The 144,179-nt window shown below is 33.4% G+C and overlaps 4 protein-coding genes across 4 annotated transcripts in view; 3 read left to right on the top strand and 1 right to left on the bottom strand.

Annotated features, from left to right (window-relative positions):
• LOC145256122 (uncharacterized) overlaps positions 1-1,131 on the top strand; it is a 25,731-nt gene extending 24,600 nt beyond the window's left edge. The window contains exon 5 of the mRNA XM_080114708.1: positions 784-1,131. Coding sequence (XP_079970834.1) covers positions 784-933 — 150 coding nt within the window. The 3' untranslated portion in view covers positions 934-1,131. The remainder of the gene's footprint in view (positions 1-783) is intronic.
• Positions 1,132-47,476: 46,345 nt separating this feature from the next.
• LOC145256461 (coiled-coil domain-containing protein 134-like) lies at positions 47,477-67,360 on the bottom strand. The gene is made up of 6 exons (XM_080115392.1): positions 66,694-67,360; positions 61,584-61,702; positions 59,421-59,505; positions 57,748-57,926; positions 52,939-53,007; positions 47,477-47,606 (listed from the first exon to the last, which is right to left on the bottom strand). The coding sequence occupies exons 1-6, from the start codon at positions 66,878-66,880 to the stop codon at positions 47,535-47,537; spliced, it is 711 nt and encodes a 236-aa protein (XP_079971518.1). The 5' UTR covers positions 66,881-67,360; the 3' UTR covers positions 47,477-47,534.
• A 6,719-nt stretch (positions 67,361-74,079) lies between these two features.
• LOC145256462 (uncharacterized) lies at positions 74,080-92,309 on the top strand. Its single transcript, XM_080115393.1, has 2 exons — positions 74,080-74,514; positions 90,543-92,309. The coding sequence occupies exons 1-2, from the start codon at positions 74,305-74,307 to the stop codon at positions 91,485-91,487; spliced, it is 1,155 nt and encodes a 384-aa protein (XP_079971519.1). The 5' UTR covers positions 74,080-74,304; the 3' UTR covers positions 91,488-92,309.
• Positions 92,310-132,429: 40,120 nt separating this feature from the next.
• LOC145256463 (uncharacterized) overlaps positions 132,430-144,179 on the top strand; it is a 167,544-nt gene continuing 155,794 nt past the window's right edge. The window contains exon 1 of the mRNA XM_080115394.1: positions 132,430-132,829. Within this exon, the coding sequence (XP_079971520.1) occupies positions 132,749-132,829 (81 nt within the window). The 5' untranslated portion in view covers positions 132,430-132,748. The remainder of the gene's footprint in view (positions 132,830-144,179) is intronic.

Consider the following 144,179-nt stretch of genomic DNA (forward strand, 5'->3'; position numbering starts at 1 on the left):
TGAGTTTATTTTACTTGTAAATATTAACTCTTTAATATTTATAATATATTTTAAGTTTACCATTTTGATTACCTTAGTAAACTTATTGTAACTTTTATTTTATATATATATATATATATATATATATATATATATATATATATATATATATATATATATATATATATATATATATATATATATATATATATATATATATATATATATATATATATATATATATATATATATATATATATATATATATATATATATATATATATATATATATATATATATATATATATATATATATATATATATATATATATATATATATATATATATATATATATATATATATATATATATATATATATATATATATATATATATATATATATATATATATATATATATATATATATATATATATATATATATATATATATATATATATATATATATATATATATATATATATATATATATATATATATATATATATATATATATATATATATATATATATATATATATATATATATATATATATATATATATATATATATATATATATATATATATATATATATATATATATATATATATATATATATATATATATATATATATATATATATATATATATATATATATATATATATATATATATATATATATATATATATATATATATATATATATATATATATATATATATATATATATATATATATATATATATATATATATAATGTGAGTGTAATTTTCTGTTTTAATTTTTTTTTTTTTCTTCTGAAGGAGGAAATCGGTACATTTTTGCCAAACAGGACATGCTTGTGGAAAACATCTTATATGAAATGGAAAGGCGGGAAATGCGTTTGGGTTGTAACGAATCCTTTGCTAAATTGTCGAAACGTCTATTCAGATCTCATAGACGATTATTCATAAAAGCATGTATTATTATCGTTAAAACGCACAACCGCAAAACGAGAAGTTTCTTGATCCACGTAATAAATTTAGGAAAAACACACACTTGGAAAACTTTAACTCTTCTCAAATGAATGCGAATAAAAAGGAGAAAAAAAGACAGGAGCAGTGCCTTTCGCAATGAATAAAAGACCTGCTTTCATCAAATTTTTTTATCATTATTTTGTCCAAATAAGTCTACAGTAATTTTCGGCTGATCAGCACAAAAACTAAAGACAACTTCTATGAAATAGTTCTTTTGAACCTGTTGTGTTGTGTAAAAAAAAAGTTAGATTAAAAATTGTTCAGCCTTTTATGTTTTCTGCAGCGTTTTTTCTTTTTTTTTAATTTTAATTTTTTTTTTTTAATTTTTTTTTTTTTTTTTCAAAGGAGTCATCACTTATCAAGGCTTTGTTTTTATTTTTAATGTTAACCGATTTAACTAGAATTTTGGTGTTTATGTATTTTTGGTATTGCGCTATTTAAAAAAAAAAATTTTTTTTTTTTCAGATTCAATTTAAGTTTCACAATATCTTTATTTTTATTAAATTGTTTGGTGGAAGCAGAGAATACTTACAAACCACTCCCTGTGTAAAGAATGGATTTCGAAACAACGTCATTTCAGCACGATACATAAAATACATAACTACTACATAATCAGCACGGTACATAAAATACATAACTACTACATAATTAGCACGGTACATAAAATACATAACTACTACATAATCAGCACGGTACATAAAATACATAACTACTACATAATCAGCACGGTACATAAAATACATAACTACTACATAATCAGCGCGGTACATAAAATACATAACTACTACATAATCAGCACGGTACATAAAATACATAACTACTACATAATCAGCACGGTACATAAAATACATAACTACTACATAATCAGCGCGGTACATAAAATACATAACTACTACATAATCAGCACGGTACATAAAATACATAACTACTACATAATCAGCACGGTACATAAAATACATAACTACTACATAATCAGCACGATACATAAAATACATAACTACTACATAATCAGCACGGTACATAAAATACATAACTACTACATAATCAGCACGGTACATAAAATACATAACTACTACATAATCAGCACGGTACATAAAATACATAACTACTACATAATCAGCACGGTACATAAAATACATAACTACTACATAATCAGCACGGTACATAAAATACATAACTACTACATAATCAGCACGGTACATAAAATACATAACTACTACATAATCAGCACGGTACATAAAATACATAACTACTACATAATCAGCACGGTACATAAAATACATAACTACTACATAATCAGCACGGTACATAAAATACATAACTACTACATAATTTTTAAGGGTAAATTTTTTACTTGGTGTCCACCTTAACATTTTCCTTTAAAATGACTTTTACTCGTTTTCTGGTATGCTGAAAACGAATATCGCATTTTAATTTCCGCAAATAAATAGTTTTTCGATTATTAAACAGAATAGTTTTATGTGAAAAGTGGTGGCCATAGTTGTTAAAGAGAATACACGTGAAAATTAATGAATTTCAAAATAATTGAAAAAGAATACACGTTAAAATTATTAAAAGTCGCAATAGAATACGCATGCTTAATATTAATTTATATCGTTTATAACTACTCACGTGATTTAATAATAATAACGCGATTCAATTTTGAATTGAAAATAAAGCTTTTTACATTGTGTAAAATTATAAAAAGTTCTATTTATATCGCTTAAAAATTAAACTTAAAGGTTTTCATAGTTTCAACTTATAAAAAGTGCTATTTTTATATTGCTTTAAAAAAAAGTTTCCATAGTTTCATAATTTTCATAATTATGAAAAATTCTATTTATATTGTTTAAAATTTTTAATATATTCTGATAATTTAATATTTCTATTTATATTAAAATTGTTTATCATTAAAAAAAAAAAGTATTCATTGTTTAAAATTATTTTTTAAAAATGTTTACATTGTTTTCGTGGTATCATAACTGATCAATTATAATCTTTTGCAATAGTTGCCTGGTTTAGAGCATTCTTATCAATACTTTGATTGTGTTATTGATGAGGATTAGACAGTAGAGTTTCCTGTAGAATTTCTAAATTCTCACATTCAATGCTGCCAAGACTAAACTAGTTTCCTTCAATAATTACAAGAAACCTTCTCTGCCACCAATAGCAATGGGCAGTGACTCTTTATCTGAGAGTAAATCTTTCAAACTGCTTGGCCTAACGTTCACAGGAAACATGAGTTCGAACAATTACATTGAGAGCATTGCAAGAGACGCTGCTAAGAAGGTAGGCTCTCTCTACCGTGCTAGAAAACTACTAACACCCGAAAGCATCCTGTACCTCTATAAGGCCACCATTCGCCCATGTATGGAGTATTGTTGTCATATTTGGGCTGGTGCATCTGCTACTAGTCTCTCGCTCCTACACAAAGTTCAAAAGAGAGTCGCCAATCTGATAGGCCCTGAACTGGCATCTAAGCTTCAGCCTCTGTCCCATCGACGAAATGTTGCATCCCTCTGCCTGTTCTATAAGTATTTTAATGATGAATGCTCTGGCAAACTGTAGACACTTGTGCCCCCACGACGTAGCTACCCTCGACAAACCTGACAGGCAGCAAAATCCCACCCCCACACAGTAGAGATCCATAGATGTAAAAGATCTTTCTACTCCAGTAGTTTCTTCCCCAGAACCGCTAGAATTTGGAACTCCATTCCAGTCCCTGCTTCCCTAACTGTACTGACATGCAGAAGTTCAAGTGTAGCATAAACCGATATCTTGCTGCCCAAATCCCAACATAGTGCCCCAGTAGTTGTTGCCCCTGATAGTAGCCCCCTACACCAAAGTGGCAATGTGCCTTGTTTGGGGGTGAAAATGTAATAAAAAAAATTCACTACAACTGCCTGGAATGCCACATCATAACTTGATGTTGACGGAAGGAGTCCCAATTATATTATTAAGAAATATTGATCCACCTAAATTGAGCAATGGCACACGGTTAGCAATAAAATCTTTGAAAACTAATATTCTGGAAGCCATTATAATAACTGGACATTTTAAAGATGAAACTGTTAATTTCTCGGATTCCTCTGATACTTTTGACATATATATATAGTGGAAATGGTAATTAATGAAAACTGAAGAGAGTGCTCAATACTGTTGTAGAGCAAATATGCGTTTTATTTTTATTACCGTATCTTTCTGTTAAGTTACATTATTGTTTCAGCTACCCGGCCGTTTTTGGGGCCGTCTGTAGCTTCCCCAGACATTTTCTGTAAAAGTCTGAGGAAACTACAGACGGCCAAAAAAACGACCGGGTATCTAAAACAATAATGTAACTTAACAGAAAGATACGGTAATAAAAAATAAAACGTATATATATATATATATATATATATATATATATATATATATGTGTGTGTGTGTGTGTGTGTGTGTGTATATATATATGTATATACATATATATATATATATTGTTTAAATTGCGCATATATATGAATTGCTTAAATGTATAAATTGCTTAAATGTATAAATAAAATACGTATAAATTGCTAAAATTATCTGAACCTAAATAAAATAATTAATAAAATACAAAGAAAAATCTATTAATGCAAATTAATAAACAAAAATAAAAATAAGTCAAAAATTGAATGAGTAAAAAGTTATTTTTTTATAAATCTAAAGAAAAATAAACTTGCAAGTTTAATACGAAATATGCATAAATGAAAATATCGTATTGAAGTTTATTTTACAAGCGAACATGACGGACGACATGCTAGTATATATATATATATATATATATATATATATATATATATATATATATATATATATATATATATATATATATATATTAGCAAGACCCGCTAATTGACGTTGCGCGGTGGAAGTATGCCCCCCCTCGTAAAAAAATAACCGCCCAACCTCCTCATGTTAAGAACGGCTTTTGGAATTTGGAATAAAGACCCCATACCTTGCCATGTTAGGAAAGGCTTTCGGAATAGACACTCTATTTTTGAGTGGGTTGTCAAAATTTTTGCCCCAAATTTTATCTTGATATTTGTTGTCAGCATACTCACCCGCAAAAACTATAAACAAAAAAAAAATTGTCAGTCGGAGAGAAGTAGATTTGTTTATCACGCGTACGTACAAATCATGCGTACCAGTGAATTACAGTGCATAATACAAGAGTTTATATCTCGAAAACTACTTTCCTCTGCCAAATTTAAATGAGATTGTCTTATTCAGCATAGTCGAAAAATCATAAAAGTCATCAATTAAAGAAAATTATGAAGGTGGAGCTATGGTACTAATTTACCTAATAAAAAAACAAAAACAAAATTAATATCTCTGCAACGTCGATAATGTGTCCGGAAAAGGAAATTAAACAAAATACTCCACAGAAAGAATAATTGGTAAGAAAAAAACTTATAACAAATAAGTATTTCCGTAGGCAATGTATTGGAGTGTTAAATTATTTGTAAGCGCTTGACACGATAAGTAACATTATTGAAGCCTAGATACACGTTGGAAAAGATATAAGTAGTTAAAATCGTCCTCAGTAATAGTAAATGTAAACAAAAATAGAAACTAAAGAAAAAACGCTGCAAAAGAAAAAACAAAGAAAACAAAACAAAAAATACCATCGTGTAAGGATAGAAAAGCCGTTCTGAAATCGAAAAATAAATAATGGCACCCGTAATTGTTTTTCAGGTTTATTTTTTTGGTGGGGATAATGTCGAGTAGGTAGTTTATACATAGATGAATGTTACCAGTATATAATTTCTGTTTATGGGCGGTTATTATGTTTGTATTTGTTTTGTTTTTTTAGAATGATTGCATTATGTAAAGAGCGACGCCATATTAGAAAATTTCTAGAGTATTCGTTTATGTTAGAAGAATTAGAATCTGAAATAATATAATTGTCAGATCTCAGTCAACTAGAATGGTCGAATTTTGAAAAAGAAGTTATTTCTTTTAATTGGGAAATGGAAAGATTATGTTATGTGTATGTAGCTAATAACCAGTTACGATGGGTGCAGTGAACGTTATGTAGGAAAATGTAGAATTAGCCTCAGTGTCAACTGGTAGCAGTGGAAGCACTAATATTTATATAGAGAAAAATAGGGACTCCTTCCTCCATACATGGTGCGATATATATATATATATATATATATATATATATATATATATATATATATATATATATATATATATACGGTCATGCTAGATTGTTTATGTATAAGTTTTACTTTAGCTTTCGATTCTAGCTGGTGGCACCCATATACTGTTTTTTACTTTTGAAATCACACATGAACTAAAAAACCAATATTTTATCAAACGTGCTCAATACGTCTATAGACAACATAAACAAATGAAATTATATAAACATGGCAAGAAGTATACGCAGATCGATGGACTTTTTAACATTTCCATGTTTTTTCAGGATTTCAAATCTGCATTGCTATATATTTATTTATTCATAAGCTTTTTACATCCGTACTGATCACTTTGGAAAAAATATTTTGTTTTTACTTTATGCTAACAATATACTTCTTAAACTTAATCAATTTACACACGCACACACTATATATATATATATATATATATATATATATATATATATATATATATATATATATATATATATACATATATTTGCTCTACAACAGTATTGAGCACTTTCTTCAGTTTTTATTAATTACCATTTCTACTAAACTCGTTCGACTGGTAGTAATTGTGACACCCTGCACTGAAGAATCCCGAAAGGATGAAACACTAGTGTCTGTAGGTATTTAATTATTATAGTAAATAAATAATTATGACAGCCCCTTTAAGAAATACGTTTCTTATAGTTGAGCACTTTCTGTTGAATAAAAGTCGGTCAATTTAGCTCTTATGCGTAGATCGTCGTATAACGACTTGATCACTGTCTGTCTGACGTAATGAACATTTAAATTAAAATGTTTATAATTCAACGCTATTTCACACGATTAATGGTAGCCGAATGGATACGGTCTCCGCTAATCGAGCCAGAGATGTCTCGTGTCGCGGGGTTCGAATCGTTCGACTGGTAGTAATTGTGACACCCTGCACTGAAGAATCCCGAAAGGATGAAACACTAGTGTCTGTAGGTATTTAATTATTATAGTAAATATATATATATATATATATATATATATATATATATATATATATATATATATATATATATATATATATATATATACTTTGTGTATAGTTAAACAAACAACATAATAGGACCATGATGAATTTGATTTTTATCTGTGTTTAAATGATATAATGACAGGGAAGCAACTCTCGAGAAAAACTGCTTAGAAGTTATCTCCCTTTAGATAAAACGTAAATTTATCATAACATTGTGCTTATTTATTTATTTATTTATTTTCTCGTTCTGACATTAACATTATAAGCCTATTTTTTTCTATTTAAAATTATTCAAACAAACACACACACACACACACACATACATACATACATACATATATATATATATATATATATATATATATATATATATATATATATAGTTACATTTTTGGAAAAAGCATTCTAGCAGAATGTTCTTTTAATAAGGAAAAATCTCAAAATAAGAGTGTATTATTTATATTTTGTTTACAGAAAGTTTAGATGAGATAAGTCATCGGTACCGTCGGTTTCAAACCTGATGATTTGGGACCGTTTTAGATACTCGTATCTAGCTCTCTTCATCTCTTTTATAACCGGAAGTGGAAACATATATATGTACATTACGAGTTTACGTTTAATTCTTGTTTTGTGAAATAACCCCCGTCATTTACCGGCTGGGGTGATTTTATTAAGTTTAAAGTCTAATTTCAATTTTTTTAAAACACCTTTAATATTAACTTCAAAATTAATTTTAAAATTAATTTTAAAATTAACATATTCTAAATTTAAAATTTTAAATTTATCTTAGTATCAAATTTCCGTTTAATTATATAGAAATGCGTTTAAAAATTTCAAATATTTCAAGGTTTGGGGGGATACTAATCTAGCCTAAGGGATGTTTCTACTATATTAACCTCGATGCTATTGTATTCCTTTTTTCCTAATAGTTTTAAATTGAAATAAATTTTAAAATAGTATGATTTTTAAAAATATAAATTGTAAAATACATTTTATAAAGTATAATTTTTTAAAAAGTATGACATTTTAAAAATATAATTTATGATTAGTTTTTAGGGTTTGTAATGCTTTTAGGGCACAACCTAATAAAATAAATAATTCGATACAAGCTTCTGAAATGACAAACGCAACAACTTCATAAAAGGTAACACAGAAAAGGTTTATTGAGGAGAATGTGGTATTTTCCTTGTAGAAAGCTGGACTCCGGCACCTGGTATTATTGCGGTAGTTATTCCAGTGGAATCGTCGGTACCGTAGAGATAACACCGAGATGGAGAGAGAGAGAGAGAGAGAGAGAGAGAGGGAGAGAGAGAGAGAGAGAGAGAGAGAGAGAGAGAGAGAGAGAGAGAGAGAGAGAGAGAGAGGAAAAGGAGGTCCGTTCCGTTTGGTGTCTCTCTGCGTAAGAATGAGTTGTTCTTCTTCAAACCGGATGCTGGCCGATTTCCTTTGGGGATAGGAAGTATCAATGCGCTGTACCCCTGACTGGTCAAGATGTGGCCGAATAGCACAGGGGAGAGGCATTGATTCGAGGAAGAAAAAAGTGCCATTTGTTTCTGCTACAAGTTAAAAAAAAAAGACTTTTTAAAGATATAATTTTTTAAAAAGTACGACTTTAAAAATGTATAATTTTTTAAAAAGTATGACTTTTTAAAAATGTATAATTTTTTAAAAAGTATGACTTTTTAAAGATGTATAATTTTTTTATAAAGTATGACTTTTTAAAAATGTATAATTTTTTAAAAAGTATTATTTGTTTTAAAAAAAGTATGATTTTTTTTTAAAGAATAAAAATACGATTTAAATCCCAAATTTACAAAATTAAAGAATCAAAAGTAGAATTATAAATTTAAATAAAAATGTAAACTTTTTTTTGTATTTAGGTGTGGTCTATTTTACTGTTCCAGTTTATAAGGAGTGCTTTCCTTCTGTGTATACGTTTTTTCAGAGATTCACTCCTCACATTTAAACATCTTATTTCTGGATGACCATAGGATATGGTATTTCTCCGCATTTGAACATTGATTTAATTCTAGGGCGTATGCTGGCTTATGTTCAATTTTTCTCCATTCGATGGTAAAAGCTGTACACTTTTCTTTAAGTTGCTACACGCGGGATTCTAAGGCTGTTTTAACCTGATATATATATATATATATATATATATATATATATATATATATATATATATATATATATATATATATATATATATATATATATATATATATATATATATATAGTAATTTATAATATATATGGCGATTAAGCTACACTGAATATTCTGTGTTTCATCCACTCTAGGACTCTTCAGGTTTAGGCGCATAAGCCTGAAGAGTCCTAGAGTGGATGAAACGCAGAATATTCAGTGTAGCTTAATCGCTATATATATTTTATAAATTGCTAACTAGCTCTACCTACGTATTGAGCACTTTTGATGTAAATACTTAAAGTTATATATATATATATATATATATATAACTACTTTATTTACTCACATAAAATTAATATACGAAAGTATAGACTTATGCGTAAACTTTAAGTATTTACTTCAAAAGTGCTCAATGCGTAGGTAGAGCTAGTTAGTAAGTTATAAAATGTATATGGCGATTAAGTTACACTGACTATCCCGCGTTTCATCCACTCTAGGATTCTTCAGGCTTATGCGCATATATATATATATATATATATATATATATATATATATATATATATATATATATATATATATATATAAGTTACCTCTCTGAATATTTGATCTATAGAGTTGAAATTAGATATATAGGGCATTTGGACTGTTCAAATTGTTTTTGTTTGTTTGTTTGTTTGTTTGTTTGTTTGTTTGTTTGTTTGTTTGTTTTGGGTCTGTTTTTTTTGTTTTTTGTTTTTTTGGTAAAATATATACTAAGGGGTCAGAATTAAAAAAAAAAAAAAAGAAGCAGTTGACGTTATTTCCGTTTTTGTGTGCTAATTATAATTTATAGTTTAAACAATGTTATATTTGCGGCTTTCGTATACATACGGATTTAGGGCATTCGCTAACGGATAAAGATGGAGAGCTATATGTTTCGATTGAAGCTGATGGCAGACAAGTCATTTTTTAAACTTTGGAAATCACTACAATAAAGTAAGTACAATACTATTGAGAATTGGCTCTATACGATGAATACGAAATCGTCTTTAATTAAAATATCTAATATTTAAGCATTTTTACGACCGGGCAACGCGGGGCGGCCTGCTAGGCCGAAGTTAGACACAACGTCGGTTTGTAATAAGGAGAATTATCCAGCCCCTCCTCTAATAAAGGCACTATGGATTAGGACAAAAATAAGTCTGTTATTGTAGATTAATTCTTTCAGCTTAAAAAAAAGAAATGAGCTTCTACAGTTTCAGTCTAATACCTTTGAAAAATCATACATTTTAGAATTTACAGTTGGGGATCACTCTCGGATATAAATTTATTGTAAACTAATTTCCGGGCCATCTTAGGACATTACGCGCTACTGTTGCGGACCAGGATATAAAATATCCTAACTCGCTACAAGAAAAAATAATGAAACGAATTGAATGAAGGAAATAAAGAACTCAAATGCTGGAATAAAATAAACATGTCGTTTATTTTCTGTTGAGAAACGAAAGTCTTTGGTGTACACGTGTTCATTCAGCCATTGACGACTACGCGCGTGGAAGGAAAGGGGAATGCAATAGAGAAACGCGAAGTGGCAAGCCGTCTGTAGAAAGAAAGTGTTAAGCTCAGTAGAATGTCGCGCACATGTCTGTGTCGATGGGTTAAAGCGAAGGGGAGATAGAGTGAGAAAAGTCAATCCAGTTCATGGAGAGAGAAAGCGTATAAAGTGTGCTTGCGCTTGCCACAGATTACAGTAGCAGGGAAAGTGACGTTAGAACATGCGGTCGGTTCGTCGACTAAGCCGCTCGAACGCTGGTCCAGCCGAAAAAGGGAAGTTAACACTACGCACGGCATTTTAACACATTGTTGCTTTTCTCGAATGCAATATTATAAATAATATTGCGCATAATGGACGAACTTTGCCAACAGTGCTCACGAATTTGCTGATTTTAATTTTTAATTTTTAATTTTTAATCGACCTATTTTTTTATTCGACATCTCATCGACTTAATATATTTTTACTTAGCAACATCGGTTTAACGTATATTTTAGTTTTTAGTTTTTAATTTCCATTTTCGCTCCGTTACATTTTTACTTCTTCAACACGCGAAGATGATTCGTGGATAAATCGAAAGCGCTCGTAACAATAACAATTATGGAACCTTCATTAATATTTTCGATTAAAGATTATACGGAAAATCGAAAAAAATAAGATAGAATCATAAAGCAAAGTATCTCCGTTGCGTTTAATAGTGTGTGTGTGTGTATGTGTGTGTGTGTGTGTGTGTGTGCGTGTGTGTGTGTGTGCGTGTGTGTGTGTGTGTGTGTGTGTGTGTGTGTGTGTGTGTGTGTGTGTGTGTGTGTGCGTGTGTACATACACACACACACACACACACTATTAAACGGCGACTAAACTGGTTCCCCCACCAGACTTGTTTGGTGAGGACGGCGGCTAGTCTCACTGAAGGATTAAAAACAAGATCTTCCAAAGGGCGAATGAACCCTTTTTCTGGGTCAATGGCCAACTAGCACCGTGTATATTTGTGTGTGTGTGTGTGTGTGTGTGTGTGTGTGTGTGTGTGTGTGTGTGTGTTGGGGTGGAGAGAGCTCCCGTAAGCCGTGGTGAAGGCAACCTTTCTAGGAGAAGCAAATCTCTGATTTAAAAAAAAACATAAAGCGGAAGAGCAGTACCCGCATTAAGCTGGTCTGCAGTTTAACTTGTTGCTGGCTATCTTGCTATTGCTTGTTGCTGGATCTCAACATTTTGAACCGAGAGAGAGACTTAACTGTCGTACAAAGCTAAGGCTCTGTAACATCATCTTTGTATAGATACTCCCTCAGGCATTTGTCTATTAAAACAAATTTATCCACGCAATTCCGAACACAACCGCCGAATTGTCACGCCACATCACAAGCAAATACCGCTGAATCGACACAAACGTCCCTAAGCAGCACCGAACAATCTCGTTGAATCGACATGCCACGATACGAAATGCAATAACTCGAGACACGTTATCAAATTAGCGTATTTGACAACCCCGAATCACTTGTCGGCTTATCTTTTATAGCCGTTGGGCGAAACTAAATCGTCACTTTGGGATTAGATGGGTGTAGTTCATTAGTAGACTTGATTTGTAATCGAAAGGTCCCGAGTCCGCTTTTCACCGCAGGTAGGCTCGACTCATACGCTTGTGCGCTTCTGCGCATGCTCGGCACAGCATCTTGCATGTAATTCGATAGAAAAAAAGAACGATGTGTGTTTCGGTTAATAAGCTGTCTCGTTAGGAGTAGAACAACCAAATTTACTTGTCATTACTTTAAGTTACGAGATATGTATGTGTTGCCATCTTTTATGCTTTTGTATAGGAAAAGAGTGATGTGTGTTCCGGTTGACAAGCGGTCTCCTCATTACATCTTTGATTGCATGATCTTCTAGTATATATATAAACGAAGATGTTGGTTTTCAAACTCTGAATATTACATCCATGATTGGTTCTTAACGGGCAATACCTGATGTGGTATTAGCCCTGAAAATGTTAATCCGGGATGTTAAATTCACAAACTGTCGCAGCCACATGAATATCCCAATCATGGTAAGAAGACATACTGACTCTAAGAATTCCAAGAGGTCATCTATCTGGTACAGACCGGGCCCTAACAAGAACCGGTAGCTCTACACGATTATGATGTACACATTTCCTAACTGAAGTAATATAAATTTCATAATTGACTTTTTAATTGGTATCATTCGCATAAACTTTTTGTATTCCATATTAAACTATTACATTTTATGTCAACGTCTTAGCACATTGCAATTGTTTTATTAAAAGAACGTTGTTTTCTTTTCCCAAACTCGAACATCGTTCATTTTTTTAAAATAATTTGAATTTAGATTGTTTCAGTAATCTTTTCCATTTCCCCGCTATTGATCGTTTTCGTTATTACCCATTTTTGTGCCTATTTTTTACTGTTGTTATTAATAAATTATATGTTTTATGTACTCTTCTGTGTCACTATTGTTTCTTTTTTTGTTTTATTTTACTTCAGTCGAAGTTCTCAGAAATCAAGGGGCCCACTACCTGGGGCTGACATTTGAACTCTGTATGAGATACACAGATATTCGAATGTTCCATTAAAGTTCTTTATCTCTCAAGCACTGAGTTAGTAAAGAAATTGAGAACATAATTTTCCTCTCCCCAATAAACCATTTTTATACGTTGCAGTATATCTTTTGTTTTGGTCTCTTGGTCTTACTGGATTCCAGGACAAGAATTTATTTAGTCTGGTGGAGTATCCAGCTTCGTGCTATTACTTGAGGTAACATCACTTGGAGAATGTGCACCATTCCTCGTAAAAGCTAATGTGGGTTAGCCATAGCGAATACTATGTGATTTTGAATATTTGGTCAGGGTTTACTTCAATGGAAAATGTACCCTCAAGCCAGGTTTTTCTGACAAACCCCTGTAGACCTTAGATACCCGAGGACAGTGTCTAGACCAATTGTAAAGGTCGGTACGGAAAACCGAATTATTGTCTTATTTTTATAATTTCTATTGGAATTCTTAAAATGGGCTTTTACGCCTAGTGATAACGAGTTCCTTGTGTGTAGGGAAGGACACACAGAATGAATTTTTCGAAAATAAAATGAATCAAAGTTACATAAGTAAGCAAAAGACAAAACGGGTATATATTTTTTATTGTGACTTTATTGTATCTGTAACTGGCTGCAATATTCGTCCCATGGCAAGTGCATAGTAAATGTTTCTGATGTTCATTGTCGGATAAGAAGTCATCACTTTACATGTGGGTTGTACAAGTGAAGGTTGTCGGGAAAGGGTTCAGATAAAACAGTATATAACACCATGAAAACGGAATCGTACTGAGAAATAGAGGAAGATATTGGTTTAAAAATTGACTCTGGTTGAAGCCGATCATTCACACGGGCTTGGAAAGAATTTTAATTGTCCAACTACAGAATTTCATCTTTTTCATTTGGAAATAGAAAGTAGGCTTTGAAATGTAAACTGTTTTTGATCACATCGATTAAAAATCAGTTTACATTTCAGAGTCTGCTTTCTATTGAACAGTTGAACAGAAAAAAAATTGGTATTATTTTTAAAATATTTTTGAGGGGGTTTCGTTTTTAACTGGGTTTTGCTTTTTGCTTTTGTCTTCTTTTAATATCTCGATGAAGTTTCCTTAAGCATCTTTGTCTTTTTTTTTTTTTTTTTTTGCTATACGTCGTTTTATGGCATTTTCACGCCGCTTAATGTCGCGTTTGGTAAAGAGCTGATTATTCACGTTATCCGTTATCTGTCGGCAATCATACATCTCTCGATATCCTCACCAGTTGCATTTCTTGCCACGCCACTCGTAGGTAGCATGAAAAAAACAAGCACAAATCCGCTTTGGATTTATATTTGGGGATTTTTGTCGGAAAATAATTTTTAAAAACACATTAAAAAATAGGCAACATTTGTTTTGTTTAAACTAGCATTAAACATACACACACACACACACACACACACACACACACACATATATATATATATATATATATATATATATATATATATATATATATATATATATATATATGTATGTATGTATAATAAAATAGGCATCAAGTACGCTTGAAAGCCAAATACAACGTAATATTAGGAAAATATACAAATATTTTACTTGTTTGAAATTTATTGCCAATATATTTCAGAAGTATCATCCATCTTCGGTGTGTTGTTTCTATTTTTTCTTCTTTTCTTCTCCCTTGCCATGTTGTAAATTTGGAGAAAGAAGTCTGTTTGTAAAGAGCCGCGCGTTGTTTCTAGCGGTTGTATTTTGAAATGTTTGAAATGTGCGTAGGCAACGCGAGAATAACGTCAAAGAATGAGAGTTCATATAGAAACGTTGTTTTAATTTGAATATATATATATATATATATATATATATATATATATATACTTGCAAAAATCAAAACAACAAGGAAAAAGATTACATCATATTTGCATTTTTTTTAGTGTTACAATTGTTTCGACATAAACTAGGCAATTTCAAACTTCATATTGTTCAAATATTTCCGAAGTTTACATCTCATCAGACTTACTGAAAGAAATACAAAGTTGATATGTATCTGAACATGTTTTACTCCTGTTATTAACGGTACCAAGCAGTGTGACCCGTCTCATCGTGTGTTGATAAATCTTCTTCCGGTATTTTGAAATTTTTTTGGCCCTAAAGGGAATCTAAAGTGCATTGTATATTTTTATGTTTGTATTTTTTATTCAAAGCTCCTCTAAGATATATATATATATATATGTGTGTGTGTGTGTGTGTGTGTGTGTGTGTGTGTGTGTGTGTGTGTGTGTGTGTGTGTGTGTGTGTGTTTTGAAGCTCGACCCTTTATGCGACAAATATTGAAAAGTTGGCTAAAAACATTAATTCCTTAACTCTAGGCTAGTTTATTATAAACAGAAATACCGTAGGTATTAAACGTAACGTTACATTTTAAAAAAAAAATGAAGTAAAGAAAATGGAAAGAAACAGACATGTGAGTATTGCTTATTCACGAACAATTCACTATTAATCTCAAAACCAAAATTATATATATATATATATATATATATGTATATATATATATATATATACATATATATATATATATATATAATCGCGCTAGACTTTTTAGCCTTGTGGGGGGTGCTCTTTTTTCTTCCTTGCAACCTCTTTCTCACAGAAGAAACGCCGAATCCTAGAAATTTCTAGGTTGGTATTTGAGGGCACGTTTAATTGACTGGAGGTGATGTATGGCCGAATGAACTCGCCTGGTTGGTTAATGATAAGGCAGTACTCCACGTAATAGTGTACCGGAATGTTTACTACAGCAATGGTGACATATGAAGTGTGTGCAATACGAACTTGCGCCTCGTGGATCACCTAAAACACTTTGTAGCTTGGGCTGGCTCAATCCTAATGAGCAAAATGTATACTCGTATCCGAGTTCTGTCAACGACGACGACGGAATATATAATAAATAAATAATCTTATAGGGTATGATGCTTCTGCAGAGTTCAAGAATCAAAGGAGTTCGTTATTTTTTCTTTTATCTATTGGTCGTTACAAACGAGTCGCCACTTATCAAGGCCCGGAGGCCACTTGAGGATGAGGGTTAAAATCGTTAGTAGTGGAATCGTTAGTAGTGGAAATTTGGTAAATTGGATTACTTAAGGGGAACATCTCATCAAGAACTTGTTCACGTTGGATGAAGACAACCATATTGTAGTCAGCTGGAAAGCAGGTAAACGGGAGAGAGTTCCACAAGCGTACAGTTCTAAGAAAGAAACTTTGTTCATGGAATCTATGTTTAGGTTTAGGTACAGATAAAGAGTGGGGGAAATTATTGATACTGTTTTCAGCTAGACGAGTGTTTCTTGTGAAGGTTTTGCGAGGGGGGCATAGATTGGAGCTCAGCCGAGCACTTGCCATTAAAATAACGATAAAGCAGAGACAGACTCGTAACATTTCTTCTGTGAGAAAGAGGTTGCAGGGAAGAAAAAAGAACATTCCCTACTAGGCTACGAAGTCTATTTTGAACTCTATCAAGGCAGGATAAGTTCTTTCTGGCAGCTCCTATCCAGATGTGGTAACAGTACTCCATCTTTGGACGTACCCGGCTCCTATATAGGTAGAGAACTGCATCAGCAGTGAGATATATACTGGATCGATAGAAGAATCCCACCATTTTTCCAGCGACATTGGCAACGGATTTGATGTATGTTTTAGGTTTATATAGATAAAGTTTAGCTTGAAGATTACTTTTGACAATATGTCCCATGATTTAGCGAATTGAATTGTCATTGAAGAGCTATTCAAATCCGGAAAGTATGCAGGAGAAATTGCGGTGACCTTAAATGTGAAGCGAATGTTTATGTGGATAGCACTAAAACTTTTCAAATCAACTGATGTGATACAGATATTTTGTCTATCTTTGAGAGTAAAGTCTAAACTTCCCATCAACCAATTAGAAGCTCTGAAGCAGAAATTAAGTGAGGGGTGGATGGAAATACCACAATAAATTATTCTTGACTCGTGTAGAGCATTCACCAAGTGTTAGCAGTAGTTTATTAATGCAGACGGTGGTTACATTGAATAAGGTTTAGATCTGAAATGGAACACGTACATCAAGTCTGTTGCCAATGTCGCTGGAAAGATGGTGGGATCCTTCTACCGCTCCAGAAGATATCTTACTACTGATGCAATTCTCTATCTGTATAAAAGCCAAGTACGTCCAAGGATGGAATACTGCTGCCATATCTGGGCAGGAGCTGCTAAAAACAGTCTATCCTGCCTTGACAGAGTACAAAATAGACTTCGTGGCTTAGTGGGGGATGCCCTTTTCTCTACCCTGCAACCTCTCTCCCACAGAAGAAGAGACGTTGCGAGCCTATCCTTGTTTTATCGTTATTTCCATGGCGAGTGCTCGTCTGAACACCAATCTCTGGTTCCCCCTCGCCAATCTTTCACGAAAAACACCCGTCTAGCTGAATCCATTGTGAGAAATTTTCCCACACTCTTTATCTGTGCCTAAATCAAAACGTGGATTCCATGAACAAAGCTTCTTTCTTAGAACTGCACGCCTGTAGAACTCTGTTCCGTTTGCCTGCTTCCCACCTGACTACAACTTGGATGTCTTCAAGTCCAACGTTAACAAATTCCTAATGAACCGCCCCCTTAAGTAAACACTTCATCAAATCTCCACACTAACGTAATGTACTTGCAATAACCCTTATCCCTGAGTGGCTTCCGGGCCTTGATAAGTGGTGATCATCGTGTAAAATAAAAGAAGATATTTTAAATCTAATAATACTATTGTATATATTTACGTGTGGCTGATCTCTATTGTTTAATTTATTTAATAATGGTGGGCAATCAACTTCATAACGTTAATTGATGAACATCCTGTATAAGGTTAAATAACTGGAAAACAAACCTTATACTATGGATTGTAAAATTCGAAGACGAAATGCAAAAAGTGTTTCCCTTTAGAGGTTGCCGTTGGTTTTGTAGATATACATGAGCACAGATGAGAGGAACATAAACAAAACACAAAGCAAATATTCAGATTTAGTGTAACATTATTTTATATTAAAATAGCTGCAATATCCATCCCCAGACTACCTATTTTTATTGTGAATATTTTCTTATTATTTCTTTTTTATAAATTATATATTTTATACATTTAATTTTAATTTAGATTGTTTATAAATTATATATTTTATACATTGAATTTGAATTTAGATTGTTTATAAATTATATATTTTATACATTTAATTTGAATTTAGATTGTTTATAAATTATATATTTTATACATTTAATTTTAATTTAGATTGTTTATAAATCATATATTTTATACATTTAATTTGAATTTAGATTGTTTATAAATTATATATTTTATACATTTAATTTGAATTTAGATTGTTTATAAATTATATATTTTATACATTTAATTTTAATTTAGATTGTTTATAAATCATATATTTTATACATTTAATTTGAATTTAGATTGTTTATAAATTATATATTTTATACATTTAATTTGAATTTAGATTGTTTATAAATTATATATTTTATACATTTAATTTTAATTTAGATTGTTTATAAATTATATATTTTATACATTTAATTTGAATTTAGATTGTTTATAAATAATCAATTTTATACATTTAATTTTAATTTAGATTGTTTATAAATTATATATTTTATACGTTTAATTTTAATTTAGATTGTTTATAAATTATCAATTTTATACATTTAATTTTAAATCAGATTGTTTATAAATTGTATATTGTATACATTTAATTAGAATTTAGATTGTTTATAAATTATATACTTTATACATTTAATTTTAATTTAGATTGTTTATAAATTATATATTGTATACATTTAATTTGAATTTAGATTGTTTATAAATTATATATTTTATACATTTAATTTGAATTTAGACTGTTTATAAATTATATATTTTATACATTTAATTTTAATTTAGATTGTTTATAAATTATATATTTTATATATTTAATTTGAATTTATATTGTTTATAAATTATATATTTTATACATTTAATTTGAATTTAGATTGTTTATAAATTATATATTTTATACATTGAATTTGAATTTAGATTGTTTATAAATTATATATTTTATACATTTAATTTGAATTTAGATTGTTTATAAATTATATATTTTATACATTTAATTTGAATTTAGATTGTTTATAAATTATATATTGTATACATTTAATTTGAATTTAGATTGTTTATAAATAATATATTTTATATATTTAATTTGAATTTATATTGTTTATAAATTATATATTTTATACATTTAATTTGAATTTAGATTGTTTATAAATTATATATTTTATACATTGAATTTGAATTTAGATTGTTTATAAATTATATATTTTATACATTTAATTTGAATTTAGATTGTTTATAAATTATATATTTTATACATTTAATTTGAATTTATATTGTTTATAAATTATATATTTTATACATTTAATTTGAATTTAGATTGTTTATAAATTATATATTTTATACATTTAATTTGAATTTAGATTGTTTATAAATCATATATTTTATACATTTAATTTTAATTTAGATTGTTTATAAATTATATATTTTATACATTTAATTTGAGTTTAGAATGTTTATCAATTATATATTTTATACACTTAATTTGAATTTAGATTGTTTATAAATTATCAATTTTATACATTTAATTTTAAATCAGATTGTTTATAAATTATATATTGTATACATTTAATTAGAATTTAGATTGTTTATAAATTATATATTCTATACATTTAATTTGAATTTATATTGTTTATAAATTATATATTTCATACATTTAATTTTAATTTAGATTGTTTATAAATTATACACTTTATACATTAAATTTGAATTTAGACTGTTCCCTTTCCCTGTTTTATTATTTATCATTTTTTACTGTTCTTATTAATAACTTATATATTTTATGCACTCTTCTGTGCCACTGTTGTTTCTTCAGCGTGTTATATTTATTTATGTTTTCTCTGAAACCAATTACGAGGTTTAGTTCGAATAACCCAATTATTCTCATTTTTATAATTTTTATTGGAGTTCGGAAAATTAGTTTTCACGTCTGTACGGAATTTCGAACGGAACCCTTTATTTACTTCATAGGGTAGCGTGCTCTTGTTTCGTCAGCCATGTCTAAATTCCCGAGATCGACAGAAACATTCCCGAATGGGACAGAAATATTCCCAAGTTCGACAAGGGGGGTCGACCGAAACGTTGTGAAAATGACACTCAAGATGAAAACAGTAGTCCGATGAATCCAAATAATACGAATAACCAATCCTCATCTAAAAAAATCAGAAAGGAAGATGGTTGTTTAAGAATTGACTCTGGTTGAAGCCGACCATTCGTATAGGCTTTGTTATCAATTGAACAGAAAATCAGTATTTTGTCGACAGCCTTTTGATTACATTAATTTTTATCATTAATTTTATTTATTTGTTTATTTTTTATTTATTTATTTATTTATTTATTTATTTATTGCTGTTTTTTTTTTTTTTCGGTTTTCGTTGGCGTTTTCGATCGCGTCTGAGTTGCTCTTCGAATTTTCGTTGGAGTTTCCGTTCGCGTCCCATTTTGCGTAGATGAAGCGCGAGTCGGCGTTCGTGTTCGAGTTCAGGTGTGGGTTCGGTGACGGTTTTATGTCTGCCCTGGCGTTGACGTAATCGTTGATTTAGGCGTTGGCTTTTGGCACTTGACGTTCAGTTGGTGAGTAAGGCCTTTTCGTTGATCTCTGCAAATACACTCATAGTTTCCCACCCGGCGACGTTTTCTACTAACCTTCTCAAAGGTGGAATGAAGCCACTTGCAACGATGATGGATGCTAAAATTAGTGAGTTTTGACTGCAAAAAAAAAAAAAAAATGAACAATACATTATAAAAAATAGCTTAGAATTGCTTAGTTTAATATATTATTAAAGGTTTATTGTAAAGATGAAAGCGAGAGAGGGGAATGACTCGGTATACAGTGTTCGAGTCGTGAGAATTCTATCGTATCTATTTCATTAAGGATATTGGTGCATTACTATCGCTTGCTGGGGAGAGTTTTTTCTGCACGGTAGAGACGTCTCTTGTAAAGTTGTTACATTCTGAGTACGGAAACCAGTTCATCGGGCGTTAGATACGATAGAAACATTAACGCATGGTCAAGGCGTTGATATGATGTCGCCTAATCGTGTGTTTTCTCTTCGGGTCGTCTGTGAAGTTCTTGGCGTCATAAGGGGTCATTAGTGACAAGGTCCATCCGCTGAAAATTATACGCCGTATAAAATGAGCAAGACACGGTTTCTTGTAAAAATAGAAATGTGGTATTGAAAGATTTAAGAAAGGGCAATAGGGGAACCTGGGGCAAAATGAGATAGCGGGGTAAAACGAGACACCACAGATAATTGAAACAGAGAGAGAGAGAGAGAGAGAGAGAGAGAGAGAAGGAGAGAAAGAGAGAGAGAGAGAGAGAGAGCTCTTTCTTGAGGAGTTTGATCAAGAGATCACGTGGTAACGCCTTGCCGCCAACGTCTACCATTGTTTTATTCAGCCCCGTACATCAAAAAGGGGTAAGTATTCAAAATTTATCCATTTTGATCTGTGACGAGCTGTAGTCTGAGAGTGCAGAAAGCTGGATAGCCTGTCAAGGGGACTGTAGGAAATGGGCACACTACGGCTGTGCAGGTCTAGACGAACGCAACAAGACCCTAATCTTCATTTGTGAGCTCTGTGAAGACTGACTTATTCAGACCAAGATCCGTCCCGTTTTGTCCCAAGCATGGGGCAAAATGGGACAATACAGTTAGCTGAATAAATCATCTGTATTTCTTTTGAAAATAATTTCTCATTTTTTTGTTGTTGTTGTTGTTGTTGTTGTTGTTGTTGTTGTTGTTGCATTGTTTTCTAATACTTTGAATGTTCAGTACACCGAATATGGTTTATATGTCAATGCTACCTTTGACTCGACAGTTCTTTTCCCCTTAAGTATCTCGTTTTGCCCCAGGTTACCCTACGTCTTTTCAAGAGAATTCCAATAGTTGATCATTTGTTTAAAAAATCCGCCATTTTTACCCGCTTAAGAGAATAATGAACGAGAACGACCCAGAAAAATATGGCAAAAATAATGGTAAACAATAAAAAAAAAGAGTCAGTTTATACAGTGGAACGATAAAATTGTCGCCCTAGTAAAGACGATATGATTCCATTTCCGGTTGATGATAACCGATTTATTTTTTGTTGCAGATTAGTTGGCTAGTTGTGTACAAATCCCAAGAGCGATAGGAGCCTCTTCTGTTTATTCGAGTGTGAGGGTGATAGGTAGAGGGGTAACTTCCGGTGATGACGTCATTCCTATTCAAATTATGGTGTTAACTGAGGGACGACTTGAGATTACCATCACATGGTTGGCGACTGTTTTAATTAGACAATTTTTCCAGACATTATCCCCTCTGTTTACTCGAGTAGGGGATGGTATGTGAGATTGTAACTTCCGGTGATGACGTAATTCCTCTTAAAATTATGGTGGTAAGTTGGGGACAACTTGAGATTATAATCACATGGATTGGAAACTGTTTAATGAGACGATCCTTCCAGGCATTATCTCCTCCTGTTTATTCGAGTATGGAGGGAAGATGGGCAAGGGGCGGTAACTTCCGCTGATGACATCATTCCTCTTATAATTATTGTGGTAAGTAGATTTTCTCACATGGTTTGGCGAGAGTTTAAATGAGACAATCCTGTTTATTCGAGTAAGTGGGTGATAGGTAGGTGGTAACTTCTGTTGATGATGTCATTCCTCTTCAAATTATAGTGGTAAGTAGGGGACAACTTGAGATTATTATCACATGTATTGGCGAGTATTTAAATGAGACAATCCTCCCAGACATTATATCCTCCTATTTATTCGAGTAAGGGGTGAAAGGTAGATGGTAACTTCCGGTAATGATGTCATTCCTCTACAAACTATAGTGATAAGTGGGGGACAATTTAGAATTATCAGCACATGGATTGGCGAGTGTTTAATGAGACAACTGTCTCAGACATTTCTCTTCCCTTTTTTTTGAGTAGCGGGTGATAGGTTACTCCCGGTGATGACGTCATTCTTTTTCAAATTATAGTGTTAAGGTGGGGACGACTTGAGATTATCATGACATGGATTGGCGACTGTAGTAGACAATCATCCCAGACTTCATCTCCTCCTTTTTATTTCATCTCCTCCTTTATTTATTTCGGTTATGACGTCATTCTTCGTCAAATTATTAAAAGAAGTGGGGGATGACTTGAGATTATCAAAGTGCTCAATATCCTAGATAGAGCAGATGTGTTTAAGCGCAGCATGTCCAAGAAAAAATAATTGCTTTGTCGTTTCTTATTGTGTTGTGGTATATATTGCTCAATAAAAAATGCCCAATTTCCGGGCAACGCCGGGTAGCCCTGCTAGTAATCTTATAATTTAATATTTTTAATCAATTAAATGAGTATTTAAATTAATATTTAACGATTTAATTCTTTTTTTTTTATATTATGATTGTTAATGCTGCTATTATAACATAATATTTTATTTTCTCCTACCCTCCCATTTACTCTTCTTGTTTATTTATATTTTGAAATTTTAATATAAACTAATATTTAACATGTTTAAATATTGAAATCAGACCAATCGTTAGAATATTTCAAGCTCCATACCCTCAATTCCGTATGTTAATTTCATAGTTTAATATAATTCCAAAATAAAATTATTAACGCCTAATTAATGTAAAAAAATATACCACCCTATTTCATGCCAAAATTTAATTCATAGATATATCTGATTATAATTAATGTTTTCATATCTATACATATAGTAGTTTGATAGTTTAATTTATTAGTAACACCTATTATATAAATCTCAACTGTCTGTTTAAATGTATGTGTATCTGCCTAAAACTTTTCTAAGCTGCATCGGACCGGGTTGAAACCGATACCGTCCGAAAGGGCGATGCCTCGGTCGAATAATATGTGAACATTAAAAAGAACGGTCAATTATTTCCTGTAGAAATAGACGTTCGCAATGAGGGTGGGGTAGCAAAAAATCGCTCCCTCATAACAATTTAACCAAACACGCACGCGCAAAAAATGTTCTTTCTAGAATTAGTTTAAAGAGAAAAAAACGCTATCATAGAGCAGTGGCTATAGTGACAGTGTCGTTATCTTCAGATTGCACGTTCACGCCGACATATCGAACAGTTTTTCGATTTTTAAAGAAGTTTTAACATTTAAACAGGGTTATTTATGCCATTTTTTTCGTTCATTTTTTCTTTATTTTCCCTTTTTTTATTTTTCGCTGTTTTTTTCCGCTTTTTTAAAGAAGTTTTAACATTTAAACAAGGTTGTTTATGCCATTTTTTTTCGTTCATTTTTTTCCTTACTTTCCCCTTTTTTTTATTTTTCGCTGTTTTTTTTTGTTTGTTTTTGTTTTTGTTTTTTCCAATTTTCTTAAGAAGTTTTAACATTTAAACAGGGTTATTTATGCCATTTTTTTTTCGTTCGTTTTTTCTTTATTTTCCTTTTTTTTTATTTTTCGCTGTTTTTTTTTTTTTGCTTATTTTTGTTTTTCCGATTTTTTAAAGAAGTTTTAAAATTTAAACAGGGTTGTTTCGTTCGCTTATTCTTTATTTTCCCTTTTATTATTGTTTTGACTTACCCCCCCCCCATCTCCACACACACACCTCATCACACCCGAGCAACGCCGGGTATCCCCGCTAGTATAATTATAAAATAAAATTATTAACTATTAATTAATTATTAATTATTATCAGATTTAAATTAAATACCACATTATGTAAAATATATCACCATATTCTAAATATATATCTGATTATCTAATGTTATTATTTGCTATCATTATTTATTTGGATTATTCTGACTCATAATTTCCACTTTATTCTACCTTATTTGCTATTTTTTTTTATCTTATTTAATATATTTATGTCTATAAAATAGTTTAGAGTTTATTTCCATGCTTCTAATCAGGGTTAATCAAAACAAGATATACTTAGATCTATGTAAGCAGTTTGAATTACATCCTGTCGTTTGTTTAGAAAGCTTTCTTTAAATATTATATATGATTCTAGATTGCATCGGCCAGATTTATTTGATGAGTATTTACTAGCACTTTCTAGTATCGACTACCTTCATTTATCCTCAATGTTATTCATTCTTAATCCCCTTCTCCAATTTGCTAATGATGTTGTTTTCTTCCTGGAAGAAGTTGCCAAAAATATTGATTTGTATTCTATGTTATTTCTACCTATTTATCTTATTTATTTATTAGGTGTATATTTTCTTGCCTTTCCTAATATTGATTTGTATTCTATGTTATTTCTTCCTAGTTATCTTATTTATTTATAAGTGTGTATTTTCTTGCCTTTCCTAATATTGATTTGTATTCTAAGTTATTTCTACCTATTTATCTTATTTATTTATTAGGAGTATATTTTTCTTGCCTTTTCTAATATTGATTTGTATTCTATGTTATTTCTACGTAGTTATCTTATTTATTTATTAGGTGTATATTTTCTTGCCTTTCCTAATATTGATTTGTATTCTATGTTATTTCTACGTAGTTATCTTATTTATTTATTAGGAGTATATTTTTCTTGCCTTTCCTAATATTGATTTGTATTCTATGTTATTTCTACGTAGTTATCTTATTTATTTATTAGGTGTATATTTTCTTGCCTTTCCTAATATTGATTTGTATTCTATGTTATTTCTACCTAGTTATCTTATTTATTTATTAGGTTTATATTTTTCTTGCCTTTCCTTATATTGATTTCTATTCTATGTTATTTCTACGTGGTTATCTTATTTATTTATAAGGAGTATATTGTCTTGCCTTTTCTAATATTGATTTGTATTTTATGTTATTTCTACGTAGTTATCTTATTTATTTATTAGGAGTATATTTTTCTTGTCTTTTCTAATATTGATTTGTATTCTAAGTTATTTCTACCTAGTTATCTTATTTATTTATTAGGTTTATATTTTTCTTGCCTTTTCTAATATTGATTTGTATTCTATGTTATTTCTACGTAGTTATCTTATTTATTAGGTGTATATTTTTCTTGCCTTTCCTAATATTGATTTCTATTCTATGTTAATTCTACGTAGCTATCTTATTTATTTATTAGGTTTATATTTTCTTGTCTTTCCTAATATTGATTTGCATTCTATGTTATTTCTATGTAGTTATCTTATTTATTTATTAGGTGTATATTTGTCTTGCCTTTCCTAATATTGATTTCTATTCTATGTTAATTCTACGTAGCTATCTTATTTATTTATTAGATTTATATTTTCTTGCCTTTCCTAATATTGATTTCTATTCTATATTATTTCTATGTAGTTATCTTATTTATTTATTAGGTTTATATTTTTCTTGCCTTTTCTAATATTGATTTGCATTCTATGTTATTTCTACGTAGTTATCTTATTTATTTATTAGGTTTATATTTTCTTGTCTTTCCTAATATTGATTTGTATTCTATGTTATTTCTATGTAGTTTTCTTATTTATTAGGTGTATATTTTCTTGCCTTTCCTAATATTGATTTCTATTCTATGTTATTTCTATGTAGTTTTCTTATTTATTAGGTGTATATTTTCTTGCCTTTCCTAATATTGATTTCTATTCTATGTTATTTCTATGTAGTTTTCTTATTTATTAGGTGTATATTTTCTTGCCGTTCCTAATATTGATTTCTATTCTATTTTATTTCTATGTAGTTTTCTTATTTATTAGGTGTATATTTTCTTGCCTTTCCTAATATTGATTTGTATTCTATGTTATTTCTATGTAGTTATCTTATTTATTTATTAGGAGTATATTTTTCTTGCCTTTCCTAATATTGGTTTGTATTCTATGTTATTTCTATGTAGTTATCTTATTTATTAGGTGTATATTTTCTTGTCTTTCCTAATATTGATTTGTATTCTATGTTATTTCTATGTAGTTTTCTTATTTATTAGGTTTATATTTTCTTGTCTTTCCTAATATTGATTTGTATTCTATGTTATTTCTATGTAGTTTTCTTATTTATTAGGTGTATATTTTCTTGCCTTTCCTAATATTGATTTCTATTCTATGTTATTTCTATGTAGTTTTCTTATTTATTAGGTGTATATTTTCTTGCCTTTCCTAATATTGATTTCTATTCTATGTTATTTCTATGTAGTTTTCTTATTTATTAGGTGTATATTTTCTTGCCGTTCCTAATATTGATTTCTATTCTATTTTATTTCTATGTAGTTTTCTTATTTATTAGGTGTATATTTTCTTGCCTTTCCTAATATTGATTTGTATTCTATGTTATTTCTATGTAGTTATCTTATTTATTTATTAGGAGTATATTTTTCTTGCCTTTCCTAATATTGGTTTGTATTCTATGTTATTTCTATGTAGTTATCTTATTTATTAGGTGTATATTTTCTTGTCTTTCCTAATATTGATTTGTATTCTATGTTATTTCTATGTAGTTTTCTTATTTATTAGGTTTATATTTTCTTGTCTTTCCTAATATTGATTTCTATTCTATGTTATTTCTATGTAGTTTTCTTATTTATTAGGTGTATATTTTCTTGCCTTTCCTAATATTGATTTGTATTCTATGTTATTTCTACGTAGTTATCTTATTTATTTATTAGGAGTATATTTTTCTTGCCTTTCCTAATATTGATTTGTATTCTAAGTTATTTCTATGTAGTTATCTTATTTATTAGGTGTATATTTTCTTGTCTTTCATAATATTGATTTGTATTCTATGTTATTTCTACCTAGTTATCTTATTTATATATTAGGAGTATATTTTTCTTGCCTTTCCTAATATTGATTTGTATTCTAAGTTATTTCTATGTAGTTATCTTATTTATTAGGTGTATATTTTCTTGTCTTTCCTAATATTGATTTGTATTCTATGTTATTTCTACCTAGTTATCTTATTTATTTATTAGGAGTATATTTTTCTTGCCTTTCCTAATATTGATTTGTATTCTATGTTATTTCTACGTAGTTATCTTATTTATTTATTAGGTGTATATTTTCTTGCCTTTCCTAATATTGATTTGTATTCTATGTTATTTCTACGTAGTTATCTTATTTATTTATTAGGAGTATATTTTTCTTGCCTTTCCTAATATTGATTTGTATTCTATGTTATTTCTACCTAGTTATCTTATTTATTTATTAGGTTTATATTTTTCTTGCCTTTCCTTATATTGATTTCTATTCTATGTTATTTCTACGTGGTTATCTTATTTATTTATAAGGAGTATATTGTCTTGCCTTTTCTAATATTGATTTGTATTTTATGTTATTTCTATGTAGTTATCTTATTTATTTATTAGGAGTATATTTTTCTTGTCTTTTCTAATATTGATTTGTATTCTAAGTTATTTCTACCTAGTTATCTTATTTATTTATTAGGTTTATATTTTTCTTGCCTTTTCTAATATTGATTTGTATTCTATGTTATTTCTACGTAGTTATCTTATTTATTAGGTGTATATTTTTCTTGCCTTTCCTAATATTGATTTCTATTCTATGTTAATTCTACGTAGCTATCTTATTTATTTATTAGGTTTATATTTTCTTGTCTTTCCTAATATTGATTTGCATTCTATGTTTTTTTTCTATGTAGTTATCTTATTTATTTATTAGGTGTATATTTGTCTTGCCTTTCCTAATATTGATTTCTATTCTATGTTAATTCTACGTAGCTATCTTATTTATTTATTAGATTTATATTTTCTTGCCTTTCCTAATATTGATTTCTATTCTATATTATTTCTATGTAGTTATCTTATTTATTTATTAGGTTTATATTTTTCTTGCCTTTTCTAATATTGATTTGCATTCTATGTTATTTCTACGTAGTTATCTTATTTATTTATTAGGTTTATATTTTCTTGTCTTTCCTAATATTGATTTGTATTCTATGTTATTTCTATGTAGTTTTCTTATTTATTAGGTGTATATTTTCTTGCCTTTCCTAATATTGATTTCTATTCTATGTTATTTCTATGTAGTTTTCTTATTTATTAGGTGTATATTTTCTTGCCTTTCCTAATATTGATTTCTATTCTATGTTATTTCTATGTAGTTTTCTTATTTATTAGGTGTATATTTTCTTGCCGTTCCTAATATTGATTTCTATTCTATTTTATTTCTATGTAGTTTTCTTATTTATTAGGTGTATATTTTCTTGCCTTTCCTAATATTGATTTGTATTCTATGTTATTTCTATGTAGTTATCTTATTTATTTATTAGGAGTATATTTTTCTTGCCTTTCCTAATATTGGTTTGTATTCTATGTTATTTCTATGTAGTTATCTTATTTATTAGGTGTATATTTTCTTGTCTTTCCTAATATTGATTTGTATTCTATGTTATTTCTATGTAGTTTTCTTATTTATTAGGTTTATATTTTCTTGTCTTTCCTAATATTGATTTGTATTCTATGTTATTTCTATGTAGTTTTCTTATTTATTAGGTGTATATTTTCTTGCCTTTCCTAATATTGATTTCTATTCTATGTTATTTCTATGTAGTTTTCTTATTTATTAGGTGTATATTTTCTTGCCTTTCCTAATATTGATTTCTATTCTATGTTATTTCTATGTAGTTTTCTTATTTATTAGGTGTATATTTTCTTGCCGTTCCTAATATTGATTTCTATTCTATTTTATTTCTATGTAGTTTTCTTATTTATTAGGTGTATATTTTCTTGCCTTTCCTAATATTGATTTGTATTCTATGTTATTTCTATGTAGTTATCTTATTTATTTATTAGGAGTATATTTTTCTTGCCTTTCCTAATATTGGTTTGTATTCTATGTTATTTCTATGTAGTTATCTTATTTATTAGGTGTATATTTTCTTGTCTTTCCTAATATTGATTTGTATTCTATGTTATTTCTATGTAGTTTTCTTATTTATTAGGTTTATATTTTCTTGTCTTTCCTAATATTGATTTCTATTCTATGTTATTTCTATGTAGTTTTCTTATTTATTAGGTGTATATTTTCTTGCCTTTCCTAATATTGATTTGTATTCTATGTTATTTCTACGTAGTTATCTTATTTATTTATTAGGAGTATATTTTTCTTGCCTTTCCTAATATTGATTTGTATTCTAAGTTATTTCTATGTAGTTATCTTATTTATTAGGTGTATATTTTCTTGTCTTTCATAATATTGATTTGTATTCTATGTTATTTCTACCTAGTTATCTTATTTATATATTAGGAGTATATTTTTCTTGCCTTTCCTAATATTGATTTGTATTCTAAGTTATTTCTATGTAGTTATCTTATTTATTAGGTGTATATTTTCTTGTCTTTCCTAATATTGATTTGTATTCTATGTTATTTCTACCTAGTTATCTTATTTATTTATTAGGAGTATATTTTTCTTGCCTTTCCTAATATTGATTTGTATTCTAAGTTATTTCTATGTAGTTATCTTATTTATTAGGTGTATATTTTCTTGTCTTTCCTAATATTGATTTGTATTCTATGTTATTTCTACCTAGTTATCTTATTTATTTATTAGGTGTATATTTTCTTGTCTTTCCTAATATTGATTTGTATTCTATGTAATTTCTACCTAGTTATCTTATTTATATATTAGGTGTATATTTTCTTGCCTTTCCTAATATTGATTTGTATTCTATGTTATGTCTATGTAGTTATCTTATTTATTTATTAGGAGTATATTTTTCTTGCCTTTCCTAATATTGGTTTGTATTCTAAGTTATTTCTATGTAGTTATCTTATTTATTAGGTGTATATTTTCTTGTCTTTCCTAATATTGATTTCTATTCAATGTTATTTCTATGTAGTTATCTTATTTATTAGGTTTATATTTTCTTGCCTTTCCTAATATTGATTTGTATTCTATGTTATGTCTATGTAGTTATCTTATTTATTTATTAGGAGTATATTTTTCTTGCCTTTCCTAATATTGATTTGTATTCTATGTTATGTCTATGTAGTTATCTTATTTATTTATTAGGAGTATATTTTTCTTGCCTTTCCTAATATTGATTTGTATTCTATGTTATGTCTATGTAGTTATCTTATTTATTTATTAGGAGTATATTTTTCTTGCCTTTCCTAATATTGGTTTGTATTCTATGTTATGTCTATGTAGTTATCTTATTTATATATTAGGTGTATATTTTCTTGCCTTTCCTAATATTGATTTGTATTCTATGTTATGTCTATGTAGTTATCTTATTTATTTATTAGGAGTATATTTTTCTTGCCTTTCCTAATATTGGTTTGTATTCTAAGTTATTTCTATGTAGTTATCTTATTTATTAGGTGTATATTTTCTTGTCTTTCCTAATATTGATTTCTATTCTATGTTATTTCTATGTAGTTTTCTTATTTATTAGGTGCATATTTTCTTGCCTTTCCTAATATTGATTTGTATTCTATGTTATGTCTATGTAGTTATCTTATTTATTTATTAGGAGTATATTTTTCTTGCCTTTCCTAATATTGATTTGTATTCTATGTTATGTCTATGTAGTTATCTTATTTATTTATTAGGAGTATATTTTTCTTGCCTTTCCTAATATTGATTTGTATTCTAAGTTATTTCTATGTAGTTATCTTATTTATTAGGTTTATATTTTCTTGTCTTTCCTAATATTGATTTCTATTCTATGTTATTTCTACCTAGTTATCTTATTTATTTATTAGGTTTATATTTTCTTGTCTTTCCTAATATTGATTTGTATTCTATGTTATTTCTACGTAGTTATCTTATTTATTTATTAGGTTTATATTTTCTTGTCTTTCCTAATATTGATTTCTATTCTATGTTATTTCTACGTAGTTATCTTATTTATTTATTAGGTTTATATTTTTCTTGCCTTTTCTAATATTGATTTCTATTCTATATTATTTCTATGTAGTTATCTTATTTATTTATTAGGTTTATATTTTTCTTGCCTTTTCTAATATTGATTTCTATTCTATGTTATTTCTACCTAGTTATCTTATTTATTTATTAGGTTTATATTTTTCTTGCCTTTCCTAATATTGATTTGTATTCTATGTTATTTCTACCTAGTTATCTTATTTATTTATTAGGTTTATATTTTTCTTGCCTTTTCTAATATTGATTTCTATTCTATGTTATTTCTACGTAGTTATCTTATTTATTTATTAGGTTTATATTTTCTTGTTTTTCCTAATATTGATTTCTATTCTATGTTATTTCTACGTAGTTATCTTATTTATTTATTAGGTTTATATTTTCTTGTCTTTCCTAATATTGATTTCTATTCTATGTTATTTCTACGTAGTTATCTTATTTATTTATTAGGTTTATATTTTCTTGTCTTTCCTAATATTGATTTGTATTCTATGTTATTTCTACGTAGTTATCTTATTTATTTATTAGATTTATATTTTCTTGTCTTTTCTAATATTGATTTGTATTCTATGTTATTTCTACGTAGTTATCTTATTTATTTATTAGGTTTATATTTTCTTGTCTTTCCTAATATTGATTTCTATTCTATGTTATTTCTACCTAGTTATCTTATTTATTTATTAGGTGTATATTTTCTTGCCTTTCCTAATATTGATTTGTATTCTATGTTATTTCTATGTAGTTATCTTATTTATTTATTAGGAGTATATTTTTCTTGCCTTTCCTAATATTGGTTTGTATTCTATGTTATTTCTATGTAGTCATCTTATTTATTAGGTGTATATTTTCTTGTCTTTCCTAATATTGATTTGTATTCTATGTTATTTCTATGTAGTTTTCTTATTTATTAGGTTTATATTTTCTTGTCTTTCCTAATATTGATTTGTATTCTATGTTATTTCTATGTAGTTTTCTTATTTATTAGGTGTATATTTTCTTGCCTTTCCTAATATTGATTTCTATTCTATGTTATTTCTATGTAGTTTTCTTATTTATTAGGTGTATATTTTCTTGCCTTTCCTAATATTGATTTCTATTCTATGTTATTTCTATGTAGTTTTCTTATTTATTAGGTGTATATTTTCTTGCCGTTCCTAATATTGATTTCTATTCTATTTTATTTCTATGTAGTTTTCTTATTTATTAGGTGTATATTTTCTTGCCTTTCCTAATATTGATTTGTATTCTATGTTATTTCTATGTAGTTATCTTATTTATTTATTAGGAGTATATTTTTCTTGCCTTTCCTAATATTGGTTTGTATTCTATGTTATTTCTATGTAGTTATCTTATTTATTAGGTGTATATTTTCTTGTCTTTCCTAATATTGATTTGTATTCTATGTTATTTCTATGTAGTTTTCTTATTTATTAGGTTTATATTTTCTTGTCTTTCCTAATATTGATTTCTATTCTATGTTATTTCTATGTAGTTTTCTTATTTATTAGGTGTATATTTTCTTGCCTTTCCTAATATTGATTTGTATTCTATGTTATTTCTACGTAGTTATCTTATTTATTTATTAGGAGTATATTTTTCTTGCCTTTCCTAATATTGATTTGTATTCTAAGTTATTTCTATGTAGTTATCTTATTTATTAGGTGTATATTTTCTTGTCTTTCATAATATTGATTTGTATTCTATGTTATTTCTACCTAGTTATCTTATTTATATATTAGGAGTATATTTTTCTTGCCTTTCCTAATATTGATTTGTATTCTAAGTTATTTCTATGTAGTTATCTTATTTATTAGGTGTATATTTTCTTGTCTTTCCTAATATTGATTTGTATTCTATGTTATTTCTACCTAGTTATCTTATTTATTTATTAGGAGTATATTTTTCTTGCCTTTCCTAATATTGATTTGTATTCTAAGTTATTTCTATGTAGTTATCTTATTTATTAGGTGTATATTTTCTTGTCTTTCCTAATATTGATTTGTATTCTATGTTATTTCTACCTAGTTATCTTATTTATTTATTAGGTGTATATTTTCTTGTCTTTCCTAATATTGATTTGTATTCTATGTAATTTCTACCTAGTTATCTTATTTATATATTAGGTGTATATTTTCTTGCCTTTCCTAATATTGATTTGTATTCTATGTTATGTCTATGTAGTTATCTTATTTATTTATTAGGAGTATATTTTTCTTGCCTTTCCTAATATTGGTTTGTATTCTAAGTTATTTCTATGTAGTTATCTTATTTATTAGGTGTATATTTTCTTGTCTTTCCTAATATTGATTTCTATTCAATGTTATTTCTATGTAGTTATCTTATTTATTAGGTTTATATTTTCTTGCCTTTCCTAATATTGATTTGTATTCTATGTTATGTCTATGTAGTTATCTTATTTATTTATTAGGAGTATATTTTTCTTGCCTTTCCTAATATTGATTTGTATTCTATGTTATGTCTATGTAGTTATCTTATTTATTTATTAGGAGTATATTTTTCTTGCCTTTCCTAATATTGATTTGTATTCTATGTTATGTCTATGTAGTTATCTTATTTATTTATTAGGAGTATATTTTTCTTGCCTTTCCTAATATTGGTTTGTATTCTATGTTATGTCTATGTAGTTATCTTATTTATATATTAGGTGTATATTTTCTTGCCTTTCCTAATATTGATTTGTATTCTATGTTATGTCTATGTAGTTATCTTATTTATTTATTAGGAGTATATTTTTCTTGCCTTTCCTAATATTGGTTTGTATTCTAAGTTATTTCTATGTAGTTATCTTATTTATTAGGTGTATATTTTCTTGTCTTTCCTAATATTGATTTCTATTCTATGTTATTTCTATGTAGTTTTCTTATTTATTAGGTGCATATTTTCTTGCCTTTCCTAATATTGATTTGTATTCTATGTTATGTCTATGTAGTTATCTTATTTATTTATTAGGAGTATATTTTTCTTGCCTTTCCTAATATTGATTTGTATTCTATGTTATGTCTATGTAGTTATCTTATTTATTTATTAGGAGTATATTTTTCTTGCCTTTCCTAATATTGATTTGTATTCTAAGTTATTTCTATGTAGTTATCTTATTTATTAGGTTTATATTTTCTTGTCTTTCCTAATATTGATTTCTATTCTATGTTATTTCTACCTAGTTATCTTATTTATTTATTAGGTTTATATTTTCTTGTCTTTCCTAATATTGATTTGTATTCTATGTTATTTCTACGTAGTTATCTTATTTATTTATTAGGTTTATATTTTCTTGTCTTTCCTAATATTGATTTCTATTCTATGTTATTTCTACGTAGTTATCTTATTTATTTATTAGGTTTATATTTTTCTTGCCTTTTCTAATATTGATTTCTATTCTATATTATTTCTATGTAGTTATCTTATTTATTTATTAGGTTTATATTTTTCTTGCCTTTTCTAATATTGATTTCTATTCTATGTTATTTCTACCTAGTTATCTTATTTATTTATTAGGTTTATATTTTTCTTGCCTTTCCTAATATTGATTTGTATTCTATGTTATTTCTACCTAGTTATCTTATTTATTTATTAGGTTTATATTTTTCTTGCCTTTTCTAATATTGATTTCTATTCTATGTTATTTCTACGTAGTTATCTTATTTATTTATTAGGTTTATATTTTCTTGTTTTTCCTAATATTGATTTCTATTCTATGTTATTTCTACGTAGTTATCTTATTTATTTATTAGGTTTATATTTTCTTGTCTTTCCTAATATTGATTTCTATTCTATGTTATTTCTACGTAGTTATCTTATTTATTTATTAGGTTTATATTTTCTTGTCTTTCCTAATATTGATTTGTATTCTATGTTATTTCTACGTAGTTATCTTATTTATTTATTAGATTTATATTTTCTTGTCTTTTCTAATATTGATTTCTATTCTATGTTATTTCTACCTAGTTATCTTATTTATTTATTAGATTTATATTTTCTTGTCTTTTCTAATATTGATTTCTATTCTATGTTATTTCTACGTAGTTATCTTATTTATTTATTAGGTTTATATTTTCTTGTCTTTCCTAATATTGATTTGTATTCTATGTTATTTCTACGTAGTTATCTTATTTATTTATTAGGTTTATATTTTCTTGTCTTTCCTAATATTGATTTCTATTCTATGTTATTTCTACCTAGTTATCTTATTTATTTATTAGGTTTATATTTTCTTGTCTTTCCTAATATTGATTTCTATTCTATGTTATTTCTACCTAGTTATCTTATTTATTTATTAGGTTTATATTTTTCTTGCCTTTCCTAATATTGATTTGTATTCTATGTTATTTCTACCTAGTTATCTTATTTATTTATTAGGTTTATATTTTTCTTGCCTTTTCTAATATTGATTTCTATTCTATGTTATTTCTACCTAGTTATCTTATTTATTTATTAGGTTTATATTTTCTTGTCTTTCCTAATATTGATTTCTATTCTATGTTATTTCTACCTAGTTATCTTATTTATTTATTAGATTTATATTTTCTTGTCTTTTCTAATATTGATTTGTATTCTATGTTATTTCTACGTATTTATCTTATTTATTTATTAGGTGTATATTTTCTTGCCTTTCCTAATATTGATTTCTATTCTATGTTATTTCTACCTTGTTATCTTATTTATTTATTAGGTGTATATTTTTCTTGCCTTGCCTAATATTGATTTGTATTCTATGTTATTTCTACCTAGTTATCTTATTTATTTATTAGGAGTATATTTTTCTTGCCTTTCCTAATATTGATTTGTATTCTATGTTATTTCTACCTAGTTATCTTATTTATTTATTAGGTTTATATTTTTCTTGCCTTTCCTTATATTGATTTCTATTCTATGTTATTTCTACGTAGTTATCTTATTTATTTAGCTAAATATGTTGATTTCTTATTAGTTGTCCCATTTTTATTTTAAACGATGCTATATAGTTGTGGAATCTGTCCTTTAAGTAACAATTTGTAGACCCTATATATGTTATAGTTCTACTACTTGTAAAAACACCTGAAAATCAAACATCAACCAGTGTCGATCCGCCGGAATATAATGAAACATTGTTAGAATATTTCAAGTTCTTTGACTTCCATTCCATACGCTAATTTAATATTTAATTTATTAATTACAAATAATTATGAAATACAATTATTAGCTCTTAGTTATCACTTTTAAATTAAATACTACATCATGTAAAATATATCATCATATTTTCTTTTCTAATCTATTCTAAATATATATCTGATTATAACTAGTGTTAATATTTATTTGTCGATCCGCCAGAATATAATGAAACATTAGATTCAACATGTGCAGATAGAACATACGCCAAATTCTATCAAATCAAATCTATGAAATGCCCACCTGTTATCACATTGTATGAGTTCTTGTCGTTTATTTAATAAATTTAGGTATATCATAAGCTTCGAGGGCTTCATCACCCAGATTTATTAGGTGTATATTTTCTTGCCTTTTCTAATATTGATTTGTATTCTATTGTATTGTATTGAGAGCATTGCCAAGGCTGCTGCAAAGCAGATGGGCTCTCTTGACCGTGACAGAAAATTACTTACGCCTGAAAGTATACTGTACCTCTATAAGGCTACCATTCACCCATGTATGGAGTATTGCTGTCACATTTGGGCTGGTGCATCTGCTGCTTGTCTCTCACTCCTGGACAGGGTTCAAAAGAGAGTCGCCAACCTGATAGGTCCTGAACTGTCATCTAAGCTTCAGCCTCTGTCCCATCGACGAAATGTTGCATCCGTCTGCCTGTTCTACAAATACTTTAATGGTGGCTGCTCTGATGAACTGCAAGCATTTGTACCTCCTCGACGTGACTACCGCCGACAAACCCGACAAGCAACTAAGTCCCACCCCTTTACAGTAGAGATCCCTAGGTGTAAAAAAGCCTTTTCCTCCAATAGTTTATTCCCCAGAACTGCAAGTCTTTGGAACTCCTTTCCGGGATACTGCTTTCCCAACTGTGCTGATATGCAGAAGTTCAAGTGTAATGTGAACAAACATCTTTCTACTCATCTCCCTTCTTAATGCCCTGCAAAGTATGTTCCCTATAGTAGCTCCCTATTTCAAAATGGCACTTGCCTTGTTTGGGGTGAAGATTGAAAAAAAAAAAGATCTATGTTATTTCTATGTAGTTATCTTATTTATTTATTAGGTTTATATTTTTCTTGCCTTTTCTAATATTGATTTGTATTCTATGTTATTTCTACGTAGTAATCTTATTTATTAGGTGTATATTTTTCTTGCCTTTCCTAATATTGATTTCTATTCTATGTTAATTCTACGTAGCTATCTTATTTATTTATTAGGTTTATATTTTCTTGTCTTTCCTAATATTGATTTGCATTCTATGTTATTTCTATGTAGTTATCTTATTTATTTATTAGGTGTATATTTGTCTTGCCTTTCCTAATATTGATTTCTATTCTATGTTAATTCTACGTAGCTATCTTATTTATTTATTAGATTTATATTTTCTTGCCTTTCCTAATATTGATTTCTATTCTATATTATTTCTATGTAGTTATCTTATTTATTTATTAGGTTTATATTTTTCTTGCCTTTTCTAATATTGATTTGCATTCTATGTTATTTCTACGTAGTTATCTTATTTATTTATTAGGTTTATATTTTCTTGTCTTTCTTAATATTGATTTGTATTCTATGTTATTTCTATGTAGTTTTCTTATTTATTAGGTGTATATTTTCTTGCCTTTCCTAATATTGATTTCTATTCTATGTTATTTCTATGTAGTTTTCTTATTTATTAGGTGTATATTTTCTTGCCTTTCCTAATATTGATTTCTATTCTATGTTATTTCTATGTAGTTTTCTTATTTATTAGGTGTATATTTTCTTGCCTTTCCTAATATTGATTTCTATTCTATGTTATTTCTATGTAGTTTTCTTATTTATTAGGTGTATATTTTCTTGCCTTTCCTAATATTGATTTCTATTCTATGTTATTTCTATGTAGTTTTCTTATTTATTAGGTGTATATTTTCTTGCCTTTCCTAATATTGATTTCTATTCTATGTTATTTCTATGTAGTTTTCTTATTTATTAGGTGTATATTTTCTTGCCTTTCCTAATATTGATTTCTATTCTATGTTATTTCTATGTAGTTTTCTTATTTATTAGGTGTATATTTTCTTGCCTTTCCTAATATTGATTTCTATTCTATGTTATTTCTATGTAGTTTTCTTATTTATTAGGTGTATATTTTCTTGCCTTTCCTAATATTGATTTCTATTCTATGTTATTTCTATGTAGTTTTCTTATTTATTAGGTGTATATTTTCTTGCCTTTCCTAATATTGATTTCTATTCTATGTTATTTCTATGTAGTTTTCTTATTTATTAGGTGTATATTTTCTTGCCTTTCCTAATATTGATTTCTATTCTATGTTATTTCTATGTAGTTTTCTTATTTATTAGGTGTATATTTTCTTGCCTTTCCTAATATTGATTTCTATTCTATGTTATTTCTATGTAGTTTTCTTATTTATTAGGTGTATATTTTCTTGCCTTTCCTAATATTGATTTCTATTCTATGTTATTTCTATGTAGTTTTCTTATTTATTAGGTGTATATTTTCTTGCCTTTCCTAATATTGATTTCTATTCTATGTTATTTCTATGTAGTTTTCTTATTTATTAGGTGTATATTTTCTTGCCTTTCCTAATATTGATTTCTATTCTATGTTATTTCTATGTAGTTTTCTTATTTATTAGGTGTATATTTTCTTGCCTTTCCTAATATTGATTTCTATTCTATGTTATTTCTATGTAGTTTTCTTATTTATTAGGTGTATATTTTCTTGCCTTTCCTAATATTGATTTCTATTCTATGTTATTTCTATGTAGTTTTCTTATTTATTAGGTGTATATTTTCTTGTCTTTCCTAATATTGATTTCTATTCTATGTTATTTCTATGTAGTTTTCTTATTTATTAGGTGTATATTTTCTTGCCTTTCCTAATATTGATTTCTATTCTATGTTATTTCTATGTAGTTTTCTTATTTATTAGGTGTATATTTTCTTGCCTTTCCTAATATTGATTTCTATTCTATGTTATTTCTATGTAGTTTTCTTATTTATTAGGTGTATATTTTCTTGTCTTTCCTAATATTGATTTGTATTCTATGTTATTTCTATGTAGTTTTCTTATTTATTAGGTTTATATTTTCTTGTCTTTCATAATATTGATTTGTATTCTATGTTATTTCTATGTAGTTTTCTTATTTATTAGGTTTATATTTTCTTGTCTTTCCTAATATTGATTTCTATTCTATGTTATTTCTATGTAGTTTTCTTATTTATTAGGTTTATATTTTCTTGTCTTTCATAATATTGATTTGTATTCTATGTTATTTCTATGTAGTTTTCTTATTTATTAGGTTTATATTTTCTTGTCTTTCCTAATATTGATTTGTATTCTATGTTATTTCTATGTAGTTTTCTTATTCATTAGGTTTATATTTTCTTGTCTTTCATAATATTGATTTGTATTCTATGTTATTTCTATGTAGTTTTCTTATTATTAGGTTTATATTTTCTTGTCTTTCCTAATATTGATTTGTATTCTATGTTATTTCTATGTAGTTTTCTTATTTATTAGGTTTATATTTTCTTGTCTTTCATAATATTGATTTCTATTCTATGTTATTTCTATGTAGTTTTCTTATTTATTAGGTTTATATTTTCTTGTCTTTCCTAATATTGATTTCTATTCTATGTTATTTCTATGTAGTTTTCTTATTTATTAGGTTTATATTTTCTTGTCTTTCCTAATATTGATTTGTATTCTATGTTATTTCTATGTAGTTTTCTTATTTATTAGGTTTATATTTTCTTGTCTTTCCTAATATTGATTTGTATTCTATGTTATTTCTATGTAGTTTTCTTATTTATTAGGTGTATATTTTCTTGCCTTTCCTAATATTGATTTGTATTCTATGTTATTTCTATGTAGTTATCTTATTTATTTATTAGGAGTATATTTTTCTTGCCTTTCCTAATATTGGTTTGTATTCTAAGTTATTTCTATGTAGTTATCTTATTTATTAGGTGTATATTTTCTTGTCTTTCCTAATATTGATTTGTATTCTATGTTATTTCTATGTAGTTTTCTTATTTATTAGGTTTATATTTTCTTGTCTTTCCTAATATTGATTTCTATTCTATGTTATTTCTATGTAGTTATCTTATTTATTAGGTGTATATTTTCTTGTCTTTCCTAATATTGATTTGTATTCTATGTTATTTCTACCTAGTTATCTTATTTATATATTAGGAGTATATTTTTCTTGCCTTTCCTAATATTGATTTGTATTCTAAGTTATTTCTATGTAGTTATCTTATTTATTAGGTGTATATTTTCTTGTCTTTCCTAATATTGATTTGTATTCTATGTTATTTCTACCTAGTTATCTTATTTATATATTAGGTGTATATTTTCTTGCCTTTCCTAATATTGATTTGTATTCTATGTTATGTCTATGTAGTTATCTTATTTGTTTATTAGGAGTATATTTTTCTTGCCTTTCCTAATATTGGTTTGTATTCTAAGTTATTTCTATGTAGTTATCTTATTTATTAGGTGTATATTTTCTTGTCTTTCCTTATATTGATTTCTATTCAATGTTATTTCTATGTAGTTATCTTATTTATTAGGTTTATATTTTCTTGCCTTTCCTAATATTGATTTCTATTCTATGTTATGTCTATGTAGTTATCTTATTTCTACGTAGTTATCTTATTTATTTAGCTAAATATGTTGATTTCTTATTAGTTGTCCCATTTTTATTTTAAACGATGCTATATAGTTGTGGAATCTGTCCTTTAATTAACAATTTGTAGACCCTATATATGTTATAGTTCTACTACTTGTAAAAACACCTGAAAATCAAACATCAACCAGTGTCGATCCGCCGGAATATAATGAAACATTGTTAGAATATTTCAAGTTCTTATACTTCCATTCCATATGCTAATTTAATATTTAATTTATTATTTACAAATAATTATGAAATACAATTATTAACTAGATGCTATATGGTTATGGAATTTGTCCTTTAATTTACAATGTGTAGACTCTATATATGTTATAGTTCTACTATTTTCAGTGACCTCGCATTTATATACAATATTAGAAATAAGCTAATTATCATACAAGGGACATTCACTTATATTTCCATATAAGAATATATTTATATAGAGAGAGTTTCATTTTAAGGGTTCTGGCTATTACTTTGTTCACCTTCCTATATCGCCTTATCTATTTTCACATTATTGAAAGTTATTATAGCTTTTTTTTTGTAGGTTAATAGATGTTTATTGTATTTTTGTGTATGAACTTACTTAAGTTACTACATTTAGGGAAATTCTTATCAAGAATTTGGTAGAATTCCTTTAGCAAGTTGTTTTGGGTCTTCATGTTAGGGAGAGGTCCAGTCGATCAAAGAACAATAAGTCAATCCCAGTAAAGGTGTCCTATAATAGTGTTATGGAGCTTATCCGGGCAAACAAAAGAACACAATGGGAAATTCCAGGATTTAAAATGACCTATAGACTTACAGACCTAAATTGGCCTGGAAAGCTAACCGATATTAAATGGGTTAGACTAAAACCAGCAAAAAAGTGCAATAAACAAATGCTAGCGGAAATAAGGTTAACAGGTCGATCAACAGGAACTATGACCCAGAGTGTTGCAAAGCAATAAAACAAGCTGGCGAGAAAAAGGTCAACAGGTCAAAGTGATATAAATAAAAAGAGCTGAGAGAAAGCAGTGGAGAGAAGAGACAAAGTGAAAAAATACAGGTTGACACAGAGTTCTGCGACCCAGCCTGCTCCCTAACTTCACCGCGTTATGATGAGAGTTGTCACTGTACTATTGAAGTGGAAAGTGTAAATAAACAAATCTCTATTAAAAACGTGTCTTGTATTCATTTTAAAACGAAATAACTGTCCGTTTATACAACCAAGACGATCATAGCCATTCGTATATGTAACAACATGCGGTAAGGTGGATTAAACCATATACACTTTTTACATCTGTTTTTCTTATTTTTATTTCCGTGATGTTTGTCTGGGCTACTTACCCCTATTGGATCAGAGTTATTAAGGCCTATGCTAATGTTCTTTAGAATTTTTGTGTTCAGAATTGCCTATAGCCATATTATAAGATATAAGAGGGGATGGTGCCCTCTTTCTATCCTTATATATATATATATATATATATATATATATATATATATATGGTGGCCCAGATTTTAATTTTAAAATAGGTCACTACTTTTGGGCAACCTTGTATATATACATTACTAGCGGAGGGGGCGCCCGATCATAAAGTACATTTAAATATATTTTAATTTGTCCAGATTTCGTATATATTATTATAGAGTCGTGATTTCAAAAGTAAAAAAAAAAATGTATTTGGATGCTATCAGCTAGAATCGAAACCAAAAGCAAAACTGTAGCATTCAAAGCTTGTGACGTTACCACTGTACCAACGTGACACGCATATGAACTGATTAAAAATAAAAATTAAAAATTAAACTAAGATGAATGTACAAAATGTATAATTTTTTTTCAATTTTGACTCCTTAAAAATATTTTAACCGGCTGAAGACCCATAAAACCCGGTCTATAAAAAATCCAATAATTTGAAGCCCCTAGCGCTGCTTTCCGACTTTTAGTTTCAGAAGAGATAGAGTTTACAGATATGTAGATGGACAGACAGACATATAGCTTTATATATCAGATTACAGTGACCAAGATTTTATTAATATATATATTTTGCTTCTGATCAGTTCGGGTGGAATAAAAATAAGAGGCATTACTTTTGGAAGGCCCCTCATTAACGTTGTGCATAGTGTGATTTTAGATGTTCATGGATTTTGTCTAAAAAAATAATAAATAGTATCAAACTATTTGTTAGGTAGTAGGGTTAGAGTTAAGGTTACGGTAATTGACAAATTTGGGGGGAAAAGCTACTGGAGCGTTCTGGATGCAAACGACTAAAATCTGTTGTTTTGTTTTCTGGCGTCATGATTTGTGTGAATAAGAATTATTCGCAACATTTAGTTGATTTTAGCAAAAAATAGGTGAGTGAATTTTCACATATCTTTTAAAAGAATTTGGGTGATGGAGAAAAATAGGCGATTCGAAGTCGGCAGCAAACAGAGGTTTTTATAATACTACAAGGTGGAACGATAAAGTTGTCGCCCTAAACAAAAACAACACTACAGTTTATTTTAAAACTTTTATGAAAAAAATCAATTCAAGTAACTTTATTATGTAGTAGAGCTGATACCTATCCAATGTAGCCGCCTTCAGTCTGAATCACCACCTGGATACGGGTCTGGAACTGGAAGAATGCTTTTTCCATGTGTGAGCTTGGCAAATACTTGGCAGATGGCAGCGATCAGCCCGGCTTTGGTTGTTATAGGAAGTCATGTTGAGATGTGAATCTCGATATGTGACTGAACAAAGTAGGGTTCGGGTCGGCGGAGGGGGGGGGCGTAGTGAGAGAAGATACAAAGTCGTAACACTTCTTCTGACGCCAAGGATGAATCTCTTTGGACTTGTGGGCTGGCGTTAAATTATGCTGCCACGCCCGGAGTTTGCCAGCAGCCACCTGATTGCACCAGGGAATCACCACACTCTTCTGCACACGCAGGTACTCTTTAGTGTTGATTTTCAAGCCGACTTCGAAGATGTGAGGTGGTATGATGTGGCCCTCACTTGAAAGCACACAAAATACCATAACTGTGGCCTGAAACTTTGTTTTCATCAACCTGGGCACGTCTCTGCTATTCGTGGTAATCCAGTGATGCATTTTGAGGGTGCTGGCTATGGTCCTGTTGTCAGAGAGCATGAATTATACAGCAGTGCATCTCTGATCTTGTTCGTTGAACATTGTGTCACTTTCAGACATGATATCGTTCTTGGGATTTGTGCACAACTGGCCAACTAGTAGATGATTTGCAATCAAGAAGGAAAACCGGTTTTCATCAAGTGGAAATGGAATCGTGCTGTCTTTTCTAGGGCGACAATTTTATCGTTCCACCCTGTAAAAACAAGTTCAAGACAATGAAATATTTTATTTATTATTTTATGCAAAGAATACTTAGGAAGAAGGCTGACTCTTTTCATCCGACACTGTTTGCTGCCAACTTCATATCACCTATCCCTAAAACATGGTTGTTACGTTTTACCTGAGCCAACAAGTTGTATACAGAGACAGTTGTAAATGAACAAAGGAAAGAAATTTTTTCAAGTTTAATAAAAGGCATTCATTAATGGTACTTTCAAAATCACACCATCTTATTTTTTAATAGTTCCTTTCGTCTATCATGTGGTGAACAAAAGTCTACCATCTCAACACATCTTTTCCAGTCACTCATACTGCCATAAGTTTCCACTCTCTCTCACACTGGCATGTGCTTCCTGGCCCCTGTCGCTGCCACATTGTTCTGAATTTCTCTTCCAGCTTTTCTTTCTTTCCTCTTCCTTTGCTGTGACGTCACCTTGCACCACAGCTTGGTTATTTGCATATGTGGGATGCTGCTGTTGCTATATCCGTATCCGTGGATTCGTTACATTCATCTGCATTTGTAACATAGCATCGACAGTTATATGCAAATACTGAGCAGTGAGCGAAATGACGTCACAGTCAATGAAAAGAAGACTATAAAAAGGAGAGAACACGTTCGAGAAGACGATCATGTTAGAGATATGGATGATGTTGGAAAGCACATTCGAGAAGAAACCTTTATATATATATATATATATATATATATATATGAGCAGATAGTTAATAAAACATGTTAAAATTTTTATTTTATATATATATATATATATATATATATATACTGACGTTAAAAGTATTTAAAAGAATAAATGTTTAAATCTCAACTGTATTTCTCGCGGTTGATGGTAGCCAAATAGATTAGGTCCTTGCTAATGAAGCCAGGCATGGCTTCTGTTGCTGGGTTCGAATCTCTCAACTGGTGTTAATCGTGACATCCTGCACTGATGAGCCAGTATTGAAAATCCATGGATTAAGGAAATTCCCCTCTATATATTCCTTGTGTCAAACAATAAATTCTTAATTCGAATATATGTGTTTATATTTTGATTTTCAGAATTTAACTTTAACCACTAAACTTATATATATATTAGGTTGGTGCAAAAATAATATCGTTTTTATATATATAGTTGAACATCAAAAAAAAAAATGAAATTTTTGCAAGAACCTAATATATATATACTAGCAAACATATCTGCACTTTGCACAGGACATTTTTGTCCGCTCTGGTACATGCTTTGTGGACAAGTTTGCAGTAAGTGGATGTTGTAAGAGAAACTACTGTCTAAGGTGTTTAAAATTCTTCAACTACCTCTTCAAGTGAGTGAAATCCAACTATGAACTTTAAAGCAAATAGGTTATATCAAAGTTGACACTGATATTGTTACGCATAAAAATTGAAACAATTACAAAGAATAACAATGGCTAACATTTGTTTAGCATCAAAAACATATTTTTATCAAAGATGAAGCAGAGATATTTGTGCTTCACGTAGGACTTTGCTGTACGCTCGGATACCTGATCTGATTCAAATTCACACAGAAGTTGGCTGGTGCCATAGTGGCAGTCCCCAGGATGGTTGCGAACCCCAACTTGGTATGCACCATCCCCAGGCAAGGGATTTTATGAAGAGCCTCGGCAAATATGACCTTAACTGTTTTACCTTGACCTTGAAAACCGGTGAACACCATTTCTAGGTTGGAGCCCATCATTATGTCAAGTTTGGTCATGATCGGTCCAGTGGTGTGGGCTGTAGCAGAGTACATATACATAGGCTCTGACCTTGACCTTTGAACTTTTCCTTGGAAAATGGTGTGCACCATTCCCAGGTGGGAGACCATCATCACGCCAGGTTTGGTTATGATCGGTTTAGTGGTGTGGGTTGTAAGAGAGTTGTACGCACACACGCAAACACTATTACTTTATATATAGAGATATATGGATAGATGGTGAGCTAGTAAAGGGAGATAAGAAGGGGATTTCTTAAAAGAAAACAAACAGCAAAATAGGAAAAATATATTTTTTAATATAAAAAACAGATGAAAAATAAAATGGTTGTAAAATTCATTGAGAAAGTTTGGGTCCTTTTCGTTTCTGCTTTGCTTTTGGCTTCGGTTTTTCTTCCTTCGAAGATTCCTGCAAAAAAAAAAAAAAATTTTAATTCCTCAGTTCATCTATGCAGATCAGATAATTTTCATGGGCAAACTTTTCACCACAAAAGCAGTAACTGAAGTATCAGTATTCTCTCTCTCTATATATATATATATATGATGAGAATAATGGAAATAGTATTCCAACAAAATATATAAATAAAATAGGAACAAACCGAGTTATGTGTTCATCAACGTTTCGTCTTTATTTCATTCAGAGGAAGTCTTGAAATAAAAACAAAACGTTGATGAGCATATAACTCGGTTTGTTCCTTTTTATTTATTTCTCTCTCTCTCTATATATATATATATAAAAGTGAACGTGTCTGTGTGTGTACATTTCCCTACGCAATAACTCTGTCAATTTTTAGTCTACAGACTCGAAATTTGATATAAAGGGTACTGAGATTTGGGAAAATCGATGTGATCGGTTTTCACCCAGAAATTTGGCTGTTAAGGGGTCAAAGTTCAACGATTTGACCTTTGATAACTCTACCAAACTCCTCCGACAATTTTCGGTCTAAACACTTGAAATTTTAGATATAGGTTCCTTGAACATGGATCTAACTTAATAACTTGTTTTGAGCCCCAAACAATAAATGTTAAGGGGTCATAATAGGGGTCAAAGTTAAAAAAATTGACCGTTTTTTGTTTGTTTTTCACTCAGCATACACCTCCAAACACCAGGGCAACGCCGGGCACCCATGCTAGTATATATATATATATATATATACAGGGTCATCAATATTTAGCGTTACAGTCTATTTCAAAGTATAATTTTAATCATTTTTCTTGGTATTCCTCTATTTTTGACACTTATTCATGAATCTTTATACTTTCAGATACCAGATTATAACCATGAATAGCATTTTAGACAAGCGGACTGCAATTGTTCAGCTGTTTAAAGCAGGAAACTCCAGGAAGGATATCTGTAAGATCCTGAAAGTGAAGAGAATGCTGGTGTGGAGGACTTTAAAACGTTTTGAGGAGACTGGAGACATTCAGAATAGGCCAGGCCAAGGTCGCCCTCGAACAGCTAGAACCCCTGAACTTGTTAAATCCATCAGAGAAAAGATCAGGAGGAATCCTAAGAGATCCATCCAGAATCTGGCTAAAGAGTCGAGAGTGTTGTATGGGACCATGTCAACTGTACTCCGAAAGGACCTGAAGATGTCTCCATTCAAGCATGTCAAGAAACAACACCTTTTTGCTCAAGTTGTTGATAAACAACTCCAAAGATCTCAGATTCTTCTTTCCCGCATTCAGGATGGCACGCTGTCAAATCTCGTTTTCAGTGATGAGAAGAAATTTCATTTTGAACACCACTTTAAAACCCAAAACAATTGGGTTTGGTTGAGGGATGGGGACGAAGGATTCCAAGTGGAAACAAGGAAACAATGTGCCGTCTCAGTGATGGTCTGGGGAGCCGTGACAGAGTCCAGTAAAAGTCCCCTCTTTTTTGTTGACCAGTAAAACTATCAAGCTGACATCCTCGTTGGCACATTGTTGGCCTGGGCACAGAAGCACTTAAAAAAACGTCCCTGGTCTTTTCAGCACGACTCCGCACCATCACATGGGGCCAAAAAGACTCAGGAGTGGCTTTCCAAGAATGTCCCGCACTTCATTCTCAAAGAGGAATGGCCCCCATCTTCCCCCGATCTGAATCCCCTTGATTTTGGGATCTGATCATACCTTGAGAACAAGGTCTCGGTCACTCACTATCAAAATTTGGAAGCTCTGAAGGTCACACTGCAGAAGAAGTGGGCCAAACCCCCAGAAAGTTAATTCACGACACATGTAAAGCTTTTCCTAAAATCTTCAACTAGTTATTGACCCAGATGGTAGACATATCGAATAATATTTTGTGTATTAACTTTTTATTGCTTTTTTCTACAATAATACATTTGCAAAAATTCTAAATTTTGTTAGTTATTACATTTCAAAAGGAAAATTATTACAATATTGTTTCATTTGCAACTAATTAGTCAACAAAATTATGTCTTTGCTGCAATTTTAGTGGTTTACTCATCAGATAAATTCCTAAAAAAAAAAACATAGGAACGAAAACATTATTTTGAACAACTTACATGGTTCAGATAAATGATACACATTGAGCTTTATATATAGGCGGCAAGTTTTCTAATTGAAAAAAATTTTCTTAATGGAAATTTATTTATATACATAAAAAAATTGTTTAATATATTACGATTAGCATGTACAAACTGATTTACATTTAAAGTAAATGATATATATATATATATTTATACATACATATATATATATATATATATATATATATATATATATATATATATAAAATGAAAATTACAATTGAATCTACAAAAATGATCCAAGATGGTAAAATTAAAGTAAATTATAAATATTAAAGAATTAATATTTATAAACTTATCTCAGCCAGATATAAAAGCTCGATAAAACCAAATAGGAAATAGAGCTTATAATATGAGCAAACAGTTAATAAAATATGTTAAAAAACACTTTGAAATGAGTTAAAAACATATTTAATCTGAAAAGGAAACACTAGATGAATGGATAGTCCTTAATCCACAGAGTTTCAAAGAAATACTCTCCTTCTCATCAGAGGGTAGGAATTAGCAAAATGCGAGATCGGATTTTGCATGCAGAAGTATTTGATGAAACAACAAGTAAGTCAAAGATCTTACTTGAAAACAAAATAAGTGAAGCAGAGGGAATATGGTAAAGAAAAAGGTGATTACGCATGAATGGATAGTCTGGTAGAAGATAAAAAATCCAGTGACGGTAAAATCCAAATGTAAAACTTCAAGAAAGTTAAAAGAATTTCTATTTGTACAAGTAAAATCCAAGGAAATTTCCTTGTATCTTGGGGAGACCGTACATATATGGTAGCTTACTGTAATGCTACACAATGATACAGAAAGACAGTATTCCACTCAGACCCATAGTGAGCTGCCGAGGCTCAGCATGCCACCCACTGAGCAGGTACCTTGTGGATATAATAAACCCATTAGCAAGCAAGTCAGCAACACATGTAAAGAATTCTGCCCACTTCACGGAACTGATCAAGGGAGCACCCATCAGTACAAACCAAATGGTAAGCCTAGATGTGGTTAGCCTGTTCACTAAAGTCCCAACTAGTGAGGCAACTAGCAGTAATTCAAGACAAACTAGCTGCAGACCTCTCCATAGAAGAGCGCACATTTGTACCATTGCCAAACTTAATGGAAATGCTGACATTCTGCATAGAAACAACCTACTTCAGAATGGGTACTGACCTATATCGACAAGAGGAGGGACTAGCTATGGGCTCGCCATTATCACCAGTGATGGCGAACATATACATGGAATACGTCAAAGACATGGCCTTAGGTTCAGCTCCCTTAAAGCCCACCATGTGGCTAAGATACGTTGATGACACCTTCATACTCTGGCCTCATCAGGAACACATCCAGGGTCTCCTAGACCATGTGAACTCAATAAGACCATCGATACAGTTCACAATGGAGAAAGAAAAAGATAACCAACTGGCCTTCCTTGATATACTCATATCACGCACAGAGCATGGGTTTAAGACATCCGTATATCGCAAGCCTACCTTCACCGGACAATACCTAAACTTCAACTCCCATCACCCATACAGTATCAAACATGGAATCGCATGCTGCTTACAACATCGAGCAGAGACAATAAGTAGCGACACCATTACATACCACCAAGAAATGGTCAGGTTGAAGAATACCCTCCATCGTAATAACTACCCCGATAGCATACTATCCACCAGACGTGTTAATAGTATAAGAGAAGAGAATGAAACCCAAAAACCTCCAACGGTCTGCCTACCATACATACGAGGCATCTCTGAAAAGATTCAGAGAATATGTGCCCCCTACAACATCAGGACGGTATTCAAGAGCGAGTCAACACTCAGACGACACCTGGTACGAGTGAAGCCCCGCATGGAGGAGAACATGACCAAAAACTGCATATACTCCATCCCATGCAGTTGCAGAAAGGTTTACAAGGGTGAAATATGCCACCCCCTTAAAGTAAGGGTGGAAGAACACCGAAAAGCGGTAACTAAAGGGGAGACGGAAAAATCGGGTATAGCCAACCATGTCTGGATGGAGAGGGGGGAACATCGCCCCCTATGGGATGAAGTAAAAATAATAAACAGAGAGACCCACTTGAAAGTGAGAAAACTTAAAGAAACAGCTCACATGCTCGGACATAACAACCTACTGAGCAAACCAAGCATAGAGCTGAATGCAATTTGGACACCTCTGATAGAGAGAGAAAACCTTGAATAACAACATAGGTTTAACATTAACAAAAACCAACTAAGAATTGTCCTAGTGACATATGGCCGAGTGTTCCTAGACGTTGTATCAAAGTTTACAGTTACCCAAAGGTGCTGAGTTCAATCCTGAATGAAGGCAGTGAAAAAGTAACATTCAAAACAGAGAATAAGCAACTATGTCCCAAACCTAGCTGGAGTCTGAACACGGTACCCCCGTAATAATAATAAAGGGTTGAGTTTGAGACTCCTAACAAACGATTCCCCAGTTCAATACAAAACATCTGACGAAGGCCGGAGGGAAAAACGGCCGAAACGTTGTGACAATAACAACCAAGATGAGGAAGTCAGTCCGACAATCTCAATCAATGAAAACACCTCATCTCAAAAATACAGACAGTTAACATCAATTATTGACCAAGATATGAATTTTTGTTGGGTGTCCTTCAATCCATTCAATGACATAACCAGAGGAAACTGGCTGTCAAAGGGATTCATGGATAAAATTTGGCATGCATGGGAATGACAAGAGCAAACGTCAAGAAAAAGAAGTATGTTAACATGTGTCACGGTTGACAAAAATAAAAAGCATCTTATCTCCCGTGGATTAAAATAAAGGACTCCGTTCAGAATTCTCTAGAGATGTTAGAATTCAACAAGATACATCTGAGGAAGATCGGAAATTACATCGGCTAAAACGTTATGAAAATAACACTCAAGATGAGAATAATAGTCTAAATAATCTAAATAAACAAAATTATCGATCCTTATCTAAAAAAAATTTAGAGAGGTATACTGGTGTACCCATGTAAAAAAAAAAAAAAATTGGGCACTATAAAAAGACCCGGTCAAAACCCGATAGGGATTAATAATGCACTCTCTGTCCTCATTTGCTCATCCAGAATCAACTGTTTGATCCTCAGGCTACAGAGATCGATTTTTGACTTAAAACATCAGATATTCAGATCAGCCTAGTCTGGCACAAGGCCATTTGTAAAATATAAAAAGATCTACTGTTGCTTACCTTGTTTATCTTACGGTACGGATTTAAATATTTTGGATCTTGTGGAACTAATTCGAGTTCTTGATTTAACTGGAAAAAAAAAAAAAATTGTTTTTTTTTTAAAATTGTATAACAGTCACAAAAATAAGAAATATTGGTTGAATTAAAGCACCGTGACTAAACAAGATCTGTGACACCATGGTCAGAAAGTGAGACTGAAGGGAGGCACTTTGACCTGCATTTCTCGGTAAGGGATTCTCAGACAATTAACAATAAACTAACCCCTTCTCAAAGAGAGAAGGCAAAGCCTGAGAGGGTTGACCTCTTCAAACTGCAAAGAACGAGAATTGCACTGCAAAATCAATAGGTACCAGATCATTAGAGGAACGGTCTAATCTCTGTTGGTTTGGGGGCCTAGGATAAAAATTCCTAAAATATATACAAGGAATATAGTTAGTTTTGGTAGTCTATCCATCTTGTAGTGGACTGGTGGATATATAAGGAAATGCGTGTTCATCTCACGTTCGAGTGTCACCAGTTTGTAGTGGACTGGTGGATATATAAGGAAATGCGTGTTCATCTCACGTTCGAGTGTCACCAGTTTGTAGTGGACTGGTGGATATATAAGGAAATGCGTGTTCATCTCACGTTCGAGTGTCACCAGTTTGTAGTGGACTGGTGGATATATAAGGAAACGCGTGTTCATCTCACGTTCGAGTGTCACCACTTTGTAGTGGACTGGTGGATATATAAGGAAACGCGTGTTCATCTCACGTTCGAGTGTCACCAGTTTGTAGTGGACTGGTGGATATATAAGGAAATGCGTGTTCATCTCACGTTCGAGTGTCACCAGTTTGTAGTGGACTGGTGGATATATAAGGAAACGCGTGTTCATCTCACGTTCGAGTGTCACCACTTTGTAGTGGACTGGTGGATATATAAGGAAACGCGTGTTCATCTCACGTTCGAGTGTCACCAGTTTGTAGTGGACTGGTGGATATATAAGGAAATGCGTGTTCATCTCACGTTCGAGTGTCACCAGTTTGTAGTGGACTGGTGGATATATAAGGAAACGCGTGTTCATCTCACGTTCGAGTGTCACCACTTTGTAGTGGACTGGTGGATATATAAGGAAACGCGTGTTCATCTCACGTTCGAGTGTCACCAGTTTGTAGTGGACTGGTGGATATATAAGGAAATGCGTGTTCATCTCACGTTCGAGTGTCACCAGTTTGTAGTGGACTGGTGGATATATAAGGAAACGCGTGTTCATCTCACGTTCGAGTGTCACCAGTTTGTAGTGGACTGGTGGATATATAAGGAAACGCGTGTTCATCTCACGTTCGAGTGTCACCACTTTGTAGTGGACTGGTGGATATATAAGGAAACGCGTGTTCATCTCACGTTCGAGTGTCACCAGTTTGTAGTGGACTGGTGGATATATAAGGAAACGCGTGTTCATCTCACGTTCGAGTGTCACCAGTTTGTAGTGGACTGGTGGATATATAAGGAAATGCGTGTTCATCTCATGTTCGAGTGTCACTAAATTGTAGCAGGACTGAAGGAGATATTATATATCCTCCTGTCGTACAAAATAGGAAAAATTAATTGAATTGAAAAAGAAACTAACAACGCATTCATTGAAATAAATTTAGAATTTATTTCATGAAGAAACAAATGAAAGAAAAGGGTACAGCACGTGTTTAGTTTGGCGTGCGTCTCTCGCTGTTAGCTGATGAGAGGGAAAGTCTATTGTTGTAGAGCAGGAGAGAGAGAGAGAAAGTCAATCCTGGCCATGGAGATAGAAAGTGTGTAAGGTGTACGTACTGTCTGTTGGCTCTTGCCCCACACATAGTAGCAGGGGACGTGTCGTGCGCGGGCGCGCGCGCCCCGAAAGGGAGCGGTTGGTCCGTTGACCGCTTAGGTCGGGAGCTGAATCGAAAAGAAGGCTACAGCTCAGGTCTCTTGCTTTTATAGTTGTTTCCGGTGGTTTTTTGCGCATGTGTGGATTTCCTTCAAAGGGGAAGTGACGTTGCCCATGTGTGCATACGTATGCGTACATGTGTGTACGTTAGCGTGTGTTTGTATGCACGTGAATGTGAGTATATGCATGTGTGTGTATGTGCACGCATATGTTTGTGTGCGCGTATGTGTATGACAAGAAAAATGGCTTGAGATGTGTGCGAGACTAGAAAGGGCTCATACAATGTGCATGACGACATCTTCACTTTTTTTTTAAAATTCAAGAATAAATTCGAATAAATTAGACTTGGCTTATATAAGAGTGTTTATTAATAAATAGAGAAAGATATACTTTTTATTTTATTTAAACAAACATTTTAATATCGCTAATATAAAAATAAAATAAATATAAAAACTTATTGATAATTTTCAAAAGTCCAAAAAATAAAAAAATCATTAAAGAATAAATATTTATTACAAAATTAAAAAAAAAATTAAATCAGTTATTGAAAAAAATGTGTGTAAATGTCAATTAAAAAGGGAAATAAATCTTAAAAGCCCAATTAAAGGGAAATAACTCGTTTATCGAGTAAGGGAGATAATCGTTACCGTCTTCTTATTGTTAATAGAGGAATATATTTTTTGAATAAGTTGCAGGATCAGATCAAGAAAAGAAATAGCAGAAAACATTAAGATGCGTTTAGATGAATTCAGAAATAATGGTTTTAAAAAGGCAAAAAAAAATATTTTTGGAAATTATCGGATGCAATATTTAACAGAAATATTTAACTTTATTTCTGATACATTTGTTTTAGAGTTACTAAGGGTGATTTTTTTTTATGAAAGGGAAAGAAGAAAGGAAAAGAGGAAGAGAATGATAAAGAAATAAAAATGGAAAGAGAGAAAAAAGAGAATGAGAGAGTAAAAAGAAAGACAAAGGAAAAGGGATTGAGAAAAAGAGAACAAGAAAGAAAAAGATGCAAAACAGAGAGGAGTAAAGAAAAAGTGTAAGGAAAAAATTCAAGATGGCGCCCGACTCTCTCTTTAACACGGTAAGATATCCTCAACACGACACAAGAAGCAACAGCCACACGGTAAGGAAAAATTCAAGATGGCGCCCGACTCTCTCTTTAACACGGTAAGATATCCTCAACACGACACAAGAAGCAACAGCCACACGATTCCCCAGCCAACTCAATCGTCACTCCCCACGTCTTTCCCCTCACCCGCTTTTATCGTCGTTCTAGGCCGGCTAAATTTGCATATTCCGAGAATTCGTGTGACTTTGCGAGACATCATACTTTACAAAAGACGGCGGTCGCCATCTTGGTCTTTCTTTTCTATTTTTGGTCGGTAACGCTGAGCTGGTCTCGAGGTAAGTCTTTTTCCCCTCATCCGTCTCTCCCACGTACCCACACAACACGCAAACACGCGGGCGCTTATCTCCTGGATGCACGTTACAGGGGCAGGGAGAAATGGAGAAGAGAGAGAATGCGAGAGAGAAAAGGGAAACAATAGAGAGAGAAAGAGAGAAAAAAGAAAGTAAGAAAAAGAGAGTGTAAATTATGGAATGGACGGTTATAGTCAAGATTGTCGACTCCTTTTGACTTCCGGTCTCTGCTGTCTATTTGGCTAGATAATTAGACATGGTTAAGCAAATAAGAAAGCCATTCTTAATATGGGGAAAGAGAGTGGTAGGCTTTCTATATATACTGAAAGGAAGATAATCATTCATCAGAAGGGACCATGCCTGGCTTGTCAATATCGTCTTGTCTGCGGACAAGAAACTGGAAATCAAAAAGAGTAGACAATCTTAACTTTAACTGCAGAGACATTTTCAAACATTCTAAGTTTTGCTCTTCAGGGTGGAACGATAAAATTGTCGCCCTAAAGAAAACAACACTACACCTTTATTGTAAAACTTTTATTGAAAAAAAAAATCAATTCAGGTTACTTGATTATGTAGTAGAGTTGATATCTATCCAATGTAGCCGCCTTCAGCCTCAATCACCGCCTCAATACAGATCCTGCACTGGGAACATACCGTTTCCACAAGGAGAGAGCTTAGCAAATATTCGGCGGATAATGGCAATTAGGCTGGCTTTGGTATTGTGGGAGGTCATGTTGGTGATGTTCTAAACATATGACCAAGCAAAGTAGTCCAGTGGATTCAGGTCGGAGGAGGAAAGGGGGCTAGTGAGAGAAGGGTATAAAGTCATATTAGTATAAAGTATTCTTTCTAAAGCTAATCCTGGGTCGTTTTGGACTTGTGGGCCGGCACCAAGTCCTGCTGCCACAACCAGGGTATGTCAGCGGCTACCTAAATGCACCAAGGGATCACCACACTTTTCAGCACATCCAGGTACATTTTGATGTTGACTTTCAAGTCGACTTCAAAGATATGAGGTGGTATGATGTGGCCTTAACTTGAAACAACATCCAAACACCGTAACCATGGCCAGAAACTTTATTTTCATCTCCCTGGGCATGTCCCTGTTATTCATAGCAATCCAGCGATGCATTTTGAGGGTGCTGGCAATGGTCCTGTTGTTATAACTTGGATCAGCAGAGAGCATGAGTTGTACAGCAGCACATCTCCGATCTCGCTCGTTGAACATTGTGTCACTTTCAGACATGATAGAAGACTTCTATCGCTCTTCAGATTTATAAATAACTGCCCAACGAGTGGATGGTCTGCAATAACGAAAGAAAACCGGTTTTCATCAAACGGAAATGGAATCATGTCTTCTTTTCTATGGAAACAATTTTATCATTCCATCCTGTATTAAGCAATTTTTACGTCAGCATTTTGTTAGCTTTGTTTTGTTTGTTTTTTTTTTGTTCTACTGTCAAATGCAAAGATCTTACTGTGTCCAAGAGTTTTAGATGGAGTTTGTCAAACATTCCACTGTCTTGGCAAAAATGAATGCACCATTCCATCATAATATTCCACACATTCTGTCTGTCGTACAATTCATGGCTGATCTCCGGCAGTTTTAACATAAGATCACCAAAAAGAGCTGTATTTTCAAGAATTTTGGACACGGCTGAAATTGCAAAGAAAAATAATATTTAAATACACATATACACTAACGGCAATACCCATCCACAAAGGGTCTCATAATATTTGTTACGACTTGCAAGTATACACTCGCCATTAAAAATGACACCTAAAAAATATGCTCTGCCAGTGTTTGCACTAATATTCATACAAAAATTTCAATCATTGGTGTGTCCTTTTTTCCTCCCCCCGAGATTTTCATGGATAGTTCTGTTTTTGAGAAATAAATAGATTCTAAAACTTCTTAGCTTTTATTTCTCATTAAATCTTTCTTGAAGTTCATGCGTTCGATCCATTGCTCTTTTTGCATCTTGTAAAGTCAGTCCTCTCTAGCATTTCAAGCACTTTCTCATACCTGAGGCTATTCTCTATCTCTACAAATCTACGATTAGATCTTGTATGAATTCCCCTTGTCATATTTGGGCTGGTGAATCTCTACTCTATTTGGGAGTTCTTGATAAGCTGTTCTTCAGAATTGTCACATCTATTCCTAGCTTCCTTTGTTCCAGTTCGTTTGAGTCAATTACCTTGTGGTCTTCACCAATTCACTCGTTATATAATACACCTTCCTGTTTCAGTTGCTTCTTTCCAAGAACTGCAGGCTTGTGGACCTCACTTTCTGTTGACCGTTTTCCTCATACCTGCAGCTTTGCTTTTTTTCAAGACTAATAGTGGAGCAGATTATCTCAATATTCCATAAGAATCTTTCACTTAGTGATACAAGCATCAAAATTGGCACAAATGACGTCCAGAACATACGTTTTAAGAAACGAATGTTAGCCATCAGAAAATTCAAGATGGCTGCCAGTTTTCATGATGGCTGCAGAAGCAAACCTGACAAATTTCAATTTTGATGCTTGTATCACCAAGCAAAAGATTGTTTCAGCAATCTTTCCCACTATAAGGTCAATAAGCATCTCCTGTCTTTCTGTTATTTATCTTTCATTCTTGCTAGCTCCTTATTATAAAGTGGCTTCATGCCATGTCTGGAGTGATTTCCATAAATTTCTTTTTAAAAACCATAGTATTACATCAGTAATTTAATTTTCCATTCATAAACTATGGTTGTCATTTCTGATGACCTAAAAGATTTAGCAAAACAGATAGGACAGAGATGCACTCTCCATCAAAAATAATAAATAAAACCAGCCTATTTCTTGAATTTTACCATGGACTAGCAACCCCTCTCCCCCCCCCCACCTGTCCAGTGCGGAATGGTTATAAAATATGCTTAAACATGATATTTTAATTTATGCAGATTTCATATTTATTATTAAAAAGCAAATTCTCTTTTGATTATTATATTGTACCCAATTTATAGTAATGATTGCAAAAGTTTAAAAAATATATTAGCTAAATATTGGAGTGCTTAAAATAATTAAGAATTTCAGAATTAAATAAAAGTAAGCCCCTCACTAAATTTTTTTTTAATTATCATACATGAATACACACTATTTGATTGGATAAAAAGAAAACTTACAATTACGTATCATTTCATTCTGTGGGAATGGGTCATCAGGGAGATGACCCCATTTTGTGAGGTTATTCCGAGCCTTTTCTAATACCTGTAAACAGAAAAAAAATTAAAACTACTTTATATGTCGTCCAAGTTCAAGGGGGCCCTGGATATGACCTTAAACTATATCCAGTGGCGAAAAAGGTTGATATGCCGTAAACCAACGAACCAACCAAGTTCAAGGCTAACAAAAAAATAATAGCAACAAAAAGCCTGTGATATATATATATATATATATATATATATATATATATATATATATATATATATATATATATATATAGTAGGAATGGTAATTAATAAAAATTGAAGAAAGTGCTCAATACTGTTGTAGAGCAAATATACGTTTTATTTTTTATTACCGTATCTTTCTGTTAAGGTACATTATTGTTTCAACAACCCGGTCGTTTTTTTTGGCCGTCCGTAGCTTCCTCAGACTTATACAGAACCTGGTTCAGGGACATAACCTGGTTCAGGGACAGAACCTGGTTCTGTATAAGTCTGAGGAAGCTACGGACGGCCAAAAAAAATGGCCGGGTAGCTGAAACAATAATGTAACTTAACAGAAAGATACGGTAATAAAAAATAAAACGTATATATATATATATATATATATATATATATATATATATATATATATATATATATATATATATATATAACGAAACAGGACTGTATGTCGATGACTACAAATATTTTAAGGCTCCCTCTTTGGAACACTGTCGTAAGTAATCTCACCCGCTACTTAATTGGCTGAAAAATGCGACGTTCGCTCTTTGTTTATAAACAAAGCGGTTAGAGCACTGTACAAATGGTGGACAGATGTTTGTTTAAATAGACATTTGGTGAGATTATTTCCGAGCGCCGCTCCCATGGGTCGATTGGTAGAACTGCTGACTGTCAACGCGATGGTTCAATCTTCGGCTTGGGAGAGGTGCTAGTCTAGCGGCACTGATGAGTTGTGATACAACAAAACAGTACTGTATGTCGATGACAACAAATATTTATATGTATATATATTTGTATAATTGTATAACAGTATCCAGAGATAGAAAGAAGGAATAAAAAGGAAGAGAGGGAGAATTCTGTCTCTCTTCGTCTGTTACAGCATTAGAAGTTGTGAGCAACTTAAAATTGCAATTCATGGTTGCAACAGTGAATATGAGCGTTTGTTGTACTTTTTGACTGATGATACATGATCAGTTATCTGATACATTGAATTAATAAACTAGTTTTTTCATTGTGTTACCTTTTTAGTAGTGTATTCTCTCATTCTGACTGAATATTTGAAAAGCTTGTTTCATGCAGTATCAAATAGACGTCTCATTTGTCTTCTTAGCTTGAATAGTTTTAAAGATACAGGCATTTAAAGTTTGTCCGTAAATGCCTAAATTTTGTCTGTCAGCAAATTTATGATGTTTTGGTTCTTGGACTCTTTAAAAAGAACGATTCTAACATTCTACCATGGTATACCACCCTATTTGATGTCAAAGATGAACTCAAAGAGCTAAAAAAAAAAGCATAACCACTTACATTATAGGTATACGTAGGTAAATGTCCACTTGACTTCCCAATTAAGCCCACTGTGTAGCAACTGTCATGTCAGAGATATGAAAAAAGACACACACATGCATTGTAACTTGATATAAAATGTCTTATTGTCATTTCCTGAATGTATAATGTTCTCCCATCATAATAGTATGGTCCTGGATATTATTTTTAAATATGGACATGTTTCGTTTGATGACGAAAACTGCTTTTTACTTTAAAACACAAATTCCACAAACAAAGCTTCTTTCCGAGAGCTGCCCGCCTGTGGAACGCTGTTCTACTTTTCTGTTTTCCAGCTGACTACAATATATTTGTCTTCAAGTCTAATGTAAACAAGTTCTTGTTGTGCCACCCCCTCCCACTTAAATAATCAAATTATACCAAATTTCCACCTACACTGTTATACCAGTCACCGCCATACACTCATTAACTCTTATCCTCGAGTGACCTTCGGGCCTTGATAAGTGGTGGCTCCCATGTAAAAAAAAAAGAAAGAAAGAGAGGGGAGGGCAGAAAAGATTACCTTCTTTTTTTATATAAAATAGAAGACAACACAAAAAGAGCAAACGGACTCACTTTGAAAATTTCATCCATCATACTTTTGACAAACTTGTATTGGTTAACAGGCGTCATCTGCAGAAGTGACGTAATCGCCTCTTTTTGAAATCCACGTTGATGAAGAAACAGTTTTTGATCTGATGACCATTAAGGAACAAGACAGAAAAATATTTTAAAAAACTAGCGGGTAGGGCGCTCGGCTTGACCGGTCGTAAAATACACTTAAACATGATATTTTCATTTGTCCAGACTTCGTATATATTATTATAGAGTCGTGATTTCAAAAGTAAAAAAAAAAAAAAAAACAGTATTTGGGTGCCATCAGCTAGAATCGAAACCGAAAGAAAAACTAGCATTCAAAGCTGGTGATGTTACCACTATATCAACGTGACATACAAATGAGCTGATTAAAAATAAACTAAAATGAATGTACAGAATGTATAATGATTTTTTTTTTTTCACACCTCTCTCCACTCAGGCAGCATCTATTTTTTTTTTTTTTTGGTTGTATTGTCTCCTTTTACTACACCATCTCTCCACACCCGGGCAATGCTGGGTACCCTCGCTAGTCATATAATACAACTTCCTGTTCCAGTCACTTCTTTCTAAGAACTGCAGGCTTGTGGATTTCACTTTTTGCTGGCTGTTTTCCTCACATCTGTAGCTATTCTCTATCTCTACAAATCTACAATTAGATCTTGTATGGAGTGCCCTTGTCATATTTGGGCTGGGGAACATACATATGAGCTGATTAAAAATGAACTAAAATGAATGTACAGAATGTATAATGATTTTTTTTTTTTCAATTTTGACCCCCTTAAAAACTATTTTAATCAGCTAAAGACCCATTAAAAGAATGGGCCATTAAAATTTAATCATTTGAGGACGCTAACGTTGCTCGCCGACTTTTAGTTTTGGAAGAGATAGAGTTTGAAAATATGGAGACAGATAGACAGACTTTTATAAATTAGACTAGCGAGGGGTACCCGGCGTTGCCCGGGTGTTTTTCGGGGTATGTGAAAAAAACCCGAAAATGTGAAAAAAAAACGAAGCCTTCACGACGCACAGTTGAAAAATAGTAAAGTGTTTAAAAAAAAAGGTGCGCGTTTTTGATTGACGTGATGGCGATAGGTATTCAGCAGTAAGCATTTTGTGCGGGACAGTTTTGAATGAGGTGAATAAATCGGTTTGTTTGTTTTTAAAAACCTGCTCCCTGTTTATTAGGAGGAGCGAAATGAAAGCTACAGTCTGATATGACGAAGTCGACATTGAAAAAACGTTACTTAGCTCTCTTGAGACAACTGGCTTTCGGCCTGTGATTAGAGTCGAGTTTCGCTTTTTATTTATACCAAAAACCGAACGTAACGCGTGCTGATGCGGGAAATGTCGAATAATTAACGTTTGAAAGTCAATAAAATTAAATAGACAGGCGAGCTCCGTGGGTAACTCTGAGATATTACAATTTATAGATGAGATAAAAAGTTTTAAGAAGTTGTGAACCGAGCAAGCGCTTCTCTGAAAGAAGTCTTTTGTGGACATCGAGGAAAAGCGTACATACATACATACATACATACATACATACATACGTACATTTTCGCTTTTATATATATATAGATAAACTGGGTTTGACCTTTACTCCTGATCTGAAATGGAACACGTACATCAAGTCTGTTGCCAAGGTCGCTGGAAAGATGGTAGGATCCTTCTACCGCTCCAGAAGATATCTCACTACTGATGCAATTCTCTATCTATATAAAAGCCAAGTATGTCCAAGGATGGAATACTGCTGCCATGTCTGGGCAGGAGCTGCTAAAAACAGCCTATCCTGCCTTGACAGAGTACAAAATAGACTTCGTGGCTTAGTGGGGGATGCCCTTTTCTCTACCCTGCAACCTCTCTCCCACAGAAGAGCCTATCCTTGATTATCGTTATTTCCATGGCAGGTGCTCGTCTGAACTCCAATCTCTGGTCCCCCCTCGCCAATCTTTCACGAAAAACACCCATCTAGCTGAATCCACTGTGAAAAATTTCCCCCACTCTTTATCTGTGCCTAAATCAAAACGTGGATTCCATGAACAAAGCTTCTTTCTTAGAACTGCACGCCTGTGGAACTCTGTTCCGTCTGCCTGCTTCCCACTTGACTACAACTTGGATGTCTTCAAGTCCAACGTTAATAAATTCCTAATGAACCGCCCCCTTAAGTAAACACTTCATCAAATCTCCACACTAACGTAATGTACTTGCAATAACCCTTATCCCTGAGTGGCTTCCGGGCCTTGGTAAGTGGTGACCACTGTGTAAAAAAAAAAAAAAAAAAAGAACTATTTAAGAAGAAAAGAAAGAACAAAACGGTTATCACGATTTTACTACTAAACCTGATCCTTCTCTGATCAGACATCCATTCTCGCTAAAACGTTTTTGTAACTTCCAGTTTCTGCTATTCACTTGGCTGCATAATTAGATATGGTCAATCGAACCAGAAGCCATTCTTAACATGGAGAAACCTCCCGTCTTGCGCAATACCCACCCATGAAAAAGACTTCAGGAGTAAGTCTCAAGGAAAAATCTGAAGTGGAGCCCTTACGGCAGATTAACGTTACCTACAACTGCATTCTATTAGCTCCTGTAGCAACCCTGGTGCCAAACTATAACAGCCTTATTGTGCCTTTGAGTCCATCAGCAATTGGAAGAAATAAGGATGTGCTATGTGGACAACAGTGTCCCTTGCCAAATGGCATCAAATACCATTTTTTTTAAGTCTTTGAAGATTGGATTATAATCTTCAGATCCCTCAGCAAATACTCACGAAACAGTTATTTCCTTCCTTTCACAGGAAGATGTGACACAAGGTTGGAAGGTGGGAATAAGTTAAGCCAGTGCCCATAAAAAAAAAAACCACTCTGACCCTGAAAAATGCCTGAACAGCATAAACGATATTCCCTGATTAGTGTGCCTCAAGTAGCAAGCAATAAACTTACTCCACCCCAAAGGGTGCAGGCAAAGCCTGGGAGGGTGAACTTTCTAGGGCTACCCAGGACATACCTCAGCCCGACAGGCTAACGAAAAGCCATCATTTGTCATAATATTCTATTTTCTGTCAGACTGATTGTCAAGAACAGACCATCGACATGGTAAGAATAGTGCCTGATTTTCACAGTAAGACTGTGGGAGACAAACTATGCCAAAAGTTAGTAGGGGTGGGTTATGTGGTCTAAAATATAAAGGCAAATTAAGTGTTGTAGTTGAAGAAACTACTTACACAAGTAACAGCACGTCTGCTTGGCCTGTCAGGTGAAAGGATCGGGGAAGGAAAAAAAAGAAGAAAAACATGAGTTTGTAGATGGTTTCTTTATGTATGTAGCATTCATTTGCATATGAAGGGAATAGCGGCTATAAGAAGGACAAATTGAGGATGACAGCAAGTAGAGTTTTTGACGAGAAAGAGAGAGAGAGAGAGTACAAATGTTGAGAGTTGATGTTATGAATTATGGTTTAAGTTGAGAGAAGTTAGTATGAATTGCATCTTTTTTTTTTTTTTTGCGTTAAAGGTTAATAATAAACAGGGTTTTAATGTGGTAAAAATTGAAATAAATTTCAATGTTTATCACTTCCAAAAATATTAATTTTATTTAGTTCTTACTTAATTTGTAAATTTTTAATTGGTTTCCACCTTAATAATCACCTATATAATTAAATTACGACTTTTAATGGTTTTCAGGTATGCTGAAAACGAAAATCGCATTCAACTTTCGGTAAACAAATAATTTTCCGGGTTTGTATTACTGTACGCATAGATTCGAAAAAGTTGTCAAAAAACAAATATATAACAAATAAATGTTATCAAAGGCAAGATAAGTTACTTTTCTACCAAACTGGATACATTTTTTGTGTTTTTATTCAATGTAACATGTTTATTCAGCTCGAAAAACATACAGTGTTTACCGATGTATTGGAAAATTCAAGATGGCGTCTGACTCTCTCTTTAACACGGTAAGTTTGGGAAAAGGTGTTATAAATAATAAACTAGACAAAATACTGTTAGAAACCCACCGAATATATGTCAACTTATGTCACGGTAACATATATTGAGCGAATTTCTAACAGTATTTTGTCTAGTTTATTATTTATAACACCTTTTCCCAAACTTACCCTGTTAAAGAGAGTCAGACGCCATTTTGTATTTTCCAATACATCGGTAAACACTGTATGGTTTTCGAGCTGAATAAACATGTTACATTGAATAAAAACACGAAAACTATATCCAGTTAGGTAGAAAAGTAACTTATCTTGCCTTTGATAACATCTATTTGTTATATATTTGTTTTTTTGACAACTTTTTCGAATACAAACCCAATTTTCCTTATGTTATCAGTAATGGCCATTGTTGTACGCGCAAGCGTGCGCATATTTTTGCCGCGCGCCAAACTATTCCATTAAATTTACCATTAAATTTAACAGAATTATTTCCGTTAATGTAGTTTTGTTTATTTTGAGCCTGTTAAATTGTTAGTGTGTCATATTTTTATTTTCCTTTTTCACCATTAAGGGGTGCGGGTGCAGATAATGGAAAAAAAAAAAAGAAAAAGAAAAGATCCCTAAATAATATATATATATATATATATATATATATATATATATATATATATATATATATATATAATTAAATATAATATATAAATAATTTTTTTTTTTTTTAATGGGGTTGGGAGACAGAGACACTGTACTCGACCATCAAACTCATAACTAGAAAAAGAAAACTGTCTCGAGCAAATATAATCAACCACGGACACTTTTTAGAGAGGGCAAATTTTGGATTGACACCGACAATCCGTAAACCAGCCGGCTACAAAATGAACGAGTTTTTTTTTTTTTTGTTTTTTTCAAATTGTATCCGTTTTTAAAATAAACGAGCAACACAAAATTGATAACCCAATTTCTTGTGGTTCGTTTGTTTATTTTAAGAAAATACAATTTGAAAAAAAACAAAAAAAAACATGCACAGTAAAAATTAATTAGCATTTTCACGAAAAAAAATCGTTCGGCAACTTCGGCGGTTTACGTAATATGCCGACAATAATGCGGTCTTCGTAAGTAGCTAAAAAAAAAAAAAAAAAAAAAAAAAGGATACAAATCAAAACATTGTTGTTGTTTGTGTTCGCCTCGTTTTTCATTTCCGAAGAATTTGAAATCGACTCCTCTTCTGTTTCCTTAGAATTAGAATTCAAAACGGACGGATCGGTAAATGTTTCGGGTATTATGATCATGACGACGAGCAGAATCGGTAACGGAACTCGAAAACTCTGAGAGCGCTTCATCTTTTTAAACTATAACAATAAATAAAAGCGGCTTCCTTTAAAACACACGTGTACTTTAGGATTACGCCACCGGAAATGACGTCAGTGTTTACTAGTTTTTGATTGGATGAAGATAATTAATCCCAAAGAGATTTATTGGCCTTTTTGGGCCAAGAAGAAGATCCAAGTTTAGTATCTGTTCTCATGCTACATTGCTACACTTCAATTTTTTGTTCTCGGTTAGTGGAGGAGAAATCCTTCACGACTAAGACAATTTTTTTTTCTTGTTCCCCCACATTAAAAACCAACCTTAGTGTCTAACTCTGCCCTCGTAGGGAGGCACGTAAACAGGAATAATTAAAAAAGATTATTTGAAAAAAAAAAAAGAAATGTACACTTTTGCATTTCTGCTATTTTGGACACTTCCCCCCACCAAATTGCGCACAGAGGTCTGAAATTCGAGCTCGTTTTCAGTTTTGAAAAAGATAGGTTATGTGATACTCAGTCGACGGTGTCACAGCAAATAAGCCTCCCCTATTTTTATCCGTGCGGACTTTCAGCACTCGCCCTCTTCCTCTCAATAAAATTTTTGAAAATACCCCCATCCCCCATTTTTTCTGTCATTATTTATTTATTTTTTCATCTTGCGGATCCGTAGCACATTGGTTAGAGGACTTGGAAAAATCAATTGTATAAGTGCCTGAAAATTCAATTCTTAGTGTAGGCGACCAAAAAATATAATTGCGCATGAGTAGCAGTATCAGAATTTTTGTAGGAATTTTTGACACCCCTAACACGAAACTGCGAATACAATATAAAAATCTCGTAATTTCTCTGTTAAAAGTGGGTTATTTATTTTCTTTATGGATTATACTTCCAAAATAAACTATTACAGTTGTTTTAAAAGTAATAAAAATATTTTTATTTTTTTTTTAAAACAGTAATGAATTTTCCGAACTCAATATTTTTCAATTTTTAAACTCAATATTTTTAAATTTTTAAATTTTAAAAATCTATCAAAATTTTTCTATTGATTCTATTTTTACGATATTTTCAGGGTCAATGTGAAATTTTATGTTCTTTCCAATAAACCGAATATAATATTTTAGACAAACGTTTTTTTTAAATTCACGCCCCCCCATTTTCACGCCCCCCCATTTTCACGCCCCCCCCCATTTTGAAATGTCTATTAAAAAGTAAATAATTAATTTATGTTTAATAGGTTTATATATCACAAATTGAAGAGAAAAGGTCAATAAATAATATATTCAAATTTAAAACAAAAAAAAAAAATCAGTTTTTTAGAAATTTATCTGTAAAGTCCGAAGTTTAAAACCTTATTTTATAAGAACACATTTTTTCTTTTTGTCTTTTTTTTTTTTTTTTTAATGAAACCTTGGTCCTTGCTCCTTTAATTGAAAAAAAAATTAGGGCTTGAATTACATTTTTCGAGGAGTTATAAGCTTAGAAAGATAGGGGGTCGAATAATTTACGCCTCTCATTTTGAAATGTCTATTAAAAAGTAAATAATTAATTTATGTTTAATAGGTTTATATATCACAAATTGAAGAGAAAAGGTCAATAAATAATATATTCAAATTTAAAACAAAAAAAAAAATCAGTTTTTTAGAAATTTACCTGTAAAGTCCGAAGTTTAAAACCTTTTTAAAAAAAAAAAAACACATTGTTTTGTTTTGTTTTTTTTTTAAAATAAAACTCCTTTAATTGAAAAAAAAAATTAGGGCTTGAATTACATTTTTCGAGGAGTTATAAGCTTTGGAAAGATGGGGTGGAATTATTCACTATTTTCACGAAATTTCTGACACTGCTAGCGCATGAGTCATGCGCCGCATAGGACCTCTATTCAGTCATAGCAGACGGGACGAGAGCATGCTACCCCCGTGAAGTAAATAAAAGAGTTCCCTTAAAAATTCCATCCAAATTTCCCCGTTCAACAAGAAAAACATGAAGAAGGTTGGAGGTTACATTGACAGAAAAGTGAAAATCACACTCTAGATGAGAAAAGTAGTCCGATGGTTCTAGATAATACGAATTAATGTTTTGTGTGTGTGTGTGTGTGTGTGTGTGTGTTATTAGAATTTTCTTAATTTTATTTTCATTCAATAAATGTTCAAATAATTAATATTTTATTTGTGTTATTATAATTTCCTAAATTTTATTTTAATTTAATAAATGTTAAAATAATTAATGTATTATTTTGTGTTATTATAATTTCCTAAATTTTGTTTTAAATCAATAAATGTTCAAATAATTAATGTTTTATTTGTGTTATGATAATTTCCTTAATTTTGTTTTAGTTCAATAAATGTTCAAATAATTATTGTATTATTTTGTGTTATTAGATTTTTTTAAATTTTATTTTAATTCAATAAATGTTCAAATAATTAATGTTTTATTTGTGTTATTATAATTTCCTAAATTTTGTTTTAATTCAATAAATGTTTAAGTAATTAATGTTAATTGTTTTACCTAAAAGTTATACAAAACTTTTTCGCAAAGGGTTTTCTTGATTTGTCTTCCCCCGTTCTAAAATCGTCCAAAATAACTGAACTGCACAAATACTGAAAAATATGCTAATTCCCCAAAAGTAAATAAATGTTCTTTCATTCCAATCCAACAATCTCGAGTTCTTTGTCAAGTGTTGTTATTTTTCCGAAATTATTCACAAATTTTATTTCATATGGGTGAGGATGTGGTTTGGTGGAACCCTTTTGCAAATCGGAGATCACGTTAACTCTACCTTCGGTCCTGGTGATACTCTACTACTTTCAACTTCTAGAGATTCCTGACTTGTAACCTCGGTATTAAAAATTGATAGATCCCGATTGCGAATTGGTTAACCTGCCAAGTTGCATTCTTTCCTATTGTGAGAAATTCTACAATTATAAACAAGCCCCCTCATTGGCTGATTGGCCACCCACTATCTTTGTGCAGACCAATCAGATTGATCGAGATTTTAACCGCCGAGCGATGGGCTTGGCGGGCTTTTGAATGTCTTTCTTTTTTCAGTTCCAGACAACCATCCGTAGAAGAAAGATGGAACTCGACTCTCTCTGGATATGAGGTATTTGGGCACCTCTACCCTTCATCTCCTTGAGGCTTTATTTTTCAAGCCTAAATTATTAGGCTAAGTTATTATTATATATGTCTCCCAGAGACTTTTTAAAGTCAGAATTATTGACCTCATTAATGACTTTTCCTTCAAAAAAACTTCTGTGATGTCAACTCTAGTCAAGAAACGGCTGCAATTAATCCAATCTTCGAACAGTGCTGAATCCAAATCCCAGTTCCTGGTAAAGTGTGGAAACTTTCTCCACTGACGGTTAAAGGTTAACAAGGATTTTGTAACAATGGTTTGTTGCGACCTGTGACTAGGTAAAAATTGTAGAAGCTTGTCGGTTTGGTAATAAGGGTAATGATTCAATTTCCTTCAACTCCAATCCCAAACTGAAAATCACCACTCAAATTCAGTTCACTCCATCATTCTTATAATCCAGTTAGCCAATCAAATAAGTTAAATGTAACAACTACCAATATAAAAAGAGTCATCACCCACACAAAAGATTTCTGCTGCCACTCTTCCTGAGAGCTGCAGGTAAGTGCTTCAAGTTTTCTCAATAAAAGATAAAGAACTTTTGAGGTGTTACCAACTCTATTCAAAGGCAAAATAGGTATTTCCTTTTTTGCAAAAACAAAAAAAAAAAAAAAAAAACAATGAAAAGAAATATAGTATACTATACAAGCACTGAAATGGTGATTAACTACAAAAGTTTAATTTTGTAAAATTTCTTAGTTATTTTTGTTTAATTTTGATTTTGTTTTGTTTTGATATGTCCTGCATTTTCATATAATGACTTTCTTTTTCATTAAAATAACTGTTTTTTTCATTAAAAAGTTTGTTTTAAAAAAAACATACATTTTTAAAGAGGGTCGTTTTTGGAAGGGGGGTATTTTTTTAAGTCGTACATTTTCATATAAATACAAAAATGCCTGAGTAATTTATTTTGAAATTCTAAATATTTTATAAAAGCCTCCCCATAATTATTTTAATTTGATAAGTGTTTGATTATAGTCACCTAACATACTTCCTAATTTCTGCGGACTCGAAATTTGATATAAAGGGTACTGAGATTTAGGAAAATCTATGTGATCGGTTTTCGGCCAGAAATTTGGCTGTTAAGGGGTCAAAGTTCAACGATTTGACCTTTGAGAACTCTACCAAACTCCTCCAACAATTTTTGGTCTAAACACTTGAAATTTTAGATATAGGTTCATTGGACATGGATCTAACTTAATAACTTAATTTGAGCCCAAAACAATAAATTTTAAGGGGTCATAATAGGGGTCAAAGTTTAAAAAATTGACCTTTTTGTTTTGTTTTGTTTTTTTTATTTATTTATTTATTTTTTGCTCAGCATACACCTCCAAACACCCGGGCATGCATGCTAGTATATCTATAAAAGTTAAAATGTCTATCTGTGTGTGTGTGTGTGTGTGTGTGTGTGTGTGTGTGTGTGTGTGCATTTCCTTACCAAATAACAGTCAATTTTCGGTCTAGAGACTGAAAATTTGACATAAGGATTATTGAGATTTGGGAAAATCTTTTTAATCGGTTTTTGACCAGAAATTTGGCTGTCAAGGGGTCAAAATTCAATGATTTAACCTTTGAAAACTCTACCAAACTCCTCTGACAATTTTGAGTCGAAGCACTCGAAATTTTAATTGTAGATTACTTGGACATGGATCAAACGTTTTAATTTGATTTGAGCCAAAAAAATAAATATTAAGGAGTCGAAAATGGGGTCAAAGTTTTAAAAAATTTTTACCTCTGTGGTCTTTACCAAATTACTCAGCCAATTTTTGGTCTAAACATTTGAAATTTTACATAAAGAGTATTCATAGATAGGGCAAGTTTTTTAATCAGTTTGAGTCGAAAATTTGAGCTGCCAAGGGGTCAAAGTTCAAAAGATTTTACCTTTGCGGTGTCTAGCAAACTACTCAGCCAATTTTGGGTCTAAACATTTTAAATTTATACATAACAGGTATTCAGACATGCTGAAAACATTTTAATCAGTTTTGGGGTGAAAATCTGGCTGCCAAAAGGTTAAAGTTGAAAGGGTTGACCTTTGCAGTTTCTACAAAATTTCTCCGCCAATTTTAGGTCTAAAGACTTGAAAGTTTAGATGTAGGTAACTTGGACATGGGTAAAACTTTGTATTTTGATTTGAGACCAAAATAATAAATGTTAAGTGGTCAAAATTGGTGTCAAAATTTTTTTAAATTGACCTCTGCAGTCTCTACAAAATTACTCAGACAAATTTTGGTCTAAACATTTGAAATCTTACATAAAGTGTATTCACACGTAGGGCAAGTTATGAACAGTACATAGGGCCCGTGCAAAGACGGACTGAATAGCTAGTAAAATATTTTTTTAAATATTATTGAAAAATTGCAATGAAAATGAAAGTTATACAAATAAAAATAATACAATTAGTATTTATTTGCACTTTTAATAACAAAATTTTCAAAATAATTTTTTTTTTGTTTTATTTGAAATTTTAGGTAATCTGAAAGAAAGAGAGAGTCTGTTTCCTCCGTTTGACTATAGGTGGCGTTACTGTCTGTCCACCCAATTATGGAAGCACAAAATGTATATAATAGCACCCTTGAAATAAAAATAAATGTTTTTATTATATTTCAATTTTAAACATGTTTTCTTGTTGTTTTTTTTTTTTGCAATCATATTTAAGTTTTTTTTTTTTTTTTCAAACATATTTAAGTTTTATTTTTTCAAACATATTTAAGTTTTATTTTTTCAAATATATTTACGTTTTTTTTTTTTTTCAAACATATTTACGTTTTGTTGCTTGTTTATTTTCAAACATTTACGTTTTTTTTCGTTTTTCATATTTATTTTTTTTTGTTTGTTTTGTTTTGGAAATATTTACGTTTCTTTTTTGTTTTTTCAACACACATTTACGTTTTTTCCTTTTTTTGCAAACATATTTTTTTGTTTTTGTTATTTTTTTATTCAAATATAATTTAAAATCTTTTTTTTTTTTTATCTTGTAAACATGCGCAATCTATTACGATCTTTGCCGCCAATTAACCCTTGCCAAACCACATAATGGATGCAATTGGTGATAACATTTTACCTATAAGTGACATGTGTTTTCTTGAGCATTCCTTAAAACGTAAATGTTTGAAAATAAACAAGCAACATAACGTAAATGTTTGGAAAAATAAAACTTAAATATGTTTGGAAAAACAACAAAAAAAACAAAACTCAAATATGTTTGAAAAAAAAAATCTTTAAAATTAAAATATAACAAAAACATTTATTTTTATTTCAAGGGTACCATTATATACATTTTGTGCTTCCGTAACTAGGTGGACAGACAGTAAAGCCACCTATAGTCAAACGGACGAAACAGGCTCTCTTTTTCTTTCAGATTACCAAATTTTATAAGAAATATATGTTTATGAAATTATAAAAATATCTTTTATTTTAAAAATAAGTTTTTTTTTATTTAATAATTTATATAATATAATGAATATGTTTATGAAAGTATATGAATAATATTATTGAAATCAAATAGAAATTATTGTAATCATAATAAACAAAATTTCAAACTATTTTAAAAACGTATCCAATACAGAAGAAAAGCGAAGAAACTGATTTGTCACCGCTTTATGTACCGCCTGCTCCGGCTCCGCAGAAAATTAGGAAGTACGTTAGCTGACTATAACGATAACCGAATGTTCAGATAATGTTTTATATTGTTTTATTCTTAAGTTAGTGTTTGTTTTGATTTCATAAATATGTTACGGGGAAACTATAACGATTCTTTGAATCCCCTTTGGATTCTCCAGAGATGAAAATAAAAAATTGTTGCCAAAAACCTACATAAATGCCAAAAATGTTACTAGTGATAGAAAACTAAAAAAAAGTTTCGTATTTCAGATTTCGAGTTTTGCATTTTCAAAATGTTGTCTTTCGTTTTGTTTTTCTTTTAAAAAAATATGCATAAGTTAAGTATTAGTTCTTCGAGTATTTTTTTTTTTTTTCAGCAATGATAGCAATGTTAAAAAGCAACATTTTATAATAAATGATCAATATTTTTTTTACTGTAGTTTTTAAATTTAAATAATTAAAAAGAAAAAAAAAAAACAAGAAAAAACTTTAATAAAGTTTCGTATTTCGGGTTGCGAATTTTGTATTTAAAAGTTTCAAAATGGCGCCAACTACGAAACTTTTTTCCGTTTTTATAAAATTGTTTACAAGTTGAAAAAGAAACACTGGTTTTTGAATAATAATATTTCTTCGGATATTTTTTTGTAATTTAATATACGGCTAATCTGGCCAGTTGGATCGCAATATAATGTTTAATTGTTTCAAAAGTATCTTCGGTTGACTTCTAGTGATGCCGGAAGTTTTGAAAAAAAGAATGTTTTGGTTATTGAAGTTATTTAATTTCGATTTTCTCCTTTATTTATCCACTCTTTTCCTGTTGCCAGTCTACGAGGTGGACACCGTCCTTCGAGTTTCCTTGCTTCTCGTTGTACTTTCTATTATATCTTACCTTGTGCCTTCCACGACCGAATACTTCTACCTTATAAAGCCAGTTTCACAGGTAAGTACGTGACATGTTTGGTCCTAACGCGAGTTTATTACAAAAACAAAAAGTCGGTATTGTTTATATTTTTCTTTTTACGACCTAACCCAGCGCAGTATAAACACCCCTAATATCCCCATGTTAAGGCGGCTTTCGAGGTTGGGGGCATTTATTCCGAAAGCCGTTCTTAACGTGGGAGATTGGGGGTGTTTATACTACGCTGGATCATAAAAAAAATACCAAAAATTCTGTGTACACATTAATTTTTTTTTTTTTTTTAATTTTTTTTTGCGCTTCTACACTATTTGAACGAAGTTTCGGAAATCGTAATACTGAATTTCACATGAAAACGATGGTATTTTAGTATTCCTCGTATTTTTAAGATGTTTATATCCAAAAATTATTAAAGAAAATAAAAAATAGGGTAAATTTATACAAATACCGTGACAGCGAATTAGTAGAAAAAAATGTACCCTAACCCTAACCCTAACCCAGTTTTCAGATTCGTGTTCAGCCACACCGCCACACCGAAACGTAACAGAATACTACGTAAAAGATTTTACTAATTCGCTGTCACGGTGTTTGTATAATAATACCAAAAATAGAATTTGATTAAAACGATCCAAAAACACAGAGTTCAAAAAGGAGATAATTTTCCATTTCGATTTAAACAAGATGGCAGCAATTTTTTACCTGCTAACACGATTAAAGTTTTTTTTTTTTTTTTTTTTAATAATTGAGTAATATTCAGGTAATTCCGGCTGCATAATTTGGAAGCTACCATTGAAAATTATTAGAATTGAAAAAAAAAATCAGTTGAAAACCACTGTTTTTCATCTGAAAACTTCATTTATCGATTATAAAATCTCGTCCCAATAGTGTAGAAGCGCCATTTTTTGTTTTTGTTAAACCGAGAGGAAACTTCACATGCTTCTACGTAGTAACTTACTTAATCCACAATACATTGTAGTCTATATTGCACTGCAACTGCACTGCACTAGAGAACCTACAGTTGATATTTTTTCTATAATTCTTTACAGAACTGTTTAAGATTGGCACTTCTTTGTTTACAAAGTCATTCGATGGAAGTGACGTCAGACGGTAAAACTTGTGGAGAGTGCGCTGTTTTACGGTTGTTGGAAAAATGAAACGGAAATTTAAATTTTGTTCCGTTTAAATCTTTTTTGTTGTTTTTAATTGTGAAATATTCTCTCACCTGGGTTTTGCCCTTGGCAGAATGAAAGAAAGCAATCAGAAATCACAACAGGCTCACCTCTGAACTTCAACGTAAATTTTATCAAAGTAAAAAGATCCAAATTGCAAAAGATGTGCCATCTTTAAGCTATCTGTCGAGCAGGGCTGGTAACACCCAGAAAGGGTAGTAGTTCATGGTTGTTCTTCGCGTAATGCAGGATACAATACTCCACGCTGTTCGGAGAATGATTGCAACAGGTCAATGAGTTAGTGATGCCTTCCAAGTATGAATGCTAAGAGTCTGGTAGTCATCCTGGAGTTCACTAAATGGGTGGCAGACAAAGGACAGGTCAAAATGTAGACTTTAATTTCGTCTCTGAGAGACGTTATATAAATAATGATGACAGAGCATAACAGTGTACGATGAATATAATATTTCGTCCAACATAAGGGCATTAGTGTTTGCAAATGATAACATTTCACCCCACATTGGGCATTAAAATGTCTCAATGAGACAAAGGGTTTTGAGGCTACAAGCCTCAAGTGAGTTTTCGTACGTCCATTTCAACCTGTTTTCTGTGAAAACTGGCAGGCTGAAAAGATAAATTCAGTACCCTCGGCAGTTAGTAAGAACAATCAATCTGATAAGTTCAAACAAAATCGTGGGTAGTCAAACCGACCAATGAGGAGCCTGCTTATTTCTGCAGAATTTCTTACATAATCTTTTTAATTACAATTGCTCATGTGCCCTAAAACACCGAAAGTAATTGAATACAGAATAAAAATTAAGAAAAAAATTAGGTAACATCACCATCGATGTGCACAAGGGGCAAATCTAAGAATTTTAATGCAAACAACCGTGAAACTACATTCTCCGCAAGTTTTACCGATGTTTATTCGTTTATTTCCAATGTGAATGGTGAGTTGGACTTGTGTAAATAAATATATTAAAAAAAAAAAGCATACAAAATTGACTTTTTTTTTTTGTTTGTTTAAATTATTTATTCCATTTTGGTTAATAAAATTTTATGTAAAACGATACCAAAAATGTACACCAAATTGACTTTGATTTATTTCGTTTTTGTTAATAAAATTTTATGAAAACTTAAAAAAATAAAAAAAATTTTTTTTTTTTTTTTTTTTTTTAAATTTAAAAAGTACGATTGTTGAATGTTACTCTTTCAATTACCTTCGATTTGTTTGAGTGCGTGTGCAAGTTGTTAACAAGAAGATTACAACGGAACGAAATTTTAATTTCCGTTCCATTTTTTCCAACAACTGTAAAACAGCGCATTCTCCGCAAGGTTTACCAAATAGGTACTTGTGCACTTTTGCCACAGTGCTGAAATAATAGCTTTATTTTGAAAGCCATTCTTAATATGGGGAGGGGTTGTAACTATTTTGAGCTTCCACCTATTTAATTAAAAAAAAAAAAAAAAAAGCTTGTGTTGAAGCTTGAATTTAACCCGAAAAATAGCGCCGTCAGCAAAGTACAGAAGCACGAAAAAATATTTGTTTTTTGTTTGATAAAAAAGAAAAAAACTGTAAACATATCGGAGAAAAAAAAACAATTCATAAATTGTTTGCCATCATACTTATCCTACACCAGTTTTCCTCCAACTGCAGCTTCCCTTTTTGCCATCCGGATGGTGCTGGATCAATTCGCTAACACTCTTCGCACAAGTGTATTTCTGCATGGATCGATGCTTTCATAGTTGCAGGATACACTCTTTGGACAAAATATGTGGTTTGACGAATTCCAGGATGTCCACTTTTATGATGTGTTTTACGGCTCTGATCCGGTGTTAATTGATTCTGCGCATGTCATTTGTGAAGGATTAGATCCCTGCCTCGTATCAATCCATCTCTTTGGTGATAAGTCAGCTTATCAGCCAAATTTTGCTCTGATGGAACTAAGGTAACGTCAACCTGCAAACTGTATTAATCAATTAGACACTTTGCTATCACTAGTCGCCTTCGTATCAACATTTCACTTGCGGCTTTAGTCCTAACTCGTGCCTTTTCAGTTAAGGTGTCAGTCAACCAATGGTAAACATACAATGAATCAGTGTGGAGGTGTACAACCTGGGCCTCCCACTGCAGTGCAAGATTAAGGCCTTTCAGTGTGGCATCAAGTTCCGCCAAATTGATATGCTGGGCATCATTTTTTGGATGAAGCCAGCACGCATCTTTTACAACATTACCCAATCGTTCCAACACTACACCTGTAGCCAAAGAACTCGCGTCAACCTATGCATTCAGTTCGTGTCTGAATACATGCCACTCTCCGTGGCAGGGTCATTTTTACATACTTTAGTAAATGTTTTGGCAATCATTTGCTGGAGAGAATCGTCATCAACTATGTTGTTCCATCCTTTTGTGACTGCAGTTGCTAGTTTTTTGCCGCCCGGAGCCATCCACAGAAAGATAAATGTCCTACTAATTTACTGCAAATAGAAAACCTAATTTGCCACGTTAACACGCTAGGTAACTCTGGAATCGAGCTTCCTCACTTCCATCGTAAAGTATTAGATTCCTCCCAGACCTCAAGGCGCAACACGAGCACCTCATCCTCTAAGCGCTTAGGGTCCTTGCTTATTAAACCGAAGGATTTCAGTTTCATTTGAACTGCATCTGCAGACATTATGTCTTCATTAACATAGATGTCATTAATATAAGGTGAAGTAGCTTTCACTGGTGTCTCATCTTGCGTCGAAACAGTTTTGATTGATAGCTGTCATTATTAAGGCTACTACGTTTAGGCCAAAACCTAAGCGTGTCAAACAGTATCATTTTCTTTTGATTATCACTGTCTGAAATGACCACAGTGACTCATGAACCCATATCTATAGGTAGGCTCTCTTCAAATCCAGCAGTGCTATATTACTCCCTTTCTGACGCAACTCTCGTAGATTAGCAGAGCACAAATCTGCATTCCCAGTAAAGGCATCTACATGCTGATTCAATTCTCGATAATCCATCACGGGTCGAATTTTGTGTTTTGCTCGATAACCATGAGCGGAATTAATCCTTTCCTAGACATTCTTGTGGGTATGGTATTAACCAACCGAAGTTCTTCTTCATATGCAGCCCGATTCTTGATAGAAACTGTATACTCTCAAATGGTATTGCATAACCGATCTGACGATTCGATCATGGTCCATTTCCACCTCGCAATCCAGCTCCTTTTTTTGTCGTCAAACGTAGCAGAGAAGTCCTTTAGCTGCACAGATTCTTTCCCACTACCAAGCGTTATACCTCCAGCTGCTGTAATCATGACACCTCCTAGAGCTCTTATTGCATCCAATTCAAGTAATAAGTCATATCCAAGTAGTTTTTCCTGCATCACCAGGACGGCAACTTCAGCTGTGTCACCTTTCTCAGTGCAGATTGTGACAGTCCCAATACCACAACATGTTTGGGATAAGCCATTAATGGTCATGACCTCTAGTTGTTGCTTCCTCCATGTCCGACAGCGATTTGCGCTAACTATAGACTGGGAACATCCCATGTCTACAAGTGCTGAACATTGCACACCATTAATTTTGATGCCGACAACAGGCAATGCTGTGTTCATTGTTTGGCAAGGGGCAAAGATAACAACAGTACCTTGTCCCTGACTTCGTTTTCCAAACAGTTGTGAGATATGTGACCCAACTTATTGCAGCGATAGCATTGTAGTGTTCTGTGTGCTCATTGATAAACATTCATTGTTCTTCTTTGACTCCGGCACTCCTTAGCAAAATGGTTAGGACACCCACATTTATAGCAAACAGGACTCTCACGTTTCGCGTTAGCTGGGAGAAAATCCACATTGTCTCCATAGGGTTTAGATGCTGCACGACTGGTGCTGGCTGCTGCTGTAATTGGTTCTGATTCCTTAAGGATGTTTCTCGTTCGGGCCAATAACTCGTCCGTTGTTAATCTGTTAATAAGTGACAACACTCGCAAAAGTCTACTGATATCCTCAGGTAAGCCCACCAAAAAGGCACAGCTTAACATTTTGTTGTTGACACCGCAAAACGATGCTGATAATTTCCATAAATCAGCTAAGTAAACATCCACCATTTCATTGGGATGTAGTCGCCGGGTAGTGAACTGTTGCCATGGAACAAAAGGATCCATACCAAATGCTGTATATAAGGTCTGCTTAATTTCTTTCCAGTCAGGTTCATCCCCAAGTTGCTGGTACACCGCATAGGCCCCTCTGGTTAACCTCAAAGGAAAGACTGTTGCTGGTTCCTTTATTTTGCACAATTTGAAAATACGCTCAGCCTTCTCAACCCATTCCACAATAGATGGCCTAGCAGTAGATCCATCAAATTCCAGTATTAAACGAATGTCAAATCTGTCCACTTTTTTTTCTTTTTTTAAGTCACCGCTTATCAAAATCACTTGAAAATAAAATAAAAGTGACAGTGTTAAAACGTCCTCTTGTCAATACAACACACGAGAGACCTTTTTTTTTTTTCATTTCTTTCCTCAACTTGCAATAAATCCTTGTGTATTCGATATTATCTTCCACCGTTCGTTCTCATTCTAAGCTGTCCAACAAAAAAAAAAAAAAAAAAATCTCGACCCTTATGTTTTAGAATTCACCAATAAGCGACCTACAAAATTCTTATCTCTTTTCTATATTTTCCGCTGTCATTTTCCAAGCTAAGATAACACGAGGTATTTTGCGAGAGTGATGATTTCTACTACAAAAAAACTTCTATTGATTTCTATTTAAAAAAAAAAAACATCATAAATATTTTGGCGGACGTTTCGGAAATTGACCCCCACCTCTAAAATCCACAATTTACACTTTTCTTCTCTGTTTTTCATGTTAATCTCATCGATTTCAAACTTAACTTTCAGATTAAAAAAAAAAATTGTTTGAAAAATTGTTTTTATGACTTTTATTGTTGGGAATCAGTATTCAATTATAACGTTCTACTAAATTGAGCACACATTTTGCGACCATCACCGAGAAAAATATTCTGACTCTCTCACGTGACCATGTTTATTCCCGTCTAAAAAAAGGGGGTTAGAAAGGGAAGTTTCTTAAACCCTTTTCTACCTGCTTCTATCTCTCATCTATCTAATCTATTTCATTCAGGTTGTTTTGCTTGAATTTCTAAATTCCCAATTCTGATACAATTACCGATTCCTTTCTAAATTCCCAATTCTGATACAATTACCGATTCCTTTCTAAATTCCCAATTCTGATACAATTACCGATTCCTTTCTAAATTCCCAATTCTGATACAATTACCGATTCCTTTCTAAATTCCCAATTCTGATACAATTGCCGATTCCTTTCTAAATTCCCAATTCTGATACAATTACCGATTTCTTTTCTAAATTCCCAATTCTGATACAATTACCGATTTCTTTTCTAAATTCCCAATTCTGATACAATTACCGATTTCTTTTCTAAATTCCCAATTCTGATACAATTACCGATTTCTTTTCTAAATTCCCAATTCTGATACAATTACCGATTTCTTTTCTAAATTTCCAATTCTGATACAATTACCGATTCCTTTCTAAATTCCCAATTCTGATATAATTACCAATTCCTTTCTAAATTCCCAATTCTGATACAATTACCGATTCCTTTCTAAATTCCCAATTCTGATACAATTACCGATTCCTTTTCTAAATTCCCAATTCTGATACAATTACCGATTTCTTTTCTAAATTCCCAATTCTGATACAATTACCGATTTCTTTTCTAAATTCCCAATTCTGATACAATTACCGATTCCTTTCTAAATTCCCAATTCTGATATAATTACCGATTCCTTTCTAAATTCCCAATTCTGATATAATTACCGATTCCTTTCTAAATTCCCAATTCTGATACAATTACCGATTCCTTTTCTAAATTCCCAATTCTGATACAATTACCGATTCCTTTCTAAATTCCCAATTCTGATACAATTACCGATTCCTTTCTAAATTCCCAATTCTGATACAATTGCCGATTCCTTTCTAAATTCCCAATTCTGATACAATTGCCGATTCCTTTCTAAATTCCCAATTCTGATACAATTACCGATTCCTTTCTAAATTCCCAATTCTGATACAATTACCAATTCCTTTCTAAATTCCCAATTCTGATACAATTACCGATTCCTTTCTAAATTCCTAATTCTGATACAATTACCGATTCCTTTCTAAATTCCCAATTCTGATACAATTGCCGATTCCTTTCTAAATTCCCAATTCTGATACAATTGCCGATTCCTTTCTAAATTCCCAATTCTGATACAATTGCCGATTCCTTTCTAAATTCCCAATTCTGATACAATTACTGATTCCTTTCTAAATTCCCAATTCTGATACAATTACTGATTCCGTACTAAATTCCCAATTCCGATTCTTTATAAATCTCTAAATATTTACTATAACGTTAATTTTTTCTGATTATCGTAAAAATACATGTTAAGTGTACAAATATTTTCTCAAACATGGAAATACATTTGTAGGGGTAATCTGTAGATTTTAATTTGACTTTTCAATTAAAATGAATAAATTTTATATAATTACTACCAATTGCAGAAGATTTTGTTTTAAACAAAATTAAATAAAAAGAAGATAATTAAAGGAATCGTTTTTGGCATCGGAAAATAAATACAAGTTTTTCTGATTCCGATACCCCAAAAATTTCCAATTTTTCCGATTCCGATTAATCGTCCCAACACTATTCATAACCAAAAAAACGTTTTTTTTTATACAATTAGAATCTGTATTCAATTTCGTTTAATTTACGCTGCTAAACTACACATTTACCTGAAAACTTGTAAAAGTCGTCATCGAGTTGGAAAGAAAGTAAAAATTCACCCTAACTCCCTTACCCATTTTTTTTTAGACGGGAATAAACACAGTCACTTGAGTCGCATATTTTTCTCGGTGATGGTCACAAAGTATGTGTTCAATTTAGTAGAAAACTATAATTGAAAACTGACCCCCCCCCTTTGGTAGTAATTATATAATACTAAGTAGTTATTCATTTTAATCAGCCAGTCAAACTAAACTAAAATCTACAGAATACACCCACAAGTGTATTTCCATGTTTGAGAAATATTTGCACACTTTTACGATAATCAGAAAAAATTAACTTTATAGTTAAATATTTAGAGATTTATAAAGAATTGGAATCGGGAATTTAGTACGGAATTGGTAATTGTATCGGAATCGGGGAAAAATATTGGAATCGTCCCACTGCTAGTTATGAGGAAAAAACATCTGTCAATTCAACGGGTCTAACTTTACTGGAATTTACTGCAACTTTATTGTAAGGCATTTTCCGCAAATTTTGCAAAAGGTCCATTCTTGAAGTGAGCATTTTCTTATGGTTGGGATTCTTTCAAGCAAGACGACGCAAATGAAATAGATTAGATAGATGAGAGAGAGAGAAGAGGGTTTAAGAAAGTTCCCTTCCTAACCCCTTTTTTTAAACGGGGAATAAACACCGGTCACACGAGTCACAATATTTTTCTCGGTGATGGTCACAAAGTGTGTGCTCAATTTAGTAGAACGTTATAATTGAATACTGATCCCCAACAATAAAAGTCATAAAAACAATTTTTCAAACTTTTTTTTTTTTTTTTTTTTTTTATCTGAGAGTTAAGTTTTTAATCGATGAGATTAACATGAAAAAAAAAAAGAAAAAAAGTGTAAATTGTGGAATTTAGAAGTGGGGGTCGATTTCTGAAACGTCGGCCAATATTTTTTATATAACGGTTCTAGTTTTCTGTTTGATGAAGGGGGAAAAAAGTGCTTCTGTACGATAGCGTATCCTCAGGGTTGCCAGACCATGAAAGCATATGTGAAGCCAGAAAAGGCCAAAATAATAACTGTAGACAAATTTTCACAAATAAAAAGGCCAAATTGAAACGAGAAAGATTGTGTGCGCAAATATTTATAAACATTTAAATAATGTGCTATTTTTATCTGCTTCTGTAGATTGGTGATGTGGAGTCCAAAAATGACGAAAATGTTTCACATTAGAAAAATTTTTTCAATGTTGCGTTTTTAATTTCACTTTTCCAATATAGAAATCAAGGGAGATAACTACAAATTAAATATACGTAATTGTTGAAAATGGACATCGATTCTCTTAATTTGTTTTTAATTGAAAAGAACACAAAAAAAATCCTTTTAATTTTATTTCTAAAAATATCAAACAATCATTGTTATTTAAATAAATTAACATTCTATTTAAATTTTAGGTACTTCTACACTATTGGGGCGAAATTTTGTAGTCAATAAATGGAGTTTTGAGATAAAAGCAATGGTTTCTGCTGATTTTTTTTTTTTTTTTTTTTTTTTTTTTTTTTTTGTCAATTCTAATAAATTACAAATGGGAGCTTCCAAATTATGCAGTTGAAATTACCTGATTATTACTGAATTATTAAAAAAAACAACAACTTTAATTGTGTTAGCAGGTGAAAAATTGCTACCATCTTGTTTAAATTGACACAGAAAATTACCTCTCCTGTGTCTTATGACCATTTTCATTAAATTCTATTTTTGTACTTTCTTTAATAAATAATTTTCTACCTTATCGATTTTCGTAATTTTTGGATAAAATCATCTTAAAAATACGAGGAATACGTAGATACCATTGTTTTCATGTGAAATTCAGTTTTACGATTTCTGAAATTTCGTCATAAGTGTTGATGCCAAATTTTAATCTAATAAATTAATTCTAAAAAAAAAAGATATTGTGAAACTTGAGTTTAACCTAAAAAATTTATTTCAAAATAACACAATGCCAAAAATGCATTATCACCAACTTCTCAAATATACTCGTAATATTAGGCTGTATAAGGGTGTTAATTTAATGACATTTTCTTAAAGTTGTCTACAAATTGATTAAATTGTTTTTCTTGTCTGCTTACTGGAATTTCATTGGTTAAGCGTTTTGGGGCATTTCACAGTTGTTAATGTTATTTGCCGGAAAACACCCATGACACTTGAGCTTCAGCGCAATAACTTAAATGCATAAGGACCTTGTTTTCTTATCACTATATAAAAAATTTTTTTTATAATAGCTTATCAGAACTGGTTATCCCCCAGACTTAGGGTCATTAACAGAATAAGCCTGTTTTTTTTTTGTTTTTTTTTTTTGTACGGCATAATCATGTTGACCCATCGGTTCCCCTTGGATCACCGAAGTTAATCAACATTGAACCTGGTCAGTACTAAATGGGTGACCGTTTGAGACTTCCAGGTGCTGTATGTGCTCTCCGCTTATCTCGGCATTGTTTTCAGACGCCCTAGACTTTTCCTTGCCACTGGATCAAAGCAGTGCCGATTCAGGAGGGGGTGGTGTGGTTGGAGATTGCGCGATCCTTGCCTACAGGTGGTATCCTTTGTCTTTTGACACTGAATGGAGGCATTGGTTTTTTAAGCCTGAAATTAGCAACTATTTCAAAATCAAATCGATTGCCATTTTATTTAGCAATTTTTTGGTTAAGTGAAAATGATAACAATTTAAGAGATAGTATATTTTACAGTTTCCTCACTTAAAAATTATACAGGCTGGTAAAAAATTAAATTTTCTTGCATTTGGTAAGATATTTGTTTATTTTGTTTCAGTTAATTGGCTGATAATTATACTGCATGATTGCCCATTATTTTAAGTGAACATAAAGAGTTTGTAGGACTGACCTGAGTCGCCTCTAAAGCCAAGAAGGATGAAAATAATACCATTCCCCAAGAAATAATAGTTTCTTAGCCCTTCTCTTTCTCATAAACCGGACACAAACCAGGAACTGCTATCCAGAGTCCCTCATCATCTCCCTCTCTCTTTCTCCTTAACCAATCCCTAGCCAGCATGACAGGCGAGTAGGCAGTGCACTCTTAGCCCCGAAACCAACGAGACATATGTTGCCGGTGAACATTATTAACAAGACGTGTACTCGCTCCAAAATGTAAAAAGCCAAATAAAGTTCTTTCCTTTTAAAGGTTAACATTTTTATTATTTTTATTATTCCAACAAGAACTAATGAAGACAAGTGCCAGCCAGTGTTACAAGTTAATTCCGATTTTAGTCGATTTTAAATTATTAAGAATGAAATTGGGCTCGGCATTGTGTTGGCATTACTTCCAAACAACTTATTTTTATGTTATGTTGATTCATCGGACTATTATTCTCATCTTGGGTGTTATAAGCACAACGTTTTGGTCACTGCAACCTGCAACCTTCTTCGAGTGTTGAGAACATGCTTCTTTTCCTGTTGCTTGTCGAACAGCATTGCTTCCAACAAAACCTTCATAAACATCAATGAAGGTTTTGTTGGAAGCAATGCGTCTTGACAAGCAACAGGAAAAGAAGCATGTTTTCAACACCCGAAGAAGGTTGTAATAACACCCAAGATGAGAATTATAGCCCGGTTAATAAACATAACACAAATATTCACATCTAATCTAAAAAAAATTCAAAATTGCAACTTATTTTTACTTAAATGAAAATCATAGTAACATTTAAATTAAATCAAGTTCCATCGTACATGGTAAACGCTGGAATGAAAACTTGACCGAAAAGTAGAGTCGCCACCTTTTTATAAGCAAGTTGAGAATGAAGTAACTCAAAGTTCATAATTTTGTTACTAAAGAATAATACAGTTATGAACTCAAGTTATCGTTCTTCCTTAGCTATTCCCTTGGTTTGGAAGTAATGCCAAAATCATGTCGAACCCCATCTTTCACTAAATAAGTTATGTGGCTAAAATATAAATTAACCGTTATTTTATGTTCGGTTTGTGTACATATTGGTAATTTACTAAAGATTAAATAATCGACAGTCGTTTTAAGTTATCTCCCTTGATCATATATTATGAATGTAGAGTTATGTCCCTTGGTATCTTGTCGCATATTATTCTTAGATTAGTAGTTTGGTAATTTTATAGAATCACTCCCGTTGAGCAATGATTTTTGTGGCTGTCATTATTCATAATCATGGTTAGCATTCGTTTCAATCTAATTTAGCATTTGATTGGTTAATTTGTGTCACATGTTAAGTTGAAGAATGTAAATGGACATTTGGTAGCCGCGAATTGGAACTCGAATTTAAAAGTTTGTAGGTTAAGGGTTGTGAATAACGTTTCATGCATGCCACTCATTCTCCCAAAATAGTCAAGTGAGAAGTGGTTTATATGTATATATATATATATTTATTTATTTATTGTGTGTCGTGTAACAGCTTTGGAAAAATGTTGGGGAAAAAAAAAAAAAACTAAAAACAGTTTCAGCACATGAAAATTTACATGTCGGTAGATAATTAAATTTGGAAACATAGAGAAGCCAACAAATGAGAAAAGGTAAAAAATTTAAATATATAACTAATGTTACCAAAGGCAAGACAAGTTTTATGTGTTTTGACATATTTTAAAGCATTTATTCAGTTTGAAAGATAAGTATTGCCAAGTTTGTTAGTTAAACCGATAACTCTTCAGAGTGTCAATAATGGCTTAAAATTCAAAAATAAACAAGGGAGGAATGTACCCATTAAATGTCACAGATGTTTTCGATTGCAATTTTTTTTATATAATTTTATTCAATTTTCACTTCAAACAAGGCACAGTGCCACTTTGAAGTAGGGGGCTACTATCAGGGACATAAGTTGCAGGAGCATTATGAAGGGAGATGAATAGCAAGATGTTTGTTCACATTACATTTGAACTTCTGCATGTCAGTACAGTTGGGATAGCAGAATCCCGGAAGGGAGTTCCCATCTCTAGCAGTTCTGGGGAAGAAACTATTGGAGTAGAAGGCTTTCTTACATCTAGGGATTTCTATGAATTTAGGGCATGACTGAAACAATTTACAATTTGAAATGTAAAAACGAAAAAGTTAGATGACGCTAAAACATATAACAAAAAAAAATGTTACTTTAAAAAGAAAATGCCTCTGCAACACGCATACATTGAAAAGAAAATGTTGAAAAAAACTTTCTTTTTTTTTTCTTTTTTTTTTTTTTTTTTTTTTTTTTTTTAAATAAGGGGCACATATGGAAGTGGTACCCCCTCTGTATTTTTTTTATTTTCGTCTTTTCAATTTTTTCAGCGAATTATTATCGAGTGGATACTAGTCTCCCAAAAAAAATTTTTTTTTAAAAAGTCAATATTAAAATATTTGTAGGGGGTGCTCAGTTTCTAATCCAACGTTTTAGTAAATCAATCACCCATTTTATAACCACTCAATGTTTTTAGGCCAAATTTTGCGAATTTAGCATTTTTAAGCAGTTTACCTTTTTTTTTTTTTTAATTTTGTTTTTTAAATTAATCTCCGAAAAAAAAATAATAATCTAGCGAAATTTGGCCAAAAAACGTTGAGTGGTTCTAAAATGGGTGATTTATTTATTAGAACGTTGCATTAGAAACTGTGAATATATAATTTCATGTGTTCGTTTTTCTGTTTTCAACATTGTTCATTTGCCTTACGTTAGTTTTTTTTTCGATGTTTTATTACCCCCCCCCCCCAAGTTTTAACGTTGTTTTCTTTTTTTACTTCGCTTATGACAAACAAACCTGGTCATTGACCTCATTTGCTGAATAGCTTCCGTCGTCATTGTAACGCTCGACGACTTCCGTGCGCGCACCTGTCAATTTGGTTCTTACTTAAATAAATTCAAACATCTTTCAGTAACTCATTCTGGCACGCCGATTTTATTTTTCAAACTTCGCCTCAGGGCTTCCTGGTTTCTTTTTTATTTAAAACCACAAACACCCATGCGACGCCGGGTATTCCCGCTAGTATGTATATAAAAGGCAAATGCAGCACGCGCATTTTTGTATGTTTCGGAAAGGCTTTTTTCACCCACGGTCCCGGGGTCGTTACTATCGCTTAGAAGTGTTTATATACCCCCTAGATAATATCTACAATTTGGGAACGCGGTTCGCGTCTAGATTTATTTACAGCGACTTTTACAAAATTATTGCTATTTTGGCTTCTCACATGTTGATTCGGCTTTTTTGTATAAAAAGCGAAACTAATTCAAAGCTAAGGCATTGTTCCCGGCCCTCTGTGGCTCAGGTGACAAGATCACAGTGTAGTATCTGATCCAGCAGATACTGCAAACAAAGACCATATGTGGGGCAACCCCACATATAAGACCTTGGTCAATGTAGGGAAAACCCTTCATATCAATTGTCACTATCCAGCTCCCCTACTCCTCGGGGAGTTGGTCCCCATTTCCCCTTCACTCCTCACATTAAAAATCGGCCTTGTGCCTAATTTGCTCGGTGGGGGAGCAAATAAATACACACTGTTCCCGGCAATCGCACCACGGAACGTCCAGAAGCAATCAGCTTTGATCAATGTGGGGCCAAACTCCTTATATCAGACAATTGCTATTCAATTTGGACAATCCCCTTTTTATGGGGAGCTGGTTTCCCCCTCCCCAACATCTTTGGGAAACAACCAGCCAAAGTTGGGTAAACAAACCCAAAAGCTGCCTCGCAGTAAAAGTTAGCTCTGCTACTTCTATTTGATCTCATTAATGAGGTCAAAATGAAGGAGCGGAGTTAACTTTTATTGCGGGCACGTGTCAATTCTGTTTTTAATACTTAAATGAATTCAAACATGTTTCAGTTACGCTTTATTGCTGCTAGCCGAGCGGGTAACGTGTCAGGTTTTTTTGCACATTTTATTTTCCACCTTCGTCTCAAGACTTCGGGTTCGATCCTAACTACTTATCAAAACTATTTTTTTAAGCCCCCCCCCTCTCCCCAACACAAACACCCGGGCAACGATTTTTTTTAAGAAGTTTTAACATTGTTTTTATATATATATATTTAAACAGGATTGTTACTTCGCTTATTTTTTTGTTTTGATTTCCCTCACCCAACACGCACACCTCTAAACACCCGGGCAACGCCGGTCTTTTGTAAAAGAAAAAAAAAGTGGGGGTGACATGTAGGCTCGAATCCAGAGCCTTGAGGCCAATAGGCTGATGACATACAACTGCGCTACGGCGACGGAAGCAATGTAAGACGTTAAATTTAGCGATTAAAAAGTGAATGAGTTCAAATTGAGGTCAAACATCACACTATTCTGCGAGACAGTTTTTAAGTGCGTGTTTAATGAGATCAAATCCACACGCATTTAATTTTACTGCGGGATAGTTCTTTTGAGTTTTTTTTTTTTTGTTATTTTTAACCAACTTTGTCTGGTTTTGTTTCCCCAACGTGTTGGGAAAAACCAGCTCCCCCATTTATTAGGGGAGTGTCCAAATGAAAGCAATTGTCTCATATGATGGTGGAAACCGACATTGACCCAACATCTATTGCTTTCTGGATACTACCAGCCCGTAGGCCGAGAACCGCGCATTAGTTTCACCAGTTTCGCTTTTATACGAAAAAGCTGAATCCACACAAGAGGAGCCGAAATAGCAAGAATTGTGTAAAACTCGATGTAAATAAATCTAGCCGCGACGCATGTTCGCAATTCGTACATCTTATGATCTACAGGGTATATAAGAAGTGCTAAGCGATAGTAAACCCCCCCCTCCGAAAAAAGCCTTTCTTGGACAGACAAAAACTCTCGCACGTGTTTTGCTTTTTATATATATATATATAGATGAATGAGTCCTCTGTGGAATTTCCACAGGTTCCGCTAGTTAATATGATTGTGTTAATATGAAAGGTGGAAACAGCATAGCTCATTGCATCATTGTTTTAATTTGCTTCAGTTTGTGCTTATCTGTCACACCTCTGCATTATATTGCTTTCTGTTTATTACCTTTATATACACAATAAACAATGCTTCAAGCAAACTATATTAACCTTTTTTTCTTTTTTTTTTTTTTTTCTTTAATTTTTAAGATATTAAATTTTATGTATTTTGTTTTTCAGCTTGGACTCTTTGCTCTGCTGTGGTCTCTTCCTGTAAACCTTCTTCCATCCGGTGTCGTCTCGGTTTACAGTTTGACTCTTGAATTACTTGGTCCTATTCTGATTTTCCTTGAGGTCATCTCTGTGATAATCCTTGCCACTGACCTATTCAACTACCTTACGGATCTCGCTGAAGATGAGGAGGACAACAACGGCAAAAGTTTATATGAAGGAATCATCACTGCTCTTTCCGTCCTATTTTATGCCACAGCTTTGTATATTACGTTCATTCACTTTGACCAAGGCTGGTTGCCACTGGTCATCATTGTGGTGACCGTTTTTAATAGCTTCTTAATGTGGGTGTCCAGGTGTGGCCAAGCATGGGAAGGTGGTGTCACCTTTTTGCTCAGCTCTTTCATATTCCTAGCTCTGCTTCAGGAGCAAGACGTAAATGTTGATGTTCAGAATGCGTTTGAAACCTTGTCAGGCCTCAATCCGAAAGGTCCGCTCCGAGAATTCGTTTCCAGTCTTTGGATTGTGACTTTCGATAAATTCCAACAAGTCCGGACATGGATCTTCCATTTTTTCACGCCCACTTTTGTAATCAGTTTCTTCATACGACTGTTCTCTGTGAACTGGCTGATCCTGAATGGGCCGGCCCCGTCGGAAGATGATGACAAGGAGACTGATATCATCGAGGAAGGGAGCTGGTCTTGGTTAGATAATCACTCGGCTCTGATCAGTCGACTTTGTACGATAGTTGTTCTGACACAGTTGATCTGTAGTCACTTTTATGAGCTGACCGGCCGTGGATCGCTTTTTCATAATGACTTTATCAAAAGTTGGTTATCGGATCTGGCATTTGGCCGAATATTTCAGATCGTCTTGGTAAACGTCACCCTACAGCATTCCATCTATAGACGATGGCAAAACGATGACACGCGGGATAGTTACTCTGACTATTAGTATCGGTTTTTTGGAACCTATTTTTGTTTTTATTTATTTTTACTAGTTTGGGTACCCGGCATTGCCCAGATGTGGAGAGGTGGGGGGGGTAAACAACAGTTCAGCCTGAGTTTAGAGAGGTGTTAAAAAAAAAAAGTGGTAGTAGCTGGGAAGGGGGGGGTCGCAGACTCGCGACGCGAAAGGGGAAAAGAAAACAAAAGAAAACCTAACATCTTAGCCGATGCGTCCATGGCGAAACTGGAAGTCGCGAGCGTTGAAATTAAGGCTAGTCAATCGAAAGGAGACGATGACCTTCGAAAATATTGACGAAAAAAGCGACCCCCCCCTGTAGAAAACTGCCCAATTGGGGTTGAAGGAATTAATATTTTTGGCCAATTTTTCGATATTTGTCGTCCGAGACGTCCAGCTTCAAAACAATGAGTATTTTTGGCGTGTGTTGAAAGTTTTTGGCAGACACACACGCACATTTTGCCTTTTATATATTAGAAGATGAATGAATCACTGCTTATCAAGTACAGGAATCCTGTATTGCAATGATGGGACAGGGACTGGAGTTGGTAGACAGTGTGAGACCTATAAGACTAGAACTTTTTTTTAATTTTAGATATCAGATACCAGCAGATGCGAGAACCTTTCCTTTTTTTTTCTTTTTTTTTTTTAAACTAAACTAGACAATGGCCAAAACAATGACATGCAGGATAGTTAATCTAATTACCGAATTTTCATTACTAATGATTACTATATTGTCCAATTTCTACTGTACACTCTTTAACCCTTATCCTTGAGTGGCTTCTTGGCCTTGATAATGTGGTGATGCCTATGAATCTATTCTTGTTTGTATCACCCTAAAATATTTCATGTATAGACAATCGCAAAACTATGACACATGGGATAGTTACTCTGACTATGAGTATCGGCTTTTGGGAACCTATTTTTGTTTTTATTTATTTACAAATGAGTTACTGCTTATCGCTCCACATCAAGAAGGTACCAGTCCAGTAAATTCTTCAAACAGGGCTCTACATTGCGAGTGGAACAGTCGCATTTGCGAGTGATTTTTCAAAGTGACGACTAGAAATAATGAAGTATTTTAATTGGAATTCATTATTGCGATGAGTATTATTTATATTAATTTATTTATTGCGGACTAGTATTCTCACCTTTATTAGTTGTTGTTTCACGACGTTTCGGCCAACTATTCCTTCGGGGCCTGTGGTGCAGTGGATAGAGACGTTGAATCTCTACGGTTCTAGGTGAGAATTGTCTGAAGATAGCGGTTTCAATCCTATCCAAAACCGGCCAGAGGCTTACTTGGCCAAAATATGGTGAGACGACAACAACTATGGATGGCAGTAATTGCTGAGATTCGGAATTCCTATCCCGTAGCGGTTATCACCTGATGAAGGCCAGAGAGTAGTTGGCCGAAACGTTGTGAAACAACATCTAAGAAAGATGAGGATAATAGTCCGCAATAAATAAATTAATAGACATAATGAAATGCTCATCTTTTGGCGATTGTATTTCTTTCACTGACAATCTTTCAAAGCTCCTTATTGAGCGAAAAATATCTTTTCAACTTTTTTTATAATAAAACAAACAAAGTTAAATTATTTAAACAATAAAAGTTTAATAGAACAATATACTCTTTTTTTTTTTTTTTTTTTTTTTTTTTTTTAAGCGAAGGATGTTTAAAAAAACGTTTGAAGAAATCAGAATGTTTATACCTTCAAGTATCAACATAAAATTTGTTGTATATTTAGAAATTACACTTATTAAAAAAACACAGAAAAATCTTTATGATGTACATACTCGTCGTAGAAGAAATGTCATATTCTAAAAATCATGTGGGTTTGGCTAGTAACTTTTCTATTTGGCTAGTAAACGAAAATATTTAGTTGTCAAAGGTCAACTAAAGATAAATTTGTCCGTAGAGCCCTGTTTAAAATACTTATAAACAGAGGGAGTTAACATTGTAGCAGTGATGGGACTGTGGTTGCAGCTTGGTAGACAGTGCGAGATATATTAGACTAGATGTTCTTTTTTTTATGTGGATATCGGATACTAGCAGATGTGAAAACTTTTTTATGGCAAAACAATGACATGCACGATATTCTATTCAGCTTCTGTGAACCTATTTTTATATTTACATAAGTGTAATTTTAAAATATGCACAAAATTTTATGTTGAGACTTGAAGGTATAAACATTCAAATTTCTTCAGATGTTTTTTTTTAAACAATCTTCAAAAAAAAATGTATATTTTTTTTTTTGCTTCTTAAATTGTTTAAATAATTTGAGTTTGCTCGTTAAAAAGATACTTCTGTATTTTTGGTACCGTACTGAATTAACATTATTTCAAAAACCATTCTTAACATGGGGAAGGTGTTTTGTAACTATTCTGTGCTTCCACCTAACAATTTAATAAAAAAAAGATCTTGTGAAACTTGAATTTAACCTAAAAAAAACTATTATTTTTTTTTATGGTACCAAGAATACATCAGCACAAAAAACAAAATAAAAGTTGAAAAGACATTTTTCACTAATTAATGATCTTTGGAAAATTGTTGGTGAACGAAACACAATTGCCAAAAAATAAGTGTTTTATTTCTAGTCGCCATGTGGAAAAATCCCTCACAAGTGCGACTGTTTCACTTGCAACATAAAGCCCTGTCCTATTAAATATTTTACAATCTTGCGTCAATGTGCTCCGTTACGCCATCTGAAGACGCCTCCACATTTTCTAAAAAAAGTGACAACTTTTAGAGGTTTTCGGGTATGCTGAAAACTAATATTGCAGGGAAAATTAGCGCAGACAAATAGTTTCCTGGATATAAATACCTGTATTATGCAATGTAATTTCTAGTAGTTTGAATTGGCCGCCATTTTTGTTGTTTCAATGAAATGGTTTAGTGGGCATGTGCAGACGAACTGAAATTAATTCTACGAAATGCAAATGTTTAATCAACGTCATATCTAGTTAATTCCACGAAAAAATTACTTTCAAGAATTCAAATTTAAGAAAATTTGGTTAATGTGCACTGGTTGTCAAACCTGTTTCAGAAGTCATTCTTAACATGGAGAGGAGAAAATACCTTTCGGAATAATCTCCAACCTCCCCATGTTCCTATTTACAATGCCTCCCTACGGGACAGAGTTAGACACCAGGGTCGTTTTTTAATGTGGAGAAAAGGAACAAAAATAAAAATTTTCTCAGTCGTGAAGGATTTCTCCACCACTGACAGAACAAGAAATTGAAGTGTAGCATCTGAAGAACAGATACTACACTTTGATCTTGACTCAAAGGCAACCTCCCCATGTTAAAAACGGCTTTCAGAATAAACGCCCTCTCCATGTTAAGACCAGCTTTCAGAATAATAGCTCCCATGCTAAAAATGGCTTTCAGAATAAACAACCTCCCCATGTTAAGAATGTCTTTTAGAATAAACACCCTCCCCATGTTGGGAGCGGTTTTCAGAATAAACACCCTCCCCTATGTTGAGATCGGCTTTCAGAATAAACACCCTCCCCATGTCGAGAGCGGCTTTCAGAATAAACACCCTCCCCATGTCGAGAGCGGCTTTCAGAATAAACACCCTCCCCATGTCGAGAGCGGCTTTCAAAATAAACACCCTCCCCATGTAAAGATAAAAAAAAAAAAATCTTAAATTTATTGGCAATTTTGAATTACAAACAAAAAAAAAATCAACGTTTTTTTTTTTTTTTGTTTGATAACTAGTTTAACCACATAACTGAATCTTTTTTCCAGTTTCTTCTTAATTAGCAGAGGCACCTAGCATTGCCCGGTTGTAAAGTACACTTAAATATGATGTTTAAATTTACGCAGATTTCATATTTATTATTATAGAGTCAATTATTCTCCGTTATATTATACCCAATATATCGTCATGATTTCAAAAGTAAAAAATAAAAAAAAAAAAAAATGATCTGAGTGCCATCAGATAGAACCGAAACCAAAACATAATTTCAATCATGAAACTATGTCTACAAGTTAAGCAAAAACTGAAGTTTATTTGTAATCAATATGGTTGGACTGTAGAAAGGAATGTGAATTTTATTTAATACAAGCTGGTTTGCATGACAATGTTATTGATAGACAAGATGCAAGCAAGGATGGTTGGACGGTCCACAGTTTTATAATTATATGGATTCTGTACGCGCTTAAGAAAATTAGGTTAAAAAACAAAAAAAAAACTGAAAACTGCATTTGCATATATGTACAGAGGCATAGTAAACTTTGCCTATTTATCAGAATCTCTTAAAGCATGGATGCATGTATGGCAGCTGTGTGTAAATGACCAAGCCAGATGCGAGATGATGTCATGACAAGGAAAAAGATTATAAAAAGAATATGTTCATAGAGGGGAGGCGGTATCCGAAAAAGATTTGAGAGACCAGGAATCACGTTAGAAAAGGACAGATAGAATTCTTGCATTTTTTTTTTTGTTTGTTTATAAATCTTTAAGATTACTTTACACGTAATAACCCTTATCCCCGAGTGGCTTCCGGACCTTGATAAGTGTTGACTACCATGTAAAAAAAAAAAAAATACCACAGCACTTGATTGCATGCCGTTCAAAGATGTTATCAAAGACTTGTTCATGTTGCAAATAGTTATGTTTTTGTAACAGAGCGACTGAGACGTGTGCAAGGTGATGTCACAGCAAGGAAGAAGGAAACAGATTATAAAAAGAATGACGTGTGCACAGACTGTCAGAAAAGGACAGAGATGGATTTGTTATGCATGGTGGCCAAGGGCGACAGGAAAAGACTTGAATAAATATCTGTAAATGTTGGTTGTTTCACTAAGGAAAAAAGGGAGTCAAATTATTCCTTTCTTATGTTCTTTGCGACGGAGTCTACAACATGTTGGGTCCCTACATGTTAGCATTTGTAACGTTACAAAAGAAACCTTCGGCAACCTCTTCAGAAAACGTAGTGGAACCCTGGTTGGAAAACCCTGGATTAGAGACTAGTTTTCTTTCTTGATTCCTGCATGAGAGAGACTGGTAGTTAGCGCATGAGCCTAGGCATGACAGCGATACAAAATTGACTTTAGAATCTAGTGGGCAATACCTTTTTCTCTTCCCTATCATTATTTTCAATGCAGGTGCCCGACTGAGCTTCAATCATTTGTAACAAAAACTTGTCTAGCTACAACCACTATCAAGTTTTCCTTTCTCTTTTCTCTCTGTGTTACGGGTTTTAAAATGAATGTCTGTGCAATAACCACATAAAAATGACGCAACAACAAAGTGCAATGTTTTACAGATTTATTTCATCTAATACGATGGAAACGATCATCTCTAATGGTGGAAACCGTGTGTGTGTTTCTCAAGGTGTCATGGCAAACTCTTTTCTCCCTCTCAAACGAAGGGCGATCACTTTTATTCTGTCCAAGGGAAATAACTCCTTTTTTATGGTGGACCCTAACACTATTGAAAACTAAACGAGACCACTACAAGCAAAGTTTCCTAGAATTGCCTCTCTGTGAGGCGTAATATCGTGTGGCTGATTCCCTATGTAATAAAGCCACAGACACACACATGTAGCAGTAGTGGTATCTCACATATGCAAATGATGATGCCTTGGCACAAGGTGACGTCGCAGCGGAGGAAAAGTAAGAAAAGCACAGAGAGAGAGATTTGAAACCATGTGGCGGCACATGTCGGTGCAGCTGGATCTTGAAAATATGATGTAATCCAAACTTTTAACAAAATTGGGCAAGCTGCCGATATAGCAACTAGTTGTAGCTGCGGACCAAGAAACTGTTGACTTTGAAAGCTATTGTCGCTAGCTGGCAAAATTACATGTTAGTTGTTTGGTGATAAAACATGTAAATAAATGCCTTTTCTTTCAACTGAAAAAACTTGTCAAATTTGTTTTGTATTCAGTATGTTATTACTATACATCTTATGAGATGACTGAACAATTTTTTATGATTTCAGGTTCAATTGAACAGCTACAGCAGGAATTGGAATACACCCTACTAAAGCCTGATTGTCACAATGAACTTCAAAAATGCAATTTGGACGTGAGGACAATTTAGAAGAACGATATGCAATAAAATTCTGTTTTAAACTTGGAAGAAATATCACAGAAACGTATGGAATGCTTCAGATTGCTTTTGGCCCATCTTGCATGAACCGAGCATCAGTTTTTGAGTGGCATAAGAGATTCAAGGAAGGTAGGGAATCTGAAGGATCATGAGGTGTGGGAGGAGGAAGGAAGTCAGAACACCAGAGTTGATAAGAACCGTTGTTTCTATAGAGACAATAAGTGCACAATTTGATGTCAGTGTGGGAACTGTGCACACAATTATTCACAAGGAACTGAAGATTTGCATAAAGTTTGCCCCAAGGCTGCTCAAAGAAGGTCAAAAAGAAAGACGTCACGATAGCAGAGAGATGCCTGAACTGATCAATTTAAATCCCGCAGTTCTTGATGCTCTGGTGACCTGCGATGAAAGCTGGATCTCCTGCTTTCACGAAAAACACCCGTCTAGCTGAATCCACTGTGAAAAATTTCCCCCACTCTATATCTGTGCCTAAATCAAAACGCGGATTCCATGAACAAAGCTTCTTTCTTAGAACTGCACGCCTGTGGAACTTTGTTCCGTCTGCCTGCTTCCCACCGGACTACAACTTGGATATCTTCAAGTCCAATGTTAACAAATTCCTAATGAACCGCCCCTTAAGTAAACACTTCATCAAATCTCCACACTAATGTAATGTACTTGCAATAACCCTTATCCCTGAGTGGCTTCCGGGCCTTGATAAGTGGTGATCACTGTGTTAAAAAAAAAAAAAAGAGAGAGAGACCAAGAAACAGAGTTCCCAGTGCAAGCATGCTGGCTCTCCCAGACCCAAGAGGACCAGACAGAGAAAATCCCCCCAGAAACTTATGGTGGTCACTTTTTTTTGACAGCATGGGCATGATCTACATGCACTGGGTTCTCACTGGACAGATGATCAACAATACTGTGTTGAGGTTTTAAGAAAGTTCAGAAAGAAATTTTGTCGGAAGAGGCCAGCACTCTTCAAATCAGGTCACCAGGACAATGTACCAGTCCACAACTCCATCCTTGTCACAGACTATTTGAACAAGATTGGGATCAAGACAGTTCCTCACCCTCCCTATAGTCCAGACCTTGCTCCCTGTGACTTTTGGTTATTCCCTAAGCTTAAAGACTATTATAAAACAATTGACGAGATGAAAGAGGCTGTGACGAGAGTTATTGACATGCTCACGCTGGCGGACTTCTATGAAACCTTCCAGAAGTTGTTGGAACAGTACAACAAGTGCATTGCAGCTGGAGAAGATTACTTCGAAGAGGACTAGAGTTTCGTCCGTGTACTATTAACAAAAGTGCTTGTATGGAAAAAGTTTAGAAACTTAATTAAGGCACCTCGTACGATTAGTTTCAATTTTTGCTAGTATCAGCAAAATCATAGCTTTGCTATAACAACTATTTTGCTGAAATCTTTCCTCTGATGAAAAGAAACTCTGCAGATTAATGAATTCTTAATATTTCTTTTCGGAGTATCATGTCAAAAAATAAATCCTTGTGTAATTATAATTTACAGTCTTTAATCGTATTCTTTTATACATATAAATTAGTAATAATAATTAGTAAAAAAAAATGATATTAAATACAATTGCAAATTACTTAGGACCTTTATCCAGTCATGGCTGACGGAACAAGAGCATGCTACCCCCATGAAGTATATAAATGGTTCTGTTCAAAATTCCATGAAGATTCCCAAGTTTGACAAGATACACCTGAAAAAAGTCGGAGGTTACATTGATCGAAACGTGAAAATGACACTCACGATGAGAACAGTAGTCCAAAGAATCCAATAATACAGATAACTAATCCCCATCTAAAGAATTCAGAAACGTAATATGATGCTTGTAAATGAAAATTCTTAGTTCAACGAAATCAAAATGCAACTCCAACTGCACATGATCAGTTAGCTACGAGCCCAAGAGACCACCTTTCTCTCGGAAAGACATGAACTCCACTGACTGAGACGCTTAGAAAACCAACTGTTAGATCCCAAAAAACTAAACTGACCATGAGACTAGGGAGCCAACCCCAATTGCCTTTTCCCCTGCTCATCTACTGGAATATATGTATAGATATTCTGAGATCACACCAGGAAGATTACTAAGATATCTACTTTAAAATGCTACTCTGTTGCTAATCTACAAATGCCTACTACGCAATCTCTACTGAATCCCAGCTATTATTTTTAGCCAAACTCAAGTGGCTCATAATAACAGCTGGGAACCTTGTATCTAAAGGAATATCTTTTTTTTTCAAGTGAACAAATCAAATTCTGGGTGTCCAAATCCCAAATCAGAGATATTTCCAATTTCTTGTGTGGCCTCTTTTCTTTTAGTTTAATAATTCTGTGCTTGTCTACGACTGGGCCTATAAAAAAAAATTTTTTTCAAGAAAAATCTTTAAAAAGCTTTATGATGTTTGCACGAAGATGTCATATTCCAAAAATTATGTAAATCGATCAAGTAGTTTTTTTTTTATTTAAAAAATTAAATATTATGACAAATTCTATCAAAGAAAAACTTGACGCCATGTTTATTTTCAATGATACGCTACTAGCGACATCTTTTGGTAATTACGAGAATGTAAGATCAACAAGGGCAGACAATTGACTTTTCACCCATTTCAGCAAACGAGTAGTTTCCAAGATATGAAGAAATATTACTTTTAAAAAAGTGGGGGATTGCTTTTCTATAATAAATTAACGCATAATATGCACCCACTTTATGACCACCTGTTTGTTTAAGAAAAAAGGGGTTTTGCCATCTTTTTTACGTGTCTCGCCCCACACCACCCCACTCCACCCAAAAATGTAAACACAGATTTTGTTGAGGGTGGGGGGTCAACGTGTGGATGCTCATGGTTTCACGTAAAATTGTGTTGATTGTACATGCCCTCCCCTCTGCACCCAAACAGGCGTCCATAAAATCGATTGTCTGCCCTTGTTGATCTTAAATTCTCGTAATTACCAAAAGATGTCGCTAGTAGCGTATCATTGAAAATAAACATGGCGTCAAGTTTTTCTCCGATAGAATTTGTCATAATATCTAATTTTTTAAATAAAAAAAGAAACTATTTGACTATGCAACTCACTAAATTTGCTGTCAGTGTATGTTTTTGATAAATATTATTTTAAACAATAACTTTCTATAACTTTTAAATAAACAAAAACAAACTCACTTAAGAACTCTGATATATCTATAGTGAAACAAGTTGTTTGTTTACGTTTTCGTTTGGTCCTGCGGCTTGCTCGTTCTTGCTGCTACATTTTTAGTAAATAAAAAAATGTAATTAATTATTCTTTTATATGTTGTTCGAAATCGAGAGAGAATAGGAGTTTGTTTGTTTTTGTTTTATTTTCATCAATTGTATTGTCGTCTGCGTTCAGTCAAAAAAAAAAAACAAGAAAACAATCACGAGAAGATATGAAGAGATATATAGAGAGTGGTCAAAATAAAAAGAAAAAGAAAAGAAAGAATTGCTAACGAGCGCTGAGAGTAGAGGAGAAAGAAAGAAAAAAAAAAAGAAAGAAACCAGCTAGCGAAAGCTGGCAGGCTGTATTGAGAAGGGGGGGTGAAAATATATATATAGAGAGAAGGGGGCATTTTAACCTGCGCGCTTACGAAGGACACAAGAGAGTCTGCTCCTCGCAGCTGAGGGAAGCAGGCGACACTGGGAACAGATATATGATTAGCAGTAATACTGCGGTGGATAAAAGTCGAGGAGGTGGGCTTAATAAACATTGGAAAAGGAGTCTATTTGATATATTTGGAGCCAGTTTTTTTTCTTTTTTTTTTTTTTTTTTTCGAAGGAAATCGGATAAGAAGAAGAACGAAGCAAAGTTGCTAAGACAGTGAGTGAAGCAAAATCTCTCTCTCTCTCTCTCTTTCCCTTACTCTCTTTGTTTGAACTGAGCAGACGACAATAACCAGTATGAAAATGTCGTATTGAGATCTGGCATTTTTCTTGAACATTCTCTCTCGATCAAGACAATTTATTTTCTTTCATGCATTACTTCCTTAAATTATCCAAATAATTGCATTTTTATTTATTTATTTTTGTAAATTTACGTCCATAATTCCTATCGGCCTTTTGTTTGTTATTTCAGTTGTGTTTTTCTGTCTTATGTTTTACCGTTGTCTCTGAAGAATTTGGATAATCCCTTCCCGTATTTATTTATTTATTTACGTTTTGATCCTGGAAGAAAAAAATTTTTTTTTTATTATCGTTGCGATCATATCTCTACAGTTCCCCTTAGCCGAGTCGTAACATTGCTGACAGTTGATTTTTGTGATGATAGTACTTCGGTCACTTGGCATTAAGTTGTAAATCTCGATGTGTAGGTATATTCACCTTTATTAGTGGCGCTCCTTGATTTATGAGCATAGTAATATGACACCAACAGATTATTAAAGAGGAGATATTTCTCTACAAAATGGTGCCATTTTCAGAATTTTTTCAATTGAAGTTCTTTCATATTTCTTTCACTGAAGTTTTCAAGTTCGATTTTTTTATGAAAAACAACTTAAAACCCTTTTTTAAGCTCACCATATTAATAAACGACCTTTTTTCTTTAAAATGGTACTATTTTTTATACATAAAGTCTCACAATATCACGCACAACAAATTTGAAAAACGGTCTCCTTGTGACGCCAAGTGGTTCTACGCATGTGCCAGATGACGTCATGACCTGATTTACTTTAAATAGTTGAAAAACTGAAGAAATTTCATGTACATCGTGTTAGGTCAGTTGATTAGCGCGTTGGTTCATTATCTAAATGTTTTGGGTTCGAATCGTGGTGTGAGATGTCTTCTTTTTTTTTTTTTTCGATTTTTTAAATTAAATTATTGAACCAGTGTTATTCAAGCCATTTTCATGTAACGCTTGTTTTTCTGGGTTTTTTTTACTTTGCTTATCCACCCCCGACCACACACCCAAAAACACCCGGGTACCCACCGATTTTTTAAAAATTTTAATATCGAAACAGGCTTATTTAAGCCATTTTTCACGTGTTCGTTTTTCTGTTTTCATCGTTCGTTTGCCTTACGTTAGTTTTTTTGTGTTTTCTTTTTCCCGCTTAAGTTTTAACGTTGTTTTCTTTTTTTACTTCGCTTATAACAAACAAACCTACGTCGTCGCCGTCATCGTCGTAACGCTCAACAACTTCTGGGCGCGCACCTGTCAATTTTATTCTTTATTCTTACTTAAATAAATTCAAACATTTTTCACTAACTCATTCTGGCTGGGCGATTTTATTTTAAAACTTCGCCTCAGGGCTTCGGGTTCGATCCTTACACCCCCCCCCCCCCGGGGTTCTTTTTTATTTAACACCACACACACCTACAAACACCCGGGCAACGCCGGGTACCCCCGCTAGTATATCTATAAAGCAAAAAGATTAAATTTTGTTTAAATCAAAACTTTATCAAAATAACCCAAAAAATAAACGAGATATCGCAAGTTGAAGTTAAGGGAAATTTAACTTTATTTACCAGTTTTCGCATCCTAAACTAGGCTAGTTTGGGATAGCTAATATAAGTAATTTAAATACATAAAAACTAATAAAATATTGATAACGGCCACCAACTATTATGGCAACCAGTTTCTGCTGGAAGTATTTTGATTTTAATCCCAAGAATAATAATACAGCTGTCTGCATGTTATGTCAAACATTCACACCAAAGGATGGCAAATCGGCAAAATCTTTTCCAATGACTAATATGTTAAACCATCTTAGAAAGGTTCGTTCAAAAGAAGTAAAGTTGCAGATAAGAAAAGGAAATATTCAGGAACAAGTGCCAACAACATGCTTACGAGCTAAAAAATTGTTAACGAACCTAGACAGGTACTTACTTGATGCTGATAGACAATTTGCAAGGTTTCTGTATCTTTTTCTAATATGCTCTGAACTGTACCCAGTTCTGTCTCCATTAGGGTCTTCTGATCACTCAGTTATCTCAATAAAGATAAAAAGCATAACGAAACCATAAATATCCCTCTCCGTCAGACAGTGTATCAATACTTAATGGCTGACTATACTTACCTGGCATCAGGTAACGCCCGGGCCTTCTTGGCCCAGGCACAAAGATCAAAGGTGTAGTATCTGTTCCGGCAGATGCTGCACTAAAGACCATATGTGGGGTTGCCCCCACATATCAGACCATTGCTCTTGGGCAATCAGTTTTTTGGTCAATGTAGGGAAAACGTTTCATACCAATTGTCACTATCCAATACCCCTCGGGGGAGCTGGTCCCCTCCCCCCTCTCTCCACAGTTAAAAACAACCTTGTGCCTAATTTGCTCTGTGGGGAAGTAAATAAATACTCAATGGCTGATTAAGACAGTTTTCATACGTTTGTATCCGAACCCTTATCCCTGAGTGGCTTCCGGGCCTTGATAAGTGGTGACCACTGTGTAAAAAAAATAAAAAAAAAAAAAAAGAAAATACTCCTTCATTATGTTTAAAAAGAACTTGTCCACTATAGAATTTAACTTAACTGATTGGTTAACCATCGGGATGGACAGCTTTATTCATAAGTTCACAAAAGAACTTGATCATTATGAGGTGATGATTCATTTCAGTGGTGGAAAAAAGACACAGGAGACCTTACAGTAATGTAGATTAAAAATATTTAAGTACACAACGTTCATCCGTGGAGAGTAAGAGGCTCTTCAGTATACCTGGTAATGTGTATGAACCTACACGTAACAGGCTGTGTCCTGAAACTGGAGAAACTCTAATATTTCTACATTACAACTTAAAAAGTATTCAACTTTAAATATTGATGAGACTATGAGAGCAGTGGAGGCATGCAGCAAGAATAGAAGAGGAAGTAGAGAAGCAGCAGCAGGTGCAGAGCATTGCAGCATGCTCAAGTTTAAGAATTGGAATTTGTACTTTGTAATTTCTTTTTTCTGAATCTAATTGTTTAATTGTTAATGTTGGGACGATTAATCGAGAATCAGAAAAATTGGAACTTTGAGGAGTATGAGAATCAGAAAAATTGGAACTTTGGGAGGGGGGGTATGAGAATCAGAAAAATTGGAACTTTGGGAGGGGGGGGGTATGAGAATCAGAAAAATTTGTGCCTATTTTATGATGGCAAAAACAGTTCTTTTAATTGTTTTTTTTTTTTAATTTGATTTTGTTTTAAAGAAGATCTTCCACAGTTTGTAGCAATGTTAAAGAATAAATATTTATTGATTTAAAAAAACAAAAAAACTATAGATCATCCCCCACAAGTTTGTGGTTTAAGTTTGAGAAAAATATCCGCTTATTTAACATGTGTTTTTATGGTAATCAGGAAAAAATAACAACTATAGTTAAATACTTAGAGCTTTATAAAGAATCGGAATCGAGGAAAAATATTGGAATCGTCCATAACTATTAATAGTATTCCATTTAATGTTGGTAATTGTATTTTGTAATTTCATTCAATATAGCAAAAAAAAGGGGGGGGGGCAAAAAGCCATAATAGCAGGCAGACACTAAACAAATGTTAAGTTAAAGTGGCGGTTACAGTGTTAATGTGATATCTGATGAGTCAATTCGTATTGATGAAATGGTTTAAATTTAATAGGAAAGAGAAAAGTAATTAATTGGCTGATTATGATTAGTAAAGTGGCTAATAAGACCGATTACCGATTATATGTCAATTAATAAGTGCACCCCTACCCGGAGTTGCCACGTACATCAACAAAACCATGTCATGTGATCGATTTTATAAGATGCACCTGAAAATGTTGGAGGTTACATCGGCCAAAATGTTGTGGAAATAATATTCAAGATGAGAACAATAGTTTGAAGGGTACAAATCTAATTTATAAAACTGACCATGTCTGTCTGTCTCAATATTTTCAAACTCTATCTTTTCTGAAATTAAAAGCTGCAGAGCAGTGCTAGGGGCCTCGAATGATTGGATTTTTTATGGACCGTTTTTTTTATGGGTCTTTAACCGTTTAAAATAGTTTTTAAAGGGTCAAAAAGGGGTCAAAATTGAAAAAAATTGTGATATATTTTGTACATTCTTCTTAGCTTATTTTTTAATCAGTTCATATGCACGTCCTGTTGTGGTAACGTCACCAGCTTTGAATGTTACAGTTTTGCTTTTGGTTTCGATTCTAGCTGATGACACCCAAATACTGTTTTTTTTTTTTTTTTTTTTTTTTTTTTTTTTTTTTTTTTTTTTTTTTGACATTTGAAATCATGACTCTATAATAATATATACAAAATCTGGACAAATTAAAATATCATATTTAAACGCATTTTACGACCGGGCAAAATCTCCCCCCCCTCCCACTAGTAAATATATAGAGTTAGTACCGGAAATGGCAGAAGCAGTTTAAAATCTAAAACTACTCTATTTTATATATATTTTTAAAAGGGGGGGGTATATATGAAGTAAGGGTTGCACAATCTCTAACTACTTCTCTCCTGAGTTAGCATTGCATGATTCCATGGCAAGAAGTCCAGGATGACTAGAAAAAATGCTGAGATAAGCAGAGAGCGCATACAGCACATGGTATTCTCAAATGGTCACTCATTTTAGTACTGACCAGGCTCAACAATGCTTAACTTTAGTGATTTAATGGAAACTGGTGTGTCAGCGTTATTATGCTGTGTAAGATCTTAGTTATGTTGAGGCGAAAAACACTTACATACTTTTATTAATGTAGAGATTTGGCCAAATACGAAACAAAATGAGTGAGATATTTCAACAGTCTCTATTGTACAAAATGATTATGTCGTATACTAAGTTACATAGGGCGAAAAATAAACATACACGATTATTAATGTAGAAATATGGGTGAACACCAAGTAGAATGAGTTAGGTATTTTAACAGTCTCTATTGTACAATTGAACGCAACAATAAATTGTTATGGATTGCTTCTCAGTGTAATAATGTATTTGTGAGCCTAAACCAAAGGAAATCATTTTCACTCCCTCTCTCCTTGTCATACAAAAAAAAAATTAGTTTTATGGGCTTTTTACTGACATAGCAAATCAGTGATCCAAATAGATTTCTTTTTTTATTGTTTAGTTTTTTAGTTTATGTCAATGCAGTTCTCTGACCCCCTGGGGCATATGACAATTTGTGTCAGTGATGCTGGTTATGGCTATGGCTAATTCAGAATAGAGAAAATGAGGACAGTGTATTCATGCATGCAGATCATATAAATCTCCAGGGCCAAACTGTGAACGACTCTCTAAGATCCTTTCTGCTACAGAAATATTAGAACAGCTTCTACAGAATGAAATACGAGAAGACGAAATAATGCACGATGAAGCGGACCAGAACAAGTTTGAAAATTTGGATTAAGGTTATCATCTATAATATGAATCTCACCTGTCTGTTTAAATGTTTGTTTGTATGTATGTATGTATGTTTATATATTTGTTTTCATGTATGTTTGTTTCTATGTTTGTTTGTATGTATGTATGTTTGTTTTAATCCTTCAGGGAGACTAGCCACCCTCCTCACCAAACTAGTCTGGTGGGGGAACCAGTTTAGTCGCCGGAGACCCGACCATGAGGCAGGTAGTACTGGGTTACATGGTACCAGTAGCATATGACATGACCTGATCTTAGTTTTGGTGAGGAGGGTGGCTAGTCTCCCTGAAGGATTAAAAACAAGACCTTCCAAAAGGGCGAATGAACTCTGTTTCTGGGTCAACGGCCAACTAGCACCGTGTATATTTGTGTGTGTATATGTGTATTGGGGTGGAGAGGGCTCCCGTAAGCCGTGGTGAAGGCAACCTTTCTAGGAGAAGCAAATCTCTGATTTAAAAAACCATAAAGCGGGAGACCAGTACCCGCATTAAGCTGGTCTGCAGTTTAATTTGTTGCTGGCTATCTTGCTCTTGCTTGTTGCTGGATCTCAACATTTTGAACCGAGAGAGAGACTTAGCTGTCGTACAAAGCTAAGACTCTGTAACATCATATTTGTATAGATACTCCCTCAGACATTTGGGCTCCTGGATTTTAAATGTCTGAGGGAGTGGCACTCGTCTGACAAGACGTTGCAATCATCATCATATTTATATGCATGTATGTTTGTATGATTGTATAATATGTTTGTATGTATGTTTGTATGTATGTATGTTTGTATGCATGTATATCTGCATGTACGTTTGTTTGTATGCATGTATGTTTGTATGTATGTTTGTATGTATGCATATTTGTATGTTTGTATGTTTGTGTATGTATATTTGTATGTATGTTTGTATGTTTGTGTATGTATATTTGTATGTATGTCTGTATGTATATTTGCATGTTTGTATGCATGTATATTTATATACATATATATTGTGTCAGGTCATGTCATGTGCTACTGGTACCATGTAACCCAGTACTACCTGCCTCATGGTCGGGTCACCGGCGACTAAACTGGTTCCCCCACCAGACTTGTTTGGTGAGGAGGGCGGCTAGTCTCCCTGAAGGATTAAAAACAAGACCTTCCAAAAGGGCGAATGAACTCTGTTTCTGGGTCAACGGCCAACTAGCACCGTGTATATTTGTGTGTGTGTATATGTGTATTGGGGTGGAGAGGGCTCCCGTAAGCTGTGGTGAAGGCAGCCTTTCAAGGAGAAGCAAATCTCTGATTTAAAAAACCATAAAGCGGAAGACCATTACCTGCATTAAGCTGGTCTGCAGTTTAATTTGTTGCTGGCTATCTTGCTCTTGCTTGTTGCTGGATCTCAACATTTTGAACCGAGAGAGAGACTTAGCTGTCGTACAAAGCTAAGACTCTGTAACATCATATTTGTATAGATACTCCCTCAGGCATTTGGGCTCATGGATTTTAAATGTCTGAGGGAGTGGCACTCGTCTGACAAGACGTTGCCCTCATCATATTTATATATGTGTATGTTTGTATGTATGTATGTATGTATATGTTTGTATATATGTGTAATGCAGACTCATGCCGTCTCTATACAGATGAGACTGTAACAGATGCATACAAGTAACCGTGGAGAGAATGGGAGATTAAGTTGGAAGAAGGTGTGTTATGGAGACAGACACATGCCACAGACTGTTTAAGTTAATTAGAAAAGCAGTGGGTGGAAAAAATCAAAATTTTATTAAAACTGACTTTCAAACTAGACACACAAAACTACTTGATGTGTCTGGGAGTGTTCTTATGTGAGTTTTGTATCAGAATGTGCCTGATAAGTATGGAAAATCGAAAAAATCCCGTTAAAGAAAGAAGTCCGATTTTGATCAAAATTAACACTTTTTATACAACCTAACATCGCAAATGCATTGAAGAAGTTTTATCACTGCACAAGCAGAAAGGTCAAGCCTATAAATCAACTGTAGATTTTTTATAAAACAGGAGCGTGATCGTAATGAATGTTTCTGTTTAGAGCACAATTGGACCATGATACTTGACTTTTGCATTTTAAACTTAAAATGTAGCTATTTTTACAGATAATTTTATAAAACCAACAGTAGATTCTCTACAGTGTAATGTAGACTACAATGTTTTGTGTACTAAGTCACTGTGGGGAGACATGTGAAGCTTCTGCCCAGTACATTTCAGCAGGGGTGGGGTCCCTAACTAGAGCAGCAATCAGTTGACTTTATAAACGATTTCAATGACAATAAAGGTATGGGAGGGTAGAACATTTGTTGATCCTAGTTCAATACCGGACAATGTCGGGTCTTCCTAGTGTATATATATATATTATCTAAATATATAAAAGGCAAAATGTGTGTGACCATTTCGTGTATGTCTTCAAAAGGCTTTTCGAGCACACGCTCCCGGGGTCGTTACTATCGCTTAAAACTGTGTATATAGGTCCTATATAATAATATCTAGGAATTAGGAAAGCGCGTAGCGTATAGATTTATTTACGTCGATTTTTACAAAATTATTGCTATTTTGGCTTCTCGCGTGTTGATTGGGCTTTTTAGTATAAATAAAGTGACACTAAACTCAAACGGACGTGTTCGCGGCATTGCGCCTGGAAAAACGTCCAGAAGCAATCAGCTTTGATCAATCTTGTATATCAGACAGTCGAATTTCGATAAACAAACTCAAATGCTGCGTGACTTCTATTTGACCTTCTTAATTAGGTCAAATGGAAGCAGCAAAGTTAACTTTTATTACGCACACCTGTTTTTATAGTTACATAAATAAATTCAAACACGTCTACGCTGTATATCGCGGTGGCCCAACGGTAACATCGCACTTTTTTTTTTTCACACATTAATTTCCAACTCAAGGGTACGGGTTTGATTCTCGTACTCACCTACGAAAACATTTTTTTATTATTATTTAACCCCCCCCCCCCCGGAGTTTTGATTTACCTCAAGACACCCGGGCATCGCCGGGTACCCCCCACTAGTCTTCTATAAATATAAAAGGCAAAATGTGTGTGACCATTTCGTGTATGTCTTCAAAAGGCTTTTCGAGCACACGCTCCCGGGTTCGTTACTATCGCTTACAACTCTTTATATGGGTTCTATATCATAATATGTAGGATTTGGGAACGCGGGTCGTCTCTAGATTTATTTACGTCGACTTTTATGAGATTCGCGCTATTTCGCTTTGTGCCCGGTTCGTCCTGCATTTTAGTATAAATACAGTGAAAAACATTGGGTTCTCGGCTTTTGCTCTGCTTTCCACCCTTCCCACCATCATCTGGGGAAAGTGAAAACTAAAAATAACTATCGCGCGATGACCTCATTTAGCGTCGTCCTGCCAATCAAACCTCTTTTAGCTTTATGAGCTTTAACTTAACACTTTAATCAATTACTTTCACTCGTGGTCGAGACCGTTAAGTATTGGTATTGGTTTCCACCTCCGCGTCAAAGCTTCCGGGTTCAATCTCTCCTCCCGACCAAACGTTTTTTTTTATTACTTCACTTATTCTTTAGTTAACCCCCCCCCCCCCATACACAGGTTTATTTATGCCATTTTTTTTCCTTTTTGGTTTTGGATTTTTTTTTTACATTGTCTTTTTTTATAATATTTAAGCAGGATTATTAACTGCCCCCCCTCCATATACACACCTACAAACACCCGGGCAACACCGGGTACCCCCCCACTAGTCTATATATATATAAAAGGCAAAATGTGTGTGACCATTTTGTGTATGTCTTCAAAAGGCTTTTCGAGCACACGCTCCCGGGTTCGTTACTATCGCTTACAACTGTTTATATGGGTCCTATATCATAATATGTAGGATTTGGGAATGCGGGTCATCTCTAGATTTATTTATGTCGACTTTTATGAGATTCGCGCTATTTCGCTTTGTGCCCGGTTTGTCCTGCATTTCAGTATAAATACAGTGAAAACCGTTGGGTTCTCAGCTTTCGCTCTGCTTCCCCCCCCTTCCCACCATCATCTGGGGAAAGTGAAAACTAAAAATAATGATCCCGCGATGACCTCATTTAGCGTCGTCCTGTCAATCAAACCTCTTTTAGCTTTATAAGCTTTAACTTAACACGTTAATCAATTACTCTCACTCGTGGTCGAGACCGTTAAGTTGGTTTCCACCTCCACGTCAAAGCTTCCAGGTTCAATCCCTCCTCCCGACCAAACGTTTTTTTTTTATTACTTCGCTTATTCTTTAGTTTACCCCCCCCCATACACAGGTTTATTTATGCCATTTTTTTCCATTTTGGTTTTGGATTTTTTTTTTTACATCGTCTTTTTTATAATATTTAAGCAGGATTATTAACTGCCCCCCCTCATACACACACCTACAAATACCCGGGCAATGCCGGGTACCCCCCCGCTAGTATATATATAAAAGCGAAAATGTATGTATGTATGTGTGTATGTTTGTGTGTCTGCTAAAAACTTTCGACAGACTGAACAAAAATTCACAAACTCTCATATGAAAGTCCCATCCTTCGCCCGACAAATATCGAAAAATTGGCCAAAAACGTTAATTTTTTCACTCTGAAATCAACACTTTTCTACAGGGGGGGGGGTCAACAAAAACCGTCCTCTTATGACGAGATTGGTTCTACGCATGCGTCAGAGGACATCATGACATGATTTAGTTTAAATATTTGAAGAACTGACACAGTATCATGTACGTCGTGTTAGCTCTGTTGGTTAGAGCGTTGGGTCATTATCTAAATGTTTTGGGTTCGAATCGTTGTGTGAGATGTCTTTTTTTTTTCTTGATTTTAATATTGAAGCAGGATTATTTAAGCCGTTTTTCACATAACGTTCATTTTTCTGGGTTTTTTTTTTTTACTTCGCTTATTCTTAGGTTTTCATTAACACCCCCCTCCCCCACCGACACTCAAAAACACCCAGGTACCCACCGATTTTTAAAATTTTAATATTGAAACAGGCTTATTTAAGCGATTTTTCACGTGTTCTTTTTTTTTGGGGGGGGGTATTTTTCAGAAGTTTTAACGTCCGTTTTTCTGTTTTCTTTTTTGTTTTTGTTTTTCAGATTTTTACATTTAACATCGTTCATTTGCCTCACCTTATTTTTTTTTGTGTTTTTTGTTTGGTTATCCCCCCCCCCCACCGACCGGGTACCCCCCCCCCTTTATTTTTCAGATAAGTTTTAACGTTCGTTTTTCTGTTTTCTTTTTTTACTTCGCTTATTCTTAGATCTTCATTAACACCCCCCACCCCCGCCCGACCACACAGACCTCCAAACACTCGGGCAACGCCAGGTACCCCCCCCCGCTAGTATATATATATATATATATATATATATATATATATATATATATATATATAATAAATTCCACAGCCAAACAACGTCGCAGCTCACAAGAGCCATGACAGTCAAATAATATATGTGTGTGTGTGTGTATGTATGTGAGGACACTTTTCAACCTATATATACTCAATAAATTTTTGATCTACAGACTTGAAATTTGGTATGAGGGGCGTGCAATAAGTAATGCCCCCGACCCACTTCCAGTTGTCTGATCTAGCTGAAATTTTGCATGTGCAATGATTTATATCTCTATGGGTTATGTGGCAAATTACAGCTCTGAACTAATTGTGGTTTCTGTTTTACAGTGGTTTGAACTGAGTCAGGTGGTAAATGGAGCCTGTTGAATGTCAAGCAGTGATCCGGTTTTTGTATTTGAAAGGACACACACCACAGGAAACTTTCGATGAAATGAAAGAAACTTATGGTGATAATGCCCCATTATATGACCTTGTAAAACGCTGGCATCATGAATTCAAACATGGCCGGAAGTCTGTGGAAACAGCTCCCAGACCTGGTCGCCCCCCTTCTGCCATTGATGAGGCATCTGTCTGTCAAGTTGAGGCTGCCATTTTGGAAGATTGGTGCATTACTATTCGCCAAATAGTTCAAGATGTCAAGATTAGTACAGGGTCTGTGGAAACTATCATTCATGACCATTTGCATATGCATAAGGTGTCTGCCAGATGGATTCCCAGGTTGCGCACACCATTGCAGAAGCGAGAACGCGTTGAGTGCTCGAGGATGAATTTGGAGATGTACCAAGAAGATGAGTCAAAGTTTTTCAAAAGACTGATTACACAGGATGAAACCTGAGTCCATCACTAAAGAGACCAAAGCCCAGTCAATCCATTGGAAGCACTTGGACTCACCACCTCCAAAGAAGGCAAGGATGCAGCCCTCCGCTGGCAAGGTCATACTCACAGTCTTCTGGTACCAGGACGGAGTAGTGATGACAGATTTCCTGGCAAAGGGTACCACAATTACAGGAGCCTATTATGCTTCACTTTTAGGAAATTAAGGGAAGCTATCAAACTCAAGAGGCGGGGCAAGATCAGCAAAGGTACCCTCCTCCTACAGGACAACGCTCCGGTCCACAACTCGCATGTCACCAGATCAGAAGCACGGGCGTGTGGTTATGAAATCCTTCCCCATCCTCCCTACTCTCCTGACCTTGCACCCTCTGACTTTCATCTATTCCCAGCCATGAAGTTGTTTTTGAAAGGAAAGCGTTTCCCAGATGATGCAGCCTTGATTTCTGAAGTTACGTCGTGGTTGGAGGACCAACCTGGGGTGGTCTACAAAAACGGTCTCCAGAGCTGCATCAAACGATGGGAGAAATGCATAACTCTGGGTGGTTCCTATGTAGAGAAAGACTAATAATTGTGCCAAGTTTCGTTGCTCTAATGCTATGGGAAGTGGGTCAGGGGCATTACTTATTGCACGCCCCTCATACATAAGGTATTCAGACATGTGGAAAACATTTTAATCCATTTTTATCTGGACAAAAGGGCTGCTAAGGAGTCAAAATTGGGACGTGTGGGTCGAATTTTTATCTCTTTTTCAACTGATTGACGACTCCATGATCGAGAAAATTGACAGTTTCCTTATGTTAAGAATAAGTATGTTTGAAAACATTTTAAATGATCCTGTCAAACTAATAGTTATCATATTTGATTTATTGTCGTTAGGTTTTGGTTTCGATCTCAGCTCACATATTTTTTTTTTTTTTTTTACTTACAAGAAGTGAACTAATTTTATTTATTGCGAACTATTATCCTCATCTTTTTAGTTCCACAATGTTTCGGCCAACTATTCCTCTGGCCTTCGTCAGGTGGTAACCGCGACGGGATAGGAACTCTGAATCTCCTAACTGCATTCTCAGCAATTACTGCCTTCCATAGTTGTTGTTGTCTCACCACGTTTTTGGCCAAGTAAGCTTCTGGCCGGTTTTGGGTAGGATTGAAACCGCTATCTTCAAGCAATTCTCATCTAGAACCATAGAGACTCAACACCATTATCCACTGCGCCACGGACCCCAAAGTGCAATCAAGGTTGAATTTTTTGGTCTTATAAATTTATATTTATTATCTGACCTTCCATGGTCGGGTCCGTACCGAATGGTATATATATTATTTAATTGGAATTCATTGAGATGTGTATTATTTATGGCAGTAATTGCTGAGAATGCAATTAGGAGATTCGGAGTTCCTATCCCGTCACAATTACCACCTGATGAAGACCAGAGGAATAGTTTTTTTTTTGTTTTTTTTTTTACATGGGGGTCACCACTTATCAAGGCCTGGACGCCACTCAGGGATAAGGGTTATTGCGTGTACAGTAATCAATGAGATAGTATTGTAGTAATCATTAGTATTGGGGGTTTTGATAGAGTGTCTTACTTAAGGGGGGGGGCAGTTTGTCAGGAATTTGTTTACGTTGGACTTGAAGACATCCAACTTGTAGTCAGGTGGGAAACAGGCAAGCGGAAGAGAGTTCCACAGTCGTGCACTTCTGAGAAAGAAGCTCTGCTCATGGAATCTACGTTTGGATTTAGGCACAGATAAAGAGTGGGGAAAATTATTGACAGTAGTTTTAGCCAGACGGATGTTGTTTGGCGAGGGGGAATGAGAGATTGGTGCTCAGACGGGCACTTGCCATGGAAATAACGATAAAACAAAGACAGGCTCGCAACATCTCTTCTGTGGGAGAGAGGCTGCAGGGAAGAGAAAAGGGCATCCCCCACTAAACCAGAAAGTCTATTTTGTACTCTGTCAAGGCAGGATAGGCTGTTTTTAGCAGCTCTTGTCCAGACGTGGCAGCAGTACTCCATCCTGGGACGTACTTGGCTTTTATACAGATAGAGAATTGCATCAGTAGTGAGATATCTTCTAGAGCAGTAGAAGGATCCCACCATTTTCCCAACGTCCTTGGCAACAGACCTGATGTATGTGTTCCATTTCAGATCAGGAATAAAGGTCAAACCCAGAAGCTTGTCAGAACATGGAGCCTCCCCAAGACGAGAGCCATCCATTTCGATTGATGCCAGATGGGGATCAGAGCGTTGATGATGTAAAGATAGAAGCTTGGTTTTGGATTCATTAAAAGTGACCAGCCACCTCTTCCCCACTGTACCACATGCTCAAGATCAGAGGAGAGAGAATTAGAGAGAACTTTGTCATTTACGGCCTTTGATGTGTTGCCATAGATGGTCGTGTCATCAGCATAGATGTTTACGAATGATTTAAGTATGTGTTTAGGGAGATCACTGATGTAGATAAGGAAGAGAGTTGGGCCCAGGATGAACGGGTCAGGTTGAATACACTTTTCCACTACCCATAGATAAAAGGGAGGAGGAGAATTTTAAATATGCTTTTCCTTCTTTTTTTTTTTTTTTTTTTTGAGGGGGGGGAGTTCAATTATAGAATTTGTGTAGCTTAAAAGGTGCTTCTGCAGTTTAATTAACTGTTTTTCTGTAAGTAAAGTGCTGACATTTACCGATTAGAATACCATTTAACATTTTTAGCCCCAACACCACCCCGCCCCCTCCCCAATGTAAACAGAAAACAGTAAAATCTCCTAAAAATGTTAAATCGTATTCTAATCAGTAAATGCCGGCCCGTTACATACGGAAAAATGTTTAATTAAACTGCAGAAGCACCTGTTAAGCTACAGAAGTGGTATAATTGAATCCCGCCTCAAAAAAAGAAAAAAGAATGAAAAACATCGCCTGTTAAACTACACAAGTTCTATAATTGAACCCTTCACCAAAAAAAAAAAAAAAAAAAAAAAATGAACGAAAAGCATAAAAATGTTTAATGCTTATGTTTTTGTAAACCACTCGTGAAAACTTTTTCTTTTTTTAGATCAATAAAAATGCATTAAAAACTGCTTAAGAAAAAAAAAAAAAATGAACCACATATGTTTTTAAAAACTTTCTTTTTTCAAATGGTCACTTAAAGATTCCTGCGCGATATGATGTCATTTTACTACGCCCGTTCGCATGCGAACTTATCATGTAAGAAAAACACTACTGAAGGTGGTGAAATGGCGCAAAATAGTCCTAATGTCCAGGGGTTCATACCATGCAAACGGTAAATTTGCGACGGGTTTGATTATCAGATTCGTTGTTAGCGACCCCTCGAATACCTTAAAAAAAAAAAAAAATTAGAGTGGTCGAACATTTACTAACCATCTTTTTCTTTTCTTTTTATAACGGTCAATGTTAGGCCCTCGATGTGAAGAGATCATCCTTCCAGCTTCAGCCACTTTTGTTGAGGTCATCGAAGGGTCATGTTGAATACACTTTTTCACTACCCATGGATGAAAGGGGGAAGGGAAGATGGGTTTGTATTACTGTACACAGATTCGAAAAAGTTGTCAAAAAACAAATATATAACAAATAAATGTTATCAAAGGCAAGATAAGTTACTTTTCTACCAAACTGGATATAATTTTCGTGTTTTTATTCAATTTAACATGTTTATTCAGCTCGAAAACCATACAGTGTTTACCGATGTATTGGAAAATTCAAGATGGCGGCCGATTCTCTCTTTAACACGGTAAGTTTGGAAAAAAGGTGTAATAAATAATAAACTAGACAAAATACTGTTAGAAATTCGCTCAATATATGTTACCGTGACATAACTTGACATATATTCGGTGGTTTTTAATAGTATTTTGTCTAGTTTATTATTTATAACACCTTTTCCCGAACTTACCGTGTTTAAGAGAGAGTCGGCCGCCATTTTGAATTTTCCAATACATCGGTAAACACTGCATGTTTTTCGAGCTGAATAAACATGTTAAATTGAATAAAAACACGAGAATTATATCCAGTTTGGTAGAAAAGTAACTTATCGGGTAACCCAACTTATCTTGTCTTTGATAACATTTATTTGTTATATATTTGTTTTTTTAACTACTTTTTCGAATCTATGTGTACAGTAATACAAACCCAAATTTTAATATTTTTTAAAATATAATTTAGAGAGGGGGGGGGTAAAACTATATCTCCCTCCGAAAAACAACCAACAAAAAATGAAATTAAAAAGATTCTTGATAAACGATAGCGGAGTTTTCAATAAAATTGATTAATAAATTTATTTAGTGATTACTTTTTCTCTGAATGATTGATTTTAGAATTTTGAAGTAAAAATTTAAAAAATTAAAAATTAGTTAACGAGAGATTGTTAGCACATGGCATCTCACGCGCCAAAAAAATATTTCGCTTTTAATTTATTAGTTAATTTTTGCAAAATTTGACAGGACGACAATAATTGTTGATAATTGATAAAATTATAATTTTAAATAACGCATGAGTGCATTTGGTATGAGAGAAAACAAAAACATAACAACAAAAACTATCATAATTAAAAAACCAAAACAAAAAAGTAACGCTCCCAGTTTTTAAATTTTTTTTGTTTTTTTATTATTGTTTTATGACTCCAAAAAACATCGTTAAAATAAGAAACAAAAAAATTGTAATTAACTTTGTATGAACATAATAAACGCTTTAAAATAAGTGAAACCACTAAGAACTTAGCCAGTTAGGTAGAAAACGGGCAATCGATTTTATTTAAAAAAAAACAAAAAAAACATTACACAAATAAAAATATTTTTTTTTAAATATTAGCTGGGGGGGCTATAGTCTATTTTAAAAAGCAATATCTCCTTCAAGAACGATCATAAAATCGATATTTATTCAATAAGGGACCAGTTTTCCTACCTAGCGAAAGGGGACGAGTTTTCCCGAGACGAGTTTTCCCGAGACGAGTTTTCCCGAGACGAGTTTTCCCGAGACGAGTTTTCCTAAATTCGGTTGGGGGGGGGGTCCATTTCGAAAGCCGTTCTTAACATGGGGACGTTGAGGTAGGTGTACCAGAATTTTTGTAGGAATTTTTGACACCCCTAACACGAAACTGCGAATAAAATATAAAAATCTCGTAATTTCTCTGTTAAAAGTGGGTTATTTATTTTCTTTATGGATTATACTTCCAAAATAAACTATTAAAGTTGTTTTAAAAGTAATAGAAATATTTTTTTTTAAACAGTAATGAATTTTCCGAACTCAATATTTTTCAATTTTTAAACTTTAAAAATCTATCAAAATTTTTCTATTGATTCTATTTTTACGATATTTTCAGGGTCAATGTGAAATTTGATGTTCTTTCCAATAAACCGAATATAATATTTTAGACAAACGTTTTTTTTTTAATTCACGCCCCCCCCCCCCCCATTTTCAAGTTTTATTAAAGCTTATTAATTATATTATATAATATATATTAATTATTATTAAAGTTTATTAATGCTTTTTTAAAGTAAATAATTAATTTCCTCACCAAATGGAAGAGAAAAGGTCAATAAATAATATATTCAAATTTAAAATTAAAAAAAAACGTAGTGTTTTGTAGAATTTTACCTGTAAAGTTTGAAGTTTAAAACCTTTTTTTTAACCAGGTTATTTGTTTTTTCTTTCTTTTTTTTAATGGAATCTTGGTCCTTGAATTGAAAAAAAAAATTAGGGCTTGAATTACATTTTTCGAGGAGTTATAAGCTTGGAAAGACAGGAGGTCGAATAATTCACGCTTCCCATTTTGAAATGTCTATTAAAAAGTAAATAATTAATTTATGTATCAAAGTCTTATATATCACAAATTGAAGAGAAAAGATCAATAAATAATATATTCAAATTTAAAACAAAAACAAAAAAACTTTTTTAGAAATTTACCTGTAAAGTCCGAAGTTTAAAACCTTTTAAAAAAAACACGTTGTTTTTTTTTTTTTGTTTTTTTTTTAATGAAACCTTGGCCCTTGCTCCTTTAATTGAAAAAAAATTAGGGCTTGAATTAAATTTTTCGAGGAGTTATAATCTTGGAAAGATGGGGTGGAATTATTCACTATTTTCACGAAATTTCTGACACACCTAACGTTGAGGTGTTTATTCGTTGTAAACGTATCCGAAAACCTATAAAAGTCGACATTTCCAATGTGGACTTACGTAAAAAAAAAAAAAAAAATTTTTAAATAATTTAAAAAAAAAAATGCCAAAAAGGTATACAAATTGACTTTATTCGTTTAAAAATTAAATTATTTGTTTTTTTGTTTTTTTAATAAAATTTGATTTTTATATAAAAAAAAATATCTTTCAGTTTTTTTTATATAAAAAGTGCAATTCAATTACTTTCGTTTGTTTTTTTTGAGAGGGGGTGGGGCACGATAAAAAAATTAAAACGGAACGAAGTTTAAATTTCCTTTCTATATTTACAACAACCGTAAAACAGCGCATACTCCGCAAGTCTTATCCTGAACTGATTGCACAATTCTTCCACATTATAAAACATACGATAAAAATCGATAAATTCTATTTTTACTTGCAGTTATTTTTCTACTAGATTATTTGGTACTTGTGCATGAGCTGGCCTGGGCGTGGCTTATCACTCGCTCGGATTTCTCCGTAAAATGACGTCACATGCTGCCATCTGACGGAGAAAATGGACGAAGGGTGGGGGTGGGGTGCGTACAGAGAGAGAAAACTTGTTCTTAATTTTGTGGGATATAATTTCTTAATTTTCGTATATAATTTCGACGTGAAGATCACCAATTTACACAAGAAGCACCGATACTATCAACATAGCGTGTAGTCAATATAGAAATAAGAATGGAAAAGTGGCCAAACGAAAAGAAGCAAAGTTATTTTTTTTTAATTTTATTCAGTTAAAAACAATTTAAATATCTATAATAAATATTTAGTTTTAGAAAAATCAGTGAAATATTTTACACAATAACTATGTTGTGAAAAAAATTATTTTTATAAATGAAATAAAATATGCATCAAGTGTGCTTGAAAGCCAAATCACAATGTAATATAAGGAAAATAAACAAATATGTTTTAAATTTGGAGAAAGAAGTCTGTTTATAAAGAGCCGCGCGTTGTTTCTGGCTGTTGTATTTTGAAATGTTTGAACTGTGCGTAGGCAACGCGAGAATAACGTCAAGGATGAGAGTTTATATAGAAACGTTGTTTTAATTTGAATAAAATAAAGTACGTATCAATTGCGCTTGAAAGCCAAATATAACGTAATAGTAGGAAAATAAACAAATATTTTACTTGTTTGAAAGGTACTCCTGCAGTATTTTACCCACCGATTTCACGATCTTAGCCGAGCGTTGATCGACATCCGTCGGAAAACGCCGGAACATGGCGAGCGATACGATACTCTATCAGCCAATCAGGGCGCTTCAAACGAACGCGCAGCAGACGAATAATTTTCATTGAAATTACACACATAGCGTTTCATTTCAGTTATTTTATTGTTCAAAGTAAAAATACACAGCCTTTCATTTCAGCTATTCAATTTAGCTAAAAAAAAGCTATCGGAAAACAAAAATCAACCAAAAAAAAAAAATTCAGCAAAATAAATTTATTTTACTTTTTTACAAAAAAAGAAAAAGTAGAAAATCTTCCAGTCGGAACTAAAGATAAACAGTAATTGTTGTCCCCCCCCCTACAAACATTACTGAAAAAAAAAAAAAAACATTGTTGTTACTGTTTAATAACGTTTTGTTAAAAACAAACAAAAAAAAATATTGAAGTGTTTAGTACTGTTGCTTACCCCCCCCCCCAAAAAAAAAAGCTATCGGAAAACAAAATGAACCAAAAAAAAAAAATATTCAACAAAATAAATTTATTTTACTTTAAAAAAAATTACGGTAAGTGTTTGTGATTTATTTTATCCAGATTTTTTGTATTAATATTATCCATTTTGTTGTGTGTGTGTGTAATATCTTTTCCTTGTAATGTTGTTGCTATTCACATACTTTTAGCGTTCTTGCACCATAGCTCCGAATTCTCGGCTTTCGTCGGCGTTAACGCCGAAAGCGTTCGTCAACGCTCGGCTAAGATCGTGAAATCGGTGGGTAAAATACTGCAGGAGTACCGTTTGAAATTTATCACAAATATATTTCAGAGGTATACTCCATCTTCAGTGTATTGTTTTGTTTCTTTTTTTCATTTTCTTCTTCCTTGCCATGTTGTAAATTTGGAGAAAGAAGTCTGTTTGTAAAGAGCCGCGCGTTGTTTCTAGCGGTTGTATTTTGAAACGTTTGGCTTTCAAGCGCATTGATGCGTATTTTATTTTATTCAAATTAAAACAATGTTTCTATATGCACTCTCATCCTTGACATTTTTATAAATATTTTAACTGTTTTAAATAAATAACTGATATACAACTCACTAAAAGACTTAATTTTGTTTCGTTTGACTACTTTTCCGTTCCCATTTTTATATCGACTAGAGCAGGGTTGCCAGATTGGCTTTTTAAGGCCAAATTTGGCGAATTCGGAATATTTTGAAACAGTTGGTCTTCAAAAATGGGGCAAATGTATAGTTTAGCGGCGTAAATTATTTGACAGACAATAATATTTATAAAAGCTATTTATATAAAGCACATTATTAGATCCTGCGGCTGAAATAAAACCCGAAAAAATTTCATTTTTATTATATTTTTTCAACATTTTTTATTAAACTAAATGTTCGAAAATCGAGGCCGCCATATTATTTTAAATTTTTAGCCTTTCTATGGTTTGAGAGATTGGCCTTTTTTAGGGCAAGATCTGGCCCTTTTTTATGCTCTTCCATGAAGTATGTTTTTGGCCGCCATTTTTTGTAGTGAAAGACCGTTAAAAAGCCGTTATAAAAGCCAAGTACGTCCAAGGATGGAGTACTGCTGCCACATCTGGGCAGGAGCTGCTAAAAACAGCCTATCATGCCTTGACAGAGTACAAAATAGACTTCGTGGTTTAGTGGGGGATGCCTTTTTCTCTTCCCTGCAACCTCTCTCCCACAGAAGAGACGTTGCAAACCTGTCTTTGTTTTATCGCTATTTCCATGGCAGGTGCTCGCCTGAGCTCCAATCCCTCGTCCCCCCTTGCCAATCTTTCACAAGAAACACCCGTCTAGCTGAAACTACTGTCAATAATTTTCCCCACTCTTTATCTGTGCCTAAATCCAAACGTAGATTCCATGAGCAAAGCTTCTTTCTTAGAACTGCACGCCAGTGGAACTCTTTTCCGCTTGCCTGTTTCCCACCTGACTACAAGTTGGACGTCTTCAAGTCCAACATAAACAAACTCCTGACAAATCGCCCTCTTAAGTAAGATACTCTATTAAAAACCCCAATACTAATGATTACTACAATACTATCTCATTGATTACTGTACACGCAATAACCCTTATCGTTGAGTGGCCTTCGGGCCTTGATAAGTGGTGACCCCCATGTAAAAAAAAAAAAAAAAAAAAAAAGCCCAATCTGTCAAACCTTAGAAAGGCCAATTTTTAAAAAGCTATACAGCGGCCTCGATTGTACATGTAGTCTAATAAAAATGAAAACATTTTGCTAATGCAAAATCTGCAAGTTCTTTAAATGGTTTGAATCAGCGGCATCTCTGTATTTATAAACCTCATCCGAAAAACTTACAGAGTTTACAGTTTGCTTCCACCTGATAAGAGTTATATTCTTCCACTGGGTTTCTATAACACTAATCTGGTCAGGGGGTGTATGTAATAATTCCGGTCATGGAATGAGAGCTTCTTTAACTACATGCAAGGCATTGTTGATCGATAAAAGAGACATCTTTTCTAAAATATGCAAATTATTGGGTAGTCTTTGACGAATTTCTTGAATTCATTTTATAATGAATTTACGGCATCTTTCTCTTAATGGTCCCTCTTGAGAAGAAAATCCTTTATTTCGGAGATCTATCTCTCTTTCGAATTCATATCCCAAATAAGCCTGTGGATCAATGGCTTCTTCAGTGTTTCCCACTAATGGATCTACTGTAGAAGATGGGAACACAATTTTCTTTAGTAATGATTTCAGTAACACGACAAGGTCATTCAAAAGTCTTGTTGGGTCTGCGTCTTCGGATTGAAAAGAATTATTCACCGTTTGGATATCTTTCAAGACAGGCAACAGGAATTTAATATATGCCAGGTTTCTACCATCGGTAAACATGGAGAACAACATTTCAGCTGTGTTGCACCGTTCGTTTTTTCCGTACTATGTCAAAATGAATCTTAAGCATTAGCCACTGACTATAAATTATCTCAACTGCAGTTGTAATTGGCAACCATCTAGTTTAACAGGACTGAACAATTTTCATTTATTAAATTGTATAGATTTTTATATGCAGTTTGTCGAGAGGATGATCTTGAGAACTAGTTTTAGGTTTCGATAACTAAATATTCCAAACTCTGTGGTAAAACTTCAGCTGTCGCTGTTGAACTACATAACTGAAGAGAATAGCTGACACAACGAATCAAAATTAAGCTTGGTACTTCAGTTTTCAACTTTTGATAGACCCCATTGTTGGTTCCTACTATGACGCTAGCATTATCAGTTCCAATGCCTCTTAATTTTTTTTTTAGACTCAAACCAAACTTGTTAAAGGTTTCCTTCATAACAATAGCATTCGCAGTGCATTCTTCTAATGGCGACAGACTCAGAAATGTGGATACAATTTTTCCTTTTAGATTATCATAATAAATTATCGCTATACCTAGATATGTGTTAATACTAATGTCCGTTGATTCGTCTTAATAAACTGTAAGATTTGTCTCCTATAGCATTGGTTATATCCTTCATAAAATGTGGATACAAAATGTTCTTGAGACAACTACATTTTCATCTGTACCATAGATGCAATCTTATTATTTGTAAAACAAGTTTTACAGAAATCATTCAAGTGATCACAAATTACAATTGCTGTGTGAGCGGCTGTAAACATAGCCATTCGTGCTTCACTTAATTGAGATTCGGGATATTTTTTAACTGGTTGAAATGACACTATAAGTTGTCTTTTTCGAGAAAGCTTCAACATTTTCTTTTTTTTTTTGTTTTTTTTTTGTGCTGGCATGAGATTTCAAATCGCATAGTTTTGAAGATAAATTACAGTGACAAAATGTAGTGGAGGCGGGAAAGGTGAAAGTAGGAAAACACGACGACTGGTGAGAATACTAAGAACATTTATATCCAGAACAGGGTTAGTGATACAGGAAGATTAGTAAGTCCGTGGGGAGTACTCTGTGTACGACATCCGGATAGCTCTCATTGAGCGGTCTATACTTGCTGCTTATATGGCTAATGGATAACTCCATCTTAGTGATAATAAGGGTATGTATGTCCCCACAACATAAAATCTGCACTGGAGAATACTTTCGCCTTTAGCATTCTTTTTCTCTTGTAGCCAATCTTTTAACTGAGAATCGTTTAACCATTCTCTCCGGAATTTTTGGTGATATTGTAACTTTGGCATACTTTTGTAGCAATATGTAAATGCGTGGGATATATATGGAATATAGAAGTTTACCAGTTGTCAGTGTGGCCTTGTTGAAGTGGTCATCAATAATAATGTTGAACTGGCGTCTTGTACTTCTGCTTTGTGAATATTCTTTTAAAAGAAAACAATCTCTAAGTAGGTAGTCAAAATGGTTGAATTAGTCACGTAAGTTAATCTGTGTCAAGCTCTTTGTTTATATGGGAATTAAAAACCTGTAGCAGAAACAAATAGAACTTTTTCTTTCCCAAATCAATGCCTCTCCCCTGTATAATTTGGCCACATACTGACCAATAAGAAGTGCGACGTATTGATCCTTTCTCTCCCCTAAGGAACTCGGACAGCTTCCGGTTTGAAGGAAAAAAAATCTTTCTTAACGAGAGAAACGCCAAGCATTTTTTGTTCACAAGTAACACACGACATTACTTTTTTTTTTAAAAACTAAATAAACTCTTTAAAATAAGTTGAAAGACCAAAAACTTTCAAAGCTAGATAGAAAACTTAGAAAAATTAATTAATTTTTTTTTTAAAAAACAACAGTAAACAAGTAAAAATATATTTTTCTATATTATGGGATGTGTATTGTCGAATTTAGGAAAACTCGTCTCCGGAAAACTCGAGCCCGGAAAACTCGTCCCCTTTTGCTAGGTAGGAAAACTGGTCCCTTATGGAATAAATATCGATTGAAAACACATTTTATGACTGGTCTTGAAGATATTGTCTTTAAAGGAGAATACACATCCCATAATATTTGTTAAAAATATTTTTACTTGTTTACTGTTATTTTAAAAAAAAAATTAAATTAATTTTTCCAAGTTTTCGTTTTCTACCTAGCTTTGAAAGTTTTTGGTCTTTCAACTTATTTTAAAGAGTTTATTTAGTTTTTTAAAAAAAGTAATGTCAAATGTTACTTATGAACAAAAAATGTCCGACACAAGAGGATCACGTCTTAGGAGGATAAGTTATCCTCAGGATAACTGCTCAAAAGTAGAAAATTAAGGAAAATACTAAGGTAGATATAGTTTTAAAACGAGTCCCCACCCCCACTCCAAAAGAAAATAAATTTGTATATTTTTAGGTAATAATGCACATCCTATAATATTTTCAAAAATATTTTTACATGTTTATTGTTTTAAAAAAATTAAATTGATTTTTCTAAGTTTTTGTTTTCTACCTAGCTTTGTAAGTTTTTGGTGTTTAAACTTATTTTAAAGAGTTTATTTAATTAAAAAGAAATAACAAGTAATGTCAGACTCGACATTACTTAGTAAATCATTTTTAACAAAAAATATCCGAAAATTAAAGAAAATACTGAGGTAGATATAGTTTTAAAACGAGCCTCCCTCACCTCCAAAAGAAAATAAATTTGTATATTTTTAAGTACTGCACGAGTGCCCCGAAATGACTTTTATGGCACCCTCCCCTCCCCATGTTAAGAATGGCTTTCGAAATAATAACGTTATTATTTCAGCGCCGTATCAAAATTACAAAAAAAACGTGTTTTCTTTTTTGTCGTTTTGTAATAACACAAGAATTTTTCAAACTGAATTAATTCTTCTAAATAAAATAATTGCTTTCTTTGATGATATGTGTTTTCTTTCTTTATTTTTGTTTCGTAATGACACAAAAAGTGTTAAAACTAGAGTATTTTTTAAATAAATATTTGGTTTCGTTTTTCGTATCTTGACTCCGTGAGCAAGTTTATTTTTTTTTTAAGCAAGAGTTAAAAATAATTTTTTTAAATATTACGGGGGTGCATAGGCTCTTTTAAAAACAATATCTCCTTCAAGAACTGTAATAAAATGTGTTTTCAATCGATATTTATTCAATAAGGAACCAGTTTTCCTACCTAGCAAAAAGGGGACGAGTTTTCCGGAGACGAGTTTTCCCGGGACGAGTTTTCCGGGCACCGTATTCTCTTTTCTCCAAGATCGGTAATAAAATGTGTTTTCAATCGATGTTTATTCAATAAGGGACCAGTTTTCCTACCTAGCAAAAGGGGACGAGTTTTCCGGGTACGAGTTTTCTGGAGACGAGTTCCTATTTACAATGCCTCCCCACAGGACAGAGTTAGACACCAGGGTCGTTTTTGTAATTTGGGGAAAAGGAACAAAAATAAAAATTGTCTCAGTTGTGAAGTATTTCTCCTCCACTGACAAAGAACAAGACATTGAAGTGCAGCAACAGATGCTACACTTTGAGGTATTTATTTGCTCCCCCACTGAGCAAATTAGGCACAAGGCCGATTTTTAATGTGAGGAGTGAAGGGGAAATGGGGACCAACTCCCCGGGGAGTAGGAGAGCTGGATAGTGACAATTGGTATGAAGGGTTGCCCCTACATTGACCAAGGTCTTATATGTGGGGTTTCCCCCACATATGGTCTTTGCTTGCAGTAGGTATTTATTTGCTCCCCCACCGAGCAAATTAGGCACAAGACCAATTTTTAATGTGAGGAGTGAAGGGAGGGGGAAGGGAAAAAGGGGGACCAGCTCCCGAGAGGTGGGAAATGGGAGCTGGTTAAAGGTCAGACATGTGGGGTTTCCCCCACATATGGTCTTTGCTTGCAGTATGTATTTATTTGCTCCCCCACTGAGCAAATTAGGCACAAGGCCGTTTTTTAATGTGGAGAGAGAGAGAGGGAGGGGGAGGGAAAAGGGGGATCCAGCGCCCGAGATGTGGGAAATGGGAGCTGGATAGTAACTGTGGTCGTAGGGTGATCTCTACCTTGACCAAGTTCAGATATGTGGGGTTACCCCCACATATGGTCTTTGCTAGTCATAGCTAGGCTTTGCTTGCAGTATCTGTCGGAACAGATGGTATTTATTTGCTCCCCCACCGAGCAAATTAGGCACAAGGCCGATTTTTAATGTGAGGAGTTAAGGGGAAATGGAGACCAACTCCCCGGGGAGTAAGGGAGCTGGATAGTGACAATTGGTATGAAGGGTTGCCCCTACATTGACCAAGGTCTTATATGTGGGGTCGCCCCCACATATGGTCTTTGCTTGCAGTATCTGTCGGAACAGATGGTGTTTATTTGCTCCCCCACCGAGCAAATTAGGCACAAGGCCGATTTTTAATGTGAGGAGTGAAGGGGAAATGGGGACCAACTCCCCGGGGAGTAGGGGAACTGGATAGTGACAATTGGTATGAAGGGTTGCCCCTACATTGACCAAGGTCTTATATGTGGGGTCGCCCCCACATATGGTCTTTGCTTGCAGTATCTGTCGGAACAGATGGTATTTATTTGCTCCCCCACCGAGCAAATTAGGCACAAGGCCGATTTTAATGTGAGGATGAAGGGGAAATGGGGACCAACTCCCCGGGGAGTAGAGGAGCTGGATAGTGACAATTGGTATGAAGGGTTGCCCCTACATTGACCAAGGTCTTATATGTGGGGTCGCCCCCACATATGGTCTTTGCTTGCAGTATCTGTCGGAACAGATGGTATTTATTTGCTCCCCCACTGAGCAAATTAGGCACAAGGCCGTTTTTAATGTGAGGTAAAAACCAGCTCCCCTAAAAGGGGTCACTCTGGTTACCAAAAATAATAATTGTCCCAGTATAGAGGGTTTCCCCTCCATTGACTGGTACAAATTATCTTAAGTGCAGTATCTGTCGGAACAGATGGTATTTATTTGCTCCCCCACCGAGCAAATTAGGCACAAGGCCAATTTTTAATGTGAGGAGTGAAGGGAGGGGGAAGGGAAAAAGGGGACCAGCTCCCGAGAGGTGGGAAATGGGAGCTGGTTAAAGGTCAGGCATGTGGGGTTGCCCCCACATCTGGTCTTTGCTAGTCATAGCTAGTCATAGCTAGTCATAGCTTGCAGTATCTGTCGGAACAGATGCTACACTTTGATCTTGTCCCGAGGGCCAAATTCATTTTGAAGTGTTCACTTCACACCTACTTGGCAACGCCTTAGAAAATTTACAGTTAAAACACTGAACTTTTTTTTAAACCTTGTCTTGACCGGGTCGCTATTAGCTGTGTATATCTTATAAATCTTATTATGTTTGCGTTTTTTTTTTTCCGGCTTGAATTTCTTCAAAACGAAATCTCCAGATTTTGGAGAAAAAAACCGCTAGCTGCTAGATCCAAAATTTACCCGCTAGATTCCAAACGAACTCTCCAGCTCTAGCGGGAAACCCGCTAAATTGGCAACCCTGCCTAAAAGTGTCGCTCCAGTTTCTAATTTGGCCTTTTTTTTTTTTTTTTTTTTTTACCTTTTTTCTTGAAAAATTTGGCTTCAAACATTTATTTGTCTTGCAACAGAGGAAAGGGAGATACTAAGAACGGGGGTCCGGACCCGGACCGTAGAGAGAGGAGGTGGGTGAACTAGAATGAAAATTATAGAAAGAGAGAGTAAAAAAGAGTGTGAGGATAGGAAGGACCTTATTTACTTGTCTCCTGTGAAATCTCAGAACAGTGTGTCTAGTTTTAATGTTGGGAAAAAATCCAGCTCTTCAAAACGGAGCAGCAGCAGCACTGGATTGAGACAAAAATGAAAACTGCCCCAGTCTAGAAGCATTTCTCCTTCACTGAGCGAAGACAGAAAAGATGTAGTTTAATATCAGTACACTAACAGATACAACACTTGCTCCGAGCCAAAAGACAAAGGAGAGAGAGAGAGAGAGAGAGAGAGAGAGAGAGAGAGAGAGAGAGAGAGAGAGAGATGTGCGTGGGTCTGTACTTCCCGTGCATTAACTTCTAACGGAGGTTGCACAGGGTATTGTTATTACTTCATTTGTGATGAAATACCGATTGGACTAGTACTACACAGGTTTCTCACGCTAATAATAATAATAATAATAATAATAATAAAAATCTTTATGAATTAAACTGGGTGCTTTGCTTCGACAGATATTTTTTATAATGCGGTTTTAAGCAAAAACAATATTACGTACTTGATTGTCATGTCGAAAATAGTAATATATCCAAAAATTACGAAAATTCGTTGAGTAGAAAGTTATTTATAGTTAAAAGCAATTTTTACGGAAAATTGGGTAAAATTGCATTTTTCATGTTAAAGTAGACAGTGAAGAGTTTACACACAGGGGACATAACTCGGTACGCAAAATTTAGATTACACCGACATTTATAACCTACTTCTTTACTAAAAAAAAACATTCGCAGTTGTTCTACTCGATGAGTTTTCGTAATTTTTGGATATATTACTATTTTCGACATGATCAGTAACTATGTAATATTGTTTTTGCTTTAAACGACATATTAAAAAAATTCGATCTGTCGATTCTATCTTATAACGAATACCAAAAATTGTTACTATTGGCGACTTAAATTCTTGGTATTAACGACGTGATAATTTTATCGAAAAAAGAGACATCAGTATATTTTTACGACCTGCCCCAGCGTAGTATAAACACCCCTAACCTCCTCATGTTAAGGACGACTTGGCCTTCCAGTGGAACGGGCAGTCTATCGACTAGACGGGGTTGGGAGGGTCCTACTACCCCCCCTTTTTTTCCCCCGCTCTCGACACAAATGAATTATTGTACCATTTTTATTGTTATCTTGTTTTGTTTTTACACGTCAATAAAAATGTTTTAAAACAATTGGGAGTTAAGTAGGATGTCCCCTCGGTATGAAAGGGTGAATGCGGTATTATGGTGAAAGATACTAGCTGGGAGAAACTTTTGATTTTGTTTAGTTCTGGAGTGACAAGGATGACCAACGACACCCACAATCCCCCCTTTTGAGTTGGCCATGTGCCTAAGTTTTTTGTTCATTGTTGGTTTTCAATGTATTTTTAACATGAATAAAGGATTTAATATCTCAAAGTGTAGTATCTGTTCTTCAGATGCTGCACTTCAATTTCTTGTTCTCTGTCAGTGGAGGAGAAATCCTTCACGACTGAGACAATTTTTATTTTTGTTCCTTTTCTCCACGTTAAAAAACGACCCTGGTGTCTAACTCTGTCCCGTGGGGAGGCATTGTAAATAGGAACTCGAAAGCCGTTTTTAACATGGGGGATGTTGGGGGTGTTTATACACTATGCTGGGGCAGGTCGTAACCCCCCCCCCCCCGAAACATCTGAAGATAGAATACATTTAGAAGGAGAAAGGGGGCAAGGGAAATCGAAAGAGATAGAAAAAGTAGGACCTCACCCTCGGGATGAACTCTTGTTTTTCAAAATAAAATATATAAATCCAAGTGTAGTATCTGTTCTGATGCTATACTTAAATTAATTTGTCCCTAGTAAATGAAGGGGAACCCCTTTCTATTTCTATAAGGCAATTTGTATTATTGTAACTGCCAGAGAGTGCCCCTGCCCCTTTCGGGTTTGTACACATAGATTCGAAAAAGTTGTCAAAAAACAAATATATGACAAATGAATGTTATCAAAGGCAAGATAAGTTACTTTTCTACCTAACTGGATCAATAGATCATTTTCGAGTGTTTTTATTTAATGTAACATGTTTATTCAGCTCGAAAAACATGCAGTGTTTATGTATTGGAAAATTTATAATGGCGCCCCGCCCGACTCTCTCTTTGACACGGTAAGTTTGGGAAAAGGAATTATAAATAAAAAGCTACACAAAATACTGTTAGAAACTCGCTCAATATATGTTACCGTAACATAGACTGACATATAATCGGTGGGTTTTTAACAGTATTTTGTATAGTTTTTTTTTTAATTTTTAACTCCTTTTCCCAAACTTACCGTGTCAAAGAGAGAGTCGGGTGCCATTATAATTTACCAATACATCGGTAAACACTGTATGTTTTTCGAGCTGAATAAACATGTTACATTAAATAAAAACACTAAAAACATATCCAGTTAGGTAGAAAAGAAACTTACCTTGCCTTTGATAACATTTATTTGTTATATATTTGTTTTTGTTTTATTTTGACAACTTTTTCGAATCTATGTGTGCGGTAAACCAAACCCTGCCCTTTCTTGGTGGAGGTGGTTTTTTTTCTCCCCACATTAAAAACGACCTCATTTCACATTTTGTTCTCGTGGGGAAGCAAATAAATACAGTATCTGTTTTGATGCTAATGCTTAGTCAATGGAAGGAAACCAGTCTATATACTAAAGCAGTTTTTATTTGGCCTACTTCTAAAGTGCCCCTTTTTGGGGAGCTGCCCCTCTTCACATACACACATTAAAAATGGTCTCGTGGGGAAGTAAATAAATACCGAGACGGACAAACTTGATATATATATATATATATATATATATATATATATATATATATATATATATATATATATATATATATATATATATATATATATCTTGTTTTTAAAATATAATTATCCACTGACGCGTGTTTCGTCGTCTACGACTCATCAGAGTGGCTGAAACAGTAAACACGTGTCAGTGGATAATTATATATTTAAAAAGAATATATATGCCGGCGCTCCCCATTTTGGTGGGTACCAAATTGGTCAAAGGGAAAATTATTCTCAACTCGTCTTTAGGTAAAAATACACTTACGTATAAATAATTAAATTCATTCGAAAAGTATCGCGAACAAAAACAAATATATAACAGAAAAGTATAAGTGTGTGTGTATGTGTGTGTATATATATATATATACATATATATATATATATATATATATATATATACATATATATATATATATATATATATATATACATATATATATATATACATACATATATATATATATATATATAATTTATTATTTAAATATATATTTATTTAAATATTTTCTACATGCGCAGAGAGAAAGAGAAAGAAAGAAAGAAAGAAAGAAAGAGGGAGAGAGAGAGGGGGAGGTGCCTGAAAAAATTTCAATTTTGTTGAGTTCAACCCTTTCCTCCCTCGACCTAATTCACAGTAAAAGTATGAAAATCTAGTGCCCTCCCTCCCCGATTCTCAAACACAACAACAACAACCTGTTTAATAGAATCTTCCCTTTCTCGCTCGCTCTCTCTCTCTCTCTCTCTGGTGGACTTTTAACAAACAGAAAATAAAACTTATGTAGACTCCACAATACTCGGCCGACAGAGGCACTTTAAATACTGTTGTTTCAAAACAAAAGGTCAAAATCCGCCTTAAAAACACACATAAAAACTTATATTTTTTTTTTAATTCTGGTTTGTGTGTTTTAATTTTTTTTTTTTTTTTTTAATATCTTAAAAAAAAAAAAATGTTTCTTTTTCGTCTATTGGATTTCTTGATTATTGGATCGATCGCTGCTTCCGTGACATTAGCTGAAAACCCCGACGACGTAAGTAACATTTCCATTTTTTTTAATTTAAATTTTTTTTTTTTTTATCCTTTTTGGATTTTTTAGACTACTGTGTCCATCTTGGTGATTCTATTTCACTTCAACTATATTTACTCAGCCTTGTCCCCGGGGGTGGGGAAATAAATAAAATTAAGTTACAATAAATAAAAGTTGAATTAAAAACTTTAGGTTTCTCATTCTTATTTCTATAATTCTTATTTCAAAAGTACTTGTCAGGAATGAGCCAGGGGGATTTCAGTTCGTACGAAGTCAGTCCCGAATATCGACTTTTTTTTTTTTTTTTACTACCTGCCCTAGTATAAACACCCCCTAACCTCCCCATGTTAAGGCTTTCGAAGTCTGGTTTATTCCGAAAGCTGGTCTTAACATGGAGGTTGGGGCGTAAAAATATTGACCATCGACATAAAAATCCAGAGTCAGTCCCGAAAATTTCCGTATTCGTTTACGATGTGAAAACCGAGGTTCTCGTGTTTTTTTTCGTCTCCCTGTTTCTACTTTCGTTTTTTCTTGCTCACGTACCTCTATTCCGAAATTCGTAGCAGGGGTGGGTCCACATCAGTGGACTTACGGAAGTAGAAACAGGGAGACAAAAGTATACGAAGACTTTTTTTTGGTCAATGTCAAGTTTCTTTCCAACTCCAAAAACTTTAAAATGACAATTTTTTTTTTTTTCTTTACTAAGAGATTCGTTCATTTTCATCTAATTTAGGATGCTAATCCTGTTGTCAGTAAGTTTACAAGAACATTTGTTTTTTCGCTCTTTCATTATAGAACTTCTATAGTTAACAGGTGCTTCTGCAGTTTCTAATTCCACATTCTGTTTACATTAGGGAGGCGGTGGAGGGGCGTGTGGTGTTGTGGTAAGTGTCAGGAACCGACATTAAAAATGCGTGAAAATTGACTTCGACCTCTTTCCAATCTTATAACTACTTGAAAAATGTAATTCAAACCCCCTTTTTATTTTTTTTCAATTAAAGAAGCAGACCAAAATTCAAAACATGACAGGCTTATTAGCAAATTATGCAATATTTTCTTAATCGGTCTTTAAAAAATTTGAAGAAAATCAACGAAACTTTACTTCGATTATAACAAATATAAATTCCAAAAAATGACTTATAAAATACTATTCAATGTGTACTTCCATTCTTCATTAAGAATTTATCCATATTTATATTTTAAATTCCATTATTTTAAATACATTTTTTTTAAACGACTACTTGCAAAAGCCGCAATTACATAATCATTTATGTTATCGAAACGCCGGGAGTAGTTTGTTCTTGTTTTGAACTACGGATGGACAGAAGGAAGTAAAAACCACACGTTCGCGTTAGCCGTCTAGCCTTGTCCGTGAAGAAATGTGTCCCTATAGATGTAAAATAGTCATTTTACTTATAAGTTTTTGCCTTAAAAACAGTCGATGAATTTTCGGTACTAGTGCAGAGAGGGATCCGGACGTAAATAACGTTATTTAAAAAAGCCATTCTTAACATGGGGTGGGTGTTTTGTACCTGTTCTATACTTAAACCTTACACTTGAATAAAAAAAATATCAAAACTTTAAACTTGGAAATAAGATTTAAAAAATAGTGCGGATCACTCGCTGCACGAGCACTGTAATTTCTTCATATCATGAAAACTACTTATCTGCCCCAAATTTAAATGTGATATTCGTTTTCAGCACTAATGAAAACGTAAAGTCATTTTAAAGATTTTGGAGGAGTTGGAAAGAAACTTGACATTGACAAAAAAAGTTTTACTTTTTTTTTTTTTTTTTTTTTTTTTTTTTTTTTTTTTTTTTCATAGTATTCAAGTTATTTAATTTTTACATAATTTATTAAATTAGGTAATTTAATTTGCTAGAAAACCTTTTTATTTAGTAATCAAATAAAATATGGGACGTTTTGATTAAATAATTCGAAATAAAATTTGTTTTAATGTAATTTCTACTGTACAACTTAGTTTGAAATCGATTAAACTAAAAAATAACAATGATTTTTTTTTTTTTTTTTTTTTTAAGAAAAGTCTATTTAGGCTCACTGCACTGCTACGAATTCGGAATAGGCATGTGAGTTAGAAAAAACGAAAGTAGAAACAGGGGGACATTATTTACATGGGAACCCACCCATGTTTAATCATATTTAGTATTCAAATCGTCACGGAACGATGTCAGATTCCAAAAATCACGTAAATTGATTAAGTTTTAACTCATTTGATGAGTAAGCAAAAAATAAATGGGTTTGTATTACTATACACATAGATTCGAAAAAGTTAAAATATATATATAATATATATATATATATATATATAATATATATCAAAGGCAAGATACGTTGCTTTTCTACTTATTTTCAGCTCGAAAAACAGTGTTTATTGGAAAATTCAAGATGGCGCCGAACTCTCCGCTGAACACGACGAGTTAAAAAAAATATACATAATACTGTTAGAACCTCGCTCAATGGGTAATCTGGAAGAAAGAGCCTGTTTCCTCAGTTTGACTATAGGTGGCGTTACTGTCTGTCCACCCAGTTACGGAAGCACAATGTATATAATGGCACCCTTGAAATGTTATATTTTAAACATTTTTTTTTTGGGGGGGGGTGCAAACATTTAAGTTTTATTTTCAAACATTTACTCTTTTGACGTTTCTAAGAACATCCTTTAAGGAATACTCAAAAGACATGTCACTTAGAGGTACAATGTTAACAATTGCATCCATTGTGGTTTGGCAAGGGTTAATTGGCGACAAAGATCGTAATAGATTGCGCATGTTTGCAAAATAAAATAAAAAAAATAGAAACTATATTTGAAGAAAAAATATCAAACAAAATGTTTGCAAAAAAAACAAAAAAAAAACGTAAATGTGTTTGGAAAAACAAAAACGTAAATGTTTCCAAAACAAAAGTAAATGTTTGAAAATAAACAAGCAACAAAACGTAAATGTTTGAAAAGAAAAAACAAAACAAAAAAATCATGTTTAAAATTATAACAAAAACATTTATTTCAAGGGTGCCATTATATATATTTTGTGCTTCCATAACTGGGTGGACAGACAGTAACGCCATCTATAGTTAAACGGAGAAAACAGGCTCTTTCTTCCAGATTACTGCTACCATGACATATTCGGTGGGGTTTTAACAATTTTTATTTTTAACTCCTTTTCCCAAACTTAACGTGTTCGGCATTTAAAATTTTCCAATACATCGGTAAATACTGTTTTTCGAGTTGAATAAAAACATATCCAATTAGGTTGAAAAGTAACTTATCTTGCCTTTAACATATTTGTTTGACAACTTTTTCGAACCTGTGTGTACAGTAATACAAACCCCTACTTGATCAATTTACGTAGTTTTTGTAATATGGCCTCTTCGTTACGTGACGAGTATGTTACCAAGACGGATAAATGTTACCTTCCGCTACAACAGAACACCAACCAATCTAATTTGTTTTCAGAGGTATTCGAAGTCGCTAACAACGAATCTGATAATCAAACCCATCGCAAATTTACCGGTTGCATGGTATGACCCCCTGGGACTACTTCACGCCATTTCGCCGCCTTCAGTCGTGTTTTCTCACATGATGCATGCGCACGCGCGTAGTGAAGTGACTTGTTGCATCGCGGAGGAATCCTTTTTGAATAAAAACAAGAAAAATATATCTTGCCTTTGATAACATTTATGTTATATATTTGTTTTTTGACAACTTTTTCGAATCTGTGTACAGTAATACAAACCCTTCATTTTTTTTTTAATGTCTTGATTAAACTGTACAAGTACCAACATTTTTAGATTTTACTTTTTACATTGGGGGAGGAAGCAGGAAAATTGTATCGATTCTGTGCTTCCATACCTAAATTGAAACGTGTGTGCCAACTTCCGGGTTAAAAGTTCCTGTCTCCTTTTATGTACCGTTTCATGATAGCACAAGTGTTAAAACTAATATATTTTTAAATTTCCGTATGGTTTCGTACTTAATGACTTTCATTCAATACTCAAAGTCTACTTCCGGCGTCTTAACTTTTTAACGAAGTTTTTGGACTTGTTTCCAACGAATACCACAACTAGCTTTCATAAGACCTACATTAACCAGCATTATACCACAATCAACAGAACAGTTCATTACAGTAATGGTCTAACCTATTGATTTGGGAGCCGAAGGAATTTTTTTATGCATTTTATTCTGATCTTTTCAGCTTTTAAGATGGCTGCCATTAAAACCATAACCAAATTCTAGTCTTCTAACAAGGTAGTGTTTATTTAGAATTGAACCCATTTTCAAAACCTACAGAAAAAAATTTGTACACGACCGTCACAGAGCACAGATACCACATTCCAAAAGTCACTTAGTACTGCTGCCACATCTAGGCAGGAGCTGCTGAGGTCACCATCTCCTTCCTTGACAGTTCAAAACCTAGTAATACCCTTTTCTCTTTGTAACCTCTTTTCCACAGAAACCTTGCTAACCTGTCTCTGCTTTATTTTCATGGTAAATGCTCGACTGAACCCCAATCTATGCCTTTCACCCTCTTGCCAAACTTTCACAAAGCACTTGTCTATCTACAACTTAAATTTATCTAAATCTTATTTTTATATTTTCTTGGGTACTCATGCACTTATTGATCTGTGCTGAAATGTTATTTAAAAAGCCATTCTTAACATGGGGAGGGTGTTTTGTACCTAATCTGTACTTTAACCTTACAATTGAATAAAAAAACATTTAAACTTGGAAATACGATTTTAAAAATAGCGCGGATCAGTAAGTGCATTAACACCTTTTCTTGATTTAATTAACTTGTGTTTATATTGTACGTGTGTTTTGTGGTATGACACTGTCCTCGTGCGTAAATGTCTACCTTAACGGCCCGTTGCTTATCTAGTGTTGATGTGTGGGTGTCAAAAAACATAATACACATAACATAACATACCTGTTGCTGCTGCTCCTTGAGTTGGAACCTGTTTAAAGGAAACGCTTCAAGACAGGGACCCAAGGCGAATGTATTTTATATATATTCTTTATTCACTTCCAGGCATCTCGTCACAACAGAACTGGAGTGAATGACCATCTTTGGTTTGGGAGGGTTCTCCCCTCCTACATGGGAAGCCCGTTTTAGCCCATCTGTCTTTCTTGGCGTCTCAAAACCAACTCCTCAACTTAACTCGGTTTATTCAAACTGGAACACCTGACATGTCATGTCCAGTCCCTCATCGGATATTTCCAGTGCAAACTGATCAGTCAACCAAGTTTGATACATGTTACAACATGACCCTTTGACTAATCCTTTCTGCACCTGCATGCTAGCTCAATTTGTTTCCCACAATTCAATCTCTTATTTACTGTTAGACAAATAATTGGATAGACCGATAGATGAACAAATAACTGAATAAATGCCTTCTACCCAGCATTGGCTGGCGTTTCCCTAATACAACCATTGTCAAGAACTTTTCCTACTCTGTGCCTAAATCTAAGTGTAGATTCCATGAACAAAGCTTATTTCCTTGAACACTCCCAAACTCCTTAGCCAATTTTGAGTCTAAACACTTGAAATTTTGAATATAGGTTCTTTGAACATGGATCCAACTTTATAACTTGATTTGAGCCCAAAACAAATGCTAAGGAGTCAACGTTTAAAAAAAAAAAAAAAAAAAAAAAAAAAAAAAATTGACCTCTGCGGTCTCTACCAAATGACTTAGGCAATTTTTGGTCTAAATATTTGATATTTTACATAGTGCATTCCAACATAGGGGAAGCTTTTTAATTTTTTTTTTTTTTTTTTTTTTTTTTTTTTGCCGAAAATTTGGCTGCCAAGGTGTCAGTTAAAGATTTAATATTTGCAGTCTCTAGCAAACTAAGCTAATTTCGGGTCTAAACATTTGAAATTTTACATAAAGGGTACTCAGACATGCAGTAAGCTTTTTAATCAGTTTTTGGGCGAAAATTTGGCTATCGAGGGCTCAAAGTTCAAGATTTAACTTTTGCAGACTCTATCAAACTATTCAGCCAATTTTGAGTATAAACGTTTGAAATTTTACATAAAAGGTACTCAGACATGCAAGCTTTTTAATCAATTTTTAAGCGAAAATTTGGCTGCCAAGTCAGTTGAAAGAGTTGACCTTTGCAGACTCTACAAAACTTCTCTGCCAATTTTGGGTCTAAAAACTTGAAATTTTAGATTACGTGAGCAGGAGTAAAACTTTTTAATAAATGTATGCATATAAAGTTATGAATAGTACATAGCCCCCCCCCCCAGGCTGAACTGCTAGTCGAGAAAAAAATTGTGGTAAATGGACCATGGCAAATAAATCTTTGTAAATTAACTTTAGTAAATAAATCCTCAGTAAACCATGATAAATCTTAAATTAACTAGTGTAAATAAACCGTGTCAAATTTCTCGGACACCAACGTAGTGGATAAATCAGTTGATTCTGGTGTTGAGGTTGCAAAATATTCTTAAATAGTGACCCCCCCCATGTTATATAGTGGGGTGTCATAAAGTAGATTGTATCATAAAGGGAATAGTGTCAAGAAGGAGATTCGTGTACGTGATCGTCTAGTTTCTAATCTTATTGTTCATGTCTTCGTGGGTGTGTGTTTGTGTACATGCATTTCTTAACATACCTTTTCATTCATGTGTCGTCGGTTGTTCCTCTGGTTTCATTGTCTCTTGGAGGGAAGCTGGCCTGTTGGATGAAGAATTCACTCCAAGATGATAATTAAGGTTTTATGTTTTTATTCACCTTCCAAAGGTCGACACAGAATGGAGGTGAACCTTGCTTGCTTGCTTGGTACACGTCAGCGTCCTCCCCAGCCCAGGGGGGGGGGGACAGCTGAAAAGCCGTCTGTCTTCAACACCCGAAACCAAACTGCCAAGAAAGAATCAGCTAACCTCATCACATGACACCACGTCATCTGGTCAGCTGACCCTTCTGCAAACGTGTCCACTGTCCACGTTATTCACCTCTCTTTCCCTCCCTCTCCCTCTTCTCTATTCTCTAATAGACACAGAGAGAGAAAATAGAAAGAGTAAGAAAGCCAGAGAGGGGGGGGAGAGATGCTCTTTAACGCCCCGCTCTGGCAGGAGTCAAGAAACAAGACTATAAATCATAAGCCTGTGCTTCAGAACTCTAGTAAAGGCAAAAAATTAAGTTCTCAGGTGAAGTCATCTCCCTCTCAGTACAGACCAATAAGTCTCCTGTGTGCCATGAGTAAGTTGTTGGAATCCATATTAAATAAAGTAGTCAACCACCTCAACAGAAACAACCTTTTTAGTGACATGCAATATGATTTCCGCTCTGCAAGATCTACAGCAGATGTGCTAACAGTTATATCACATAGGATTAGTGAATCTCTTGACGAAGGTTTCCTTTCCAGGGCAATTGCTCTGGACATATCGAAGGCCTTCGATAAGGTATGGCATAAGGGCCTACTTCAAGATTTCCAACTAGGGTATTACTGGAAATGTTTTCTCAATCATTAAATCATTTCTCTGATAGGTTCATAAGAATAGTGGTTGATGGACAGAAATCAGAGGCCCACAGTATTAATGCTGGAGTCCCCCAGGGGTCTATCCTGGGCCCAACTCTTCCTGATCTACATCAATGCTTTCCGAAAACACGTACTTAAATCATTCGTTGACATCTATGCTGATGACACGACCATCTATGGCAACACATCAAAGGCCGTAAATGACAAAGTTCTCTAATTCTCTCTCCTCTGATCTTGAGCACGTGGTACAATGGGGGAAGAGGTGGCTGGTCACTTTTAATGCATCTAAAACCAAGCTTCTATCTTTACATCATCAACACTCTGATCCCCATCTGGCATCAATTGAAATGGATGGCTCTCATCTTGAGGAGGCTCCATATTTTGACAAGCTTCTGGGTTTGACCTTTACTCCTGATCTAAAATGGAACACGTACATCAAATCTGTTGCCAGGGATGCTGGGAAAATGGGATCCTTCTACCACTCCAGAAAATATCTCGCCCCTGATGCAATTCTGTCTGTATAAAAGCCAAGTACGTCCAAGAATGGAGTACTGCTGCCACATCTTGGCAGGAGCTGCTAAAAACAGCCTATCCTGCCTTGACAGAGTATAAAATAGACTTTGTGGTTTAGTGGGGGATGCCCTTTTCTCTTCCCAGCAACCTCTCTCCCACAGAAGAGACATTGTGAGCCTGTCTTTGTTTATCGTTATTTCCATGGCAGGTGCTCGTCTGAGCTCCAATCTCTCATCCCCCCCCTCGCCAATCTTTCACAAACACCCGTCTGGCTGAAACTACTGTCAATAATTTTCCCCGCTCTTTATCTGTGCCTAAATCAAAACATAGATTCCATGAGCAAAGCTTTCTTAGAACTGCACGCCAGTGGAACTCTCTGCCGCTTTCCTGTTTCCCACCTGACTACAACTTGGACGTCTTCAAGTCCAACATAAACAAACTCCTGACAAACCGCCCCCTTAAAACACTCTATCAAAACCCCTAATACTAATGATTACTACAATACTATCTCATTGATTACTGTACATGCAATAACCCTTATCCCTGAGTGGCTTTTGGGCCTTGATAAGTGGTGACCCCCATGCAAAAAAAAAATTTCTTCTGAAAGAGTCCCAGAAGTAAGCCACAGGAGCACCTTTTCCCACCCAAATGGTGTGGGTAACGGAAGGTATTTTTAGGCGGACAAGACTGCTGCTGTAAGACCCCTTGGTTGGAAGGAAGTAATGTTCTTAAATAACTGTAACATATGCAAATCACTTCCAACCAGCAGCAGGTATAAGCTAGAGCCAAAAGCGTCACGTCTTGCAAAGTCAAGAGTCTGGCCCTCTTGACCTCCAATTAAGTCAACGGAGTTTAACTTATTTTTCTCACATATTTAAAGTGAAGATAAAATTTTTTCTTTTAATTTTTTTAAATTTTTTACATAGGCGTCACCACTTAAGGCCGAGAGGCCACTCAAGGGGTTAAAGAGTGTACAATAGTCAAAAGGACAATATAGTAATGGAAGTTCGGTAAATTTGTTAACTTGAGTGTAACGGCTCATCAGGAACTTGTTCCAGTTGGACTTGAAGACAACCATATTATAGACAGCTGGAAAACTGAAAACCATTCCACAGGCGTGCAGTTCTAAGAAGCTTTGATCATGGAATTTAGGTTTAGGCACAAATAAAGAGTGGGAGGGGGATTATTGATAGTGTTTTCAGCTATTCAATTTTCACCCCCCCCCAACAAAAAAATGGCACGACGGTGCCACTTTCAAGTAGGGGCTACTATCGGGGATATTAGTTGCAGGGGTATTATGAAGGGAGATGAGTAGCAAGATGTCTGTTCACATGACACGTGAACTTCTGCATGTCAGTACAGTTGGGAAAGCAGAATCCCGGAAGGGAGTTCCGAAGTCTAGCTCTGGGGAAGAAACTGAAGTAAAAGGCTTTCTTACACCTAGGGATGTCTACTGTGAAAGGATTGGATTTAGCTATTTATAGGGGGTATTCACGTCGAAGGGATACAAGTGCTTGTAGTTCGTCAGAGTATTTGCCATTAGAGTATTTGTAGAACAGGCGGAGGGATGCAACATTTCGTTGATGGGACAGAGGCTGAAACCTAGGTGACTTATGTTGGCGACTCTCTTGAACCCTGTCCAGGGGTGAGACAAATAGCAGATGCACCATCCCAAATGCGACAACAGTACTCTATACATGGGCGAATGGTGGCCTTATAGAGGTACAGGATACTTTCAGGCGTAAGTAGTTTTCTAGCATGGTAGAGCCCACCTTTTCGCAGCAGCCTTGGCAATGCTCTTTATGTATCTATTCCAGTTAGGCCAAGGAGTTTAAAGGAAGTACTTTCGGGTAATGTTCTTGGCCATTGCTATTGGTGGTAGAGAAGGTTTCTTGTAATTATTGAAGGAAACAAGCTTAGTCTTGGCAGCATTGTGACCATCTATTTTTGTCCTCCATTCCACTACAGATTTGAGGTCATCCTCTAGTGTTTCTGCCATTTCCTTAGATATGAGTTCATCTGTGTTCCTCTCGTGCCTATTATAGTGGTGTCCTCAGAAACAATTTTATCAGGTCATTTATGAATATCAAGAATAGCCACGGTTAAACGATGCTGGGTCACGTCATAAAAAAATGATAAACCGTGGTAAATAAGTCATTGCAAATAAACCCTTGTAAATTGTACATTAATCGTGGTAAATTGTAAATAACTTTTTAGTTAACCGTGGTAAATATGTAAGGAAAAAATATATCCTGTTTATTGCAGTTATTTTTTAATAAGGGTTTATTTAAAAAAATTTTTGCGTTTTCCTCTTTGACAAAAAAAAAAAAAAGATCGACAACGAACACTTCAATTTGTTTTATGTATAAAATAACGTTTCAAATCAATTTAATTTTGAAAAAAAAATACGATCTGGTTGCATGGGCAGACATTAAGGCGTAAAGAACGCTGTTAAACCGTAAAAACCTGATATCTAATTTCTTTGATCTGGTGTGTTCAATTAGTTGAAAGGGTTAGGTTGGCATGCTGCGTGAACGAGCATAAAAAAACTTACTAGCTTCTACAAGCTACTCTTTCTTCGTCCGTTTGTTTAACTTACTCTTTCCTTTATTCTGTGACTGGCCGAAAGAAACTACTGATTGGATTTGCTTAGAAGTAGGAACACTGCTGCTTGCGACGCAGGAGGTAGTCAAATTAGGTACTTGTACAGTTTAGTAAAGACATTAAAAAATGAAAATATCGAAAAGTTTATATTGTACGCATCTGTTATGAAATGAAGTTCTCAGAGAAAAAAAAAAAATTTCACTTAATTCAGTTTTTATTTTACAGCGAAAAAGCAATTCATGATATCGAGCAAAAGGTTCGATTTTAGGAAGAAAAGTTAGATGGGGGAGGGAGTGTCGCTTCTAAAATTCAAAGTTAACACAAATCCAAGATGTCTGGCTTCAGACTCTCATGAAAACTTCCCCCCCCCCCCGCTGGAAAAAAAAATTTAATCAAGTGAAAGTTTTCGAAGATCTTTGTCAAAACGGATACGTACAATATAACTTTTTTTTTTCTCGATATTTTTCATTTTTTAATGTCTTGATCAAACTGTACAAGTACCTGAAATTATACCATCGTTTTCGCTGAAGTCATATCTACAACGTCCGTCCAGTTTCCTTGTTGCGATCAAATCTCTCTCCATTGTTCGCTTTTAGTTCATTTTTGGTATTCATTTCTTAATCAGATGTCCACAGGAGCATTTGGGGGCTAATTCTCGGCTATGTCCGAGCCAGTCTAGACGTCGTTTGCAGATTATTAACGATACTACCTGCTGGTTGTTGCGATCTTTGATT

The sequence above is a fragment of the Euprymna scolopes genome, chromosome 32 (assembly GCF_053919585.1).
Source record: "Euprymna scolopes isolate OS-2025 chromosome 32, ASM5391958v1, whole genome shotgun sequence".
Taxonomy (NCBI): domain Eukaryota; kingdom Metazoa; phylum Mollusca; class Cephalopoda; order Sepiida; family Sepiolidae; genus Euprymna; species Euprymna scolopes.

What these genes read in the sequence shown, in the direction of transcription:
- LOC145256461 (XM_080115392.1), bottom strand. Translation starts at nt 66,880, where the DNA reads ATGAAGCGCTCTCAGAGTTTTCGAGTTCCGTTACCGATTCTGCTCGTC. An exon ending in CAACAACAATGTTTTGATTT is followed by an intron (nt 61,703 to 66,693) that starts GTATCCTTTTTT and finishes AATGGTCATCAG; the next exon opens with ATCAAAAACTGTTTCTTCAT. An exon ending in ATCTAAAACTCTTGGACACA is followed by an intron (nt 53,008 to 57,747) that starts GTAAGATCTTTG and finishes TTTTTTTTCCAG; the next exon opens with TTAAATCAAGAACTCGAATT.
- LOC145256462 (XM_080115393.1), top strand. Translation starts at nt 74,305, where the DNA reads ATGCCGGAAGTTTTGAAAAAAAGAATGTTTTGGTTATTGAAGTTATTT. An exon ending in TTATAAAGCCAGTTTCACAG is followed by an intron (nt 74,515 to 90,542) that starts GTAAGTACGTGA and finishes TTTGTTTTTCAG; the next exon opens with CTTGGACTCTTTGCTCTGCT.